The sequence below is a fragment of the Rattus norvegicus genome, chromosome 2 (assembly GCF_036323735.1).
Source record: "Rattus norvegicus strain BN/NHsdMcwi chromosome 2, GRCr8, whole genome shotgun sequence".
NCBI lineage: Eukaryota > Metazoa > Chordata > Mammalia > Rodentia > Muridae > Rattus > Rattus norvegicus.
Window position 1 is genome coordinate 228,992,612 of NC_086020.1, and position 143,519 is coordinate 229,136,130.

The 143,519-nt window shown below is 43.9% G+C and overlaps 4 protein-coding genes, 1 long non-coding RNA gene and 1 pseudogene across 14 annotated transcripts in view; 5 read left to right on the top strand and 1 right to left on the bottom strand.

Moving 5' to 3' along the window:
* Positions 1 to 7,721: 7,721 nt before the first annotated feature.
* Rpl17-ps6 (ribosomal protein L17, pseudogene 6) lies at positions 7,722 to 8,297 on the top strand (annotated as a pseudogene).
* Positions 8,298 to 33,852: 25,555 nt separating this feature from the next.
* H2az1 (H2A.Z variant histone 1) lies at positions 33,853 to 38,800 on the top strand. Of its 3 annotated transcripts, XM_063282426.1 has the most exons (6): positions 35,840 to 36,079; positions 36,408 to 36,631; positions 37,035 to 37,112; positions 37,401 to 37,514; positions 37,858 to 37,987; positions 38,256 to 38,694. In XM_063282426.1, exons 2-6 carry the CDS (start codon positions 36,629 to 36,631, stop codon positions 38,315 to 38,317), a joined length of 387 nt encoding a protein of 128 aa, XP_063138496.1. In that variant the 5' UTR covers positions 35,840 to 36,079; positions 36,408 to 36,628; the 3' UTR covers positions 38,318 to 38,694. The 3 variants fall into 3 exon arrangements, with proteins under 3 accessions (XP_063138495.1, XP_063138496.1, NP_073165.1); NM_022674.2 differs by lacking the exon at positions 35,840 to 36,079 and having other exon boundaries at positions 36,484 to 36,631; positions 38,256 to 38,800; XM_063282425.1 differs by having other exon boundaries at positions 33,853 to 36,631; positions 37,858 to 38,694.
* Positions 38,801 to 39,803: 1,003 nt separating this feature from the next.
* Dnajb14 (DnaJ heat shock protein family (Hsp40) member B14) lies at positions 39,804 to 83,294 on the top strand. Its single transcript, NM_001109193.2, has 8 exons — positions 39,804 to 39,967; positions 54,860 to 55,031; positions 63,782 to 63,927; positions 76,838 to 77,023; positions 78,883 to 78,977; positions 79,616 to 79,725; positions 80,202 to 80,368; positions 82,606 to 83,294. The coding sequence occupies exons 1-8, from the start codon at positions 39,835 to 39,837 to the stop codon at positions 82,728 to 82,730; spliced, it is 1,134 nt and encodes a 377-aa protein (NP_001102663.2). The 5' UTR covers positions 39,804 to 39,834; the 3' UTR covers positions 82,731 to 83,294.
* Positions 83,295 to 92,183: 8,889 nt separating this feature from the next.
* Lamtor3 (late endosomal/lysosomal adaptor, MAPK and MTOR activator 3) lies at positions 92,184 to 104,417 on the top strand. 6 transcript variants are annotated; one of them, XM_006233383.5, is made up of 7 exons: positions 92,186 to 92,388; positions 92,577 to 92,622; positions 93,688 to 93,722; positions 99,132 to 99,190; positions 100,924 to 101,057; positions 101,445 to 101,508; positions 103,619 to 104,417. In XM_006233383.5, the coding sequence occupies exons 2-7, from the start codon at positions 92,614 to 92,616 to the stop codon at positions 103,690 to 103,692; spliced, it is 375 nt and encodes a 124-aa protein (XP_006233445.1). In that variant the 5' UTR covers positions 92,186 to 92,388; positions 92,577 to 92,613; the 3' UTR covers positions 103,693 to 104,417. The 6 variants fall into 6 exon arrangements, with proteins under 6 accessions (XP_063138295.1, XP_006233445.1, XP_006233447.1 ...); XM_006233385.5 differs by having other exon boundaries at positions 92,186 to 92,333; NM_001008375.1 differs by having other exon boundaries at positions 92,279 to 92,359.
* A 2,290-nt stretch (positions 104,418 to 106,707) lies between these two features.
* Dapp1 (dual adaptor of phosphotyrosine and 3-phosphoinositides 1) overlaps positions 106,708 to 143,519 on the bottom strand; it is a 49,550-nt gene continuing 12,738 nt past the window's right edge. The window contains exons 2-9 of one of the 2 annotated variants that reach the window (NM_001108568.2): positions 141,026 to 141,148; positions 137,173 to 137,306; positions 125,471 to 125,601; positions 116,688 to 116,735; positions 115,062 to 115,124; positions 113,861 to 113,946; positions 111,670 to 111,757; positions 106,708 to 108,886 (exon numbers count right to left, since the gene is read on the bottom strand). In NM_001108568.2, the coding sequence (NP_001102038.1) occupies positions 108,821 to 108,886; positions 111,670 to 111,757; positions 113,861 to 113,946; positions 115,062 to 115,124; positions 116,688 to 116,735; positions 125,471 to 125,601; positions 137,173 to 137,306; positions 141,026 to 141,148 (739 nt within the window). In that variant the 3' untranslated portion in view covers positions 106,708 to 108,820. The remainder of the gene's footprint in view (positions 108,887 to 111,669; positions 111,758 to 113,860; positions 113,947 to 115,061; positions 115,125 to 116,687; positions 116,736 to 125,470; positions 125,602 to 137,172; positions 137,307 to 141,025; positions 141,149 to 143,519) is intronic. The other variant, XM_039102724.2, reaches the window with a different exon arrangement.
* On the top strand, positions 119,656 to 123,114 carry LOC120100950 (uncharacterized). Of its 2 annotated transcripts, XR_005501328.2 has the most exons (3): positions 119,656 to 120,459; positions 120,604 to 120,839; positions 122,053 to 123,114. It is a non-coding gene; the product is annotated as an uncharacterized LOC120100950 (long non-coding RNA). The 2 variants fall into 2 exon arrangements; XR_010063956.1 differs by having other exon boundaries at positions 120,604 to 123,114.

Below are 143,519 nucleotides of genomic sequence, written 5' to 3' on the forward strand. Positions count from 1 at the left end.
TTTTTGATCACAATGTTTTATCACATCTATAGAAGTTCTAATGACAGTTGGCTTGTGTTTTGTTTTGTTTTGAGACAGAATCTCACTATGTAGCTGTCTTAGTCATGGCTGCACAAACATCGTGACCAAGAAGCAAGTTGGGGAGGAAAGGGTTTATTCAGCTTACACTTCCACATTGCTGTTCATCACCAAAGGAAGTCAGGACTGGAACTCAAGCAGGTCAGGAAGCAGGAGCTGATGCAGAGGCCACGGAGGGATGTTACTTACTGGCTTGCTTCCCCTGGCTTGCTCAGCTTGCTCTCTTATAGAACCCAAGATTACCAGCCCAGGGATGGCACCACCTCCAAGGGGTCCTCCCCCTTGATCACTAATTGAGAAAATGCCTTAAAACTGGATCTCGTAGAGGCATTTTCTCAAGGGAGGCTCCTTTCTCTGTGATAATTCCAGCATGTGTCAAGTTGACACACAAAACCAGCCAGTACAGTAGCCCTGCCAGGCTTGGAACTTGTAAATCTTTTTGCCATGGCCTCCTCTCACATTCTGGGAAGAGAATTGTAGGCATGCACCACCCATAGTTTTTTGTATTATAGTTTTTTAATTTTATTTTTAAACATTTATGTGTATATATAATGTGTGTGTGTGTGAGAGAGAGAGAGAGAAGAGAGAGAGAGAGAGAGAGAGAGAGAGAGAGAGAGAGAGAGAGAGAACAACTTGCAGAAGTGGGTTTTGGGAAGCACTCTCCGGTCCTCAGGCGTGGCAGGGAATACCTTTACCCATTGGGCTATCTTACTGGCTCTGTATTATAATTTTTAACGTCCTTAAAATGTATCCATTAGCTTATAATTTTACAAAACTGTGATATTTTCATCACGATGGATTCAAGTATGGTTCTGGTGGCCTGTATTGATTTGTTTGATTATCGTACAGGGTTGAGGGTTGTGCTGGATAGGTTTTTGTCAGCTTTACACAAACCAAAGTCATCTGGGAAGAAGATATCTCAACTGGGAAATTGCCTCCCTTGGATTGCTTTTTTGGACATATGTGTAAGGCACTGTGTTGATGAACGATTGGTATGGGGTAGTGCCAGGAAGTGTTAGTGACCCACCCAAAACAGACAGGAGCTGATCAGATGCAACTCACAGGAGGGTCTTTATTCAAGCCAGCTCGGGCCACTCAGCTCACCACCAACAGACACGCAGAATGGCTTTGGTGGAGAGGAGCCCTGAATATCTTTCAGGATAGGGCTTTAAAGAAAACTACAAGGGGGAGTGGGGGTAAATGGTTTAGCCTGCCAAGCATCTAATTGGAGAGCTACTGTGGTGCTGGGAGTCAAACCATAAACTTAATTTCTGTTTCACTCTGCATTGGCGGTTCTTAGACAGGGGGTGGGCTTGTGGGGAATTAACTTGGAAATGTTGGATTTGCTGGAATTAGTTTAGAAACCGGAGCTAGACTCAGGTTTTGTTGGGAGAGATTAATCTGGAGATGCTGGTCTTGTTGAGGAAGGTAACTTGGAAACCAATGTTAGGTCCTAGCCTGTTAGTTTACCTGAATTTAAGCTCTCTAAAGTGCAGTCTGAACTTGAAAGATGTGAGCTCTCAATTTGACAGTACTGGGGGTGGTGCCAGCACTACCCTTGGGCAAGTGGGCCAGAGAGGTTGTAGAAGAAAGCAAGCTGAGGGGCTGGGGATTTAGCTCAGTGGTAGAGCGCTTACCTAGGAAGCGCAAAGCCCTGGGTTCGGTCCCCAGCTCCGAAAAAAAGAAAAAAAAAAAAAAAAAAAAAGAAAGCAAGCTGAGCAAGCCATGGAAGCAAGCCAGGAAGCAGCGCTCCTCCTGGGTCTGCGGGTCAATTCTCACCTCCTGGTTTCTGTTTTGAGTTCCCTCAGCAGTGGGCTACAGTCCTGTAAGCTGAAGTATACCCTTTTTAGTCAGCATTTCATCAACGATAGAAAGCAAACTATAACAGGTATCAAACCCAGTGCCTCATGTTTGCTAGGAAAGCACTCTACTAGTGAGCCATCCCCAGCCCTGACTGCAAATTTTCAGTGGATGAGAAGGGAGATTTGTTATAGACCAAAAAAAGCTGTCAAAACACAAAACAAAGAAACGGGTGGGGAAAAAAAAAACCTTTCTCTAAAGGCCCAAGCAGCAAATCCTTGAGGATTTATGTACTCTGCGGTCTCAGTTATTGCTAATTGAAGGCCCTTTTGTGGTGTGAAGGTCAGAGGCTCAGATATAACAAGCAAAATTCATGTGAAGACTCAGGCCACAAAGCAGCAGTATTAAGGGGAGGTCATTTAACCAAATTGCTACTTTTCTCCTAAAAGTGAGCTCTCACTCTCACAGGATTGGATTCGTCACAAAGAGAAAGAGGTGGCGATAAAAATAACGCACAGCTCTCACCAGACATGGCCGCCGCCTGCTCACAAGCGTTGCAGTCTTCCAGAGCCACGGGAGTCAAAAGTAAAACCTCTTAGCTTTATAAATTGGTCTCTGGAGTTCTGTGATAGCAACAGAAAACAGAGTAAAGCAGAGGCATGCTCTGACAGCCCTCGTTACAGAAGACAAAAGCTGGAGGGATTAGAGGACAAATCCCTAAGTGTCCACCACGGTCACTAGATGGAGTAGTTAGAAATCAGGTGGAGGGGAGATCTGAACCAAACCTGGGATGGTGAGCAGCAAAAAGGCATCCTGGGCAGCAGGGACCGCACATGTCAAGACCCAAACATGGCAGTGAGATCTAGTAGGTCCTCTCATCACACAGGCCTCTGTGAAGGAAGAATGCATTTTGGGCCCTGGAGGAAGCAGCAGCTGGGAGGGTGTTTAGAGAAGGGTTATAAATCATGACGTCTATCAGTGATCTCCACACTCTGCTTACACTGGAACCTTGCCGATTATAAAATCCCCAGTACACTGTTTTATTAGAAGTATTATCAGAGGCTAAGGTATCTCTTTGAAATTTGCCACAGGTCAGCTTTTTAATGTTAACTAAAATCTTACGAATTTTAACAACTCCAGAGGTGGGAAAAGAGCCCATAACAGGAGAGGCACGTGGGAATCACAGCCCAGATGCTTTTGAGGAAATTCTGGCTTTACGAACCAACTTACTGAGGCATGACTGACACACAAAAAGCTGTGCCTCCTTAATCTACGTAATTTAATGAGTTTACAGTTGTAAGCCATCCCCATAGCCTGTGCCACAAGGATCTGTGGCCCTTCTCTTCTGCCTTCTTGATAAACAATCATTATTGGTTTTGTTTGGTTTGTATTGTTCCCAAAGACCGAATTCTCTAATGTCAACAGCAATGCCAAGACGCTGAGGGGAGACCCTTGTGCCTCCTCCTCCTCATGGTTCCTGGTCTCTACGCAGTCAGAGACCCTTCCCTTGTAACAAACATAGAAATGATCCCTGCCACAGTCAGCTTTGGCTGCCAACTTGACCCAAATTCATAGTCCACTGGGCAGAGGTAACCTCAACTGATGGATTGGCCAACCTTAGACTGGACCATGGCCGTTGGGAGTGATGCCCTCGAAGCCCTCCACTACTGATGTTATTATTACGGTTAGAATTAAGTATGACTGGGTTCATGGAAAATCCCCAGCCAGCTGCAGAAGACTAGTACAAATCTAATGGTCAAAATGAATAATGATATGATAAAGCTGTGACCTTGCTGAGAAATACATCATCTGACGTCAAGACGCCCAATGTGATGACCTATAACCTTTCTGAAAAACCAACATCCTGCTGACTAATAGATATGACAAACCTGTGACCTTCCTGGCATGCTCTCAACATCAGCCGATTCCCTGACCACACGAATACTGTGTCCTTGGCCTGCGTAAATGTTTCTTACTTCCCCCCTCCCTCTGTTACCCCTGTTATGGTATAAATTCAGCCTTGGAGAAAAATAAAATTTTCGCCTTGATCAGACTCTTGTCTTCGCGTCTCTTGTCCCCCATTCTCTCCCAGGTACCCTCTGCACCCATCGTCGACACATGGCCAAGTTGGAGAGGCATATTCTCAGACGCTTGTTGATGCAGGAGACCTAGATCACTGCTGGAAGTGTTGTCCTTAGGCTGGTGCGCCTGAGCTAGATAAGTAAGGAAGCTAAGCAACCCTACAAACAGCATTCCTCCGCGGTCTCTGCTTCAGTTCCTGCCTTCCGGTTCCTGCTTGAGTTCTTCCTTTGGTTCCTCTTGACGATGGACTGTAATCTGCAGGCTTGAAACGAACCCTTTCCTTCCCAAGTTGATTTATCACAACAACAGAAGCAAACCGGGACGGTCCCAGAAAAATGCGGTGTATTTTTTAAAGAGTTACTTGCATGCACGTGTTTCTGTATAAGGATGCCTTGTATGTGTGTAGGTGACCACAGAGTCCAGAAGAGGGCGTCAGATCCCTCAGAGCTGGCATTACAGGCAGCTGTGAACCACTCAACATGAGTGGTTAGCAATAAACCCAGGTCTCTGCAAGAGCAAAATGCACTCTTAACCTCTTCACCCGCCCTCCAGCCCCTTGAGGGACAGTCTTAATCGTTACTGTTTTAACAAGAACACTATCTAAAACCATGTTATACTTTGGATCTAAAATCACCACCTGAAGCCCATGGTTTAACAGTTTGTTCTCCAGCCTTTGGTGCCCTGGGATAGTTCAAACTGTGGGAGATTGGGTCTACTTGGACGTAGTTAGGTCTCAAGGGACATGACCATGGAGGGTATGTTGGATCCTTCTCCTTTTTGCTCCATACACTTCTTGTTTACTTTCCAGTTGCCATCGGTGAACAATTTCTTCCACCAAACAAAGCCATCAGTGTGCACTGCATCCACACCAGCCCAGTCACCACAGAGTCCAACGACTATGGAACTAAAACAAACCTTTTCACTTACGAGGTTGATTCTGTCAGGTATTTTAATACAGATCACAAAGGCCGCTAACATTTCTTTTCTGTTATAACGTAATACCAGAGACTGGGTAATTTGCAACAATAGAAGTTTTAGGCTAGAGAGACGATTCAGCAAGTAAAGGCGAGTGCCTCTAAGCCTGATGACCTCTTACCTGAGACTCATGTGATGGTAGGAAAGAACTGATGCCACAAGTTGTTCGCTGACCTCCGCGTGTGTGCTGCTGACACACACATGTACTGCTGCAGCACCAGCCCTCTCCTCACCCAGACTGAGTGTGTGAATGTAATTTTTAGGGCATGTCTTTAGAGACTGTTGAACATAAGAGTATGCTGTGACACCTGCAATGGCTTTTGGGGAGGATGGAGAGGGGTAATGGGAATTGAGCGTAAGGCCTCATGCAACAAGACAAGTGCGTCACTTGTTTAATAATCCCCCTGCCTCTGCCTCCCCAGTGGCTGGGATGTCAGGTTTGTGGTAAAGCCTTGCCTTTTTGAGGTTCTCTTGTTGTACCCTAATATGGTAAAAGTTAAGAGATGAAAAGGAGCTAGCGGACTAGCATGAATCTCTGTGCCTCTACCACCCCTCACCATGAGCCATCTAATCATATTGACTTCCAAAGGCACCATCTTCAAAACACACCAACACAGGACTCTTGAGATCATGTTCCCACATTAACCTCGGAGGGACACAGTTAGGTGTAGGTTGATGTCATTATGCAGGTGAGGGCAGACAAGATAAAACGAGGCCTGTCATTGGACAAGAAGAAAGGGAGGTAGGAACAGAGGTTTTAGAAAGAGAGGGAGAAGCAGAGGAGAAAGAGCTGGGAGAACATGGCAGCAGATGTTAAGACTCTTGTCTGTACATAGATACAGGTTTTTATGACTATTTTTAAGGGATGGGTGTGTACAAGATTTTGTGCTGTCTAGATGGGCAAATTACATTTTATCAATTGGATCAGAGGTTATTGTGGTGTGTTCTTTCATGTGGGACTTAATTGAGTTCAAGAGAGTGTATGGTGGCAGGATACACCCAGCCCGCCACGAAATGGGGATGTGTATGCCTGGCATGGTAATCACCCACCAAGGTGAGTAAAAGCAAAGCAATGTGTCAAGGTGCCATGCTGGAATGGTTAGCGGATCACCCGGGTTAGAGAGTACCATGGGGGCCAGAATGGAGCCTCTGAGATAAATTAGCGCTAGTTCCTATGGCCCGCGAGAGCCAGAACTAGTGAGAGAGTGACCACCCAGGTACATTTAGGAACCGGTCGCTCTGTCATTTCTTAATTTTTCACTGCAACAGTTAGGCATAATAAGCATCTAACTCTCATAAAATCTACCCTCGTAGCAAGACATATACTCTGTGTTTGCCTTTTTACAGGAATGTCACAAGAATTTAGTGATAAAAGGAATCACATGTCACTGTCCTTTTACGAACTATTGAACATAAGCAGATATGGGACACTGAGGCCTTACTAAAACTACTCCATCAAATAGAGGAAGGCTTATGTTTTGAACAAAACTCTGCAGACCTGAGTATCAGAGAAATTAACTTCCCTGAGATCAAAAGCTAACTAAGAGCAGAACCAGAACTGACGGGCCAAAATTAAATTAGATGCCAGAAGGTTAATAGCCCCAAATGATAATAACTGCAATTATGCATTTGACCGTGAGGAGGCCAGTCATTACTTTCCTCCTGACTGGACTCGTCATCCTTAAGTTGCTACTGGTGAGAATGACAAGATCCTAGCACACGGCATCTGGGAAAATAACGTGAGGTCGGCATATGTCTCTGCCCTTCCGTGCTCAGTTCATTTCTCTTCTCTCCTTGGCTTTGTTTTGCTTTGCTTATTTAAGACAAGGTGCCATGTAGTCCAGGCTAGCCTCAAGGCAGGGTGTCATGTATTCCAGGCCGGTTTTCAAACTCACTGCATAGCCAAAGATGGCTTTGAACTCCTGGTTTCCCTGCCTCTATCTCTCAAGGGCTGGAATTACAGGCCTGTGCCACCATGCCTATCTTGCAAATTAATAATTTTTGAAAGTTTTGTTTTATTATGGGAAGAGCACTTAATGTACATGCTACTCTCTAAACATATTTTTAACTGTACTATACAGTATTGTTGACTATAGATAGACAAGAGTATTGCACAGCACATCTCTGGCTTACTTATCTTGCACAACTGAAACTTCATGCCCAGCATTCAGTCATTCCCCATTACCTCCTCCCAGTAGCCACACAGAACTAGAAAGGAAGTCCTTTGTAAAGGGGTAGGCGAATCAGGGACCTGGAGATATAGCTCAGTTGGTAAAGTGCTTGCCTGTCCAGCACAGGGAACTGAGTTTGATCCTCAGATGCCAGGCATAAATTGAATGAAAGGAAGAAAGAAAGAAGAGAGAGAGTGTGAGAGAGAGAGGGAGAGAGAGAGAGAGAGAGAGAGAGAGAGAGAGAGAGAGAGAATTGGGTATGGTGGCACCTTGCTTGCAATCCTGGTGCTGAGTGGACAGAGACAGAGGCTCACATAGCCTAGCCTAGTTGGCAAGCTCCAGGCAAGGGGGTGGGGGGTGAAGTGATGTGCAGCACTGAAGACGACAGCCTGGTTTGTACTCAGGCCTCCACACACAGGTGCTCATGTGTGCACCTGAAGATATAAACATATTTTAAAAATGAACAAACAGAGCCAGAAGAGTTCAACGGGCTTGAGTTACCCAAACTTGACCACGAGTTAGATGCCCGAGGACCCACAAGGTAAAAGACCAGAACTGGTTCTTAAAAGTTGTCCTCTGGTTCTTCCTGTAAGTGACCAGAGGTGTCCTGTGAAGATGGTTTGCTACTCCCTTGACCCAGAAGACCCCACAAAATCTTGCAAGTCAAGAGGTTCAAACTTCCATGTTCACTTTAAGAACACCCAGGAAACTGCCCAGGCCATCAAGGGTATGCATATCTGCAAAGCCACCAAGTATCTGAAGGACGTCACTTTAACGAAGCAATGTGTGCCCTTCTGGTGGTATAATGGTGGAGTCGGTAGGTGAGCCCAGGCCAAACAGTGGGGCTGGACACAGTGGACGGTGCTGAATTCCTGCTGCACGTGCTTAGAAATGCAGGGAGTAATGCTGAACGTAAGGGTTTAGTCGTAGATTCTCTATCATTGAATACAGGCAGACGAACGAGGCACCTAAGATGCACAGATGGACCTACAGACAGACCTACAGACGGACCTACAGACGGACCTACAGAGCTCACAGCCGGATTAACCCATCCATGAGCTCCCCCTGCCCCATTGGGATGATCCTCATTGAGAAGGAACAGATTGTTCCAAGCCAGAAGAGGAGGTTGCACAGAAGAAAAAGATATCCCAGAAGAAACTGAGGAAACAAAAACTCATGGCATGGGAATAAATTCAGCATAAAATAAATGCAGATACAGTAAAGGTCAAAAAGAAAAAAACAAACAAAAAGTTGTCCTCTGATCTCCATCCCTGCACCACACAGGCATGTACATGTGCACACACATGTACACATGCTTAATAAGTACAATAATTAAGACTTTAAAGAAATAGGGGTAAATAGAATCCTGTTTCATGTGTAGTCCTTTCCTTCCTATGGGACAGGGTCTTACTCCCTGGGCACTCACAGGAAGGCAGAATTCCTCAGTGTGCTGATCCTTCAGCCTCTGTTTCCCTAATCCTGGGACCTTCCTGCTCGGCTCATTTTCCTAGGGCAGGCAACATGGTTGGTTTAAGTCCCGGCAAACCTCATTCAAAGACTATGGGGCTGAGTGTGTGCCCTTTAAACGGAAAGGAGGAAGTTGATGAGGGTGTCCTGACCCAAGAAGTAGGTGCCTGGCATAGTTTGGAGTACAGCCTTCTAATTGGCCAGACTAGGAAAGAAAAAAACAGTGGGAAATTACCTACTGGGGAATCCCAGCAGCCTACTTCAAATGCTAATTAGTTACTGGACTCATTGCCTAGTATTCAAATGCTGTACCATGGAGACTAAGCCACACCTTATACTTTGAGTCCTGTGGGTTTCTTATGATTAGATCTTATTTCTGGCTAGTTCCTCTTGCCCTCATTGGAGATTTTATGATTTTATGTAAAGTATTTTATCCTTTACACACACACACACACACACACACACACACACACACACACACACACACACACATATATTCTTTTCTTAGGAGATAAAATGGTTTTCCCCCATGATACTGGATTTTAGAATTAGTAATTGTCACTTAGCCAAACCCCTTTCATTTTATAGGTCAGGTGCTATGAACTACAATGGCTACTCCTGGCAACAAGTTCACTTTTGTTTTTATGTGTCCAAAAAAAAAAAAAAAGGCCACTGTCCTTCTCTAAGGTCCACCCTAGGACCACTGGGGTGACACCTTATAGCCCAGCTGTAATTCAGGAAGCCTGGTTACAACTCTGAAGAAGTAGGAGTGTGAGTAGGGTGATGAGGAAAGGCCAAGAAAACATCAGAAGGGTGTGCTGGCCATAGTAGTTTAAAAAAAAAAAAATCCTTTCCTTTTTCATCAATGCCCAGAGCTAAGACTATCCCACAGCCTTCTGTACCCAAATCCCTCCCTAAGAGAGCTGGTCTCCCAGGAGTGCTCTCACTCCTAAGCCCACAGGAGAGACCACCACTTTAACTCCAGTAACTGTGCAAAGAGAGACCTGCCAGGAGCACTCAGGGCACAGGAACCACGGAGCAGCCTGGGACAGGCTCCTTCCTGTCTCCATCTGCACCCAGAGCTAAGGCTGTACCACAGCCCTCCATACCTGAATCCTGCCTGGAGAGAGCTGGTCTCTCAGGACTGCTCTCACTCCTAAGATCACAGGCTCACAGGCCCACAAGAGGGACAAGCTTCAGTCAGAGACAGCAAGACCAACTAACACCAGAGATAACCAGATGATGAGAGGCAAGCACAAGAACCTAAGCAACAGAAACCAAGACTACTTAATGTCATCAGAACCCAGTTCTCCCAGCACAAGTCCTGGATACTCCAACACAGCAGAAAAACAAGATTTGGATTTAAAATCACATCTCATGATGATGATAAAGGACTTTAAGAAGGACATAAATAACTCCCTTAAAGAAATACAGGAGAACACAGGTAAAAACAGAAAAATCCCTTAAAGAGTTACAGGAGAACACAACCAAACAGGTGAAGGAATGGAACAATGGGAATAGAAACAATAAAGAAATCACAAAGGGAGACAACCCTGGAGATAGAAAACCTAGGAAAGAGATTAGGAGTCATAGACACAATCATCACCAACAGAATACAAGAGATAGGAGAGAATCTAGGGGCAGAAGATACCATAGAAAACATTGACACAATGGTCAAGGAAGCAAAGAGCCAAAAGCTCCTAACCCAAAACATCCAGGAAATCCAGTACACAATGAGAAGATCAAACCTAAGAATAATAGGAATAGAAGAGAGCGTAGATTCCCACCTTAAAGGGCCAGTAAATGTCCTCAACAAAATTATAGAAGAAAACTTCCCTAACCTAAAGAAAGAGATGCCCATGAACATACAAGAAACCTACAGAACTCAAAACAGATTGGACAAGAACAAAAAATTCCTCCTGTCACAAAATAGTCAAAACACCAAATGCACAAAACAAAGAAAGAATATTAAAAGCAGTAAGGAGAAAATGTCAAATAACCATGACTACTTAGCATCATCAGAACCCAGTTCTCCCAGCATAGCAGGTCAGCATACAAAAGCAGACCTATCAGAATTACACCAGACTTCTCACCAGAGACTATGAAGGCCAGAAGATCCTGGACAGATGTCATACAGACCCTAAGAGAACACAAATGCCAGCCCAGGCTACTATATCCAGCAAAATTCTCAATTAACGTAGATGGAGAAACCAAGATATTCCATGACAAAACCAAATTTACACAATATCTTTCCACAAATCCAGCACTACAAAAGATAATAGATGAAAAAACTCCAACATGAAGAGGGAAACTACATCCTAAAGAAAAAAAAAAAAAAGAAAGTAATCTTTCAACAAACCCAAAAGAAGCAAGCCACACAAACATAATTCCATCTCTATAAAACAAAAATAACAGAAAACAACAATCACTATTCCTTAATATCTCTTAACATCAATGAACTCAATTCTGCAACAAAAAGATATAGACTAACAAACTGGATACATAAAAAGGACCCAGCATTTTGCTGCATACAGAAAACACACCTCAGTGATAAAGACAGACACTACCTCAGAGTAAAAGGCTGGAAAAAAAATTTTCCAAGCAAACGGTCCCAAGAAACAAGCTAGAGTCACCATTCTAATATCAAATAAAATTGATTTTCAACCAAATGTTATTAGAAAAAGTAAGAAAGGATACTTCATACTCATCAAAGGAAAAATCTACCAAGATGAACTCTCAATTCTGAACATCTATGCTCCAAATGCAAGGGCACCCATATTCATATAAGAAATTGTATTAAAGCTCAAAACACACATTGCAATTCACACAGTAATAGTGGGAGACTTCAACACCCCACTGTCATCAATGGACAGATCATGGAAACAGAAACTAAATAGAGATACAGTGGAGCTAACAGAAGTTATGAATCAAATGGATTTAACAGATATCTGTAGAACATTTCATCCTAAAACAGAACAAGATAACTTCTCAGCACCACATAGTACTTTCTCCAAAACTGACCATATAATTGGTCATAAAACAGGCCTCAACAGATACAAAAAGATTAAAATAATCCCACACATCCTATCAGATCACCATGGACTAAGGCTGGTCTTCTATAGTATCATAAAACAACAGAAAGTCCACATACATATGGAAGCTTAACAACACTCTACTCAATGATAACTTGGTCAAAGAAGAAATAAAGAGAGAAATTAAAGACTGTTTAGAATTTAATGAAAATGAAGGCACAACGTGCCCAAACTTATGGGATATGATGAAAGCAGGGCTAAGAGGAAAACTCACAGCTCTGAGTGCCTGCAAAAAGAAATTGGAGAAAGCATACACTAACAGCTTGACAGCACACTTGAAAGCTCAAAAAAAGAGAAGCAAATACACCCAAGAGGATTAGACAGCAGGAAATAATCAAACTCAGGGCTGAAATCAACCAAGTAGAAACAAAAAGAACTATTTTATGTATATGAGTACACTGTAGCTCTCTTCAGACACACCAGAAGAGGGCATCAGATCCCATTACAGATGGTTGTGAGCCACCATGTAGTTGCTGGGATTTGAACTCAGGACCTCTGGAAGAGCAGTCAGTGCTCTTAACCACTGAGCCATCTCTCCAGCCTGCAGTATAAAAGACAAAAGATCTGTGAGGCTGCAGCTGCATGATGTGGGCAAGTCCCTTGTTCAGACAGACTTTCTATTGGGATTGAAGAGTGTCTCTGTGAGTCTTCTTATGGGCTTATCTTGCAACAGTCTATTCCTGAATGTTTACTTGCAGAAAATTTACAAATAGTTGAATAAAATTTACTTTCTTATTGTGCAGACTAGTTTTATGTCAACTTGACGCAAGCTAGAGTCCCTGAAAAGAAGAGAACCTCCATTGAGAAAATGACGCCACAAAGACTGGCTGTCAGGCATTGTCTAAATTAGCGATTGAAGAGGAAGGTACAGTGCATTGTGGGTGGTGTCATCCCTGAGCTGGTGGTCTAGGGTCCTATAAGAGAGCAGGCTGAGCACATTGTGGTGAGCAAGCCAGTAAGTGGCACCTCTCTATGGCATCTGCATCAACTCCTGCCTCCAGGTTGCTAAACTGCTGGAGTTCTTGCCCTGGCTTCTTCAGGGCTGAGCATAAGGAAGTATAGTTCAAAATAAACCCTTCCCTCACCAAGTTTCTTTGGTCTTAGTAGTTCATCAAAGCAGATGTATTGGATCGTTTTATGTCAAATTGTCATAGGCTAGAGTCATTTGAGAGGAGGGACCCTGGATTAAGAAAATGCCTATATAAGATTGAGCTGTGGGCAAGCCTGTAGGGCATATTCTTAAGTTATTGATGGGTTTAGGGGAAGCCCATGGTAGGTGGTGCTATCCCTGGGCTGGTGGTCCTGGGTTCTATAAGAAAGCAGGCTGAGCAAGCCATGATGGGAAAACCAGTAAGCAGCACCCCTCCCTGCCCTGCATCAGCTCCTGGTTTCAGGTTCCTGCCCTGTTTTTCTGTCCTGTTTTTCTTCAGTGGTGGACTACAACATAGGAGTGCAAGCCAAATGAACCCTTTTGTCCCCAATCCTGCTTTGGTTATGGTTGGGATTCAGGAATCAGCACTCAAGCCATTCAACCACTGATCTCAGTTAAGCAAGAATGGTTTATTGAATGCCTACCTTAATACTGAATCTTCAGGACGCCAAAAAGGACTTGGAAGCCTAATTGTGGTACTAGTCTGCTCTCAGGGTAGACTTTTTATAGGAAAAACCAGGTTCAGAAATTTAAAGAGCAAGGAGGGGAGCATTTGGTTTACTAAACAAAATATTATCAGCTATCCTTTAAGCTCATTGGTCCTGAGTAAGGTAAGCGGGGGATGGGTGGTAAACAGGGGATTTCAGAACACTGAGATAACAGAGCATGAGTATTATAACCATAACTTTTTGGCTTATTAGTAGCATTCTTCAGCATCAACCACAAAAACCATAGGGCAGGAAGGGCTGCTTGGTGGTCAGCTCTGACACAAGATATTTTAGACATAACAGTTCATATTGACCTTTAATTTGCTGAGTCCAGCATAAAGCTTTGTGGAAATTTCTTAAGATTAGCAAACCTCATACAGAGCAGAACAGAGTATGTGGTCAGGATGTCCTTGGTCAAGCCAAGTCACTCCTCTGTGTCAACGACTGGCAGGCATGTTACAGCAACAATATGAAATAGCTGGCAGGCATGAAACAAAATGGCTACAGCTATTCTGGGGGTGGGGATGGGGGGTAGGGGGTGAGAGACAGTTATGGGGTTTCTTCACAACAATAGAAGAGCTAACTAAGCCAGCAATAGTAACCCTAACTAAGACTCTCACTTTCAATGACAAAATTATGTTTGTATTCATAGTAAAAATCTCTCTCTCTCTCTCTCTCTCTCTCTCTCTCTCTCTCTCTCACACACACACACACACACACACACACACACACACACACACAGAGTTTGATTGAGACAGGGTTTTACTATGTAGCTCTGGCTGCCTGAAACTCACCATGTAGATTAGGCTGGCTTTGAACTCACAGAACGCTACCTGCCTCTGCCTCCTGAGTGCTGGGACTAAAGTCATGTGCCACCACACATGGCTAAGTAAAAAACATCTTAGCTATTCAAAGCTTTTAATATTCATCATTTATTATTATTGGTGATGCTTTTTTGAGACATGGTTTCTCTGTGTTGCCTTGGTTGTCCTGGAACTCACTCTATAGACCATGCTACCCCCATACTCAGAGCACTGCCTGCCTCTGCTTCCTGAACGCTGGGATGAAAGGTGTGCTCCACCACCACCCAGATAGAGTTTATAAGTTTTATATGGCTACAAATTAGAAGTGTGAATGGTGGTTACTTTTAATTATAGTTCACACATGTATTCTTGTGTTGGTGAATAAGTATTATTTAGATAAAATAGAAGAGTACACATGAAGTCGATAAGTTATTATGTACTTATCCCCTGAGGAATTATTTATATCTTAACTTTAGAAGATCACTAATTACATTATAATCAAGACTTTTACTTGACTTGTTAAATGTATGCCAAGGAAGATAGCATTTTCTTTTCCTTTTTTCTTTTCTTTTTCTTTTTCTTTTTTTCCTGAGACAGGGTTTTCCTGTAGCCCCAGCTAGCCTTGATGGCCCTACGTTCTTGATCTTTCTGCCTCTGCCTCCTAAGTGCTGGGATTGCAAACCGTGCCTGCCAATCCTCTTTAAGTGATTTCCATAAATAACCTCCCTCTTGAGTTCATGCAAGCAATCCTAATGACACACAGTGGATCAGCCATAAAGGAGATAAAAGAGCACGTGGGGAAGAAACGGGCTTAACAGAAAAAGGAGGGGGCAAGGAGAGGGGAATAGGGGTAAAGATAAATACACACGTGAGAGTGTCAAAAAATATTTTGAAGTAGTTTTTAATTGGCTCAAATTTCACTTTAGGGAAGCAATAGCATCTAGAAATTTCAGCAAAGTTCTTTTTGAAATGGCTTGCCCCCCTGGGATGCGATCTGATGCCTTAAGCGATGCCCTGGTTTAATACTGAAGCTCCGTTTTACATGTTGTGTTCATACGTGATAATGGGTTGCTCGTGACAACTCTCATCTGAGGTGACATAATTTGTATTGTCTATTAAAGCAACATCTAAATATTTACAGTCGTGCAACCAGCCAACAGCATGCCTGACGGGTGCTGCCTGCAGACTACATCTTATTGTGGGGGGCAGACTGCAGAGAATGGTTCCACAGCCATGTGCACAACTGTAGTGCTTACCTGCTGACCCAGGATTTCTGCAACTGCAATTGGTACCCACACTTTTGCAAAGAAGTAGATGCTTATGCACATGTGTATGTGCGTGTGTGTGTGTGTGTGTGTGTGTGTGTGTGTGTGTGTGTGTGTGCATGCTCTCATGTGTGCATGTGCACTCGTGCACTGGAGGTCACAACTAGAGCCTTATGCATGTCAGGCGAGTGCAGATGTTGCCTGAACTGAGCCACAGGAAAACCATCAAAATCAGGAAAGAGGCACTCCTGACTGGTTGGCTGTCTGACTGGCTCTGGCAGAGATGTGATTTTTAAATCCAAATCTTGCTTTTCCGGTGTGTTTGGATATCCAGTATTTGCTGTGGTGGGAGGACTGGGTTCTGATGATGCCAAGTAGTCTTGGTTTCTGTTGCTTAGGTTCTTGCGCTTGTCTCTCGCCATCTGGTTATTTCTGATGTTAGTTGGTCTTGCTGTCTCTGACTGGAGCTTGTCCCTCCTGTGGGCCTGTGAGCCTGTGATCTTAGGGGTGACAGCGCTCCTGGGAGACGAGCTCTCTGTGGGCAGATGTTAGGTCTGAGAGCTATGGGCACAGACGGAAACCGGAAGAGTCCTGTCCTAGGCTGTCCTGCGGCTCCCGGGCCCATTGTGCTCCTGGCGTGTCTCTCCTTGGACAGTCAGTGGAGAGATAGGGGGTCCCACCTGTGGGCTCTGGGCTTAGGAGGAGGAACACTCCTGGCAGACCAGCTGTCTGAGGGCGGGTTTAGGGTCCAGGGCTGTGGGACAGCCCCAGCTCTGGGTGCAGATGGGGACCAGAAGGCAGGTATGTTCTTGATTAATGATTGATATGGGGGTCCTATATCACTGTGGGCCATGCGTATCCTTAGGCAAGTGGACCTAGGCTGTATAAAAAAGATAACTAAGCCAGACATGGGAAGCAAGCCACCAAGTTGTGTCCTTCCATGGCCTCTGCATCAGTTCCTGTTTCCAGGTTCCTTCCTGCCTTGAGTACATGACCCGACTTCATTTTACAACGGACTACAACTTCAAGCTGAAAAACCCAGTTTCCTCGCCAACTTGCTTTTGGTCAGATGTTTATCACAGCTGTGAAAAACTGACCAAGAAGATCTCCCTGTCTTCTTTTTTAATATGTGAGAACTTCTTAAAATCAAGACGCTGTTCACTCTTATCCTCTAAGAGATGTTGGGGTGGCCCCTTGGAGTTGGTATAGAATACGTCCCTACACCAAATTCTTAGCAAAAAGCAGGTTTATTGCCTTAGAGGGGCAATTCGTGTGTGGCGGAGTTGAGGGGCTGCCTCGGGACCGGACAAAGGCAGCCGGCAAGCAGTAGCAGCTGCAGCAGCAGGTGTTTCTGGCTGGATTTTTTTTTTTTTAAGGAGAAAGTGGGGGGAGCCTGTGCTTGGGGAAGTTGGTAAATTCTGATTGGATATGTTAACTAAGCAATGATTGCTAGACTTTGGTGTTTTGTCTTAGGAAATGAGTCAGTGGCCAAATAAGGGAATAGACCTCAGGGGCTAGCTTTAGGAGTGGAATCTAACAGTGTTTAGCAAGGAAGAGAGAAGGGTAAAGGGCAAAACCTGGGGGTGCTATTATTCGCCAAGCTCAAGCCTGTTAGAGCCCTTCCCATCCTTCAATATTTTCAGCGTTTGTTGTTGTTGTTGTTGTTGTTGTTTGTTTGTTTGTTTGTTCTGCACAGCCCTGTTGTGGATCTGGGACTCACAGTATTCCTACTCCTAAAGTCTCCCGAGTGTTGGGCTAACTGGTATGAGCCATTAGGCGCCACACTACAGGTATAGTTAAATAATAATAATAATAATAATAATAATAATAATAATAATAATAATAATAATAATAAAAAATTCCTGGTATGCTACTGCACTCTTTTAAACCGAGCACTTGGGAGTCAGGTAAATTTTTGTGAGTTCAAGGCCAGCCTGGTTTACACAGTGAGTTCCAGGACAGCTAAGGAATATAGTGATACCCTGCCTCAAATAAAGAGTCGATGGATTACGTAGATGTTACAGATATAGATGGTAGATAAAATAAAATAATAAAAAACCCCAAATTTTAATTTCTTAATTTGTGCTGGAGATTGAACCCAAAATTTAAAGCATAAGGTTTGAATCCTAATAATAATGCGTTTCATAGTATGTCTTTCAAAACTACCTTCACATTTTTTTTTTATTAGTTGGGAAAGCTAAACGTTATAACCCAAAATCATGGTATTCTAACACAACCGAAGAGTTGGAGTTCTAGTTTGCAAGATTTCCTTCTATGAACTCAATCTCGTAGATGTGCTCTGTCTCCTGTTTTACTTTTCTTCCAGTGACAAAATACCCTGACAACCGCAACTCGGGGAGAGAAAGGGGGGAGAGGGGCTTATTTTGGTTCATTTCACTGGTACGTAAGTCATCGTGGCGAGCAGGTTATTTATGATTGCAGGGGCCAAGGGACCTTGTCACTCAGCATCCGCAATCAGGAAGCAGATTGCTATCTGAGATTCCAGCTGCGAAATGGTCCCACCCAAATTTAGGGTGAGTCTTCCTCACCTCAAACAGCATAATCCAGATAATCCCTCACAAACATGCTCAGGCTTGTTTCCATGGTGATTCTAAATCCCATCAAGTAGAAAATTCAGGCTAACCACTCCATCTGCTTCAGAGTCATATGTGCACCACTCTCAGATACAGAAGCGGACAAGGAGGCATATGTATGTTGCGTGTGTGGTTTTAAAAACACGCTACCATCTTGCCCAGGAGCTGCTGTGCTATCAGCCCCTCTTGGCTCCCTTTGACTCCACCAAGTTTAGCTCCTGGATTGATCGCAACAAGCCCTAACCCGGCTTCCTTTTGAATCCGTTATTACCTTAGCTTGCCTGCTAAGCACAATAACTGGGCGCAAATACCTCCAACCTGGAAATGCGTGCCCTTACCAATTTATTATCTCCATCTCCCTTCCGCCCTAAACTTAGTGATTTGTTCCAATTAGCCCCTGCCAAATATCTTTGGCAGCCCGCCCTTAGCAGAGGCCACAGGCCCTAGCAGCCCCTGAGGTCGTACATGGGTGATCTCCACCCCCTTCTTTTCCTCCAAAGCCAGAAAAGCCTCCTCTCCTTCCTAGCAGCTGCCCTTTTCTCCTGGAACCCGGAAGTCCCACCTGTCCCTTCCTGCCAGCAATTCCTGCTCCTGGCTTTTTTACTGACAGATCAAGAGCCAATTAGGGAACTAGACTTCAGTATCGGACCCTCCTCCTTTCACATGCACTCCCTAAGAGCTTTGATATAGAAACAACACATTACCTTCCTACAAACCAGCATGAGTCAATCACGTACTGACCTTCTCTGCAGGAGGACATGGGGCTGGGAGCAATGATACACTTTCGACCACTCAGGACTTCCATTATCTATTTCCTGTTCTTCAATCTATTTGCCTTGACAACAAGGCTCATAACTCAGGAAGGACAGCATAAGTGAAAAGGTGCTTTGTCCTGTATTAGCCCACGGAATTGTTCAAAACAAACCGAACCAGGTAGCTAACAACATCTGTAATCTTACAAATATCTGAATTTCCACACCAGCAGTTATTCAAAGTAGGTTCAACTTCTGAGGGTGAATGTTGAGGAAATTTGGCTTCCTCCAAAAATATGCAGCGTGAATAAAAATGCTTTATAAACACAATTTCAAAGCTTGCTAGGTGGTGATGGCATACACCTTTAATCCCAGCTAATCCCAGCGCTCAGGAGGCAGAAGCAGAGGCAGAGGCAGAGGCAGAGGCAGATGGATCTCTGAGTTCGAGGCCACCCTGGTCTACAGAGCAAGTTCTAGGACAGCTCAGGGCTACACAGAGAAACTATGGTGGTTTGTATATGCTTGGCCCAGGGAGTAGTGCTATTAGGTGTGACCTTGGAGTAGGTGTGTCACTGTGGGTGTGGGCTCAAGACCCTCACACTAGTTACCTGGAAGTCAATCTGAGCCTTCAGATGAAGAGGTAGAACTCTCAGCTTCTCCTGCACCATGCCTGCCTTGATGCTGCCACCCTCCCAGTTTGATGATGAAGGACTGAACCTCTGAACTTTAACCCAGCCCAAGTAAATGTTGTCATTTATAAGACTTGCCTTGGTCATGGTATCTGTTCACAGCAGTAAAACCCTGAGTAAGACAGAAGTCCTACCTAGGAAAACAAAAACAATCAATCAAAACCTGCTCCCAGTTTTTAAGCCAACCCATTGCCACAGTCAACCAAGAGGAGAATGGCAGTCTTCCAGGTCCTAATCATGTGAAACTCCAGTGTCGTTAGAAATGGACCTTACAGTTTGAACTGACCACCACCAACATTTGGAAGCCAACTTAATAGAAAATACAATAATTAGGCAACGTTTATTACTTTATAATTTTATTTAGTATGTTTGTTGTATGAGTTGAGGTGAGTATGTGAGCTTCTGGCGTTAGCGTACCACAGCAGCATGTGAGTGGAGGTGAGGGTATGTGATGGTTTGAATGAAAAATGTCCCTCATAGTCTAGAGCATTTGAATACTTGGTCACCAGTTGGTGGCACTGTTTGGGTAAGGTTAAAAGGCGTGGTCGTACTGCCTCTGAGGGCAGGCTTTAAGAATAAAATGTCTTGGGGTTGGGGATTTAGCTCAGTGGTAGAGCGCTTGCCTAGGAAGCGCAAGGCCCTGGGTTCGGTCCCCAGCTCCGAAAAAAAGAACCAAAAAAAAAAAAAAAAAAAAAGAGTAAAATGTCTTACCTACTTCTAGTTTTAACTCTGTCTGCTTCCTGGTTGTGGTTGGGGATATGTGCTCTCAGCTCTGCTACTCCAGCAGTAAAATCCTAACTAAGACAGAAGTTGGTACCAGGGACTGGGGTGTTGCTGTGATAGGCCTGACCATGCTTTTGTTTGGAAGAATGTGGATTTTGGAACTCGGGATTTGGAAAGCAGTGGAATGATTTAAATGGGGTTTAATGGGCTATCCTAGTAGGAATATGGAAGACTTTGTTACTGAGAGTCATTTGAATTGTGTGAACCTGGCCCATGAGGTTTCAGTGGAGAATTTCAATATGTGGCCTAGAGACTGTTTTGTGGTATTTTGGTGAATAATGTGGCTACTTTTTGCCCTTATCTGAAAGTCTGTGTGAGGGCTAAAGTGAAGAGACTCAGATTGGCAAAGTCTCAGAAACGCTCATCATAGACTTTATTCTCTGGTTAAGTCTCAAGACCAGCACTTTAAATAAGCATAGCAGGCTTAGAAGGGAAAAATATAAAACATGTGGTATTGAAGGAGCACCAGGAACTGAATCCTGTGTTCAAGAATATTAAATTGATATAAGGAAGTAGTGCTCTTGGGGCAAGATCCCACCCAGCTAAATTTAGGTCCAAGCATGCTAGTGCAAGGACAAGCCGATCTCTGAGTTCAAGGCCAGCCCAGAACACTGTAAGTTCTAGGTGAAGAAAAGCTTAAGTCTAGGCTTGGCAGACCATACCTTCAATCCCAGTGCTTAGGAGACATGCATAAAAATCTCTAAGTTCAAAGTCAGTCTACAGAGCAAGTTCCAGATAGCCAAGCTTAGGCAGTGAAGAAGTTGGAAAACAGAAAGCTAGTGATCATGTAATATAATAAGGGGGCCATATTCCAGCCCCAGGAAGCAGCAGAAGTCAGCAGCTTTGACCATGTGGCTCCTGCTTTAGAATCCAGAATAGAAGGGGTTACTGGAATGAATGATGCTGGTGAGCTGGAGCTAAGAAATTAGTGGTGATTGAGAGGAGACCAGCATCACAGAGGTGAGAGCTTCTGGGAAGTGTCTTCTGAGAGCACAAAGAAACTGTGTTCCTGACATGCCAAGGTTGTACCTTGTGCTGCAGTTGTACTTGGCAATGTGTAAGAGTCACCCAGGTGATACTGGTCTTGAAGACATGAAGGGGTCATGGAGAGTAGCTGAGGCTTGGCAATGTGAGAGGCCATGGAAGGCCATTGGTGAAGGTGCAGCCTTAGCTGCAGTTGATGGCCCAGGGCTGAAGGGGTCATGCTAAAGAGTTGAGGCTTGGCACCATGAAGAGAGCCTAGGAGAAGCTATTGATTGTTGAAACCTAGATGCAGTTGAAGAACCCAGTGTTTTTGAGATGCCAGTTCCATGGGATGATCATCAAGAACAGCATCAGCAGTGGAGTGGATCAACCTGGGCTTAGAGTGCTGAAGAAGTGACATCAGCTCTTTAGAGGAGCCCAGGAGATCACGTGTGGATCCCAGACATTGAAACAAGAAGCTATAACATTGAAGGTGTTTGAGATGCCAGAGCCATGAACTATCTGCTGAGAAAAATGTTGTAGTCAACAAAGATGAAAAAAAGAGTTGAAGGTCTGAAGACCACGCTTTGACATCAGACATGGAGATGCAGAGTTAAGAGTTTGCTCAGCTGGTTTTCCTGTCTTGCATTGGGGATTATAGTTAAGTTATTGGATGAATCTTAGAAGAGACCTTGCTTGAACTTTGGACTTTTAACATTGTTGAGACTGCTGTAGACTGTGGGGACTTTGGAAGTTGGACTAAATGTGTTTTGCATTATGCTATGTTTAGGTATGGCCCCCATAGACTCATATGTTTGAACAAGCCTATGGGGGCCAGGGAGTGGAATGTGATGCTTTGTATATGTTTGAGCCAGGAAGAGGCACTATTAGGAGGTGTGGCCCTGTTGGAGTAGGTGTGTCACTGAGGTAGTAGGCTTTAAGACCCTCATCCTAGCTGCCCGGAAGCCAGTATTCTGCTCGCAGCCTTCAGATGAAGATGTAGAACCTTTGGCTCTGCTTGCACCATGCCTGCCTGGACACTGTCATGCTCCCACCTTGATGATGATGGGCTGAACCTCTGAAGCTGTAAGCCAGTCCCAATTAAATGTTGTCCTTATAAGACTTGCTTTGGTCATGGTGACTGTTCACAGCAGTAAAACCCTGAGACATGCTGCTACTGTAAATGACTTTTTAATTTGCTGCTGCTGTCATTAATCTCTTTTCCTTATTGGTATTTGTTCTTGGCACTAATGTTTTTGGTTTAGATGGTCATATGCAAAAGCATTGTACATTTATATGCTTATTATATATCTCATGTGCATATTCTTGGTCTTCAACTTCTCTGTAATTCATCATGTTAACTAATCCCTTTCTTCAAGCAAATAAGGTTTTTACTACATTCCAAAATTGGGTCTGGAGAGATGACTCAGATATAATGATCATTCAATCCATTCATAACACATGGTCCACAACTGCCTGTTGCTCCAGCAACATGATCCAGTGCCCTCTCCTGACCTCTGCACACATCTGCACACACGTGTCATACATTCATGCAGAAATGCACGTGGACGTGTTGACACAAATAGAAAATGAGTCTTTTTTTTTTTAAATCATAGATTAATGACATGCAACGAGTACTTCTACTTTGGAATGACACAATATAACTGACTCGCCTGGGTTTTCCTGTAGTGAATAAAATTTATAAATTTTCACTTTGGTTTGAAGGGAAAAAATGAGTTGTTTGTTTCTGGTTTGGGGGTGAGGGGAGACTGGCAGTCTCCAGAGTCCAGGCTGCCTTTGAACTTCATATATAGCTAACCATAGCCTTGAACTCCTGATCTTCCTGTTTCCTCTTAATCCTGGAATTGAAGGCCTATAACACTGTGCCCAGCTTTATTCCTTGTTTTTATTTTATCTCGGTTTTGTTTGCTGTTTGTTTTCTAAGACAAAGTCTCTCAATGTAGCTCTGCCTGGACTGGAACTCAGTATGGATACCAGGCTGGCCTCAAACTCACAGAGACCTGCCTGCCCTCTGTCTTAAGAGTTCAGGGATTAAAGACCTGTCCCACCACACTCAGATGTTTTTGTTTTTTAAAGATATTTACAAATAATTCTTTGAGACAGGGTATCACTGTGTATGCCTGGTGAACCTGGTTACTCCAGGCTGGTATTGAACGCAGATCTTCCTGACCGCTGAGTTCTGGTTTTAAAAGGATTTGCTACGATTCCAGGCATTACTAACTTCTGTGTGGGAGTCCATGTGTGCATGTCTGTGCCCATGCCCGTGCTCATGTACATATCAGTACAGATACTTGGGAGGCCAAAGGAAGGCATTGGCTCCCCTTGAACAAGATTATAGGCAGTTGTGAACCGCCCAACATGGGTGTTGGACACTGAACTCTGGTCCTCTGCAAGTGCAGAAAGCCATCCTAACCTGAGCCATCTCTCCAGTCCTGGTTTTTTATTGTTAAGCATAGTTTTAAGATAGGATATTAAAAAGTAAATGAAGAGACAGTGTAAATTTCCACATCCTGCGGAAACATGATAAATGGTCTCTGACAGTTCCTGCCTTTTGCTAGGACTAATCTATTAATGGGGGAAGTAATCTCGGCTTCCAGTTAGAATTCTGTGGAGCTGAGGTTTGCTGTAGAAATTAATGACTGTTTTGCAAAATGTTAGGACACAAGAGGACAGCGGAAACAATGCTCCTCTGAAACGGACATCGATCTCTTGATCGTTATTCAGTTATTTCAGTTATATGCTTTACAGACTATGTTTACACCGAGAGGGTTGGGACACACACACACACACACACACACACACACACACACACACACTGTATACACACCACACACACATACCACACACCACACACACACACACACACACACACACACACACATACCACCCACCCCCACACACACACACAGTATACATACACCACACACACACATACACCACACACACACACAGTATATACACACCACACACACACACCACACACAACACACACACACATCACACACACACCCCCCACACACAACCTATAATCCCAGCAAGTGGCAGGTGTGACAGAAAGATCCTTAGCTCCAGCTTGTCTTGGGGTCCCAAAGTTGCAGATCTCTCTGGGCTGTGACAACTAAAGCTTCAAATGTAGGAGGCTAACTTCCTGCCACTGAGCTGCAGCCCCTGCTCTAGGCTCTCCTAGTTCTACGGATGCTTTGCTAGTGTGCACACTAGACCTCAGACTGCTGACTCTGTTTTGGAAGGTTGCGGGAACTTGAGAAGTGGGGCCTAACAGGAGAAAGCAGGCCACAAGAACAGGTCCTGAGCGTCACAGGCCACCCCTTTATATTTCTCACCTTCCCTTCTTCATCTGAGCCGTGTAATGTGCTGTCCTACCTGGAAGCTTCCATGGTGCTTAGCAGCCAAACCAGCAGCCACAGTGAAACTTCCCTTAAGTAGTTTCTTGCCAGTTATTTAGTCAGAGCAGTGAGAAAAGTAACCAATACAGATCATGAACACTAAGGGCTTTGACTTCAATGTTTTTGTCCCCTCTCAACTCACTGCTTGATGGTTAGATTTCATCAATGTGATAACAAATTAGAGATACCTAGGAAAAGGGAGCCTCTATTTAGGAACATCCTCCATCAAACTAGACTGTGAGCATGCCAATGGGAATGTTCTCCATTAACGGCAGGTATGGAAGGGTACATCCCATTGTGGGTATGATACCCCTAGGCAAGTAGTCCTGAGTTATACAAGCAAGCTGATCCAGTCACGGAGAGTGAGCCAGTAATCAACATTCCTTGATGGTCTCTGTCATGGTTTGAATATGCTCGGCCCAGGAAGTGGCACTATTTGGAGGTTTGGCCTTGTTGGAGTTGGTGTGTCACTGTGGACATGGCCTCAAGACTCTCACCCTAGCTGCCTGGAAGCCAGTATTCAGCCAGCAGCCTTCAGATGAAGATATAGAACTCCTCCTGCACCATGCCTACCTGGATGCTGTCTTGTTCCTGCCTTGATGATACTGGACTGAACCTCTGAATGTGTAAGCCAGCCCCAATTAAATGTTGTCCTTTATAAAACTTGCTTTGGTCACGGTATCTGTTCACAGCAGTAAAACCCTAAGCCTCTGAATCAGTTCCCATCTTCATTTCCTGCCTTGGCTTCCCTTAATGACGGACTAGTGAAAGCCAAATGAACCCTCCCCTCCCCCAAGATGGCTTTTATCACAGCAACAATCCCCAGTGCAACAGTGGGAGGTGATCGTGTCTGGAGGGATCAGATGCACTTGTGCAAAGTCTTACTGAGGAAGCTCATGCACTTTCATTCCTTATTGCCCAGACACAGTACTCGCCCTCCCTACAAGGGGACGTAGCATGGTGGTGCCAACTTGGTACTAAAAAGCATCTCTGAGCAGATAGCTTAACATCCTAGAGTCTTGATCTCCATCTTCTAGAGCTATAAGGAGTTGAGGGGAAGACATATGGAAAATAGTTGGGGGTAGACATGTATATATTTCTCTGTATGAAAATGTCATAATGAATTTATTGAAAGTCAACCCTTGATATAAGTTTTTCAATACATTAAAAAATGAAAAATAAAAAACCCTATTTTGTATACTAACTTAAAATATTAATACACACATATGTTACTCAATCTTAGACATTTTTCTACAGCAAATGATGGGTGAGGATAATCTGTGATCTAATCAAGTATGGGTGTTGTGTCTGTAATCTCAGGATTTGGGACACAGAGGGAAGAAGATTGTTAGTTCAAGACCAATTTTAGACACAGACTTTAGGCCATCCTGGCTACTTGAAACCTTACCTCAAAAAATAAACTTTTCACCAGGTATGGTGGTGCACACCTTTAATTCCAGGACTTGAGAGGCAGAGGCAGGTGGATCTCTGTGAGGTCAAGGCCAGCTTGGTCTACAAAGCAAGTTTCAAGATAGCCAAGGCTACATTAAAAAAAAACTGAAAACAAAACCAAACCCCAAAAACTCAAACAAACAGGGCTGGAGAGATGGCTCAGTGGTTAAGAGCACTGACTGTTCTTCCAGAGGTCCTGAGTTCAAATCCCAGCAACCACATGGTGGCTCACAGCCATCTGTAATGAGATCTGATGCCCTTTTCTGGTGTGTCTGAAGACATCTACAGTGTACTCATATATAATAAATCTTAAAAAACAAAAAACCTCAAACAAACAAAACCAAACCTATTTTATGTCCTGTTGAAAGCTGAAAGTTCTAAGGCTGAAGGAGATAGGAAAGTGGATGCAGGCCCATCAACAGGATAGAGGATGGTGTGTGCCAGGGTTCTCTAAAGGGACAGGGCTGATAGAAAGGACATATACATGGGACTTACTGGCGCGGCTTCCAGGCTATGAACTGAGTACTCCAATGACGGTTGGCTCTCGACAAAAAGGCTAAGGATCCAGTAGCTGTTCAGCCCTTGATACTGGATTCTCAGTAACCCCAATGTGGGGCTGGAGTCCTGGGGAGCTCAGTCTGAGCTAGAATCCCAAAGCAGTGGGTTCTAACAGCTGTGAAGGAATGGCTGGGAACAGCATAGATGGACCTGCCAGTGAGAATCAGGGCAAGCAGGCACAAGGCAGAACCTTCCTTTTCCATGTCCTTTTAGATTGGCTGCCACCAGAAATTTGGGTTGTTCTTCCAACCTCAAATAACCCAGATTTGGGGTGGGTTTTACTACTCCTCCTGGGTGTGTCAGGGTTTTAGTTATGTCCAGGTAGAGTCAAGCGACAACCAAGATTAAATATGACATCATGCTTTCACTCGCGAGTGAATGAGTTTATCAAATCTGTAGCAAGCAAAGGTGGAGGAGCAAACAGCAAGTAGCAGGCAGATGCACAGGATGACATCATCAAGTCAGGTGCTTACAACATCCATCAGAGATGACTGGGGAAGCCTAGCTAAGACAGCCATGTTGGAGTGTCTCACTGAGAGAATACACGCAGAGCACAGCATTCTCTGACCCCACACAAGTGTTTTTTATGCCATGGGACAAGCAATGGTAACCTCACCAGTAACTGTTTGCCTTCTAGCTGTTTCTGAAGGCACAATGTTTTTAATGTTTACTATTCTCCTTTCTCTCTGTTACAGGGCCAGAGGGCCAGTCTGCTCCAGGGCAAGGGAGACTTAGAGACTCCTTTGAAATAAGACATATTTGCTTGTTCTCAAGAGTCAGTCCTCAGGCTGGAGAGATGGCTCAGCGGTTAAGAGCACTGACTGCTCTTCCAGAGGTCCTGAGTTCAAATTCCAGAGATTACATGGTGGCTCACAACCATCTGTAAAGAGATCTGTTGCCCTCTTCTGGTACTTATATATAATACTTATGTACTTATATATAATACATAAATCTTTAAAAAAAAAAGTCAGTCCTCAATAAGTATACACAGCACATGACAATTTGGAAATTTATATTACAAACAGGAATGTCTGTCACACCTGCCTTCCAACTGCCACTTCCTTCGAGCAGCCTGCCACTCCAGCCACACTAACCCAGTTAGACATAAAGCCTTCAAAAATACCCCTCTACATTTGCTGTTCTGTAAACTAGAGGTGTTGTCTACTTTGTGGCCAGTTGGGTCTTTATAATAGTGTAATGAGTTTCATCAATATGGTCTTAATGACTGAACCACTGTTTGAAATTTTCTCTTGGTCTGACCTTCTCAGCTAGACTAAGGGAAGGACCTATGACTAGCGTGTCCTGTCTTCTAGCTGCCATTGCTTGACAGATTGCCTGGCATAGAACCTCACTGGCTAGCAGAGCTAATCCCATGCTGTCATACAGTCTATGGCTGGGGCATGTTACAGATCCTATGCTACAATGTATAACATACATTATATCGATTATAGTGGAAACAAAAGGAGACAACAGAACAATCTTGATTATATAGAGACAACAGAATGATCAAAACATGCTAAGGGTCTGCAGCCATCTCCTGGTCGTTATGTTGGAAAGACTACACATGGATTTGTTAAATTACTTGGAGAGAGAAGAGTTATAAGATACTGATATAAGCCATTAGGATCTTATTTAAGAAACTAATGTCATATACACATATTTCCTTATATCCCATGACTCTTAAAGATCAGCATTAATATATACCTACAATATTAACTAAATATCATGAGAAGAGGCCATTTTTTGTTAAAACAATAAATGTCCACAAGTTTTGAAACCTTGCTATGACTTTTTTAACTGTTCTCTCTCTCTCTCTCTCTCTCTCTCTCTCTCTCTCTCTCTCTCTCTCTCTCACACACACACACACACACACACACACACACACACACACACACACACACCTTTTTGGCTTTGAAAGTCACTCTGTAGACCAGGCTGGCCTTGTGCTAACAGAGATCCGCCTGCCTCTGACTCTCAAATGCTACAATCAAAGGTGTGCACTGCTGCCCTTTGCTGAGTTAGAGGGGATATTAGAGGCAGCTAGGGACACGGATCAGTATCCAAAGGCACTGATTGCTTTTCCAGAGGCCTTGGGTACAATTTCCAGCATCCACAGTGGCTACCAATCATCTGTAACCCTACCTGCAGTTACCTTGGTGCCACCTTGTGGTCTTCATGGGTACCAGGAATGCACATGGTACGCAGACATACATGCAGGCAATGTCCCATAGACGTAAGATAAAAAGTAAAGAAAACAAGTAATAAACATTAAAAATGAAAGGGATACAATGGAATCTATAGTCTCTGAGTCTTTTCCCTGATGTGGATGTCTGGATGGAGGTTTTTGTGGGTTACCTTTACAACTTATGCCTTGCATCTCTGAATTGCGTGCATCTGCAGTCAGAAGTGCGTTTGTTGTTTCACCACTGAATTAAGGCCCAAGGCATCTCTTTTTTTTTTTTATGGTAAGTGTTTATTGAATCATTTAAAAATATTCATGTGATCTTGTTTAAGTGTGGATTTGAACTTTATTCTAAGTTCTCATCATGAGGCTCCATATAGTCCCTTCCAAGATCCTCTCTTTAATTTTGATTTCTTGGTAACTCTTTCTGTCCTCTCAAGTGGGAAAAGAAAACATGTTATTGCAGAGTTTTATGTTACATATTTGATCATTGCAATTTGTTCACCTTTCCCAGTGCTACTTCTATGCAAGTTCTGTACGAGAAGGGATGTTAGCAGTGGCCTGACACAACACTTCAGTGAACTGGGCAAATTCAAGTCTTGATTGTTTTAGAGCAGATACTGCCTTTGAACTCTGGGACTTTGAAATCCTTCTTCAGGTTCCAAAGTGATAGGTAACCTGTTCTGTTTTGAGTGGAGTAATGACAAAATTAGCAATTTGCCTATCTTCATTACTATTTTGAAGCCTGCACCCCAGACCACTGAGGATCATCCGGGATTCATTACTATTTTGTATCCTTAATACTTTGCAGAGTATTCAAAACAAATATCACACAACTCCTTTATTTTAGATTTTTTTAGCCTTTTTTGTTCAATTCTAATAGTCACCCTGTCTGCTTTAAACTAATGAAATGTGGATTCTTCTTACTACTGCCCTGTAGCACAGTTTGAAATCAAAGATCGTGATACTTGAAATTTTCCTTTATTGTATGCAAATGTGAATAATTGTTTTACCTACCATGGTTTTTGTTTCTACATATTAAGTTTAGTATTATTCTGTCATTGTATATAAAGTATACTTTTTGATAACTGGAGCTTGCTTTTGGTTAAATGACCATTTTCACTGTTCATCCTAATGATAGGCCAGCATGTGGGATCTTTCTCTCTTCTGATATCTTCTTCAATTTCCTCCCAAGGCATCTCTTAAGGATGCTTCTGTGAGGAATTTGGAAGAGACGTGGCTACTGTGGTGTGGGCACTGCTGCACGTGTCTGTCTGTGCTCACTTTACTGAGCCTTTCACAATCCCGCAGTGCTGGTTTTTCTGATTCTGTGAGCTATTTGATAAATGCGGAAACTATGGCTCTGCGCTTGCTTTACTGGAAGCCATGCAGAGTGTGAGAGGCTGCCTGGTTCCTTTATTCTCCATCAACAGTTTGTATTTTAACACATTCTGGAATTCAGTTACTGACAGATGAAGGCGTCCTTAAAATGCCCCCGCCTCACGTCCTAAGAGGATCAAGATTCTGACGGGAATTTACTGGTTAGAAACTCTGCCATTGCCTCTAAATGTTGATATCCTTTGAAATAGCTTGGAAGTCTGTCCCTCTCTGCTTAAAAATAGGCATTTGAGGCAAGACATAGTTGAGAAATTTAGAATTTCTGTGTGTGACATTATCTCAAATTGTTTATAGGAAAAGCTCAGGACAATCCTGGGGAGGGGACAGTCTAACTGGAAATAGCCTGTCTTCTAGGAGAAAGGTGTTAAAAGTTCACGGCAGCGAGGCTACTTTATATCTGTAGATACTTTTGTAATAAGAGAATTTATTACATTGGTAATTGTGGGGTTGGGACTGGACCTGTGTAGAGTTCTTACCTAACCATATGAGAGGCCTAGGTTTGATTCCTAGCAATATTCACTACAAAACTGGTATGGCATTGAAAACACACACACACACACACACACACACACACACACACACGTGTCATAATCATGACCACGGTAAAGGCAACCCACAAACAGTAACACGTTTGTGTCAGACCCTTCCTCCCAGGAAAAGGACAATCCCTGTGAAAAGAGGATAAGCTGGTGCTGCCTTCTACTTTGAGAGAAAAGGAAACCTTCTATGACTGACAAAAGCAATCTGGGGTTTTGGTTGGGAGGGCAGGTGACTGGGCTGTGCATGCGCAGATCAGTTGCTTTTCTGTTGCTGGGATAAAAGACTCCGACCAAAGCGACTTATGTAAGAAAGAGTTTGTTTGGGCTTACAGTTCCAGAGGGGTAAAAGTACATTACGGCAAGGAAGCATGACCGCAGCTGACAGGCGTGACTGCAGGACACCGCGTCAAGGGCGCAGAAAGCTGGCAGTGTGACCCGGAAGTGGCCGCACTACCTACAGCGCCCCCTAACAGTGCTGCTGACTTGGACCAAGTGTTCACATGCCTGAGGCTATGAAATACTGTTTTACATAGTTTTATGTCGATTTGACGAAGCTGGAGTCATTTGGGAGAAAGGACTCTTAATTGAGAAAATGCCTCCATACAATCTGCCTGTGGGTGAGTCTACAGGGCATTTGAATTAGTGATTGGTGTGGGAAGGGTCTAGCCTGTGGTGATGCCAACCCTAGACTGACGGTCCTGGGCTCTATGAGAAGAGATTGAATAAGCCGTGTGGAGCAAGTCAGTAAGCAGTACTCTTCCATGGCCTCAGCATCGGTTGTGGCCTGGGGTTCCGGCTTTGGTTTCTGCCCTGACTTCTTTGGATTGCAGACTATGAACTGTGAGCTGAAATAAACCCTTTACACTGCCAGTTGCCTTTGTGGTGGTTTTTTTTTTTTTTTTTTTTTTTTTTTTTTTTTTTTTTTCTCATAGCAATAGAAACCTAACTAAGGCAGGGCCATTTTTATTCAAGCCATAGCATTCCACTTCCTGATCCCCATAGGCGTTGTTTTTAAAACAAAATCACAAGCTTTGATTTTACCAAATGAAGGCTTTGGGGCCAGACCCTGTGCTGAATTTCCACTGGCTCAGAGAGGCAGAGAAAGCACCCAGATGACCTTCCTCCTCCACCATCCTCCCAGAAGGAAGCAGCTCATTCTCCTTCTCCACACTGTCTTAAAAGCCCTTCCAACTGAATGTCCTTCCTTTCCACTTCCGGCTCATCTCTAGCCGTCTTCCTGACTCCTCTCACGATGTTTTTTCCCTATGTTCACTCCCTGTCAACTGGTTGCTTGCTCTGCCTCTTGACCCATGATGACTTTATTCAATCTTTTTTCTGTTTAGAATAAACAGAAAGCTCTCAGACTAAAGGTGTGTGCTAAGTCTGAGCCACACTACAACTAGAGATAGGGTTTTTTTTTTTTTTCCCCAGTACACAGCCTTGGGGTTCACATATGCTGCAATGCACAGGCTTGTGGACAAGTCATTTTACATTTAAAATATATGCAGTCCAACTTTTACAGTGCTATACTCTTTCACAGTCTCAACATAGTTTACAAGTCTCTTCTAAGACTCTAGGCAAGCTCTTAATTGTAACACCCTGCAAAATTAAAAAGCGAATTACATACTTCCAAGATAATGTGGTATAGAGCCTACAGTACAATTCCAAAAGACGGGAGTAGGGACACTGGAGTGGCCAAAATTATGTTTTAAGTTTTTATTTCTGTGCTTAAAGATCTATAAAAGGACAATGCCTCTAACCTGTAAGCCCCACCTGCCCTAGGACAGGTAACTTCCTGCAATGCTGGGGGCTGTTGTTCAAGTAAGATAACAAGCCATGTGGTTTCACTTCCACAAACGAGCTTGACTGCCCCAACTGCACAGGATGTGCTTGATCACACATACGTGACAGGTAATGTAGGCAGGAAGTATGTGAGGATGTGTGCTTGCTCCTGATTGGACGAAGATGGGAAGTAACCTTGTGGCTTTTGCTTTTATAAGCTCCGAACTAATGCAATTCGAGGCCACATATTCTAGAAAACTTGGCTATGGTCCTGTCTGATGTCCATAGTTCTGGCCAGTGTTTAATAAAGCTTGCTTCGAATTTAACTCAGAAATTGTGGTCGTGGTCTTACTGTTGCCCAGTGAGATTAACATAATCAGGAAATACTAGCTCAAAGCAAGACCAAACTCAACAGGGCAAAGACCAAATCCTGTAGTTCTATTTTGGTATCAAAGGCTCCGCCCCTCCAGTTTTGCTGTCTACAAAACACAGCTCTTGGGCTGGCTCCATCCGGTGCACGCAGTTCTCCCTGGCAGATATCCCACATGGCTCTCAGCACTACTGTCTTCCAGGCTACTGTGATGATCCATTAAGCTTCCTTACATCATGCAGTCGCTTTTGTAGTTCAAAGTCCTAAACTCTTCTACACTCTTCCTCCAAAACACAAACAAACCATGGTTCTTTACAGTGATATCACTCAGTACCAACTTCCGTATCAGGTTCTTTTCTGTTGTTGAGATAAACACCACGACCAAGGCAACCTCCAGAAAGAGCTTATGGCCTAGAGTTCCAATGGGTGAGTGTCCATCGGGGTAGAAGGCATAGAAGCAAGTGGCAGGGATACAGGAGGAAGTGGAGAGCTCCTCCCATCTTTAGTTGTAAGCATGAAGCTGGGAGAGTGCACTGGATAGAGAGGGTGTGAAGCCTTTAACCCCCCAGTCTGCGCTCTGTGTCTGAGCAAGGCTGTGCCACCTGAATCTCCCTGAACTTGGAACTGAGTGTTTGAATGCTCAAGACTATGGGTGACACTTTTTTATTCAACTACATTGTATACTTTGAGTGGCCTTTACATTTCACATTTTCCTATCAAAAGAAACAAGCACGCTAGTCAAGAAAAAACGGATTAGGAATATGTTATTTTGTCTTTCCTTCTGTCTTATCGATTGTTCTATTGCTGAGAAGAGAGAGCAAGACTGAAGCAGTTCTTATAAAAGAAAACAGTTAACTGGGGGCTCGTTTACAGTTGCAGAGGTTTAGTTCCTGATCATGATGGTGGCAGGCAGGCGGGCGGGCAGACAGGCAGGCAGGTATGGGGCTAAGAGCTTACACTATGATCTGCAAGGACACAGGCAGAGAGAGACTGGCTTAACATTTTATTTTAAAGATTTATTTATTATATGTAAGTACACTGTAGCTATCTTGAAACACACCAGAAGAGGGCATCAGATCTCATTACAGATGGTTGTGAGCCACCATGTGGTTGCTGGGATTTGAACTCAGGACCTCTGGAAGAGCAGTCAGTGCTCTTAAACACTGGGCCATCTTTCCAGCCCCGGCTTAAAATTTTTAAACCTTAACGTTATCTCCTGTGGCATGCCTCCTCCAACAAGGCCACACCTCCTAGTCCTTCCCAATAAGTTCTACTCTCTGGGGACCAAGCATTCAAAACTATGAGCCTATAGGGGCTATTCTCTTTCAAATTACCGTGCTTTCCTTACTATCCATATAGAATAGCTGTTTATTGAGCATTTGCTGATTGCCAAGCACACGTCACCATGGACTCTGCATAACTTCTTCCTAAATCTTTTAATAGCTATGCGAGGACAGGTGGGGTGGAGCCTAAGCTTTCAAAGGTTAATAACCTTTTAGAGAAGCATGGTAGTATGTACCTATAAGCTCAGCATATAGAATGCAGAGGCAGGAGGATCACAAGTTTGAACTCAACCTGATCTATAAAGAAAACCCCAGACTAACCTGGGCCACAGAATTAAGATCGTGTTTCAAAGGCAAAAACAAAACAACCAAGGAATGAGCAGAAAGGGGTGAGAACTAGGATCACAGAGAGGAGGAGGCACTGCAGAATTGACCCGTGTTTGCTAGTTTGTTCTCCCTACCACTCTTCAGTGAAGAAAAGTCAACTCTTTAGTTGGATTTCATAAGAGCGAGCTTATGCAGAATTCTCTAGAGAACGGACTAATGTTCTGATAAGAAATCTTATCAGAAGCCAGGGTTAACTGTTCTACTGGGCTTGGCCCTATACCTTTTTTCTCTTTTATAGATAGGGCCTCACTCTGTTGCTCTAGATGTGTGGACCGTGTTGGCCTCGAATTCACAAAGATATGCCTGCCTCTGCCTCTCAAGGGCTGGAATTAAGGATGTGGGCTGCCATGGTCATAGCAGGCCAGTCCTTAAGTTTCTGAAATACAATCAGTGTGTAGTTCAGACTGACATTCTGCTTGCAATTCTTCTGATGCAGCCTACTAGGTACTGGCATTGCAGGGGCTTTAGTTGTTTTTGGCATATGATGACATCATTATAATTATTTAGTTCCAGTAAGCCCTGACATCAAAACTGTTGGGAGTCTCTCCTCTAGCATTAATGTCTTGGAATCAGAGAGGTCCTCGAATTTCCTAAAATCTCCCAAACTTAAGCACACATAACGTGGAGTTTATGCTTCAAAATTCTCTTCATACTAGTATTCAATTATGTAAAAAGTATAACCCAGTGGTGATATAACTGACAGGTACTAGCTGTGCAAGGGTGACTACCTGAGTTCATTCCTGGAACCCTGGAGAGCACTCACTCAAGTTGTCCGATTTCCACAAATATCACAATGACAGGAGCACCTGCGCCCACCCACATGGCCCCACAACAATGTTTAATGGGAAAGTGTTACATTTTAGGCAATGTCAATATGACTGGGAAAGATTCAGATAGTTATGGTCTCCAAGCAGCTAGTGGTATACACACGTGTTGTCGACCTACTAACTGCAAGTCTAAGTGGCTGGCATCAGGAGAGTTCCATGTGTACAGTCTATTTAAGCTCAGCATTTGTAACTGACCACATGAGCCATCTGTAACTGCTTGTGAATCATGTTACAGTTACCCCACTGCCATTTACCAACATTTGTCATGTGGCAGAATGTTTGGTGTAGGAAAGCTGACACATAATAGCTTTGATGTTTCAATAAGTCAACTTTAGACACTAGGCTGTAGGTGTGTCCCATTGGTACGGAGTCTCCGCAAAAAAACATGGCTGATGACTTCATTATAAAAACCTTTCATCCCAAGTTTCCTGTGTGTAGGTAGAATTATTTGTTATCTCCAAGGTAACTTGGCCCCACTGTTGTTATGAGACAGGATGAGGGGATAAGGGGTCAAAAGAGGTGAGGACAGAAGTGGAAGAAGGTGAAAAACAACCGGGGGGGTGGGGTAGGTGACACTTTATCAGGGAAGTGGTTCACCAAGTAGAGGCTGAGCTGAGCTCTTCTTACTGGACGCCATCGAGCCACCTGTCAGAAAGGAGGAGTCTGAAGGAAACTGAGATCTGGAAACTGAGATCTGCAAATACGAAAGAACAGGCCAAAAACTGTGAGGCCCCAGTTGTCCGCGAGGGGCCAGGCTAGACCTAGAGGGAAGCTCACGTGGTCTCCGGAGCACCGCGGGGGAGGGGGGCGGCTGCAGCGGGGAGGACACCAGCGCGCGCTCCTCCCCAGCCTTTCAGCTCCTCCCTCCGGGCACGTGACGCCACCGTCCACTCTCGGTGGCACAGCGCTCTGTTGCTGCCCTCCCGCCGCGGCGCCCTTCTTCTCCCGGTCCCGTCCCGCCGCCTCCCCCACTCTTCCCACACGCGCCAATCACCGCTCGAGCTCGCGAGCGCCCGCCCCACCACTCTACTTCTCGCTCTCCCATTGGCTAGAACCTCAAGGACGTGTCCCGAGGGCGGGCGGCAACCATTGGTGGGCCGAACCAGCCGAGTTCCCGGATGAGGGAACATTCTGCAGTATAAAGGGCGCGAGGAAGGCGGGAGAAGGCGCAGTTTGAATCGCGGTACGCCGGAGGAGTGGGCGCCGGGATCTCGCTGAGCGTCCCCCTGGCCTCGTCTCTTCCTCGCTTGTCCGAGCTTCAGCACAGTCCGAGATGGTAACGTGAGAGTGACGGCGGGCGGCTGCGGGCTGCAGGCTTCGAGCGGGTGGGGCCGCCGTCTCCTGTGCTTGGAGAGGCGGCGGCGAGTGGGAGCGTGCGGAGACGGGGTCGGGACGAGCGGAGGGAGGTGTTTTGTGAGCCCGGAGCTCCGGGCGGGAGGCGACGGTTGGGTGGCGCGCACGGCGCAGCCGGGAACCGGTGCGAGGGCGCGCAGCCGCGGCGGGCTCGCGGCAGGGGTCGGCGGGGGAGAGGGCGGGGGCGAGCGGCGGCCCGGGGACCCCGGCGGGCCGCGAGCGCGCGCTCGCCTCCTGGACGCGCTGCGGTGGGGGAGGGGCGCGCCGCCTTGGTAATTCTATCTTCTCCGTCCCTCCCGGGCTCGCGGGCGTCGGCGGCGCCGCAGGCTGGCGGTAAGGCTGGAAAGGACTCCGGAAAGGCCAAGACAAAGGCGGTTTCCCGCTCCCAGCGAGCGGGCTTGCAGGTGGGTAGCTGCTGCCGCAGTCGGGTGACCGGGCCTTTATGTTTGCACCCCCTTGCTTGTTTGTCGGCACCCTGCATGGGTGTTCCATCTTTGCATGAGTGATGTGTCGCGACTTGGCCTACGGAGACTGTGAATACTGGGGTTGGGGGGGTCGTCGATCACATGTGTTACTGCCAGGGCGCGTTGGTGCACCACCGCCGTGCTAGGCTTTGGCGCGCACATCATCTTTCTATCTTTGAATCTCCTATCTTTGTGCATTTTTTTTTGTTTGTGTGCATAAAAATCAAGTTCCCTGTGGGCCGTATTCATCGACACCTGAAATCTAGGACAACAAGCCACGGACGTGTGGGCGCGACCGCAGCTGTGTACAGCGCAGCCATCCTGGAGTACCTCACCGCAGAGGTAAGCGGGAGTACGCCTGTGATCTGGAAAAGCTTTGGGGGGCGGGGGAAAGTGGCGAGAGGGAAGGAGGAAAGTGATGCAAGAAAACTCCCAGGCCCTGAGCGCGGCGCGCAGACCTAGGGATCGCTAGAGGGAGCTAGTGTTCAGCCAAGTTTGCTGCTCTTGCAAATGCAATTGCGTGCCCCTTCAATCTTTTTTTTTTTTTCATAATTCTGCATAATTTTGTCATTCAGGTAGTGAGGGGTGACAGCAGTTGGTAGATAAACACCGTTGAGGTTTGTTCTGCTTTGCAGATGTTGGAAGTAAGTTGGAATACTGATCATCAGATTTTTTTGCCTTTTAGGTACTTGAGTTGGCAGGAAATGCATCAAAAGACTTGAAGGTAAAGCGTATTACCCCTCGTCACTTGCAACTTGCTATCCGCGGAGATGAAGAGTTGGACTCTCTGATCAAGGCTACGATTGCTGGTGGTGGTATGTCATCCCTAAACTCACTACATTCTATTTTGCAAGAAAATTCATATTTCCCTTGCTTCCAGGAGAGAATATTTTGGGACAGGGCGGTTTTACGAAATGTGATTTACACTTAGATTTTCATTTTCCTTTACATCCCTCGGGTTTTCACTTGTTTTATGTTTTCAGAAGACTGACTTTGAATTATAGAGTTACCTGCTTTTATTTCATGGACTGTTTATACGAATGTTTATACAAAAGGTAGAACTAATCCTTGTCCTTCTCCTAGGTGTCATCCCACACATCCACAAATCACTGATTGGGAAGAAAGGACAACAGAAGACTGTCTAAGGATGCCTGGATTCCTTACTATCTCAGGACTCTAAATACTCTTAACAGCTGTCCAGTGTTGGTGATTCCAGTGGACTGTATCTCTGTGAAAAACACAATTTTGCCTTTTTGTAATTCTATTTGAGCAAGTTGGAGGCTTAATTAGCCTTCCAACCAACCAAATTTCTGCATTCGAGTCTTAACCATATTTAAGTGTTACTGTGGCTTCAAAGAAGCTATTGAATCTGAAGTGGTGGGTTTTGATTGAGTTGACTGTTTTTAAAAAACTGTTTGGATTTTAATTGTGATGCAGAAGTTATAGTAACAAACATTTGGTTTTGTACAGACATTATTTCCACTCTGGTGGATAAGCTCAATAAAGGTCAGATCCCAAACTAGTTTTAAACTTGCTTAATAATTGGGACTTATCTCTTCCATCTCCCTCAGCAACAAGTACACTCTTTGCTTACTAATTAAACAGTGTATCTGTAGATCAAGTCATAAGCCGGTGGTTTTTTGTTTTGTTTCTTTGTATCATATGATGAACTGTTAGGACCTTAACACTTGGAGGTGGTGTGGTGTTTGTCCTTTGGACAGTTAACAGTTATGTGGAAGGACCATACCCTGAGGTGGGACAGCAGCTGGTCAGGTACAGAGACCCTCAGGATAAAACAGAACTACTTCCAACAAATGAACTTTGGATATAGAAGATAATTTGCTTTTAATGACCAGACAGGTGTGAAATGCTAGTCACTGGGAATACACCACTTTCATAGACTATGGTAACATGAACCACTGGATTTTGATACATGCCTGGCATGTTCTTTGACCCCTTCCCCCTCAGTGAGCCTGAATAAGACGTGCATCATACTTCCTGAAGCAAAATAAACACACCAGAAGGTGCTAAGCAACCTCTGTAGGTGAAAAAGCATCCTGCATTAAAGCCTTAGAGCTGATTTAACTGATCAAAAGCTGCATTATACCCACCGGGGAGCAGGAGAGGTGTGGATCAGAGGGCAGGGAAGCTCGGTGGGTTGGGCGATCCAGAACTCCAGCTCTTAAACTCAGGAAGCGCCTATAAGGACCCATGCTGCGATTTCCCCTAACGGAGGCCTAGGGCTTCCCAGGACCCCTGATCCCGGAGGCAGGGCCACTGGTCCTTGTGAATCTGGTCCTGAGGGTCCCTGTCCCCGCCCCGGTGGCGCGGAAGGCAGGCTCGAGGCCGCGCTTGAGTTTAGGGGCCCCGGTGTCTGTGCTCCGAAAGCCTGCGGCCTTCCCGCCCTCCTCCGGGGTTACCGCGTCGGCTGTACCGTCGCCCAGGCCCGGGAGGGACGCGGCTGGCGCCGCTGCGGCCGCGGGGGGCGGGGAGGCGGCCGTGAGGAGGCGGAGCTGCGAGGCCGCCCGTCGCCCGGCCGCCGCCGCGGTGCCCGCTCCTCCCCGCGCCGTGCTGCGCCGTGCCCCGCCCGGCCGCCTCGCCTCCTCCACGGCGGGCCCCCCTCGCAACTGCGCGGCCGCGGACACCGAGGCAGGCGCGAGCCATGGAGGGCAACCGCGACGAGGCGGAGAAATGCGTGCAGATCGCTCGCGAGGCCCTGAGCGCCGGCAACCGCGACAAGGCCCAGCGCTTCCTGCAGAAGGCCGAGAAGCTGTACCCGCTGCCGGCCGCGCGCGGTGAGCCCCGGCCCCCGCCGTGACCCCGGCCCCCGCGCCCTGCGCCCCGCCGGCTGCGGCCGCTCCAGCGTTCGGGGACACAGGCGGGGCGCTGTGGGGTGCTGGGTGACGGGTCCCCTCCCCAGATCAGCCTAGGCCCCTATGAAGTGACAGGAGCGGGGACTCCAGTGTCTTATCAGGCTTCACCATCCCTGGGCTCTGGATGTGGCTGTTCTTAAGCAAGTATCTTCGAATACCTTAGATGACACTGCTTTTCCCAGGGAGAGGGAGAGAGCCCTTACAAAACAGATCCACTTTCGAAAGGGATGGCGAAGTTATTGATGATTCCTAAATAAGTGTCTGGTTTGATATGGCACCATGAGTACCCGCAAGTTCGGTACATCGCTGTAGAGTAGGCTGTGGACTTAGCCTACTTTAATCCACCTTATTCATTGTCTAACTTCACAGTCAGCACAATACTCAAAAAGCGCCAAGAGTTGTGCCTAGTAATGTATATGCCCCTCAGCCCTCAGAAGAGTGCCGTATTATTTGACCATGTGCACAAACTTTTGGCGAATGAATGAATGAATGAATGAACATACCTTGCCCAAGGTCGTACAGTAATTGGCAAAGTCATAATAGTCGCTGAGTTTTAATCTCTCCAAGGCCTTCGCTACCTTTTTGTTGTTGTTTTGTTTTGTTTTGTTTTTTCGTGCCCATGGGATGACATCTTACTGTGGTTTAAAGTATGTCTAGCTTAAGAGAATTAGGAGGCAACTTAAGCAGGGCCCCTGCTTGACTTTATTGTTTTCTGAATGACTTTTACATTGTTGAAGCCTTTTATCTCCGCTGCTTTTCACTTCATCTTTTTATTGGCATTAGGAGGGGACAGGAAAAGGTAATGAAGGAAAAGTTAATTGTAAAAAGCGTGACATAGAATGTACCATTTTAATCGTTTTTAGGTGTACGGTTTACTAGTGTTACGTACGTAGGTCTGTAGTTTTTGTCTTTTTATCTTACGCCCTCAAAACTGTACCGGGTAAGCAGCCTCTTTACTCCTCCTGTCTCCTGGCAGCCCCCTTGCTAATGTCCATTTTCATGGATTAGACTAATTAGGGACCCGATATACGTGAAATCTTACAGAATTTGACTTTGCATGCCTGCCGTACTCGCTAACTTCAGATTTCATCCATAGTGCAACACGCGGCAGATTTCCTTTTTTAAAAATGCTGAATAGTATTCCATTATTTATACACACGTGTGCACGTACACATTCAAACTTCACTTTTTCTTGGGGTGGGGGGATTTATTGCGTGTGTGCACATGCGTGTGCTATAAAAACGTGTGCGGAGGGAAAGGTCTCTCCCTACACAGTGTAGAGATTTAGCACAAGTCTGCGCTTTCTCACCAGCCGTCACAAAGTCTTATTTAGTCCCCTGTCAATGGGTGTTTGGGTTGCCTCCACCTCTTTTGTTTTGAGTAATGGGCCTATGTGCATGAGTGTCTACCAGCCTGCTTTCAGTTCTGCATATATGCCCAGAAGTGGGATTCCTGGGTCATATGGTTAATTCTAATTTTGATTATTGAGGAACCACCACATTGTTTTTCCAGTGCGGCTATACCCCGTTTTGTACACATGGTTCCAGCTTCCCAGTGTCTGGTACAACGCGGCATCTCCGGTTTTTCTTTGTTGTGATAGTGGCTATTCAGGACAGGTCCGCAGTAGTTTTGATAGCATTTCTCTGATGATTAATGATCTTGGACAGATTTTCATATGTTTATTTGGCTATTTGTATATTCTATGGAGAAAAGTCGTTTTGTTTGCTCAGGTAAAAGTCAATCTGAGCTAGTTCCAGGACAGCCAGAGTTACACAGAGAAACCCCGTCTCGAAAACAAAACAAACAGAAACCCCTAAAACCCAACCAACCAACCAACCAACCAAAAAAAAAAAAAAAAAAAAAAAACCAGACTGTTTTTGTTGATATTGAATTATAGGGGCTCTTTATATATACTGGACATTAAGTCTTTGTCATTTATATTTTACAGATTGCTTATTTGTTCTTATAGGTCATCTTTCCACCCTGGGGACTGTGACACTGGAGGCCTGAGTTTTATGTAGTCAATTTCATTTGTAAATTTTTGCTATGTTGTCTGGGCTTTTGGTGCCTTACTCAAGAAATCGTTAGCAGGAATTATTCTTAGGTCCCTTTTACTATGCAGATATATTTCAATTAGTTGTCATCTGCTCTTGGAGGGACACTTTTACTATTAAAGTAGCAGGTACTCCGGGCAAGGTACCTTGGATTTGAAGACCTGGCTCTTCACCAACTGGTTTCCACCTCAGTGGAGTTAGACAGCCTCTAGTCCTCGCCTTTTTCATTTGTGTGGCAGGGACAGTGCACCGATCCTGGGTGTTCTGAGGACTAAATGAGTTGATATAAAACATCTAATAAATCTTTTCTACTTTACAAGTGTGGTCATCTAAGAATCCTTCAAACATGCCCAAATTCACAGCCAGGCACGCTTCTACCGTGTAAGCAGCTACAGCGAGCCTGTGTAAGGACACTGTCCAGGTGCAATGTAATGATTGCTCTGCAAGTCATGGGTGTAGGGAAGATGAAGGCATGATAGACAGAAAGTCAGGGGCAACGAGATTATAAAGGGGTGATTATCTAATAAAGTGGTATGGTATCCTTGTGAAGTAGTCTAAAAAGTTCAAATATAAACTTTGTCTGCTGTCTCGGTAACCAGCGACAAGATATTTAGCCATTCTGAGCTTTAATTACAAACAAAATAGAAGACATCAGCACGGAGTTGATGTGACCCAAAATAAAGCAGTATGACTCTTGTGTGGAAACCATATTTTACATAGAATAGTCCCAGGAGATGTTTATGGGAATGATTTAAGAATTTGGGAGAGAGGGAAATCTGGGATATTCGTGGAAAGACCCTAATAAAGATTTTGTATAGAGGAAATTGGAGCGTTTGGGTGAGTTGAAGTTTTATTCCTGGATTTGACCTATTCTGGATGAGTACCAAGCTAAAAGCTCAGGAAGTTGACTGGCTAAGCCAGTTCAGGGTCTGCATCTTCATTTCCATTGTCCATTTCCACGGTCGTGATGAGTGGGAAACCACAAGGTCAAATTCCATTTATACGCCAGGATTTTTGTCATCTTAGAACTTTATATAATAAAGTGAGAAGGGAATCTGATAAAACCTTTCAGGGAACTGGCATGCTCTTTTCTTGAAAAAGTTTGATATTGAAATGGAAAGTCTCCCGTGTTTTAGCCGAGACCCTTTGCTGTTAACGAGCAGGAATTTCAGATGGACAGACTCTGAGTTATCTTTGCATGCTTGTTTAATTGATGTGGTTTAGCACTTGGTAGAGGGATACAGTTTCACTGCTGGGAGGCTTTGAGCACATTGTTTTAATTTTTAGATTTTTATAGTAAATCTATAGGGATAGTTTAAAGTGTAGGTTTTTTCTTTTCTATCCTCCTTCTTTCTATCTACTTTTCTTCCCTCCCTCCCTTCTCTCCCTCCCCTCTCCCTCTCCCCCCTCCCCCACTTCCCAGGAGACAGGTCTCACTATGGTGCTCTAGCTGCCTAGAACTCACTCTGTAGACCAGGCTGTCCACTAACTCACCTGCTCTTACCTCTCAGTCTCTAAGCTGCTAAGATTAAAGGCATGTATGCACCACCATGTATGACAAGTGTACTTTTGTTGTTGCCCTTGTTGGTTTGTTTGTTTGTTTGTTTGGAGAAGAGCATATTCTATTCTTTTTAATAACACAGTGGCAATTTGAATCAAATGATGATCTATAACCACAGAAAAGCTCATTCTGCATGCAGCCTGCTTAACCAGAGTTAAAGTACTCCTTTTAGTTTATTCTCATCCATGCAAGAGATGATGATACATGGTTTCTGTCTTTTTTTTTTTGTTCTGTTACTTTGTATTTAATACAAAATAGAAAATTGTTCCTCCCTTTGTCTCACCTAAACTGATAAGAGATTTTAAAATAGCATGTGTATCTGAATCATTATACACCCTATTTCCTTAAAGATCATCCCATTCTTTCCCTAGTTGGCTTAATTAAAATTCAGCGATAAGAACACTTAAAACAATCATTTCCATACCATCCAGTTAAGTGTTAGAAAGTGACTTTGGAATTTCTGTTATTAGTGAGACGACTTCAGATGTTGGCCCTGAAGAGTTTGGGTTTGGACTTAGTACTGTGTGCCTTAGATACCCATTTACACTTGGGAGATGCAGTTTTCTCACTGCAACGAGGCCTTATTTATTCAACAGATGTTTATCAAACACATACTTCTCTGCACCAGGTAGCACAGTGTTTATATTTTTGTTTTATTTTACGTGTTTGGATGCTTTTCCTGAATTCATGTCTGTGCACTGTTCCCTCAGAGATGGGAAGAGAACATTCGATCCCCTTGAACTGAAGTTATAGACAGTTGTGAGCTGAGCCATCTCCCGAGTCCACTGGCAGTGTTTTAGGGATTAAGTGGTAATATGACAAAACCTTTTGTCAGCGCATTTAGTCTAGAGATGAATTAAGCATTTGGTGGGTAAAATGATGATAGTATAATTTCAATAGTTTGATTTCCTTTTCTCTCCCTCCCCCGTTTTTCTCTTTCTTTGTTCTCCCCCACCCATCCCCTCCCTCTCCCCCCTCCTTCTTAGATAGAATCTAGCCTCCAACGCTATAGGTAGCAGAGGATGATCTTTATCTTCTGATCCTCCTGCCTCCACTCTTCCAGTGCTGGGAGGTTATACACGTGATTTACATGGAGCTGGGCAGGGGGGTGGAGGGCGTCAATCTTGACTTCATGCATGTAGGCACATACTCTACCAAATTAGCTATGTTTTTGAGCCTCAGTTTTCTTTTAGATAAACTATGATTTAGTTTTGTGGGTGTCTGTGTGGGAGTACAGGGCAGAAGAGGAGTTACGGATGGTTGTGAGCTGCTGTTGGGTCTTAGGACTCAAACTCAGATTCCCGGGAGGAGCAACCCGTGCTCCTAATTGTTGAGCCATCTTTCCCGCCTTAAATAAAACTTTTATAGGTACATGTAATGTGTTCTATGTTAATAACCTCACAGATAAAGCATGTTTACAATTAACTGGAAAATTTATATAATGATTAGGTCTAAATTTTTTTTTGAAAGACTGTAATGCCTACTAGTGAGAATTGACAAGACAAACTGCATTTTACTTGTGGAAATGATGATTAGAATATGTATTGATTGCTGTAAAAGAAAGTCTGCAGCATGTCAGCAACAGAAGACATTTTATTTGTTTGTTTGCTTGTTTTTTATTGAGATAGGCTCTCACTATAGAGCTCTGGCTGCCCTGAACTCACTGTGTAGATCAGGCTGGCCAGGAGCTGACAGAGATCCTCCTGGTTCTGCTTCAGCTCCAACCCCTGTTATCATCCAGGACTAGATAATAATTAGAAATCATTATCTTCTCATAAATGTAGTAATTGCTAATACAAAGGCTTTCCTAATTCCATTTTAAGATAAGAAAACCGGATTTTGAGTTTCAAAGTAGTAGAATTTGTTTCAGTTTCATTTATTTAATTAAAAAGATTTATCTACTTATTTATGTGTATGTATGCTTGCATTAGTTTATATGTAATTTGTGTATTCTGGGGCCCATGAAGGTCATGTTTCAGATCCCCTGAAACTGGAGTTCTGAGTAGTCTGTACCCATATGGGTGATTGAGGTCCCCCCTCTCCCCCCAGTCCCCGCTCCTATGCTGGTTTTTAACTAAGTAGATCCAAGGAGTAATTCGAGCATGCATACACAGACACACACCAGACACACAGACAGACACACACACAGACAGACAGACACACACAGACACACAGAGACAAACACACACAGACACAGACAGACACACACACAGAGGCAGACAAACACACACACACACACACACACTGCCATCCTGCTATTGTTAGGTAGAGATCAAGCCCCTGAGCATGGAATCGTAGAAAATTTTTAAAATTTTTCATTCATCAGTGTAACTACTGAAGAATCTGCAGCAGCCACAGAAGCCAGTTTCATTTAGCACTGTCCTATGTCCAGCTGTTGCTGCAGGTGTCTAGCACCAGGAATGATGTTTCAGCTAAGAACGAGACAACCTTTTTATTAGTCATGGTTCTTTAGAGTCACAGAACTCATGGAATGGATCTCTCTCTCATATATATAATCATATATTTTATCTGTGGATAAAAAAGTCCAAGAATCTAATAGCTGCTCAGTCCCATGAGGCTGGACGTCTCGGCCAGTCTTCTGTATAAGCTGGAATCCTGAAGAAGTAGGCTCCAGTGCCAGTCAGGAATAGACGTGCTGGCAGAGCGAGGGCACACCGCCAAGGAGTAAGAGAATGGCTCCTTCCTTTATAGTCTTATATGATAGTATGCTTCCAGCAGAAGGGATATGGGCCAGGTTAACGGCTTGTGTCATCCCACCTCAAGATCCGATCAAAAGCTTGTGTCTCGAGATCACTCCATTTCTGGACTGTAGTTCATTCTAGATGTAGTCAGGTTGATGACTGAGAAGAGTTACCACAGCCTTCCACTCCATTCATCGAACTTTTGTGGCCGCGTGTTAATATCCAACAAGACCGTTTCTCTGGCTCCACGGCCCTTTTCTTCATTTTTTAGTTGAAACACTTCTGTAAGGAGGCACTCAGTTCATGTCGGAAGTGCAGCTTGGTTGTTTTTATCTGGTTTTGGTGGTGGTAGTGGTGGTTTTCCTTTTTTGCTTTTTTGAGACAGGGTCTTAACATGTAGCCGTGGCTGTCCTGCAACTCGACAGGGAAACCAGTCTGACCTTGAACTCCCAAAGATGTGCCTGCCTCTGCCTACCAAGTGCTGGGATTAAGGTGTACATCACCTCACCTGGCTACCTTGATCTGTTTTCAAGCACAGGCACTGGGTCTCCTTCTCTCCAGGCAGCTGCCTCTTATTCTTGATGTCGTTGGTCAGTGGGGATTCTTTTATATTAAGCAAAGCTCCTGGCTCCTACACGTGTCTTTTTAGCTGGCTTTAGTCATGTAGCTCTTTGGTATAACCGGGTTTCAGCTTCCTCTGTACATTTCCCGTGCTAGATCTGGAATAGCCCTATGTCTTATAGCCTTGGTTTCTGTTAGGAAAAAAAAAATCATGTTTCAGCGTCACAGTCCAGGTACGAGGGACACTGCGACCCAGGTTGTTCATTGTTTGGAGTTCTGTTCAAAGCATAGCATTGGGAAATGCATGGTAGGTTGTGGGGATGTTTATACATATACATGTCTGTCTGTTTTGTTTTTGTTTGTTTGTTTGTTTTTTGAGGCTGGCTGGCCTGTAACTCCAGAGATCTGCCTACCTGTCTAGTAAGCGCTAGAATTAAAGATGTGCACGGCCCTGCCTAGCTAATTTTAAAGGTAGTCAGTCAGCTTTGGAGTGTATATCATTCCTTCCAATTCAAGATAAGCTTTCAGAGTTCTTTGCTTACACATTTTTAGCCTATATTTCTGTCTTCTTCAGCTCTAGTCCTGGTTCTGGAAACCCCATGGCATCATAGGTTACACCTGGATTACTTTCTTATTTCATGCTTTATCATGTACATGATAGTTGCAGAAGAATGTAGTCAGTACTAACCTGCCAGAATAATTATCAAAAGCAGTTGAAACCTTTTAATGCTCTTTTCTCCCTGTTTACACGTTTTAATTATTTACAAAGCTGCACCCGTGCTTGGGCAAATACACTCTGGTGTTCTCACAATGGAGAGACCGCTTAGTAGCATTATAGGACCTATCCCTGTAGTCAGGGAATGAATGGTAACCATAAAGTAAAGCTCTCCTGAATAATATGTACTTCACAAATGGTTAAATTGGGCTTTGGGCTATTATGAAAGTCATCCTGTGTCTATTTCCCCTGAACTGATTAGAGTTGTTGTAGATAGGCTGCCCCATTGCTGAATAATTCTGGTTATGTTTAATAAGATAAGGACATCTGTATACAACCACATTATAATAATCACATTTAGGCCATTAGTTCATACATTCATTTAAGTTCTGTAAGTGGATTCTATTGTATCCTTTATGATTAAAATAAAAGGACATGTGCTTTGTTTTTCTTTTGCTTTTTTAACTGGAAAATACATAGATAAACTTACATTTGTGTATGTTGTTTGTGTTGGCATTCCATTGTATTTAATGACTATATTACTTTTATATATTTTCTGGTATCTTTTCAGTCCAGTGCAACATTGTTCTTTTTTATCTTAGTTACTGTTCTATTGCTGTGAAAAGATACTATGGTCATGGCAACTCTTACAAGAGAGAGCATTTAATTGGGGAGTTGCTTACATTACAGTTTCAGAGGAGTAGCCCATTGTCATGACAAGGAGCATGGAGGCAGATGTGGCAAGCAGAGTGCTGGAGATGTAACTGAGAGCTACATACTGGTAGAGAGAAAGACAATGAGCTTCGCATGGATTTTTCAATCATTAAAGCCCACCCACCCCCAGTGACACACTTCTTCCAACAAGACCACATCAGTCCTAATCCTTTCAAATGGTGCCACTCCCTAGTGTTGAGCCATTAGTAATGATGAACCTATGGAGGCCATTCTTACTCAGACCACCACATCCACATCCTTATTTCCACATCTCCTCTGCTAGTGACTGAATGAGAAGTGTAGCTCCCACTTTTTGTTTTTGTGTGTTCTAAGCCAACTCCTTGATCCCATAGATGCAAGCTATACCCTTCTCAGCCATTTGTTTGTCAGTGGCTGCCAGTTTGATCCCCAAAATGTTTCTTGTCCCAAGCCAGTAGGCCTTGCCAACTTTAGCTGACAAAAGCTATAGGAGGAACGATTAATCCTGTAACTTTCTAGCCCACTATTTAAAGAATAGTTGAAGAGGATTTATACCCGAAGACAATTTACTTGTGACTTTACTGTTGAAGTTTGGTGGCTGTATTGAGTTACTGTACATGTCACTGAGGTAAATACCTAACAAAAACAATTTAAGGAAGGGGGTTTATCTTAGCTCACGGGTCTGTGGGAAAGTGCCCCGTAGCAGGGAAGTCATGGGAGCAGGGGCTTGACCTTGCTCAGTCACATGCACCTGCCATCAGGAAGCAGAGAGAGATGAACGCTCACGGTCAGCTGGCTTTCACCTTTTTATGGAGTGCAGGGCCCGAGCCCATGAAATGGTGCTGGCCATAGGTAGAGTGGCTTTGCCTGCCCCAGTTGAGCTCATCTGGAAAATCTCTCCAGAGCTTGTTTGTCAGTTATCCTAGATCCTGTCAGGAAAATAGTTGGGGCTCACCATGTCAGTGACTAATTAGCTCACACTCCCTTGCCTTGGGTATGCAAGTATGCCAGGGTCTTATGCATGGGACAACGATGGTCAAAGTCTGAGGACAGTCTAACTTTTCTCTATATAAGTCATTTGATTTTCTGGGTTTTGTTTTTGTGTAGATGCTCAGCCAACTTTACTTGAGTATCTCAGGTGTCATTTACTTTAGGATTTCTCATATTTTACTATGTCATTTAGTTTTTTTGTTTATATGTCAGAAATCTCCTAATTATAGTTTGTTTTATTTCTCATAGTTTTCTTTGAGCTTTCTATTTTCCATGTGTTGTCTTTTCTTTATATTCAGTATTTACCACTTCCTTTAATGTTTTTCTATTCTTCACTTTTAAAATTTCTAACCTTCATATATGCTATTTCTCTGTAGTACTTGTTGAACTGTTACATAACTTTGCTTTGTCTAGCTTAGCTTTTTTTTTTTTTTAAAGAAAGGGTTGAAGTTCAAGCTGGCCTTGAACTTGAGATCCTCCTGTTTTAGCTTTCCAAGTTCTGGGGTTTCAGGTGTGTATCCTCAAGTCCAATCCGGCTGTCTTTGTCTTGTATGCTTTAGTTCTGGTCTCAGTATTAGCTTGGGCTGGCCCAGAACTCACTGTATAGACAAGGCTGTCCTTGAGTTAGTGTTGATTTTCTTGTTTCTGGCTCTGCTTTCTGCGCCTCCACTCCTAGCCAACCATATCTTTTTGGATGGATTTCCTCCCTTTAATTTAATATTCTTTTATTTATCCAGTGTGTGTGTGTGTGTGTGTGTGTGTGTGTGTGTGTGTGTGTGTGTGTGCATGACAACTTTAAGGAGTTCACTGTCTTCTCCACTTTCCTATGGGTTCTGGAGTTGAACTCAGGTGGCCAGGCTTATTTAGCAAGCATCTTCTTCTACTGAGCCACTCTTCACTCTTCTGTATTTTTGTTGCCTGTGGTCTGGATAAGTGATTTCTTAGTTGCATTTTTGACTGTTGTTTCCTATAGAGCAGCTGCTGGCTTCACCAGTCTTTGTGGTGACATTAACGGTCTTTAGAAGTCACACTTCTTTACCTTTTACATGCCAACCCTTTGCATAGTGTTTGAACTTGATCATTCTTTTTTTCCTGTTTACTTATTCACTTATTACTTACTTATTACTCACAGACTGTTTGGTTATTTAGCCTTTCTAATATACAGCAATTTTCCTGGTTTTGTATGATATTTAAAAGTAAATCTAGCTAGAAAAGAATCTCTCTTGTGTCCTCCCATTTCTCTCTGCAGTTTCATTTTTCATTTATTGTTGTTGCTGCTGCTGTTGTTGCTACTGTTGTTGTTATTGTTGCTGCTGTTGTTGTTATTGTTGTTGTTGCTGCTATTGTTGTTATTGTTGTTGTTGTTGCTGCTGCTGTTGTTATTGTTGTTGTTGTTGCTGCTGTTGCTGTTGCTGCTGCTGTTGTTGCTGTTGTGCCTTCCCTTCCTGTCTGCATTCTGTTCCCTGCAGTTCACTGTATGACCCAGGCATTCCTGCTATGATAAGTGGGTAAAACCCATTCCTTTTTGTGTATTTCCTCAGCGTTGCCTGTAATGCCCATTGGTAATTTGGTTTCTTATTGTTCTGTGGTGTGAGCCATTCTTCACTCTTCTGTATTTTTCTTGCCTGTGCTCTGGATAAGTGATTTTTTTTTTTTTATCCGAGAGCTTGGCAGATACCATTTACAGTTCTTTGCTTCTCACAGACACTCAATACTGACACATAACTTTTTACCTGATGATGGTTCATTTCTGTCATCATATATTAGGGGATTTTGTGCATGAGGCTGTGATTTTACTACTTAATTCTCTTTGGTGTTATTTGAGATGTAGAGAAACTTAAATTTAAGTTCCCAACCTGGCAGGGCGGTACATTCCTGTTATTGCAGCAGCAAAGAGCAAAGGCAGGAGGATTTGGGGTTTGAGGACTGCTTACTCTACATTTGCTGTTTTTAAAAAGTTTTGCCATTTACATGTTGTGGATCACTACTGCTATTCTGATTCCATTGTGATTATATTAAATGCAGGCTGAACTCCAGCCAAAAATTAGTTATGTGGTATGTCTTATATTTTTCTTAGTAACTAATAGATTATTTTATCACCTACAATTACATTGTCAGATGACCTCTTATCTTCTAGACATGGAAAAAGAATGATAGAAGTTTCTATAAGAAATAGCTATATTTTTGCAAATTTGCCAACAGCAGCTGGAATTTTTAATATATAACTATGATTATGTATGTAGAATAGTTATATTGATATGACTTACATACTAAACAATCGATTCATTTAAAGTACACAGTTAAATGGGTTTTTAGTAGATTCAAAGGATTGTGCAATTGTTGCCATAATTTTGGAACACTTTCCAACCTTGGAAATAAAACGATTCACTGGATGTCTTGTCTCATATCATATTCCTCCGACCCACTGACCTACTGACCCCTGTCCTTGGCAAAATACTGATTTACCCTTTTTTTTAATTAAAAAAAGGATTTATTTAATATATATATATATATATATATATATATATGTGTGTGTGTGTGTGTGTGTGTGTTTTGTCTTCATGCACACCAGAAGAGGGACTCAGATCCCATTATACGTGCTACTAACCACCATGTGGTTGTTGGGGATTGAACTCAGGACCTCTGGAAGAGCTCTTAACTGCTGAGTCATCTCTTTAGCAACCCCAGCCTACTTTCAAAGCATGTGTTTACTTGCTCTGTTTTTCTGTTTTTTTCTCCTTCAGTCTCTCCCTCTTCTGTATCTGCAGCCTCCACAGCCCCCACCCCACTCCAGTGGTACTGGAGATTAAATCCAAGGCTAGCTAGTCTGGCCTCTCTGCCTGTGAACTGTATTCCACCGCCTTGTGCTTTTCATATGAATGAAATCATGTAGTATGTGGTCTTTTGTGCCTGGCTTCTTGGCTTGTCATAATGTGTTCTTTGAGTGACAGTCATGTGCTATTTAGGGTCTTCTTATTTCCAGATAGATTTTTACTGTCTGGATGGTCTCTCTTGTGACAGATATTTGTTTTTACTTGTTGTCATTATGCATGATGATACATGTTTGCTTCCTAACCTATTTGTGATTTAAGTTCTGTTTTCCCTCCCTTTTTCTCTCCTTTCATTCGTTCGTTCCTTCCTTCTTTGATTTTGAATCAGAATCTCACTGTTAACCCTGGCTAGACCAGAATTTGCTATGGAGATCAGACTGGCCTCAAACTCCCAGAGGTCCTCTTGCCTTTTCTTCCAGAGTTCTGGGATTAAAGGTGTGCGCCACCACTCCAGCCTTAAATCACAGTTTTGTAATTGATTTATTCTTTAAAGGTGAGCACAGTTGCTCCTTATTGTAGCTCACATGACATTAGTTTGTTGTGTTTTGAAGAAGTGATTTCGTGATCTAGATATAACACTATCAATTTTCACTCCTTTGTGACAGAGATACGTCTTGTGGATGGAGTGCTTGCCTTGCAAGCAAAAGTTTAAATTCCTACAACAACTTGAATGGCATGGTGGCACATACCTGTAATGTGACTCCTGGGTGGTTGAGGTAGGATGTCCCAAGTCATCCTTTACTTCAGAGCAAAGGCCAGCCTAGGCTATTTAAGTCCTTGTCTATAAAAACAAAACAAAACAAAAAAAACCCAGCAGTTAGATTTAACATTTTTTAAATTCCCTCCCTCCCTTCCTTCCTTCCTTCCTTCCTTCCTTCCTTCCTTCCTTCCTTCCTTCCTTCCTTCCTTTCATTTATGTGAATACACTGTAGCTGTCTTCAGACACACCAGAAGAGGGCATCAGATCTCATTACAGATGGCTGTGAGCCACCATTGGGGTTGCTGGGAACTGAACTCAGGACCTCTGGAAGAGCAGTCAGTGCTCTTAACCGCTGAGCCATCTCTCCAGCCCTGGATTTAACATCTTGAACATTAATTAGTCCAAACCGTATAAATTCGAGGTTTACATTATTCCATCCTTAATAATTTCTGTCAGTTATTGAGATGTGTTTAAGCCACCATCATGTTGAATTTTCTGTTATCTTTGTCCTTTTGTTAATTGTAATTATTTACTGATTAGTTTTAGCTTTGACCAAAATTTTCATACCTTATACATACACACATAAAAGAAAACTATAGGGGCTTGAGGGATGGCTCAGTGGTTAAGAGCACCCGACTGCTCTTCCAGAGGTCATGAGTTCAATTCCCAGAAACCACATGGTGGCTCACAACCATCTGTAAAGAGATCCAATGCCCTCTTCTGGTGTATCAGAAGACAGCTCTGGTGTATCAGAAGACAGCTCTGGTGTATCAGAAGACAGCTACAGTGTACTTATATATAATAAATAAAATAAATCTTTAAAAAAAAAAGAAAACTATAATTAATCATACTGCACCATGCATGTGTCTCTAACAACTGGGAACGTATTGTCCAGCCTTACCTCATTGTTCTTATATACCTAGTATTAAGCCTCTGTTTCCCAAATTAAAGTAAATCCTAGACATTATTACTATTCTGTTCATTTGGTGTTTGTATTCATTCATACGGTGACGGATTACTATTCATGTCTATGCCTCTGCACATATGGACACAATTTCATTCTGTCTGAACTATAGATATAATCGTATTCTTTCTTTTAGTGCATGCCTTTAAGTGGTGCAAAAATACTTATTTCTCTGTACATTTGTGTTTATGTGTACAAGAGTGTGTGTGTGTGTGTGTGTGTGTGTGTGTGTGTGTGTGTGCGCGCGCGCGCGCGCGCGTGTACGCGCGCTAGTGCCACCAAAGGCCTGAAGAAGGTGCTGGATTCTCTGGAACGAGTGTGTAAGTGACTGTGAGCTGCCTGATGTGGGTGCCGGAAGCTCACTGTCCATCCCCCGCAAGAGCAGTACTCACTCTTAACTGCTTATGCTTTCTCTTCAGCCTTTTAAAAATATCTTTATTTTGTATATTTGAAAGAATATTACTGTTCAACTCAAGTTGACAATTGTTTTTTCTATTTTAAAGATCCGATTCCAGTGTCTAGTTTTTCTTGTTGCTGATGAAAGTAAACAGAAGTTCTTTTAAATGTACTTCTTTGAACACTCCTAAATCATGCTCTGTAGACAGTTACTACTGAAAAAATGACCAAACTTTGTTTGTTTGTTTTGTTCTGAGAGAAGGTTTTACTGTGTAGCTCTAGTTGTCCTGGAGTTCACAGAGATCTGTCTGCCTCTATGCTCAACTCCGTGGCAAACAGCCTTGTTACTTAAAGAGACGTTATGGAGCCTGAACTGGTGGCTTGTGTCTCTAATCTCGGCACTGGGAAACTAAAGCAGATTGGGCCACGTAATTCTAGGTCAGCCCCAACTGCGTAGTAAGATCCTGCCTAAACAAAGGGAAAACAAAACAACAACCCCCCTCCCCAATAAAAAAACAGAAAGGAGGCGGAAGCCATGTTCAGTCTTCCCGGAAGACCTCATTTTGTCCGCTTTGTCTTCTTCGGGAGTCCTTGAGTCTGTGTCCTGATGTGAGGAGGTTCAGTGTCCTTTATCTGTCTTTCCACAGCATTATTGGAAATAATTATGAAAAACGGAAGCACTGCTGGAAATAGCACGCATTGCCGAAAACCGCCAGGGAGCAGCGACCAGAGCAAGCCCAGCTTCGGGAAGGATGGCACTTCCGGTGCTGGTGAAGGCGGGAAAGTCTACACCAAAGACCAAGTCGAAGGCGTGCTCAGGTAGGCGTGAATGCAAGTGTGCGGCTCCAGCATCCTTGATTGTGATAGGGCCCAATCGACATTCTAATGCCTAAAAAAGGGTATTTAAAGCGCAGTTTAATTGAAGGGAAATGAAGGAGTTACCAGGGTGTCCTGCGTTTCATACTGTGAAGCCAACCTGGAGGGTGTTAACTTTCTGGAAGCTTCCACTCACTTACATCAGCTATATGCCACCATGAGCGTTTGGAATACTTTCTCTGAAATAATGATCGCAGCCTTGATTCTATGCACTGTTTGGACCGTAGTGAAAGAATGAATTGCTGTGTTGTAATATGTAGTTGAAAATAGGAGAATTTCATACGCAGACGGCTGAGAGTAAGGGCAGCTGTGTTCTCAATTTTCTGACCAAGGACGCTTTCTCCCCTTTCCATGAGGCTCTCTTGTTTACAGACACCTGGTGCCCCTGTGCTGCTCCCTCAGTGACTCTCTGTCACAGGAGCCTCTCTCTCCACGCACTCCTGCATGAGGCAGTCAGTGGATCTGAGGAGCAAGGAGCTTGGCTTTAGAAAATTGGCTTACTGACGTCTCTCTTTTTTTTAAACAAGAGTTTTCTTGAAAGAAAAAAAGGCTAAACTCTTAGGAATGAACTGCTTCCAAATAGATTGTTATGTTTCCTGATGGAAGGTAAGGGAAGTGTGCTCTTCTGGGCAACTGACGTTTGCACATGATAGAATCTGAAGACATCTGACTTCTCAAGAGCTCTCAGCGAGAGTGGATTGAACTATCACAAGCGAAGAACCAAATAATGCAGCAGAGGTGGCCTTTGTCCCTTGTCCCGTGTCTCTTCCTTTCCTATCTTTTCCCTCTGTTTTCCCCGACATGATTTGTGTGACATACTGTGAGACTCGCAGTCTATCTATCTAGTAAGGAAACTGACTTGTCACCATGTCTTAAATCCAATATCGATATATTTGTATCGTATTTCTTTCCCCTATATGTGAATGCACAGGCTTGGGTGTATCATTGTGTCTCAATCCACAGTGAGGGAAACAGATTCCCCAGTGAGGGTAAAACCACGGAGGAGGACCTTTGACCGTGGTGATGGTTGCACGCACTTCAAAGGCCTTAAGTGAAGCCACTTACATAGTGCTACACTGAGCCAAATTTGACTTCGGGAAAAGCTGTAGAGAAACGGAATGCTGTAAACTCAGCGCTAAACCAAGCTGTATTTTCCTGTAGGCATCACATTTCATTAGAACACTTTCCATGGATCCCCTTCTTTCTTTTTGGATTTATTTACTTTTACTTTATATGTATGAATGTTTTGTGTATGTACACGTGTACATACTACATGAGTGCCTCAGGTCTGTGGAGACCAGAAACGATTGTCTGATTCCCCAGGGCCTGGAGGAGTCACAGAAGGTTGTGGGTGCTTAGAACTGAACCTGGGTCCTCTGCAGGAGCTTACTCTTACCGCCGAGACATCACTCCAGTCAGCCCCCCACCCCCTAAAATTTTTTATTACAAATTTAATTGTATGTGATTTTGTGACTACACCTCTCACCTTGCAGACTAGAGTTACCTATTTGCTTGGAAATGTCACCAACAAGCAAAACTATAGTTGTAAATTTTGGACAATAATGGTATTCCAGATTTGCTGTTATTTTTTAAATTTGTATTTCCTCTCTCCTCTCCTCTACGGGTGTGTGTGTGTGTGTGTGTGTGTGTGTGTGTGTGTGTGTGTTTGGTGCAGGTGTATGAGGAGGGGAGAGAATACACGTGTGAGAGCACACATAGACACACAGGAGAGGAATTTATATGAATAAAAGAAATATGCGTGTGTGAATGCCCCTGTGTATTTGCTTTTGTTTTCCTCCAGGACTCTAGTGGGTGGGGAATGGGGATGGCACATTCCAAGAGTGAAAGAGTGACAGCTGACAGCAGGAGCGGATATGTCACCAGAGTTGGACAGGCAAAGCCCTGAGCAAGCTTCTGTCTGCCCCTGTAAATTCCTGAGATTGGAGGTGACACCGTTGATGAGGTTGAAAGCTGAGGAGAGTAGGAAAAGAGTCTTTAGGGGTGGGATGGAGTGAGTGCAGACTGAGGGTCCAGCCGTATTTACGGTCGCAATTCCCGATAGATAGATGAACTACTTTAGAAGCATTACCTGTATTACAGACCGATTTTCAAAGCCAATAACTACTATTTCTTAAACTCTACATAATACAAGTTGTATATCTCTCTGTATATAATGTAAACTGTATATATATAATCCCCTTACGGGATGTTTTATATAATTATGAAACATTGTTTTCAGCAAATCCCTAAGCTGTTTGAAATATTTCAGTCAGTCCACTGTATGCACGCTGCCTAGTTGCAGTGTGAACATATCCGCAGTTGACTTCTTAAATGAGGCCCCAGTGAGGCAGCAGATGAGAGGCCAGAACCTGCATCTTGTCGTCTTGTGTTTTGTTTTATTTATACACAGGGGATTTTCCTCAGGAAGGTACTCTGTCTTGATTCAGAAGGTGATTATGAAACAAGTTGCTCAGTAACAGTTTGGCTCAGTGGGGAGAAGCCACGCAATGCTCCTGCATCAGTTGCATAAGTGCGAACACACAGTAAGACTGAAGAAAACTTGTGTAACTAGCGAACAGGCCGTAGAGCCACCGAGCTCTGTGTCACTGAGTTGAAAAACATTTTAAAAATCGAGTGAAACATACATAATATGGTATAGGGTGTAATGTTCCTGCTCTTGATCACTTTGCATTTTAAAGTGCTATTCACTTAAATGTTCCATGAACTGTTCAAGTTATAGAGTTATTGCACCACAGTGTGTGTGTGTGTGTGTGTGTGTGTGTGTGTTGTGTGTGTGTGTGTGTGTGTGTGTGTGTGAGAGAGAGAGAGAGAGAGGTCAGGTCAGTATGTTGCAAGCAGATCTTTAGAGTCTATCAAGTTTTGGTTAGTTGTAGTTTCTGTTTGCAAATCTGGGATGAATGGTTGTAGATACTAGAGACTGTGTGTATCTTGTAAGAACTTTTAATTCATTACCATAAACCACTGGTACTGTAAGCATTTTAAATAGCACCAGTCTTAACCTTTATATGGAAAGCAGAAAAGGTGAGCCAGTTGCTATGAATGGGGCAGATTTTAAAGTTGGTAGAAAATTGAATGTTTTAGATTGAAAGTAAACTCATTTAATTAAAAGTTTACAGATTATTTTAAATGCCATACATGTTAGTGTAGTGATACCTAGAATTCTTTGCTCTAATGTATGTCTCAGAAATGCATATATTAGAGAATCATTTTAATATTAAAACTGGTGACTTGATATTATTGTAAAATGTTTTCTTAAATATCTTGGTACTTAACGCTTTAGATAGGAGTTAGCAAGTACTCTCGGGGAAGTTTTTGTTCACTTGAATACTTTCCCATTACAAGTTCTTCCTGAAAAGAGTTACATGTCTAGTGTACTGATGTAGAGTTAACTCACTAAAGATAATCTCGTTTTAGTTCTGCAAATTTTGCTTGGCTTTAAAATTCATTTTTATAATACTTAGAAATAATTTTGGCTGAAAATAACTCTTGTTTAATCAGTCAGTCAACTTACTACAAATTTGAGGGATTTTTTTTAAAAACTGGTGCTTTAAAGAAGCAAATCGATCCCTGGGTTTTATTTTCTTCAGTGATACCCTAAAGAAACTCTTTAATGTGTTTGCGAGTATATATATATGTATTTTTTTTTCTTATGCATGCTCGATGCATTTTCGTCCTGAGAAAAGTGTTCTCTACAGAAACTACCCGTGTGTTAACAGAAGATTGGCTTAAATGGCTACTGTGATGGGAACAGTGTCTTAGGGAGATGCAGCTTGGACGTGAGGTTAATTGAATACTTTACAAACTGTCTTAGAGTTTTTGCTTTCATGACATTTATGTGAAGGGTACATGATTGTTGTAATTTTGTATTCTTTATGGTTTCTTTAATTAAATAAATGCACAGTGATTACTATTAAAAAATCGAGGGAAAAAACTTTATTGGAAGATTTTAATGCATCTTTGTAAAAGGACCATTTTGTATTTCAACATAAAAGACCATCGTGGGATCTACCAGGCAATTGTAGTTGCACCGGGACTGCTCCTAGGAAATTCTATCTCATTTGAATTAGCAAGACTAGAGCTTCAGATTTGATGTATGCTTCAGTCTCCCCTCTCTTCCTGTGTCCTTTTGTTGTTTGGGTTTTTTTTTTTCTTTTTTTTTTTTTTTGGTTGTTGTTTGTTTTCGTTTTGTTTTGTTTTGTTTTACACTAGGCCCTGCCTGGAAGTCAAGACTGATCCTAAACTCCTTCTCCTCCTGTTCTAGCCTCTCTCAGAGTGCTGGGATTACAGGTGCGGGACCCTGGCCTTGTTAAATTCCCGTTCTTTAAATGAAAGGAAGATAAATCACAGTGAAGAGACACATGGCCACCGTAGTTCTTATAAAAGAAAGCGTTTGGTTGGGGCTTGCTCACAGCTGTAGATGGTTAGCCTTCATGGAGAGAAGCATGGCGGCGTGCATCAGACGTGGCGCTGCAGAGGGAGCTGAGACTTCTACAGTCAGATCTGCAGGCATCAAGAACAAAACATGGGTCTGACCTGAGCATTTGAAAACCCAAAGCCCACCCCCAGTGACACACTTCCTCCATCAAGGCCACACCTTCTCCAGCAAGGCCACACCTCCTAATCTCTATCAAGTATCCCCATTCCCTAATGACCAAGTATTCAAATATATGAGCCTGTTGGGGGCCATTCCTACTGAAACCACAGCATGGGGTAAGGAGTTTATGTGAAGCAGGACTGGACGTGGGTGATTGTCCTGGCTAGTTTGTGTGGCCAGCTTGGCACAACCGTGAAGAAAGAGGCAATCTCAATGGAGGGTTTGCCCAGATAGGATTGGCCTGTGGCTATATCTGTGGGGAATTGTGTTTGTTCATTGTTATGGGAGATGGCATCTTGATGCAACTTGACACGAGCTACAGTTATCTAAAAGGAGGGAATCTCAACTGAGAAAATGCCTCCATAAGAGGGGCAGCAGTGGAAGAGGGGCAGGGGGGCCCACCCAGCCCATCGTGGATGGAGCCATCCATGGGCTGGTGTCCTGGGTTCTATAAGAAAGCACAATGAGCAAGCCATGGTGAGCAAGCTAGGAAGCCGTGCCCTCCACAGCCTCAGCATCAGCTCCTGCCACCAGGTTTCTCTCCTGTTCGAATTTCTGCCTTTGCTGCTTCTGATGATGGACAACTGTTGTATGGAACTCTGAGTGAGCTTCCCTCCCCAATTTGGTTTGGGTAATGGTGTTTCTTCACAGCAGTCGTAACCTACACTAGCACCCCAGCCCTCAGGAGTGGTGCCACCCTGGGCAGGCGGGCTTAGGTTATACTGTGAACGTTTGCTGATCCTGAGTGAGCCAGGGTGAGTGAGCTAGCAAAACAGTGTCCCCCAGGCTGTGTGGGCGCTTCAGTTCCGGCTTTGAGCACCCGTCAGTGCTCCCTCAGTAGCGGATTTCCGGGCAAGCCGAGATGAACTGTTTCCTCCTCAGGTTGTTTTTGGTCCCCATAGCAGAAAGCAAACTCAGCGGCAACCTACAGCTAAGCCTTATCCTACCTGACTTAGTTAGGGGTTTACTGCTGTGAACAGACACCATGACCAAGGCAAGTCTTATACAGGACAACGTTTAATTGGGGCTGGCTTACAGGTTCAGAGGTTCAGTCCATTATCATCAAGGTGGGAACATGGCAGCATCCAGGCAGGCATGGTGCAGGCAGAGCTGAGAGTTCCACATCTTCGTCTGCAGGCGGCTAAGCAGAATACTGGCTTGCAGGCAGCTAGGGTGAAAGTCTTAAGTCCATGCCCACTGTGACACACCTAGTACAACAAGGTGTACACCACCTAATAGTGCCACTCCCTGGGACACGCTTATGCAAACCGTCACACTGTTATTCAGCTCATGGACTGCACCTGGCACGCAGATGCTCTGCAGTGCCACCTGTCACCACCACACCTGCCCTGCCTCAGTCTCTAACATACCTGAGAGAAGGAGTCTCCACAGGTTAGGACTTTCGTTCAGACTGTTGCCTCAGTTAAGGTTTCTGTTGCCGTGGTAAAGACCATGACACAAAAGCAGCCTGGGGAGGAGAGGGTTTGTTTCACTTTACAGTTTGCAGTCCATCATCACCCAGAGGTCAGGACAGGAACCTGGAGGCAAGAACTGAAGCAGAGGCCACAAAGGAATGCTTCTTACTGGCTTGCTCCTCGTGGCTTGCTTAGCCTGCTTTCTTACAGCACCCAGGACCAGCAGCCCAAGGGGTGGCACCATCCACAGTGAGCTTAGTCCTCTCCATCAACCATCAATCAAGAGGAGGTGCCACAGGCTTGACCACAGTCCAGTCTGGCGGGACATTTTCTCACTTGAGGTTCCCTCTTCTAAAATGACTGAGTTTATGTCAAGTTGAAATAAAACTAGCCAGCACAATTCACCCTTTGTCAACTAAACGTACAAGTAATCACTGTTAGATCGTAACTTTTCTTATCGTCCTCAAGATGCTATTAATATCAGTACCAATATGAAATATATTCCAAACTTTAAAAGCCTCACAATCTTTAAAAAAGATTGAGTCCCAAACTGGAAAGATGGCTCAGCAGTTAAGAGCACTGACTGCTCTTCTAGAGGCCCTGAGTTCAATTCCCAGCAACCACATGGTGGCTCACAACTGTGTGTAATGGGATCCAGTGCCCTCTTCTGGTGTGTGAAGATAGCAACAGTGTACTCATATACATAAAATAGATAATTGTTAAAAATTTGGTCTCTTTAAAATATCTGAAGTCAGCTGGGCAAAGTGGTGAATGTGTTAATTCCAGCACCCTGGAGGCAGAGACGGGAAGAGCTCTGTAAATTTGAAGCCAGCCTGGTCTATATAGAGAGTTCCAGGATAGCCAGGACTACATAGACTCTATCTCAAAAATAAAATAAAATACCCAAAATCTCTCTAAACTCCAAGTCTCAGTAAGAGTTTAAATTCTGCCATCAGTGGGCTCCTGTGTTTATAAAGAAAATGAGTTCAGGACTTTCCTTACTCCAAGAGGAAAGAATTAGGGCACAGTCAAAATCAGACCAAAGCAAGACCAAAGTCTAGCCAGCAGTGGGAAGTGTCAGGCTTCGGGGGCTCATATCTCCTATGCTCCAAAGAGCTTGGAGGGCTCGGCCCAGAACATGGAGGGAGTCCCCAGGCTCAGGCCAGCTCCGTGCCCCAGCTGCTGCTGTCCTGGGGAATCACCCATCGTAGTGGCATCTCCGAGAAGACTGCCATTTCTGTAATCTTAACCTTCTCTTGTTTCCTCTCCATGCACGTAGAGTGTCAAGGGTGCTTTCCTAATAAAGGGAGAGCTAAGGTGTCTTCACCCCTGAAATGTCTTCTGAGAATCTGTTGTGTACCAGTCACTGTGGTGGCAAATACATTAAGTAGTGAGAGAAAAAAAAAATCTTCCTAGGCTCTTTCTTGAATTGGTCTCTGAGGGTTTTTCTTCTTCTGCCCCCCGCCCCACTTTCCCTTCCCTCCTCTTCACCTCTCCTCTCCTCCCCTCCTCTCCTCTCCCACTTCCTTCCCTGCCCTTCTCTTCCTCCCTCCCTTATAGTTTCCCAGTTTTGCTCCTCATGACCAGGCCATATAGTTAGCTTACCTGTTACATTTTCAAGACACAGAATATGGGACCTAACTAAAGTTTCAAAGGAAAAGGGAGGCTTTTCCTTCCCTGCTGCTACAGGTGAGCACAGAACCTCACCCTTGCATGCTGTGTGTGCCCTCTGCTGTGTGCTTCACGCCAGCCCTCGCCCCCCACCCCCCTTAGCTTTCAGGATGCCAGGGTATAGGACGCCATCATGATAGAGTCCTCACTGCCCTCAAGCCCTTCAGCGTTTCTCTCTATTCCCGATACAGTTCCAACACTCCCAAGTGTTAGCGGGTGAACGTTTTCCAACACAAACTGATCTCGAAGAACAGCTTGATGGAAATCGTATGTAACAGATAATTTTTAGTCCCCGTTGTTACTTTCAAATGTTTTAACACAGGACCTACAATCCTTTTTGATATCACTCGGTTAAATTCTCAGTAGCAGTCGTGTGGAGTTAATTTGTCTTGGCTCCAGATCTCAGGCCACTGCAGCTCCTGTACAACCCCTGTGCAGCCCCCGTGTGGCCCCTGTGCGGCGCCCTGTGTAACCCCCGTTTAGCTCCTGTGCGGCCCCTGTGCCGCTCCTGCGCAGTTGCCACGCGGCCCCTGCGCAGCCCCTGTGCAGCCCCTGTGCAGCGTCTGGCCCTGCCCTCATGCTTAGCTCCATCTGCTCGGGGCACTAACAAGTTCTCACAGCGTTCACTCCTCCGTGGTGACACACTTTCCCGGCCTTTCTTCCACTCCAGTTGCAGTGAGTGCACTGTGCTTCATCTGTATTCCTCAGGGGTTCACCTCTCTGTGGCAGTGACAAACTACACTGTGGACAGTCTGTGGGTGGAGCAGTGGTCTGCCTACCAAAGTGAGAATGGAGCAAACAGCCTGCATCACACCCACAGATATTCCTGATACCATTCTAACAGAGTGACGTCATGTCCCGTATGCCGTTCTAACAGAGTGACGTCATGTCCCTTATACCACTCTAATAGTGATGTCATGTTCCTTATACCATTCTAACAGAGTGACGTCATATTCCTGCTTAAAATTTACCCTATCGTTTCTTGTTCACAGCATAAACAAATGTAAAAATTACTACGAAGTCCTCGGAGTTACAAAAGATGCTGGTGATGAAGATTTGAAAAAAGCTTATAGGAAGCTGGCTTTGAAGTTTCATCCAGACAAAAACCACGCCCCTGGAGCCACGGATGCTTTCAAAAGTAAAGTAACTCGTGAAGCTTCACCACAGCCTTTTCTAGAATGTACTTTACAGGGCTTCAGAATATGAAATTCTGCTCCTCTTCGTGTGCATTTAGAAAGCAGCTTAAGAAGAGTCTAACAATCCCTTGAATCTTTAGGACTAGCTTCCATTACTCAGCCGAGCAGAAGCTGCATGGCTGCAAAAGTCTGCAAGCTGGTATTCACATTCCTGAGAAACATCCAGGTACCAGGCGTGCCTTCTAGTGGGTTTCAGGCTGCTGGTTTGCATTACCTTCCAGCCTAGACATATGGCCCCAAGTCAGCGAAAAGTGAGTTTTATGGGTTTTTTCTAGACATGGCCCAGAATGGAGATTTCCTAGACAGGCTGTTCCGGGGATGTTGGTAGTGCTCTTAGATTTCTATGACACCTGGTCAGGTTTTGTGATTCCAGAACTCAAACCCAAGGCCATGCCATGTTAGGAAAGCTGCTGGCACTGAGTTGCAGCTCTGGTCCTTGGGTTTATGAGCTCAGGTCTTGCTGTGCAACTCAGGCTGGCCATGAACTTGACAGCGTTCCTGCCTCTGAGCGCTGAGGTCACAGGTGTGCACAGCACAGTTTTGCACTCTTTATACCCTGGGTTAATGATGTGATTTCTTCTGCTTCTTCCAAATTGATTACTTTCCTCTTGTCTGTGTTTTCTGTTTTACTTCCTAATCTTCTTTAAAGTTTTGGTGAATTTAGTAAACACTATGTAAAATAGGAGTACGTATTAGGTAACCGATTTGATTTCTATTTTCATCTTACCTGAAAATCACACAGCTGTCTGTTCCCTCCCCTGGTTTGGTGTATAACTTCACCTTTCCAGGAAGCACTCGGTAGCTTCTCTCTGGCAGATCAAGATGCTGGCACAGGACTCCTGTGCCTTGAGTGTATTATTAAGTAAAAGAACAATAGCAATAATTTCATGATTTCTTCCGGTTTCATTGTAACAATGTGTTATCCGGAGTGAAACATTTAACCTAGGGATTGTTGATTCTCGAGAATTTGATATTCAGAGGGCAGTGTTTGGTGTTTCCAGTAACATGCTGGGGTCTAAGAATAGAACAAAGGAGGTGTTATGTTATAATGGTTCAAAAAAGATTAGTTTTTCATAAATTGTTTATAATCTAGGTATTGTGGAGCATGCCTATAACCCCAGCTTTCAAGAGGCAGATCCCAGAGGATCACAAGTTTGAGGCCAGCCTGGTCTACATAGAAAGTCCCAGGCCAGTAGAGCAATGGACTATAACATTCATTTTTGTTTTCCCATCACAGCTAGAGGGAGAGGCGAGTGGGGAGGGGAGGGAGGATATTGTTTACAGGACAGTTTTATTTGTTGAAGGAAGTTGCCAAGGAAAATGCATTTGGGAATTAATATTATATTCCAGTGGAAGCGCTGCCAAAGCTGTTTTTATGGCAAAGGGAGGAAGGCCCCACTTCCTTAAGGTAACAGTGGCACAGAAAGAGTAGGAAACCCAGGGTGAGCAGGTAAAGGTCCTTGTCACCAAGCCTTGTAACCTGAGTGTGAGTCCTGGGATTCATGTGGTGGAAGGAGACAACTGATTCCTACAGGTTACACACACACACACACATGCACATGCACACACACACACATACATACATACATACACAAATAAATAAATGAAACAAAAAGTTAAAAAAAGAAATCACAGGAAACAGTATTGTAACAGTTCGCCATGAGTTTAACTTAAACCCTTTCCTGTCTTCTCTTGAGCCTGCCACACTCTGGCGGTTACCTCCAACACCATGATCACGTAGGTGGCCCTGGTTAAACTCAGTCGGTCCCACACAAGAAAGACACCGTATAGGATTTCTAGTGCAGGGGCATAAGCAAGGCTGGAGAGTGTCAGCACTCAGAATGTGTGTTTAAGATGATCAGGGCAGATTTAGTAAAGTTATGACAGATCTTGACAATGGGCGATCCAAATAACATTGGCCATAGTAATTCTTCCTGAACTGGAGTGATAGCACTGTGGTAAGAGCACCCAGTGCTCTGAGGACCCAGGTTGGATTGCTTTCTTTAACTCTAGCCCCCAGGGGACCCAGCACTCTCTCATGGCCTCCACAGGCACTGCACCCATGTGCCACAAGCATCCAGGCAAGCTCTTCATATGCATAAAAGTGAGCAGTAGTAGGCCAGGACATGGTCGTACACACCTTTCATCCCAGCACTCAGGAAGCAGAGGCAGGCAGCTCTCTGAGTTTGAAAAATTCCAAGACAGCCAGGACCACAAAGAAAAACCCTTGAAAAACAAAACAAAACAAAACAAAAGGTACCCAGTAGTAATTCTTCTAATGTTAAGAATATTAGGCTTGGCCCCAGGTGTGGTTCTGCACATCTGTAAAGCCAGCACTTGGGAGGCAGAAGCAGGGAATCCTGAGTTCTGAGTCTCCTTGGCTACATAGTCAGTTCAAGGCTAGTCAGAGTTGTATGCGACTCTGTCTCAAAACTAATAAACAAACAGGGGAGGTGGCTCAGCAGTTAAGAGCACTGGCTGTTCTTCCAGGAGATCCAGGTTCAAATCCCAGAACCCACCCGATGGCTTATAAGTGTCTATAATATCAGTCCTTTGGTATCTGATGCCCTCTTCTGACTTCTGTGGGCCCCAGCCATGTTCAAGGCACACATATACATGCAGACGAAATACTTACACACATAAAACAAAAGTAACTTTAAAAAAACGAAAGAGGATGTCGGGCTGGCTGTACCTGCGGTGCTGTAGCTGGGGGTAGAATGTTTGCCCAGTGTGTGCAAGGTAGGGTTTGGTCTCTAGTTCTACAAAACAAAAACTCCGAAAACCTCAGAGAATGTTAAACTAGTTTCTCCCATTGTGCGTCAAAGTCTTATGAGCACTGCGGTTCTTAGGACAACACTAAGACTATGGTGTCTGTACCACAGCCTCACTGTTGCTCTTTTGATGCAGCAGACGCCACAGGTGTCGCACACTAAGCCAGCCAGACACTCAGTGGGTCCTCACAGTGACGGCTGTGAAGGCCGGGTGTCATAATTATGGTTTAATGTCTGGCTTTATAAGGGAGACAATCCTTACTGACCAGCATGCTGGGAGGTGGTTATCTCTGGGGGAGAGGCCCACACAGTCAGTATGCGGGTGGTTATCTATAAATCAGAATGCCAGTTTAATTAGTCCAAAGGGGATCAGAATTGGGAGTTGGTTTCTGAGCCAGTTTTCACCCACTAGAAACTGGACAGAAACCCCAGCCTGTAACCCCAGATTTTCCGTGAGCAAATGTAGTTAGCCATCTTGGCAGCCGTGGTCACAGGAGCAGGCAGGCTCCATTTGTCGTGGGCTTCCTGAGTACTTGATGCTTTCTTAGCCAGTCTCCTGCTGGGAGACGTCAAGCTGTTTTTTCTAATCAGAGACAATGTCTTGGTGTTTTCTTCAATTAATTAATTAATCAATCAATTAATTAATATGTCTATCTTTGCATATACAAGCTTGGACATGGGCTTACATGTGTACACACAGATTTGTGGAAATCAGAGGACAGTTTGCAGCAGATTTTCTCCTACCAAGCAAGTCCTGGGGATTGAACTCAGGTCATCAGCTTGCAGCATGCGCCTTTCCCCGATGAGCCATCTTGCTGGCCCCTTCTTTGATCTTTTATATGGAAACTAAGATAAGTGTTTGATCACACCATTTATTTGATAGAAAGTGGAAGTCATTTGCAGGTTATTTTCCTATTTTTCTTTCTTCAATAATAGAGAAATAACCATAATTAGATTTAGGGCTTAAGTTAAATGCTACATTTTTTTTTAAATAAAGGAAACAAATGTTCCTAGGACAGTAAACCCAAATGTGGCTGGTTTGTCTTTCCCATGAAACTTGTTAAGTTTACCAAAGCGAAGAAATATTTATCATGCAGAATGACTTTTACAACATAAGCATGTTTTACACATCATCCTGGTGACGTGGATTCTATCTCTTCTCTCAACACACACCATCCAAGTCTGGACATGGGTTGGGTGTAGCTTAGGGGTCCTTGCCTCTCGATCACAAGGCCTTTAATTACTTATCCAGCATCACCGTCGAACAAGCACAAAACAGAAGCAGGCCACCAAACTAGGACATAGTATCTTCAGCGGTCCAGCACTAAGTCGGAAATTATTTCAGTACACTGTTCCATTGTCAGCACACACACGAACCTCACAGAAGAGAGCATGGGATAGCCGTTTGTTTCATAAATAATTGCAGATCACGCGCTATGGCCTGGGCTAGATTTATAGTTTAATATTAACAGTGTGGACTTCAAGGGCACGTCTCTCAGAGCAAAGATGTTCATTCTACCTTTCGGCTTTTTCTTATCTAAGTGAAGTGATTTGAGATTTCCTTATTCTCAAAGAGTTTGTAACTTGTAAAGTAGGGAGACAGGCTTCACCCGAAATGTCCACCCTACAGTGAAGCCTAATACCTGTCAGAATTTTGTAGTTTTTCATTCCTGGGTTTTTTTTTCTTATTCTTTTTTTTTATTTAATGTTTATTTAAATTCTTGTGAGAGCACAGACACACCTATAATGTGAGCACTTCGGTGATAGAGGCAGGAGATCAGGAGTTCAAGGTCATCCTCAGACATAAAGGGAGGCCAGCGAAGGTTACATGAGACCTGCCTTAGCCTAGACCTCTTCCCCACAGAGTGAACAGTCATGGAACCAGTGTCATCCCTTTCTCATAGATGAAAAAATAGAGACTCGGAAAGATGAACTGACTTATTCCATTCCTCTCAGGAGACTCACTGTAACTAAATACCCAAACAGAAAGGAATGGCCGAGGAAAAGTCAGAGAGATGACACAGTGTTGAGCCTGTTTGTAAAGCCCTGTGATCCCAAGTTCTTGAGGGACTAAGCTCTGAGGATCACAAGTTCAAGGCTTGCTTGAGCTACAGAATACGGAATATAGAATACAGAATGCATTTAAGGCAGCTTAGGTCACTATTGAGATCCCCTATGTTTTTAAAGAGCTGGGTATACAGGTGAAAGGTCCAGTACCTACCTAGCATTCTTTTTTTTATTTTTAAAAAAATGATTTATTTATTTCCTTATTTCATGTGTGTGAGTACACTGTAGCTGTCTTCAGACACACCCAAAGAGGGCATCAGATCCCATTACAGATGGTTGTGAGCCACCATGCGGTTGCTGGGAATTGAACTCAGGACCTCTGGAAGAGCAGTCAGTGCTCTTAACTGCGGAGCCATCTCTCCAGCCCATACCTAGCACTCGTGAGTAACCTACTCTCAGTGCCACAAAAGCAGAAGGAAGATGGCAAATGAAAAACATTAAAACGAGTGTCACTGGAGCATCATACCATGGCAAGAACTGGCTCTCGTGAGATGTCTGGTACTTATGGTTAGAGGAGAGAGAGGGTAAAGGCTTGGATGTGACCATGGCAGAGTGGTTTAAACACCAGTGGCTTTTTGACTAGAATACATATTTTGTCCTTCTTCCCCACATGGAGAACAGCTGAAAAGCTTAGGCATTCTACAATGAGCAGGTCAGGCGGACATAAGAAGACCGAAGGGTCATGAGAAGGTGGAGGAACTCAGTACTCAGCACTCAGGAGCAGTGTGGCAGGGATCACCTGAGTGTCTCGTAGATCTGACCTTACTGTTCCAGATTAGGTGATGGCAGCCTCAAAACACCAAGAAATGTGGTGGGGGTGGGTGGAGAAAGTTCCCAAATGCCACAGGAAAGACTGACCTCACACCCACCCTTTGTATGACTTAAGGGATAGAGATGGGGGAGGACTGGGAGTTTCACTTTCCTTCCTTCCCTCCCTCCTTCTTTAACTATTTACTTTTTATTATATGTAAGTGTCCTGGCTCTATGCATGCATGTGCACCTCATGTATGCCCTGGAACTGAGTCACAGATAGTTGTGAGTCACATGTACATGCTGGGATCCGAACCCAGGTCCTCTGTAAGAACAGTGCCTTAACCACTGAACCGGCTCTCCAGCCTCAGGAAGAGCCTCAGTTTCATTCATGCTGTACAGTCCCTTTTACCTCTCCGATCCCTCCACAGTGTCAGTAGAGATGGTGTGGGGGCTACACCTCTGCTTCCCTGGACACACACGGCCGTTCTTTTCCCACTGAGGTGCATTAGTCACCTTCACACCAGCTTGACCAGATACTTGGCACACAGAAGTGAAGGGGAGGCAAGTTTTATTTTGGTGTATGGTTTAAGAACTGTCCTGAAGGGAAGGGGTATTCACGGCAAGCGTATTCACATGATGGCAGAAAGGAAGCACAGGAGGGAGATACAGAAGGAAGTGAAGGTAAGATACAGCACCAAGGACATGGCTCATAAGGCCTACCACCTCCTCTTAGACCTCACCTCCTACCTTCAGCACCTACCAATCATGTCTTCTCGGGACTGCACAGAGGCTAATCGTGTATGCCGTCAGAGCACTCATGTGATGTGGAAACCCACCACAGGTGCTGGCAGTGCTTTACCACTCAGCATCCCATAAGCACTTTGCCACCATCCAGAAGTAACAAGACTATAGCCTCCTGGTGTCACAACACCACATAGAACACAGCAATGAGGCATCCCTTCTCCTAGCAGGAGACAACTGCATTCCTAACACGAGTCTGGCGACCCCCTCTCTTCCCAGCATTGTGGGGAGGTCCCCACTCCCACCTCACTTGGTGACGTCAGAGTCTGGGGGGAAGGATCCCGGATGTGTTTCTGCACAGCAGTGGTGTGATAGTGTCCCCTGCTGTACTGGGATGGCAGGAGAGAGAGAAGCTAAAGCAGAACATTTAAGAAGCAGACCCTCACAACAGACAAAAGAACCGAATTATCATCCCAAGAACCAGGACCTCACCGGGGATTTCAAAACTCACTCTGTTAGCCACCCACATGGAGAAGACAGGAAAGCCAGCATTGTGTAGCAAAGATGTTGCTGCATGGATGATCCGGCTGCCCTGAAGAACAAAGATGTGTGCCCCAAGCAGGATCACCAGAGGAGGGCAGAGTCTGGACAGAGTAGAAACTGACCATCACTTCAAGATCGGAAACACCTGCTAAAGTACGGACGGGAGAAAGGGCAGGCTGAGCCAAGACCTGATGAACTAGAGACATCGCACTGCCCACTCAGACAACCAAGAAAGCCACACAGAGTGGAAGCAGCAGCCTTGTGGAACATGGAGCTGTGACAGAAGATCTGATGTCAGCGGGCTCCGAGAGCAGGAAGGAAGACGGAGCTGGAAGTCTCTAGAATGGTTAAAGTTGGGATTTCTCAAACTCAATGTAAATAGGTAAATAAGGGCTGGGGAGATGGCTCAGCGGTTAAGAGCACTGACTGCTCTTCCAGAGGTCCTGAGTTCAAATCCCAGCAACCACATGGTGGCTCACAACCATCTGTAATGGGATCTGATGCCCTCTTCTGGTGTCTGAAGACAGTTAGAGTGTACTTATATATAATAAATAAATAAATCTTTAATAAATAAACAAGCTTTTAGATGTGAGAAATTGGATGAGCCCCAAGCAGTTAAGTCAAAAGAAATCTGTAATGAGAGACATCTCAGTCAACCTTCTGGAAATTAAAGACACACACAGTAATTAATAACATAAAATAAAATCTTAAGACAAGAAAGCGCATGGAGGTCACTCATGCTCAGCCTGCACTCTGTGTCCCAGTCACTGTTATGGTGAGGAACTGTCAGAGTGGAGAGGGATGGTCAGTGACTGCCAGGTTTTCAACACACGTGGCCGCCTGCTAAAACAAACGAACATCCCCAGGGACCTGTAGAAACTCTAGCAGTAAAATTCCATAGGTACCAGATACAAAATTATCATAAAATTAACTATTATATTTTAGCAAGAAATATGTAGACACTGAAAATTTAAAATAGATAAACATTTATAAAAATTAAAAGACTTATAAGTTTAGCAAACGTATTGCATTTTAATTCTGGAAATGATGCAATAATGATGAAAAAATCAGAGACTGTGTAGAACAATGCAGCACAGTCCCTGCGTGGGCTAGAAGACGGCACACATTGAGAACAGAGGACAGGTGATACCCATTTGGCACCTCAGTCTCTCCTCCATATTGAGCCGAGGAGACGAGATTCTTCTCATCCATGTGGAGAAGCAGAAGGGCTCACAAGGTAAACAGCAGGTTATAGGTTACGTCTGGCCTGAGCATGCTCAGCACAACTGATTCCTGTACTCTCTGTGCAGTTGCAGGTATCAGAATTACAGGGTGCTGGCAAAGAAATAACCCGTAAATTAACACAGAATAGGATAGAGAACCAAGAAAAAAAGACCCATTTACTATACCCAGTTGATTTTAGACCAAGCTCTCTCTGAGGGAGGGTAACCTTTAAAAACTCCATTTCCCCACTTCTTTGTATGTCTGTGTCTCTGTGTTAGTGTGCAATGTTCTTGTGGAAGCCACTTGAGCGCCTTGGATTTTCTGGGGCAGGAGCTCTAGGCAGTTGGGAGCTTCTGGTGTGGGCGCTGGACATGGAACTCTGAAAGAACAGCAAATGTTCTTAAGTACAGCGCTAACTCCTTCGCTTCCTAGGGGGCCTTTCTAAGAACTGGGGTTTGAATGGGTGGACGCACACAGGCACACAACCAGCCTTGGCTGCAGTCTCGTGTTTTATATAAAACAACCAACAGAACCCTCAAAAATGGGTCAAAACTACAAATAAAAACAAACTTTTTATTTTATGGAGACAAATCTTTAGGACATAGCACTAGCTAATGATTCCATGAGACTTAATACCAGAAGCGTGGTTTATACGTGGAAAATTAAAGGGAAATTTTAAGGTCATTGTTGTTGTTGTTGTTGTTGTTGTTGTTGTCTCTGTTAAAAGTCTGGAGACCTTAGCTGCATGCTGAGGAAACATGTGTCAACACACATGCAACAGAGGACTAGTGCTTCACGTGAGAGCTCTCCACAGTGGGAAGTGAGCGTTAAGGTAAACCAGGCCTAAGAACCAGGCTAGCCTTGCTGGTGCACTCCCACAGTCCCAGCAGTAAGGGAGGCTGCACAGGAGGGTCACTCGGGTCCCTGGCAGTATGATGTCACCTTTTGTCAAAAGATTTTAAAAATAAATGAGAATGAAAACCAGTATCGTTCTTAACTCTAAATGAGGCGCGCGCTTGCATAATCACCCATTCCAAATTCAGGAACCGGAACCATGTGGATGCTTCCCTCAGGGCGTGACGTGGTCATTGCATGCTTGAACTCTCATCAGCTAAGGTTGTGATTGCCTAAGACTGCACAATATTGGTCCCTTCAACATTCCATCATGATGCGGGGTTCACAAGACTCTCTCCAGATTTCTAGGTAAACAGTTGCTAGTAGGGCTTGGGGAGCTCCGTCTCCTCCGGAAGATTTTTAGGCAGTTGGGACGGAAGGGACATTTCTTCACAGGTACAGCATTGTAACTTTCTCATGCTCCTGTATGCAGCCCATGTTGCTGTAAGCAACTCTAACTAATTGAGGCATACACAGAAAGGGATGTGGAGGTGGGGCCAGGGGACCGTCTCCGTGGGTGAAAAAGCTAGCAGAGTTCATCCCTGCAGTCCGTATAGAAGTGAAGGCAGAGCCACCCCCACAGAGTTGACCTCTGACTTCCATGTGTGTACGTTGTACGCATTATACGCACACGAAATAAGTTTTAAAAAACCTTAGGACCTGAAAGTAGAAGTAGGGTTAGTCAGGAATTTAAAAAAAGGATTAGCGGGAGTGAGCTTAGACAAGAGGGAGTGGGCGTGGACAAGAGGGAGTGGGAGGGGACAAGAGGGAGTGGGAGGGGACAAGTGGGAGTGGATAAGAGGGAGTGGGCAGGAACAAGAGGGAGTGGGAGGGGACAGGAAGGAATGGGGTAATGGGGGTGAACATAATCAAAATGCATTATATATGCACATATGAAAATCTCATAATGAAACTCATCATTATGTATAACGAATGTATGCTAATAAAAGCTTTTAAAAGTATTGTTAAAAAGATGCAGAAGGGTAACTCAGTGAAGTGCCCTGAGTTAGACCCATTGAACCCATGTTAAGATCAGAGCCTGGCAGTGCACCCAAAGAGTCCCAGCTAGATTCCTGGGACTCACGGACGGTGCGGTCCTGCTTACTTGTGGGGGCTCAGGTCAGTGTGAGATTGTAGCCAACGAACAATGCCAAGGTTATCTCTGGCCTTACACACATACAAACACAGATGCACGCGCGTGCGCACGCACACACACACACACATCCATACATGAACACGCACACGTGTGCTACACAACACCAAACACACACCCACGCACACACGTGCACACACACACACATCCATACATGAACACGCACACGTGTGCTACACAACACCAAACACCCACGCACACACGTGCACACACACACACACATCCATACATAAACATGCACACATGTGCTACACAACACCAAACACACACGCGCGCACATGGCATGGCATTTTACTGAAGATGATTTGCACGTGACAAAGTTGTCCATGAAAGGGTTTCAGCATCATTACCCGTTAGAGAAATGCCGGGTGCTGTGCACCTATCTTAATGGCTAACAGAGAAAGTCCCAGTGGCTCTTGTTAAAGTGGTTCTGGGCGCAGGAAGTGGATTATTCATGTATTGTTGAGGAGAAGTAAAATGAGAATAATTTTGCAGAACAGTTTTGGAAGTTGATCAAAAAACGAATTCTGAGCTACCATACAATTGAGCAATGCATTCCTGGCATTTATCCCAGAGAAGTGAACATTTACATTTATACATAAACCTGTGGCAAAGGCAGATAGCTTTATTGTAGTAGCCCACACTAATAAGAGCCCAGCTGTCATTCAGGGGACGAGCAGTTAAACCAACAGTGCTGTGCCCATGCACGAATACTATGTAGTAATAAAGTGAGCACACTTCTGACACCCAACTGTCAGATCAGTCTGGGGACTGTGCTCATGGAAAACAGCCAATTCCAGAGTTTCACTTACATGAATGATCCTATTTTTATATTGTTATTTATACAATATTGTTAGTTTTATTTTTGTCCAACACGGTCTCACTATGTCAACCCAGGCTGACTTCGAACTCAGGGTCCCGCCTCAGCTTCTTGCGTGCTGAGATTCTAGGCACGCACCTTCCCCACTCCGGACTTTCAGCATCCTAGACTCCATAGCATTTGAGAAGCGGCCAATCGCTCTGTAGTTGCCAGGGACTGGAGAGAGGTCTGATGGGACAGGAGTTGAATGCGGTTGTAAAAGAGGACCCCTTAGGGCCAGTGAGATGGTTCAGTTAGTTCTGTAAACCCAGTGACCAAGGTTCATCCCCAGGACCCATGGAAAGGTGGTAAGAAAGAAAGAACCAAGTCCACCAGTTTGTAGCCATCGCCTGCGTGCCCAGAACACACATCGTGCACACACACGGTGAAGAACTGGAGCACCAGAAAGATGGCTATAGAATGTTCTATGTTCCGTTGACTGTCAATGTCAGTTCTCTGTTTATGATTTTTTGCTCTAATGGATAAGATATTATTACTAGGGAAAATTAGATAAAAAAATATAGAAGATACTTACTTTTTAAAATGTATGTGAATCTATAATTACCACAATGTAAAGTATTTATAGAAAAATGAATCAAAAGATCTTTTATGTACAACAAATGACAGTAAGGTAGAAATGGGCTTTTGCAAAGTTTTTTTTTTTAAGATTTATTTTATTTATTCCATGTATGTAAGTACACTGTTGCTGTCTTCAGACACACCTGAAGGGGACATCGGATCCCATTATGAATGGTTGTGAGCCACCATGTGGTTGCTGGGAATTGAACTCAGGACCTCTGGAAGAGCAGTCAGTGCTCTTAACCGCTGAGCCATCTCTCTAGCCCTTTTTGTAAAGTTTTGAACACCGAAATATAATTTGTGTTTTGTTCTCTGGATAATAAGGAGCAGTAATCATTCCTGATTATGCACATGCACAAAATGAGCTAATAGTTCAAGGCTAGCCTGGGCTATGTACTGAGACCCCACTACAAAAACAAAACATAACAGAAACAGCGCTTAAGACTTGATGCCGAGGGGTTGGGGATTTAGCTCAGTGGTAGAGCACTTGCCTAGCAAGTGCAAGGCCCTGGGTTCGGTCCCCAGCTCCGAAAAAAAACAAAAAAAAAAAAAAGACTTGATGCTGAACCCTTGAGCATTGCAGTGGAAGCATGGACGGCCCTACTCTCCCCTGGGGTTTTCTGTCTTGAGGAAAATACGTTCAGAAATGAAGTGAGTGGTAGTGTGCCAAAAGAAAAGGAGATTTCAGTGGAGGTGTCTTGGAATAGTACATATCTATATTGTGCTCAGTATTTGACCTCAAACAACTTACTTGTCAAGTAAGTCTTGGGATCCTTCTGTGAAGCACAGACATAGTAAGTTCTCAGTACATGGTGGAGACCACTGTGGGTATTTTGAACAATTTGGTTTGTAAAGGTGGCCTTGAACTTTTAGTCCTCCTACCTGAGTTTCCTAAGTTCTGGGATTATAGATATGTGACCCACATTCACAGGGCGTAGGTTGAACAGTCTTGATGAACAGCTGGATTTGAGAACTCCAAGTGGGGAAGTGGGAATTTAGAGGCTCTGATGCAATATTGGGGTAGGATAGACGACGTCCCTCTGTTTCCATGCAGTGGGAAGACTTGGCTGGCTAGCACAGAAAGCTATACTGAGAGATAACATGCGATGTTACAAAATGTACATTAATATTTAAAAGAAGTCATCCTGCTTTTTACTGTCTTGTGATTTTTGGTTTCAAACAATATTGGAGTTGGTGCTGCTGCACGCAGGGCAGTTTTCCACAGCCTAAAGACCGCTTTCCAATGCTGTTATTTGTTGCTTCTTTAGAGATCGGAAATGCGTACGCCGTTTTAAGCAATCCAGAGAAACGAAAACAGTATGACCTTACAGGCAGCGAGGAGGAAGCCTGTAGTCCCCAGAGCAACGGCAGGTTCAACTTCCACCGCGGCTGCGAGGCTGACATAACTCCGGAAGACCTGTTCAATATCTTTTTTGGCGGTGGATTTCCTTCAGGTACTCGGGTCAACTGTCTTCCCTTAGCTAGACTGCCTATAGATTTCCAGCATTCCATCTGCACTGTTCGATTCTGAGACAGAGTTTCACTGTAGCATGGCACTCCCTGTGTAACCCAGGCTAATCTCTAACTGACAGCAACTCTCCCTCCTCAGTCTCTCAAGTGTTGGGGTTGCAGGCTTGAGCATGAGGGTCTCCCTGCATTTTCCACAGTGCTGGCTTTCTATCAAAGAAGGGAAAATTTTAGGGGCTATCAATGTTAATAAGCCTGCCTCTTAGTACTCCCAGAGAGTACTTTAATTTTAAAAAATAGTGGCTGAGTGTAGATACCTTGTTTTATTAAAAAGAGAAGAAAAGGAATATAGACAGGAAACCCTGAAGCAGTGAATCATAACTGTTACAATTAGCAGACGCCTCTGGTATGTGGTAGTGACTGACATTAGTCCTTTGGCACCTCAAATGACATTATAGACATTAATGCCAGTGTACATAAATGTCTTCATCCTTGTCTTCATTGAAATAGTAGACAGTCTGATTGACACACAAACCTTTTGAACAAGGAATAACCATTTGAACGAGGGTGTCAGGGAGTGTAGGTTTCCACTAAGTAGATCATACCGCATTAGTGTAAGTAGCATAAACTCTTATTTTTACTTACTGTGCATTGCTTATGTGGAAATAAATTTAAGAATGGTTTCTTTTTTCTTTTTTTTTCTCCATCTTTATTAACTTGGGTATTTCTTATTTACATTTCTTATTCCCTTTCCTGGTTTCTGGGCCAACATCCCCCTAGCCCCTCCCCTCCCCATCCTCCCCCCATTACCGCCCTCCCCCCAACAATCACATTCACTGGGGGTTCAGTCTTGGCAGGACCCAGGGCTTCCCCTTCCACTGGTGCTCTTACTAGGATATTCAATGCTACCTATGAGGTCGGAGCCCAGGGTCAGTCCATGTATAGTCTTTGGGTAGTGGCTTAGTCCCTGGAAGCTCTGGTTGGTTGGCATTGTTGTTCATATGGGGTCTCAAAGAATGGTTTCTTTAAGCTCTAAGTTGTTTCATGGCATTAATGTAAGGTACTCATTCAAAATGAGAATTTGACCTGATGGCTCTTTTAATATCATTGAGAAAGAGTTGTCATTGATAGGACATTTTGCAAAGCATCCTTGAGTTGTAAAAATACAAATGAATGACCATAACTGCAACCTGTGTTTTAACAAACTGAGACCCATTACCTCGAAGAAAAGTTACTAAACTAGCAATTTTGATTGAATATATGTTGTGAACAGTCAGAAATCTTTGAAGCAATAATTTTCTTCTTAGTAGTTAGTTCTCAGTTCTTGGTGAGTTATAATGTGGCTTATTTTGTCAGTAATAGCAATTTCTGGTTTTTTCACCCCATTTGAAAAGAACTTGGTGTCCATCTGGGATCCACTTTGATATATTAGCATTTAAAAACATTAATTATAATGTTGTCTTTGGATTTCTAGATAGGTTTGATTCGTTTAATTACAGTAATCAGAATTTTCAGAATAAAGACCTAAGGTTTCTAGAAATAATCACCAACCATGATGGTCCTTCATGTTTGAGGTGTTACTGAGGAACTCTTCCCCACGTTTTCACAAAGGAATGTAGGGAAGCTGGATCTGGGAGCCCACGTCTTTAAGAAGGTGGAGGCAAGAAGATCACACAGTAAACATTCATTATTCAAAACAAACAGCCATTGTTTTAGTAACCTCCAAGAAGGTGGGCATGGCGGCTGGGCTTTGAATCACAACAGGGAAAGCAGATAAACAGGGAAAGCCATTTTCTTTTCCCATTCACAGTTGTTTTCTAACTTCGCCTTGTGTTTAATTTCCCAGGTAGTGTACATTCATTTTCAAATGGCCGGGCTGCTTACAGCCATCAACATCAGCACCGACACAGTGGGCACGAAAGAGAAGAAGAAAGAGGAGATGTATGTTTACAGTGTAATAATAAGTCTCAAAATGTCAAGTTCCAGTTCAGGAAAGCAATTAGAGTGGACTAAAAATAGGGCAGGTTGTTTTAGGAAAAAAAATGACATTTCTCTTAGCACGTGTTCAAAAGAGACTCAGAAGTCCTGTGAGAGTAATGTAGGTGCAGGGGTAGAGGCCACAGTAGGGTGATGGCCGCACTGTCATCCTTCCAGTTTGCTGTTGCGTAATTCTGACAAAGGAAGATCTATATTTTGCATGTTCTGAAGGTGATGTCTTTTTATTGATCCCGAAAGGTTATGAAGCGATGCAGACAAACTCAGTCAGAAGTCTGTCTGCCTTTGCTTGGTTCAAAGGCAGCTACACTTGGCGGCTTCTATCGCTTAAACTCTTACATGCAAAGCTGAGTGGAGAGGACAGAAGGCTAGACGTGAAGAGGCCTGAGGCAGCCCCACCACACATCCAGGCACACACCTAGTCGTCTCTGTGTGTGTGACCCGAGGGGGCTTGCTTATCTGTAAAGCGGGATCCAGCCCTAAGGCACTGCCCTCAATGGCCACAGGAATCCCTATCAGAGTGTATGGCAGGCCGCTGGTTTGTGACGGTCTGACCCAGTCTACGCCCTCTGGTCTCTTTTCAGGGAGGCTTTTCCGTGTTTATCCAGCTCATGCCTGTCATTGTGCTGATCCTTGTGTCCCTGTTAAGCCAGCTGATGGTCTCCAATCCTCCGTATTCCTTATACCCCAGGTCGTAAGTAGCCAAGCGAAAGTTGCTGTTGTGTCTTCCCTTGGAGCGTCCTGTGATGCTTTCAAGAGCCCACTCATCTACGGGAGTGTCCCTAACTTAATAGCTAACACAAGTGATACGTTTCTTCTGTCCTTCTTGGTGGCGTACACTTCTGTCCCACTGTGGATAAGGACAGAAGGGCTATGACTGAATTTGAATTTAACACGGTAGTTAATACACTGACATGAAAGACAGGAAGGAAGGGGACAAAGTGATTGCTCTTCTACAAATGTCATTAAGTGAGAGACGATTTAAGTGAACAGGAGATAAAGGAAGCCTAACTTAAAAACAATCTGAATCCTCTGTAAAAAGCGGCTTGTTTTCTGAGAATGTAACTAATACTGATGTTCACTTCAAATTACTTTCCCCTTTGCTCCTTGATTTGCGCAGTAGGACGCAATCTTAATTAAAAGAAGGATAACCATCTGTCTCTTTTGCAGTGGACAAACTATTAAAATGCAGACGGAGAACCTGGGCGTGGTGTACTACGTCAACAAGGACTTTAAAAGCGAATATAAAGGAGCGCTGTTACAGAAGGTAGAAAAGAGTGTGGAAGAGGATTACGTGACTAACATCCGGAATAACTGCTGGAAAGAAAGGCAGCAGAGTAAGTCTGTCATGTTCCCACTGTCTTAGAAAGCCTTGGAGTCTCCGGAGTCATTGCTGTGGATTTCCTTACCTAAGGAGTGCTCAGAGATCACGTGGTTTATATGGGAATTCAGTACACGAATAAGTACAGTCAGCCCCCGTGTCTCAGGCCTCTCTCATCCCTGTTTTCAATCAGCCGCCAATCAAAATGGTGCAGAAAAAGAGCCGTTGTACCTGTCCCGAATGTGTGCGGATGTTTTTGTTGTCAATGTTCCCTAATCCATCCGCCCTAACGCTTGCTGCATGACGCCACCACCTTAGGCAACATGTGTAAGCCGGAAGTAATATGCATAGGTATAGGCTCTATGCAAACACAGATGTTTGTACAGGACACTTACACATCCTTCTCTCTTAGCGTCTGGAGGTTCTGGAAGCAATCTAGCATGTCTACTGAGGATTGCATGTAGTGATTTTTATACATGTGGCAAACTATAGTAATTGGATAGTGTAAGAACCTACAGTGTTTAATAAACATTTCGTTGAGTAGATTGCCTTACTTGATACTTCCTCCAATCTCACATTACCCGGAAGACCAATTTACTTGCCTCTAAACTAGGTACCTTATCACTACAGCATGAGGTTCAGTAAGCATTTAACATGGTGGCTTAGGCCAGTCAGTGTTATTTTGTCATGCAAGGGTGCTGATGGACCCAGTGCTAAGCAGATCTTGCGGACCATAGCTACAGTGAGTTCATGAGAGCAGCAATGACATCATGCCTGTGAACATCACGCCACATCCCTCCAGCCCGTCCAGCTCTGCCTTCTGCCCATGCTCCCTGAGCTTTGGAGGGATGGTAGCCATGTCCTGTTTAGGGCTGCACCTTCTGCAGTCACATACGCTCATTACCTGGACAGCTTATAAGTCTGTAGTCACCACCATTCATCGCAAAGACAAACTCTCTCTCCGAAGATGGCAGCATGTTAATCATGGGATTGTAAACAAGTATTTAAGGACAAGTTCATTGTGTCCATTTAGCAAAACAACAGAGTAGCTTCTCCAACCAGGCCTGTGGCCTTTTAGCCATAGGGTTTTGTCTAGGTTTACAGTACCACGTGAATGCTTTCCTGTCAAGTGGACCTCAACTCTGGTCAGAAAGTAGTTATTCACCCCCCACCCATAACAGCTATAGCATTTATTCTATGATAGACACATACTATCTAAAAGATTAGTAGGTTGGGCCACAGCATCCACAGCTGAATTAGACTGTGCATAGCAATGCTTCATCAGTCTGAATAGCTTTTTGGCACCATGAAAACTATCTGGGAAGAGCAGGCTTCTAGCTCAGGTCTAGTCTGATTTTCCCATGACCAGGCATGTAATACGTTTAGCCTTAAGGTCTCATCATATGACTCTAGCAGGCAAAGTTATGGCGATTGATTCAAGTTGTGCGGTGGGGGTATTTGCATCTTTGGGTGGGGGGTGCACATATATTCCAAGTTTTTGTCATGTGTGAATACACACACAATACTGGCACTTGGGGTGCTTGTGCAGAAGGACCACACATTTGAGGCCAGCTTGGGCTATTTAATGAAGTCCATTCTGAAGAAGGAAGAGGAGGAAGAAGAAAAAGTGGAGGAAGAGAAGGAGGAAGAACATGTTTTAATTTGTTTTTAAGTGTTGGGATTATCACAAAACCACAACAAACACAGCCACTGGCAGCCATGATTCTCAGGTAATATCTTAGAAAAGCCCCAGAGAATATTCCAGAGCAGTCACTTAAGCCACTTGGCTCAGGGGTGACAGGGGAGGGCTCTGGGGGGGGGGGGGGGGGCGTGGCAGGGCTCTTGCCTTATTTCTTTTTGATGTTGATTCTGTGTGCTAAGTTCAAAGTAAAATTATATAAAGAAAAGGCCCAACGGATGTGGTGGTGAATGCCTTTAATAATAGCACTCTGATTTCAAGGCCAGGCTGGTCTACATAGTGAGTTTCAGTACAGCCAGGACTATGTAGAGACCCTGTCCAAAGAAAAATTCTTTTAAATAAAAGAAAAACTCTGAGTGAAGTAGTTTATAGGAATCATACTTGATTCTTCCTTCCTTTTTTATTTCTTTCTTCAAAGTCAGTTAAGAGAAGTATGAATGTATGTGTGTGTGTATATATATATATATATACACATACATATATAGAGTGTTATTTAAACTTAAGCAACTAAGGTGATGTAAATTATTATTAACTAGCAACCATCTGACATACAGAAACAGATATGCAGTATGCAGCAAAAGTGTACCGTGATGAACGGCTACGGAGGAAGGCGGACGCCCTGAGCATGGACAACTGCAAAGAGCTGGAGCGGCTGACCAGCCTGTACAAGGGCGGGTAACCGAGTGCTGCCCGCTCCCTTCCTTGTACTGTCTTTTCTGTAAATTCCATGTCGCCATGAAGCGAAGAAGACTTGATTAAAGACTAAGCTGAGTAGTTGATTCCTGAGACCTTGGACTGTTAATGATCTACTGGCTCATTTCAATAGTAAGAACTGAAAACTAAATATTTTAGTATGCTTCTGCAATTACTTTCTCTTAAAATCTTACATGATTCCTTCCGAGGTCTGGAGAGGATTATCACACCTGTAGCAATTGCCAGTTTTGTGAGTCTCCAGTATTCCTTTGCCATGTAAATATTTCTAGGATGATTTTGTATACATATGAGCGCTTGCCTTTTATTTAAATTACGTTAGTGTTTAGCTCCATGAGACACTCCGTTCAGGCCGATGGAATGGACACAGTCACATTTCCCATGAGGTGTTTGGGTGTGTGCAATTTAAACAATGAAAATTTTTTTCAAAAAGAAAAAACAAAACTTTATGTAAAATCTTATATCAGTGTAGAAGGAATCGACACTTTTAATATTGTTCTTATATTTCAGAATATATAATGATATAAACGAACCAGTGTTTACTACCAGTCTGCTCTTTAGTTTATGAATTGCTAAGCCATACATAGGAATGAAATGCTATAAGATAGATTCTAAATGAAATATGACGACAAATATTACGCTAAGTGAGTTTTCCATGGTAAGTTGCAATTACGCCATTCACAATTCCAGTAATTCAAAGTTAGTCCCAAATGTTCACTTATGTGTCTTTCAAGGCTACTGAAGCTTCTGAAACAAAAGATGACCTTTCTTCCTATGGAAATTCAGTTTCATGGAGATAACTGAAGCAGCACCCCCCAAAGCAAATGGATTCTTCTACACATAAGTAATAAGAACAAAATGACCACTACGCCCAGCTTTGTGCCTTTCCGACTGAGGCTGGCTTACTTGACAGCATGGTGTGTTGGGCCAAAGTAGCCCTGTGCAGAGATAGAACAGCATTTAGTGCAGTGCTTAACAACAAGCCATCAGAGCAGTGATTGACAGCAAGCCTTCAGAGCAGTGATTGACAGCAAGCCTTCAGAGCAGAGATTGACAGCAAGCCTTCAGAGCAGTGATTGACAGCAAGCCTTCAGAGCAGTGATTGACAGCAAGCCTTCAGAGCAGTGATTGACAGCAGGCCATCAGAGCAGTGATTGACAGCAGGCCATCAGAGCAGTGATTGACAGCAGGCCATCAGAGCAGTGATTGACAGCAAGCCTTCAGAGCAGTGATTGACAGCAGGCCAGCAGAGCAGTGATTGACAGCAAGCCTTCAGAGCAGTGATTGACAGCAAGCCTTCAGAGCAGTGATTGACAGCAGGCCATCAGAGCAGTGATTGACAGCAGGCCATCAGAGCATGCTGAGCTCCACCAACCCAGCCACTCATCAGGTCTTTAGAGTAAGCGCCTTGTAATGAAATCTGTGATGTAAAGTGAGAAACTACAGCCGGGACTTGAAGCTTGGCTGCCTACTGAGTTAGACGTGACCTCTGCTCTCCTGTGTTTAATGGTAGCAATGGCCCGAGGGTTTTGCTTCACTCAGTTAAAGAATTACAAACATATTTTTGGTAGTTTTTGTCATATTTCCCGCCCCCAATCCTTTGCCCAAGAACAAGAATGTTAGGCAGAGTGACTTTGTGCCTTTGATTACGGATTTCTCCCTAAATATTATTGGTTTATGTCATCTGTTGAACTCAAGCGGTCTCTTGTGTTCTGCCATCAGCCTCGTCAGTAGAAATACTGATTTAATAGTGGGTTGGATTACACACATTGTCCTAGGAGTCTGGAGAACCCAACCACCCTGCTAGAAACATGACCTTTGAAACTAGGAGTGCTGAAGAACGTGAAGGTTTGTTTTAAGTTTCCACATAATACGTTTCCTGCGAAACTATTAAAATGCTATACATCTTCTCGTCTTCAGTAGAAACTTTAGCCTCACAATTTACTTATTTTTGTTACTCTCTAAAGTAGAGTCTGGAGAGGAATAACTTCAAAGAACCGTGTTCCATAGCAGCTTCCTTCCTGCCCACTCCGTGTCTGTCAGTTTTGGCTGCCTCGTGCCCAGGTTCTGCTGAGTGCTCTCACGAAGGCAGGCGGGGGGCTCGGTGTAGGAATCAGTGCTGTTGGCTTAGAATAAACCTGCAGCTGAGTTTTACATCAGTTTCGGGCTCACAGGTCCAGGGCACACCCAGCCTTGTTCCCAGAGCCTTCCGTTCTGTTGGGCTTCCTTCGGCAGACTTCCTGTCTGCCCGTTAGCCTGAGTTAGTGCTGTTCAGTCCATGTGAGTTGTTTTCCGAGGCCATGTGCCTCTGAACACAGCTCGCCGTGGTTTCAACTTTCACTAGAAGCTCCTCCCTCAGCTGTCACTTCAGTGTCCACTTTGCGGGGATTTCTGAATTCCATGGAGCCGTTGTCATTCTTTTAACTCATTTACATCTTCGCCACCTGCTGACTGTGTTCTCTGGTACAAGATGATGAGGCTTGGAGCTTCTCCTGGTATCCTCTGGTCCTCCAAGATACTGACACGCTGCTTCTATGGTGTTTTTAGTGGATGCTCATTGTATCTTTGTTGTTTTGTTTGGTTTGGTTTTTCAAATTGAGTCAGGGTCTTACTCTTTAGCTCTGGTTGGCTCAAACTCTCAGTGGAGACCTGGCTGGCCTGGATCTCACAGAGATTGGCCGGCCCTCTACCCTGTCCCCACCATGCTGGGTTTATTAGCATGTACTCCCATACCTGGCAGTGATATTTTCATTCAGAGGAACACATAGCTTTTTATTTGCCATCCAGATCATGGATCTCACGTTTAACATATCCATTGGAATATCGTTTCAAATTCTCTAGTTTTTAAGGCTCTGTGGCAACCAAGTTCTTAAGTTTCTTGTTCACCTAAGCCCTTTGCTCTTCTTTAAAGAGCTTAAGTCCAGTGCAGTTCTTTTTAGCCCTTGGTTTTCCTACTGGAGACGTGAAGAATGACGCTTTGTGCACATTGCTTCACCTCAGCAACTTTCCTTAGTTCCCTTTTCATCTGCAGCCAGGTTTGCCCGGATTGTCTCGGTTGGCACAGCTTTTCCTCTTGCTCGGTTTGCCTCACCTTTAATGCAGACATTCAGCCTCGAGCTTTTGTGATTCAGCTGCTTGCCATTCCTGCGATTCCTGCAACTGTTTTCAATGGTTTTATTTTATTGATTCTTATGTTTGTGGTGTGTGTGTGTGTGTGTGTGTGTGTGTGTGTGTGTGTGTGTGTGCGCACACGCACATGTAGAGGTCAGAGAACACCTCGAAGGGGTTAGTTCTCTTTTTATACCTTGTTCAATTCTGTGGATTGAACTCAAGTTGTCAGGCTTAGGCAGGAAGTGTTTCACCACTGAGCATTCACACCAGCCCGATCTTAACTTAAAACAGACCTTAGCCTTTCACTGCAGAGGTACAGCTCTTTCTCCCTGGTAACTATGTGCAATATTTTTCATTTTCCCCTCTTCTCTTTTTTAATGTGTTTTATTAGCACACGTTACTTATATAGGAGAGTGGGTTTCCATTGTGACATTCTCATACACGCATACGATACATTTCATTGTCTTCACCCCTGTGACACGCGCTTGTTCCCCTCCTACTTCACTCATTCTCTTCTTCTTCCCAGCTTGTCCCTCTTCTCCTTTCAAGACTTGTTGTTGTTGATGATTTGCTGCTGCTGCTGCTGCTGCTGCTGCTGCTGCTGCTGTTGGTGGTGATGATGTTGTTGACGTTGTTGATGATGATGATGACTTTTTATTACAGTTGTATGTAGGGGCATAGGTCAAGGTTATTTACAGGAACATAGGGACCAGTGCCTGCAACCCTGAAGAAAAATGTGTTTCCTTCTCTCATCAACCACTGCCATAGATTGTCAGGGAGGGTTGGGGGGGGCCTCATGAGCCCCTCCCCCTCCAGGGCAGGATGTGGACAGACCCAATCTTATAGACAACTTGCACAGAATCACAGAGTGTGGTGACTATGACATGGCCAGGAAACACTGTTCCACAAACACTTCACTCCTTCTTTCGTTATTCACCCCCGCACTGTTCTGCGGTGTTCCTTGATTCTGGAAGTGGGTAATGTTAGATGGTTCACGTAGGCTGAGCACTCAGTGGCCACGTGTTCTCATTGCTATGACCATCACAGGCCCCACAGTTACTTCTGCCCGCTTTAAAAAAAAAAGTTTGTTTGACAAAAGCTGGCTGTAGCATTCACCTATGGCCTGCAGTCCAACATCTGATAACGTTGATGGGTACTGGTCTCATTTCCCGCTTTTCCTCTTTTCTTCAAGTAGTTCCCCGAGCCTATTCTTAACTTCTACTTGCCTTTCATTCGTTGAATTAAAAAATATAGAAGCTTATTGAATTTTTTGTGTCACCCTCACTCAGGCGCCATGCTAATCTCCGTACTGTCAGTAATTTCTTCAGTACACATTGCAAAAGTGAGCGCATGCTATAGACTTTTAAATATTTTCTTGAGCCTGTAGAAAAAAATCACTTAAAAACGTAGCATTCTGATTAACTCTGACGGCTCATAGCTGTCAGAAAATTTGTAGAAACTTTTGGTGTATTTTTCCAGTTTTAGTGGGACAGAGAGGAGAGGTCCGGTTATCGGATCGAGAGCCACTAACACAGCATGGCATCCTCTATGGCTCTGCACAGTATTATGTGTGAGGCTCGTTGCTGCCCCATCGCATTTGTACCATTTATGGATTAGAGTAAGCAAAGCTCAGGAGGAGCTGCGGGAGATGGTGGCTGAGTGCAGTATCGTAAACCACACAGAAAGCACGCCAGTGAACAGAGTCCTCGGAGCTTCCTGTCTTGTGGAGGGGACCAGTTGGCATCTTTGAATTTGTGTCTTCGGATGGCTTGAGCTGACAGATTCTTTGCTTGCCCATTACTCTTATAATAGAACCCCAATATCTCCCCGTCTTATTTTTAGCTACACGGAGTTTCATAATTTCATTCGATCACTTCTATCTTTACCCAGTAGCTCTTTACTTTTGCACATTAATTAGGTCTTTAGTTTTTTTTTCTTTTGTAAGTTTGGAAACAGTAGCTATACTTACCAGTAATTGACATTTTATCTCTTTATACATAGAGAAACACACACACAGACACACGCACGCACGCACACGCACACACACACTCGGGAGGAATGGGGACAGCACGTTTTCTCCTTTCAATTTCCTCCTTCCCGAATGCACTGGCATTAGTTATTTAGTCATCTCGAAGTTATTTCTTTTTTTAACCAGGTTAGTTGAATGCTGAGAAATCTCAGGTTTTCCATCTAACAAATGAAAATAACACGTGAGACCTGCTTCCATTCCGTAATCAGTACATGCTTATTTATGATTTTCAAATAATTGGTCCGAAAAAAATGAAGGTACTTAAGGTGTGTTTGTGCGCATGCGCGTGCGCTGCCTCCTCCTCCCCCCCCCCCCCCCCCCCGCATCAGCGCATTGCGGTACTGTTTTGTGTCAGGTCAAGAGATGGACTGTGGAAGGCAGTCCTTAACTTCACATGCACTTTTATGCTTAACTTTTCCTGTTGTTAAGCCTTTTACACTGATATGTAAAATAAAAAGGAAATCTTCATCAGTAATATTTGAAATACAAGTACTGAAAACACGATATGGCTGTTACTGGGTTTTCAGGTATTTCATTAAGAAGAAAAGCCAACTCCCAGTTTTTAAAGCAGTGAAATGTTCCGTGGTGGACCAGAGAGCCAAATAAGCCATCACTTCAGTTAGTCAAGTATTATAACAAAGGACCACGCGGTTGAAAGAGGAATGAATGTCTTTATTTAGCTTCCCACACGAAGCTTGGTCTCAGTTCTGGACGTTTTGCTATCCTTCCTTTTTTATTGAGTCGGGGAAACTGAGAGGAAACCCAGAACACCTTTTATTATTCATATAGAAAATGTATGAAAATGAACAGCCTGACTTTTAATAATGGAAAGGTTAAAATACCCCTGTCTAGTAGTTATATCAGAATAGTTAAAATCCTTAAAATTCTCTGTAAGCCATGGAAAAGAAAAGGATAGCCTAACAATAACTTCCACATTTCCCCATCTACAATCCAGTTTTCCACTGCAAATACAAGTCAGGCTTGGTAGCTCATACATGTAGTCCCAACAGCTGGGAGAGCAAGCAGGGCAGAGACATTATGGATTCGAGGCTATCCTGGGTACCTTGTAAGATTCTGTCCCAAGTATAATACTAATAGTAATAATTTTAAAAGAAAGGAGACAGAACCAGGTTATTCAAGCAATTTTTGCAAACCTATAGGCATCACAGTCCTGAATCCAGGCTCCCCTTTCGGTTCATCTCGTTAAGACAGACACTTTCCTATGAATGGAAACATTATTTTCCTCAAAGCACTTACTCAACACATGCTCCTTATATTAAGGAGCACGTAACCGCGGTTTTGTAAATGCCCTCTGTGTAACTTTTTCCTATCACATGGTTCTTTTTCCATTCATTTGATCTTCTGCTGGTGTAGGGGCCAATAGATTTGTGAATATTCTGTGGATGTGTCCATGTATAAGTGTATATATATAAATGTATATATAATTTTTTCCAGCTAATACCTCAGATATGTGATTGTTTAATAAGTACCATACTGTTTGCACAGAGCAGGGCTTCCATTGGTGGGTTCTTATTTTAAAAATTGACCATTAGTCAGTAGAATTTCGTCACTGTGAAATATTTTCAGTTGATCTCCATGTTTTAATTCAGATTCCTATCATGAGGCCCGCGCGTCATATAAAATTGTATCTCTCTGAGCCTGGTAACCCAGAAGTGGTTCTTGAAATATCCTGGTTTAAATTATTAAAACTCGGGGTGACTGGTTACTGTGCTGTCTAATAACTGCACAGAGGCAACAGGCACCTGATGCAAGTGCTGGCAAGTCTTGCTGGTTTCTCTGTAAGGTCATGCTTAGCCTTTCAACAGGACTGTGACATAGGGAGGTGCTTTTGAGGGACACTGTAGCACTTTTACCAGGTCCTTCCAAACGAATCGTTTTTGACTTGGGTGACTACAGTACGACAGAAACAGTTGGTATCTGTAATTTATTTGTATTAAAAAGTGCTTCATATTTTCTTTACTTCTGGTCATCAGATTGCTATGTGAGACTTTTCATTTCAATTTTTAGGGTGTTTGTTTTTAAGCTGCAGGTAATTTCCAAGGTGTGATATGGGTTTTCAAGATTTGGTGAGATTTTAATGGAAGCCTTGTGTACACAAAATGAAGTGCTATTGGTAAAGGAGATTTCCCTAGTGCATTCAAGACCACATAATTAGGTTTAAAAATGGAAGGTCTGATTTGTAAAAATTTAATGTTATATCAAACTTATATAAGGTTTCGTGTGAGAACTCTTAAGCCACTTTTGATTTTTAATGAATGTTCTAATGAATGATTTACAAATTTTTGTCTTTCAGTCTCTGTAATTTATCTCAACATATGAATAAAAAGAAGGGATGTTCTCACCATAAAAAGGCTTGTTTTCATTATAGTACATCCTTCAATTTTTTTCTTTTCCTTTTCTCCTCCTCCTCTTCTTCCTCTTCTTCCTCCTCTTCTTCCTCTTCCTCCTCTTCCTCCTCCTCCTCTCCTTCTTTTGAGACAAGAATCTCACTATGTAGCTCTCACTATCCTGGAACTCACTATGTAGACCAGGATAGCCTCCAACTCAGAGATCAGCCTGCATCTGCCTCCCAAGGCATGCACCACCATGCCCAGCATATTATCCTCTTGAAATGCTCATTCATTCATTCATTCATTCAAAAAAATGTATGAATCCCTCCTGTGTCCCCAGTAATGAACTAGGAGCTGGGAATTATTCACGAATTAAGACCAAGGGTAAATTTAATCAAGAGAACATTATTGTCCAGGAAATGAATGTTTTAATTTTGATAAACATGAGAGGATCACAAACTACCCATTTATCTATTGATATCTATCTTTAACATTTACCTATTAATACTTATCTATTTATTAACATTTATCTATTTATCTATTAACAGTTATCTAGAGTACCTTCACTATTCTGGAAACATCTAGGAAGACTTCACGGAGAAACTAAACTTAAGCTAAAATCCAAAGGATGAAATAAGAGTGGGGCTGAGACACTAGAGGACAACTTCATGCAGTGTGGGACAATCGATGTTATCGAAAACACGCTGACTCACACGGCTGAGCTGGCCTGTACGAGATCAAGGCAGCCAATATTCTAGCATGTAGTGGGAATGGTTCATGGGCCTACCTATAATGAGGAGCTGTGGACAATTGACGGCTTCTGAGAGAGGGACTGTCAGTGTTCTTTAAGGGTGGCCCCTGGTAGGTTGACCATGACCTATTGGATAGTCCCACAGGCCCAGGAGTAGTTAGATGATCAGCACAAACTGGACTTGATGGGTTATTGGGATGGGTTATGGGGGTGAACCCAAAGTTTGGAGGGTACAAATATGGGGGTGAACCTGGGAGGAGTTAGGGCAGGGGTAAATATGATCAAAATATATTTCATGAAATTCTCAAAGAATAAAAGTGTTAAAACTTTATGGGAATGAAAAGAAACTTGTGTAATGATTTAGTAGAGGAATTCCCAAGTATGGGCTCCCATACAGCTGACATTTTCTTTAATGGTACACACAAGGTAAGAGCTAATCTGCAGCAAAACCACCATCTTCAATCCCCCCCCCCCCCCGAGCTCACGCAGCCACTGGGGAATATTTAGATCCCAGATGATTTTCGTTTGTCCTGGGGGTTTTCTACAGGAGTCTCCTAAGCGGACTACTGTGCCGCCCTCTACCACAAAGAATGTTCGTGGTGTCACAAAGTGTCAGTGGTGGGAAACACCAGGCCAAAGCAAGTGGAGAAGCCTTCCTTTTGCTAAGCATTCTTGCCTTCCCCTTACAGTAGGCTTTCTTGAATGTACAAACATCAACAAAAGATATAGACAGTTTTTTACAAAGCTACAACAAAAGCAGGTCCTAGAGCCAAAGCAGGCAGCCCAGTGCATGCATGTTCAAAACAGACTTGACAAACGAGCCCATAGGTCCATGGCTCCTGCACTTCTAGGTAAAAACTGTAAGAAAAGAGCATGTAGGGTAGCACCCTCAGGAAACTGACTTGTAGGTTGGGTCATCTAGGGATCTGGGCCTTCTAAGTAGGCTTTTCAGTTCGTGCTTCTCAAAGGTCTTCATTCACAAAAAGATTTACATAATGGGTCTGGGAAAGGTGTATGCATACTCCGCACAGGACCGTCTTCCTTTGTAGGTGTGTTCAGTAGAAATTAAGGCGCAGGGACCTCAGACGCTTGATTAGCGGCTTCGGGTGCAGGGCGCAGCGCGCAGGCGCAGGAAAACTCCGAAGGGGCGGGGGGGGGCGGAGCTGCCGCGCGCGCAGTTTCCGCTGGGTCTCCCCGGAAGTTCCGAATCACCAGTACTGGAGGGTGCAGCAAGTGCTTCCTGGATCGCCACGGAGGTCACGAGTAATGTGACAGCGACTTGACAGGCAGCTTCAGAGAAGCGACTGAACTGCGGGAACACCGGGGCAGGTGGAGCGCGCGTTGCGTCTGCAGAGGTCGCCCCTTCTCTCAGCTCCGGGACAGGGTGGGTGGGGAGAGGTGGGCCGTCCGGGCTGGCCACCGGGCAGGGTCCTGGGGACCTCCCCACCCCCTTGACGGAGATCCAGAACTCTCGCTTGGCCCTGGCGAGGGTGGACCTCGTGATGCTGGCTGGGGCTGGGGAGGGTGAATAACCCCCAGGTGCGGGGGGAGTCACGGAAGTTTTCCTTCCAGGAGTGGAGACTGATTCTGCGAGAGAAAGGGGTTCATCATGGCGGATGTGAGTTGACACCCCTTCCCAAGAAAAATGGGGATGTGGGAGGTTTGCATGAGGCTTCTGAGAGGAAGCTAGAATTTTGTTCCGTCCTTAGCCTCTCCCCTCTTCCCGGATCCGGATCCGTAGTAAGGACTTGCAGGGACCTTAGTTTCTATCAGGAACGGTTGTGGTGGGGCACTCTTAACCCGAGAGAACTGTACTCTTCCCACCTCCTAATCCTATTGGAGCATACATGAACTCTGTGTGGGTAACTTCGGAAATTCTAAAGGATGACTGACTGCCCTTCCAGTCAGTACCTGATCCAGAGGACAGTGCTCTGAATACTTTCCTACCAAATAAATGCTTAGTGTCTCATTAGACTCAGCATTGCAATCTAAAAGGATTTCTAAAGGGTGCCCCTTTCGCAACCTGTATTCCGTTTCTGTGTGTCTGTTTAAGACGAGAGCAAAAGTTCATGGTGGTAACATGGGAGAGGATACTCATTTAGGTTTGTAGATAAAGGTTCAAAACAGGACACATTTAGACTGGAGGTCATAGTTATGCTTGTTGGCCAGGAATATTTCTAGATGCATGTATAATGAGAGAAGGTGGCTTTCTGTTCTCTTAGTCCTTACCACGTTCTCTGATAAATCTCCACATTGTCATTATCTTTGTCAAGAAACTGGATATTAAAGTAGTTTATCTGAATTAGGATCATTAAAAACAATCGTGGAAGATCAGTACGGACATAGGAAGAGATTTATAGACTATTCCTAAGGGGACACAGTAGCATCAGGATGTAAATTATTAAGAAACACATGGTCTCATTTTATAGTAAATAATGTATTTGTGTTTCCCAATTCCAAGTACACCAACATATATACCTTATGAAATTTGATTATCCCTGTATACATGTAAGGAAACATACAATGGATCTGAGGCCTGGAAAAAGGTTAATTAACTTCTCCCAAGTTATACAAGTAAAAGATGAAATGCCAGTTACAAATGATGACCTCATGTCCTTTGGGGTATGGACAGGGCTAGAAAAGCACACAGTAATATGATCTTTAAAAAATTATTCTCTTTCAGGATCTAAAGCGATTCCTATACAAAAAGTTGCCAAGGTAAGAAATTACTAATTTGTTGCTGAATAAATTCTGCGCAACATGTTAATCTTACAAAGTGTTTTGTTTCTCCTTTTTAAATTAATATTTTATAATTGTCATGGTAATTATTTGCCACGTTTTAATACAAACTAACCCCAAGTATCGTAAGTAATGACTAGTTTCTAGATAGATAACTCGAAGCCCAGGCTGTTAAATGACTTGTGTATGGTTCAACAGCAGATAGGTACTAGGGACAGAACTTAGATTTCTTGCCACTTTGAATTATTTTTAAACACACTATCATTGGTGTTTATTAGATTATTTTTTAAAGTTCTTAAGTAAATTTAAGAAAAAAAGCTTAAGACTTGCCATTATTTTCAAGTCTATTTTACTATTGGGACCTAATTGCTGGTCAACATAATCCAAAAATAGTTGGCTCAGAAAACAGTTCCCTACCTGTTTTTAGGTGCCGTTCTTACAAAGGCCTTAACAGGTGGTAACGTTAGCAGATTGCTTTTACGTATTTTACTGATCCAAAGGACTTTCTCACTTGAACTCATTGAAGCTCATTCTTAGTTTAATGTGAAAACAAAAAACAAAAAAAAAAAAAAACGATGTCTTTGTTGACAAGCACGTCTTTTGTCTACATCCACATCTTTCTACAAATAACTCAGAACTCGTAATCATTAAGGATGAGCAAGGAAGGTAGGGAAGAATGCCCGAGTCTTTGTTTTCACATTCCAGAACAAAGCAGCAGATTGGATTGAACAACCTTTGAGGTCATCAAGCAGAATATTCTATGAATATTTTTCTATTTGTGGAATAATATAAAAGTTATTTATATTATTTTGTCTAATCTTCCGAGTCTAAAGTTATAAGCGCTTGTGTGCAGATATCAGTTTACCTCTGTAGGTTGAAAAAATTAACACTGGTTTCAAGTTGCTTGAATTGTTGGATGTATGGCTTTTGCTTTGATTGTAGATCAGTGGAAATTAATAAGTGTGTTCTGGTTGTGATCTATATGGTGTATATAGAAAACACCATTGGCATGTTAAGTGAGACAGTGATAATTATCGATTTTATGTTAATGAAATCTTTAATTAATTTAAATTAATGTAATTAAATTTAATTTTAATTCTTTTTCTCATAATAAAATGGCAAATTATAGAGACCAGCTGCTGGTTCTGTTTTCACACAAATGGCCAACATGACAGGCAGTGACAGCTTTGCATGCTAACTAATGAATGGCAATAGAAACAGTGGTACAGGCTAAAACCATGCAGGAGAGGGTTAGTAACTAGTGGGGGAAATAATACTTGTTTTTCTGACCTTATAACATTTCAAAACATTAAAACTTTTCTCGTTATTGATTACTAATGCTTGGGGGACTGCAGGCTGCCCTCGTGTGCTCTCTAAAGCCATGATAAAACACTGACGGAAAGCAACATGAGGAGAAAGAGTATTGAATCTTACAGATTACAGTTTATCGCGGAAGGACAGGGCAGGATCTGAAGCAGAAGCCACGGAGGAATGCTGCCTGCTGGCTGCCTCCACATGGCCTGCTCAGTGTGTTTTTTTTATACAACTCAACACCACCTGCCTTGGGTGGTTCTACCCCAGGGGCCTGGGACCTCCTTCATCAATCATAATCAAGAAAATGCCCTGCAGACTTACCTGCAGGCCAGTCTCATGGAGGAGGCATGCTCTGAATTGAGGTTCTCTCTTCCCAGATGACTCCACCTTGTGTCATCAACTTGACCAAAACCTAACCATCACATAAGCATGATAACTGGCATAGCATTCCAAAACATTAAAAAACATTGCAAAAGTGAGCTGGGCACGTAATTCCAGCATTCGGAATTGAAAGAAGTTCAAAGCCAGCCTGGGCTTCATGAGACCAACAACAGGACCGTTAGATAGCTCTGTGGTTAAAGGCTGATATGGATGCTATGGCATGCATGGTTGACGTATAGAACCACCCCACACATATAATAAATAAAAATATCTGAGATGGCCGCTGGAAAGCAAAAGAGACATTGATTTACTGAGTCACCAAAAGGGGGGCTGCTTCTGTCATTTACCTTCAGATAAGGAACAGGCATCTTTTCTATTCTGTCCTTCACACGTTGAACAGCTTCCCACGTTTCATCCTTTGTGCGCTCCATGCTCTGAAGTCCTTGAGACTTCCTTTGATGTGTTCGTTGTAATGTTTTCATCCGTCTGCTTTTCTTACTCAGGTCAGTAAGCTCGCTTCCACTAAGTACCCCTGCCTTTCTATCTGAGCTTTAACGGTGACCATAAACATTGGAAGTAAATGTTTGTTTACTTCTGAATTCTGACAATTTACCTTTAAGCAAACAGAAAGCTCTGTAACACAAGAGATGCATGCAGTTAAAGAATACTGTGACGATGCACTGTGAGTGTATCTCAGTGAGAGCTTATTTCACACTTGGAAGGCCCCAGGTTCAATCTGCAGCACTTCCAAAGGGACAGGGGAATATTAGTCATAGCATCAGCAGGGAAGGGATTGCGCCATCCTTCTCCTGAGGACCACATTTGCAGATCATTTCCTGTAAACAGGCTTATCACACCCTATGCACAAGAAGAACGGACAGATGATAGCACTATGAACTCTTTGATTCGTTGGTGGATCCCTGGGTTTGCTGGGTGTACACGTTCTTGCCAATTTCTTTCTTTCTTTCTTTCTTTCTTTTTTACAGTTTTATTTATGTGTGTGGGTGTTCTGTATGCATGTATGTCTGTGTACTATGTCATGGCTGGTGTCTGTGGAGGTCAGAAGAGGGAGCCCTAGAACTGAAGTTACAGATGGTTACAGGCTGACAAGCAAGTGCTGGGAATTGAACCTGGGTTCTTTGGAAGAACCTCCAGACCTCTCAACCACTGAAGCATTTCTTTAGCTTAATGACTTCTTGGTTTTAACTACTTTATGTCTGTACTACTCAACAAATCAGGTAGTTCCAGGTGTCAATAAAATGTGGCTTTCTCTGTTAAATATTATTCTTGGGTTTGTATTTTAAAATCCATTTGTGACCCTCTCCCCTAAAAATCTCAGGTTTTCCATGTTTCACAGTAGTCAATATTTTGTAATTATATGAAAAAGAGTTTGGTCTGTGCCTCATGGAAGCTTTGCAGGGATGGCAGTAACTGCCAGGGTCTGAGTCCAGGGCTTTCTGCATGCGGGCCAAGCACTCAGCTACACCGTCAGCCCCAGGATGATGTCTATGTTATTAGATTGAAAATAGTTATTTTTAGTAAACATCAGTTTTTTGCTGATTAATAACATTTATTTCTTATCAATATGTCTCTTGTAGCCTAGCAATTTTTATTAGTAAAATCTATTCGAACCACTCATTGTTGTGTGTAGAATTGGAAACAACTTTTATGTTTGTGACCTGATTTCTAAAAAGGAGGGCTTTCAGACTCTGGCTGCTCTGCTTTCAGGTTTGCGCCTCTGTGGACTTGTCAACCGTTAAAAAGGACATTCTAGAAAACACACACACACACACACAGACACACACACACACACAGACACACACACACACAAAAGGACATTCTCCTTCTTACCTCCTCCTTTGGTATGTTAGTTACTATTTAAATTAATTACTGTGGACATTAGAACTCGCCTGTGCTATACAGATCTTTCTAACATTTTTGTAATATATTGAGCATCTGTTTTTAATTTGATTTTTTTTCTAAGACAATATACTTACAAAATTCAAGGTTACAAAGCTTCCTATGCCTGTCCCGCAGTCATGTTGTTTAGTGTCTAGTCTGCTGCTAGAAACAAGCATCTGCTGTCAGAAGTACTTATATACTGGTAAACAGACACAGCTAGGAGTGTGTGTGTGTGTGTGTGTGTGTGTGTGTGTGTGTGTGTGTGTGTATGTGTGCACTTACGTGTGCATGATGTGCATCACACATGCACACATAAGGCTTGCCCACACATGTTGCTTAAGGTACATTTTTCAAATCTGAAGTTTCTTTTTCACTTGACAGAACTTAAGGGGCTAGAGAGATGGCTCAGTAGTTAAGGGCACCAGCTGCTCTTGTGGAAAACACCGGTGTGTTCATTTTCTAGCATCCTCGCTGGGTAATTCACAACCACCTCTAACTCCAGTTTCAGGGAATCTGATGATCTCTTCCGACCTTGGACGGTACCTTCACGCATGTGGTACATACACAAGTAGGCACACAGATGGTTTTGTTTGTTTGTTTCTAATTAGTGAGAAATCACATATTGGTGGGTAAAGACTTAAGGTACAAGTGTAAGGACCTGAGTTTGGATCCTTGGGGGAAGTCAGTGCTCCTATAGTGAAGAGAGATGTGGGGACAGGAGAATCCCTGGAAGATCATGGCCAGCTAGTCTGACATACAGAGTGGCTGTCCTCTTCCACATGCAGACTAGAGGTCTTGGTCTCTCTCTCTCTCTCTCTCTCTCTCTCTCTCTCTCCCTCCCTCCCTCCCTCCCTCCCTCTCTCTCTCTCTCTCTCTCTCTCTCTTTCCCTCTCTCTCTCTCTCTCTCTCTCTCTCTCTCTCTCACACACACACACACACACACACACACACACAGATATACATGCATATACTCCTTCACACACACACTTTGAGATCAGATCTGCTTAGTGTATAAGGAATGTTCTCCCTCCCATGACTCCCACCTCTGTTTCAAGTACTCAATGCCCTAATATTCAGCTGAGTTGCCACTACCCCAGGGAAGTCTCCCTACAGATCTTCCAATGGCACCTGCTTCAGTAGTAATTTTACCTCAGTGTAAGATTACCTGGTAGCCCACTCAGTTTAGAGTCTAAGCTCGTGGAGTCAGTGTCAGAATATCAGGAAATGGAAGTGCCTAAAAATCCAGAGACCCAGTATCAGAAAGAGTGAGGAGAAGAAAACAGACAAAGGCTCTTTGTTTTTACCTTTGTCACTGTCGCCACAGCTGAACCCTTTTCTGCTTCTATAAACCAAGGAGTGATAAAACATAAACTCTTCAATAATTAACATGCATACCAAATATCCTCACCATTTCAGTAGGGCAGAGCACACTCATTGAATTTCTAGAAAAGTGTCCATAAACACACCTGGGAGCATGGTTTAGCAAGTAGGTATGCATGCACACACACATGTTTTTCAGAAACACGCATGAAACAGGGCAGGGGACTTAGCTTGGTAGTAGTGCCCTTCCTAGAGTGCGCAACTCCCTGGTTCAGTCTTTAGTGCCACAGGAGGGAAAACAGAAATATATATGTATGTATGTATGTATGTATGTATGTATGTATATATATATGTATGTATGTATGTGTATGTGTATGTATATGTATGCTTGAGAAGTACCACCATGAGCCTGAGATACATATGCCTAGAAATCAGAATGACTTTGTAATACTGACCTTTGTTTTCTTGTAGCGTTGAAGGGCTCCATGCAATCGTTGTGTCAGATAGAGATGGGGTGCCTGTTATTAAAGGTAACACTGACTGCTTCCTGCACATTTACTTTTGACAGGAATGTTTTGTATTTAAATAAGTAAAAATATGCGGAGTTTATTGCAACAAACTGGGAAAACCACTTTAGTGGTTTGAGGAAGTACGTATTTTGTCTGCTGGGACCTCGGTCTGGGACCCATAGTGAAGTGGTCCGCGTAACGTCTGGACCACTCTGCGTGCTTCCCATTGAGATGCTATGGCACAGCACAAGCCTAAGCATAGCTTTAGGGTGGAAACTGGGTGTGCAAGGCAGGCAGGCAGCCAACCCCTAACCAGGGCACTGGCTCACACTGGTGGTTTTTAATCTTGCCGGTCTTTACTACAAATATATTTCTTAAAACTTTAATGTCATCATTATTTACATTGATCAGAATCCGAGACGTTTTTAAAAATACATCTGCATAAATCCTTGAGAATTCTGTGCATGCACACAGTGTGTTTTGATCATGTTCACGACCACCCCAGATCCCCCCAACATGGTTTGGTCTGTTCTCGGCTTTTTTGAGCACACATTCGCTGTAACAGATAGTGTGAACTCGTTTCTTCTGGCATGATCAAAGTGGACTTGGCTAATTTCCCTTACCAAAGATTAAAGATGAGATTGCATCTTACGCATTGTTTACAGTCTCTTTTCCACATCAGGACAAACATGTCAGGCAGTTTTAGGCATGAGGAGGGAAGTGTGCTTTAGAGGTCACCTGGCTTAGTTCTTCCACTTCATCCATTAGCATATGGGTCAGGTGCAGAGGGGACGCTGCCTGCCCAGAGCTGAGCACTGAGTTGGTGACAAGACATGATAGAGTCCATTGACTCCGTGCCACCCACCACACAGCGTGGGCAGCTGTGGGCAGGCCGCCTTTCCCTTCTCACCCCTATAAAGAGGGCTCAGGTGATTCTGCGGCCCTTTTGTTCTTTCACAGAATCTCTGTGAACCACTGAAACTCCATACTTAGCTGATGCAGCTAATACTAGTCTGGCCTTAGTGAGTGACAGGAACATGAAGATGGCAGCCAGCTCTTGGGCTGTAGGAAGACTTTCTAGCTTTTTCCATTTTCTTCTGTCTACAGTGTAGTAGTATAGTATAGTATAGTATAGTATAGATTAGTATAGTATATATAGATTAGAATAGTATAGTATAGATTAGTATAGTATGGTATAGATTAGTATAGTATGGTATAGTATAGAATAGTATAGTATAGATTAGAATAGTATAGTATAGATTAGTATAGTATAGTATAGATTAGTATAGTATGGTATAGATTAGTATAGTATAGTATAGATTAGTATAGTATGGTATAGTATAGAATAGTATAGTATAGATTAGTATAGTATAGTATAGATTAGTATAGTATGGTATAGTATAGAATAGTATAGTATAGATTAGTATAGTATGGTATAGTATAGAATAGTATAGTATAGATTAGTATAGTATAGTATAGATTAGTATAGTATAGTATAGATTAGTATAGTATAGTGATTAGTTATAGTCTCAGATGACCAGAATATTCATTTTGTTACATGTAAGTCAGCATTTTTTCCTTCAGCTATTTATGGCCCCAGACCTGAGACCCAGTTATCAACATGGTAAATGTAGGGTTTTCAAATGGTAAATGTTCTGTTGTGTCTAGGCTTTTACTGGTCTGTGTGCTTTAGAACTTGCTGTCAGCTCTTCCCATCCTACTCTGCATAACGTTTGTTTACTCGCTCATCCCAGTGGCTAACGACAGTGCTCCAGAACATGCCCTGAGGCCTGGCTTCTTGTCCACTTTCGCCCTCGCAACAGACCAAGGCAGCAAGCTCGGACTTTCAAAAAATAAAAGCATCATCTGCTACTATAATACCTACCAGGTCTGTATACTCGGTTTGGAGCACTGAACACTTGGCTGGTTTCACCAACCATTTTTACACCTTTGGTATAAATTGTTTTTAGCATAGATCTAAATTTTAGTACGAGGGGGATAGAATTTTTAATATTTAGCCTAAACTAATCTTTTTTAGAAAGGGAATAATTATTATGGAAAAGTACTTAAAACTTTAAAAATAAAGAGCTTGTTATGCAGTGTTAAAGTATGTGTCAGATCATTGACTCCAGTAGATGGTGCCGTTAGCTTGCATAGCTGAGATTCTTCCACAGCTGCTGCTGTGACAGGTACAAAGCACTTGCTTTGAAAGCTCAGTGACCAGCTGTTTCCATTTGTGTACGTGCAACATTGCTATTTCAATCTCTCTTTTCAGGTGGTTCAATTCAATCGTTTGCCTCTGGTGGTGAGTTTTATAGCCAGCAGCAATGCCAACACAGGTACGTTAGAAGGGCCACAGATGCAGACTGTAATTCTTTATAGCACTGTGCCTGTGCAGTGTGACAGATTAGGACTGACAGAGGGAGAGACCTGCATCTGTGCCTCAGCACAGTTCCCACATCTGCCTCCTTCCGGGGCCTTGTCCCTCTCCAGGGTTGTTTTCAGGTACACTCGAGGGGAGGCAGGACGGGGGAGTTTTTGCCGCAGGAACTCGTCGACTCAGTGTTGCGTTTCCTGTGTTGTTTGTGACTCACACTGAAACAGCCTGCAAAAAGGAAGGGCTACAGAACATAAGCTGAACAGAACACATGTGGAGTGCTGTAAGAATAACTTAATTCGAGTCCACAAATGGGACCTCATAAAACTGCAAAGCTTCTGTAAGGCAAAGGACACTGTCATTGGGACAAAACGGCAACCAACAGATTGGGAAAAGATCTTTACCAATCCTACATCTGATAGAGGGCTAATATCCAATATATATAAAGAACTCAAGACGTTAGACTTCAGAGAATCAAATAACCCTATTAAAAATGGGGTACAGAGCTAAACAAAGAATTCACAGCTGAGGAATGCCGAATGGCTGAGAAACACCTAAAGAAATGTTCAACATCTTTAGTCATAAGGGAAATGCAAATCAAAACAACCCTGAGATTTCACCTCACACCAGTGAGAATGGCTAAGATCAAAAACTCAGGTGACAGCAGATTCTGGCGAGGATGTGGAGAAAGAGGAACACTCCTCCATTGTTGGTGGGATTGCAAACTGGTACAACCACTCCAGAAATCAGTTTGGAGGTTCCTCAGAAAATTGGACATTGCACTACCTGAGGACCCAGCTTTACCTCTCCTGGGCATATACCCAAAAGATGCTCCAACATACAACAAAGACACATGCTCCACTATGTTCATAGCAGCCTTATTTATAATAGCCAGAAACTGGAAAGAACCCAGATGACCTTCAACAGAGGAATGGATACAGAAAATGTGGTATATCTACACAATGGAATATTACTCAGCTATCAAAAACAATGACTTCATGAAATTCATAGGCAAATGGATGGAACTAGAAAATATCCTGAGTGAGGTAACCCAGTCACAAAAGAACACACATGGTATGCATTCACTGATAAGTGGATATTAGCCTAAAAGCTTAAAATACCTAAGAAAAAATTCACAGATCACATGCAGCTCAAGAAGAAGGAAGACCAAAATGTGGATGCATCATTCCTTCTTAGAAGGGAAAACAAAATACTCACAGGAGGAAATACATGGACAAAAAGTGGAGAAGGGACTAAAGAAAAAGTCATTCAGAGACTGCCCCACCTGGGGATCCATCCCATAAGCAACCACCAAACCCAGTCACTATTGCTGATGCCAAGAAGTGCTTGCTGACAGGAGCCTGATATGGATGTCTCCTGAGAGGCTTTGCTAGAGCCCTACTGATACATATTAAGATGCTTGCAGCTGACCATCGGACTGAGCATAGGGACCCCAATGGAGGAGTTAGAGAAAGGACTGAAGGAGCTGAAGAGGTTTGCAACCCCATAAGAAGAACAACAATATCAACCAACCAGAACCCACCAGAGCTCCCAAGGACTAAACCACCAAGCACTAAACCACTGACCAAAGAGTACACATGGGAGGGCCCATGCCTCCAGCCACATATGTAGCAGAGGATGGCATTGTCCAGTATCAGTAGGAGGAAAAGCCTTTGGTCCTGTGAAGGCTTGTTCCCCCAGAGTAGGGGAATGCCAAGGCATTGAGGTGGGAGTGGGAGCATCCTCATAGAAGCAGGGGGAAGGGGTATGGGAGAGGGAGGAAAGGGGATATCATTTGAAATGTAAATACATAAAATATCCAAGAAAAGTAAAATTAGAAAGAAATAAGTGACTTAATTCTCTAGACCTGTCAATTGAATTCCAGTTTTGAGATTTTGGACACTTGGAGATAAGTTGGATGTGATTAAGAACTCACAGATACTTTCTTAGTTTCTTTTCTGTCACTGTGGTGAAATACTCTTGACAAAAGCCACATGAGGAGAAAGGGTTTATTTTAGCTCAGAGCTCATAAGTGAAATTTTCTAACATTCTAATTTTCAACTCTCTTTTAGGACTAATTGTCAGCCTAGAAAAGGAGCTCGCTCCCTTATTTGAAGAACTGATAAAAGTTGTGGAAGTGTCTTAATCCAGCAGTGGTTCTGGTGCGTGCCTCGGCCTCCCTGCAGCAACCCTGGACCAGGCCAGCAACCTTCAGACCACACTCGTACTTGTATCCATGTATTCAAAGGGCCGCCTTTCCACCGTACACTAAAGAAGAGCCTACCACTATAATTTATAGACAGATCAATTGTTATATTTATGTGTATGAAGTCTTTTCTTCCTCAGTGAGACCTGGGAACGCCACAGAAATGGTTCATTCTATTGCAGCTCCCATGGAGTTAGTGCGGGCGCCTGAGAGAGCGGCCTCTGTCCAGCACATCAGGGTGGGATGGTACGGTGAGGCCGGAGCCCGCAAGCACACCTGAACTCTGCTCCACTCCATAAGCCGTAGACCTTTACCGAGATTGTAATGAGGTCGTTTTCTTATTAAGGTTATATTGTATTTCTTCTCACTGTGAGGAAGATGAAATGGCTCAGTAAAAATAATCAAGTACAATCGCTAACGCCCCTCTGCTCTCAGTGCGGTGAGTGTTACTAATGGACTCGATTCTTCAGGGTGCCGCTCCTCAGTGAGAATGAAATCACTACTCAGACTCTTCTGCTTCCCCTGTAACCGTGCTTCCATGATTATGTTCTTTGTACGGTTGAAATGCATGACACTGAATTGTTTCCATTATCAGTATGTATATAAAAATGACAGGATAGCCATTTTTATACATGAGTATAAATAAAATAGTATTTTTAAAAGTATAGGATGAGCTCTGTATAGGCCTCTCTTTTCGGACTTTGAAAAGTTTGAGAGACATAATTCTGTCCTTCACTTACATGAGTAAGTAATGAATAGTTCTTATATGGATTGTATTGGAGATCATTGTGCCTGGTATAAACTGTCAAAAAACCCTCACCGGTGAGCCTGGCTGAATCTCCAGGAGAGGAGTGACCTCTGCTTATATACCTGAGAGGCCGAGGAGTGAGTGCATCAGTCTTTCAAGTTCTGGCTCAGGGCTGTTTGTCTCTGGGATGGTTCAGAACACAAGCACTGCTGTGTGCCAGGTTACAGCCTCCCACTGCACAGCTGCATCACTGCACAGCTGCACAGCCCCCCACTGCACAGCTGCATCACTGCACAGCTGCACAGCCTCCTGCTGCACGGTTGCCTTGGAACATCTGCTCTTGAGACGCCTGTTGCGTGGACAGAATGCTGGTACTGTCCTCAGGCTCTACACGAGCTGGATGGCTGAGCACCCTGCTGCCTTTCCTTTCCCTCATTTTGCAGCACAATCTGAGATGAATTGTGGGTAGAGAAGGCAGGTTATAGAGCGCTGAGAAAGAGACAGAAGGCACTGTGGAGCTACAATAAGCCGGAGAGAATGTTTTACTGTCTTTAGGGAGCTGTGAACTGTTAGTGAACTATGAGATGCACCCACTAAGATACAGAATTAGTTACCACTTAACAATGTCTAGGAAATTCTTGCTAGTGATGTGGTGTGGGAAACGGAAAGGTAATTATGGGTAACATAAAGCTAGAAAGCTTAAGAGTATACCTATGTAGTGTGTGTGCATACCACTTGTACACATGTGGGGTCAAAGGACAACTCAGGAGTCAGTTCTCTCCTGCGATGTGTATCTGGGGATTGAACTTGGATTGACCACACACACAATAACAATAAGTACAAATTTTAAAATACCTGGACAAAACCAAAGTGAGATTCTTGGGGAGAAAGTCGTACCAGCTCTCAAGCAGATCAGTAGGGTTATGTGTATGTGCGGAGGGACCAGCCTCTGCTTGGAGAGGGGTTCTGAGAGAACGGGTGTCTGGGAGCAGCGAAAACAAACAACAAATTGAGGGTCCAAGCTGGTGGCCTGCGCTCCACTGAAGACAGATTTCCAGCTTGCTTTCTCTCTGCTCTACGTTCTCTCTGATCTACTGTCTTTGGGATCTGCAGACAGCTCACTCTTTACCTTCTGCTTGAGACAGTTCTCTAAGCAGTTGCCTCTTGCTATTCTAAAAAATTCTCTGGACGCTCATCACCAGATCATAAGCCCTGTCTTTTATTTTACATATTAATCTAGTTATTTACACCAGGTTTCCTTTCTGATTATCCTATGAATAGCGTCCCTTAGCCCCAGCCCCTAATTCTTAGGAAACAACAAGCACACATTTCTTAAAAGTTTAACATTGCAAAAGAATGCAGAGATCAGCCTCCCTCTGTTAAGCACTGATGAGAAGCTTAGCTATCTGGGACCCTGTCCTAAAATACCATTTTTAGCACACCTGGGCTTGGACTTGCTATGTCCTAGGCTGACCTTGAACTCAGGAATCTGCCTAGTTTTGTATCTGACAAGCTAACTCAATAGTGTAGCTACCTCTGTTCCTTTAGATTTGGGAAACCCCTCATATAATTCATATTGCATCCTTATTTTTTGCATCGTTGAGAAATTACATATTTTCAAACTGATGTTTTTAGCATTCTTTTCCACAACCTTAAAGGCTATTTTGAAGGTCCCAGCATTACCATTTTGCTAGGATATTTTGCCTAAGCACACCTTTGCCTCCTGGACTCCCTGCTGTGATTGTCGTGGAGTCATTAAGGTTTAACTGGGAGGACATTCTTTAAGGGAGGAATGTAAAAGATGTGCGTTGTTACACAAACTAGCCTTATGCCCATGGCAGTCCTCTATACTTAGAGGCTTTGCCCACTGACCCTGTGACTCACCACAGTCTTCTGTCCCCACCAGGGTCATGATGGACCTATGTGTATTCGCTATAAGGGATTGGTGTGACACAGCCCAGAGACTAAGTGGAGACTTAGAGCATTCCCCCCTTGTTCTAAAGACCTTTCAGCTGACAGGTGAGTCCTGCCCATACTCTGTTAACTAAACATTCCAGGTCATTCTGTCCTAGGTAGCAAAATGAAGTCATGCTTAGCAATGTAAGCAGTTTTGAGTAAAGCACTAATATATCAATATCTAGTAATTGGTCTTTCCTACCTTATTCTCCTTCATAAGCAATAAAAATGTTTTAATAGAAATTGGACATATACAAAAAATCATACATTATTTAATGAACAGAACAAACATAAATAAATGTATTTTACAGAAGGTAGAGTGTTTAGTACAGAGCCATTTCTTACTCCTTGACACAATGTATTTTATCTCATTCCATCTAATACAAACATAACAAGTTACAAACCCCCCCCCCCATTGAGGCCAGTTGTTCTAATTGATCCATAACCCAGCTCTAAAAACTCTGAAATAAACGACTTTTCTTAAGTGTTTAGACACCAGGGAAAGATACTTAACAAGGTTCTATGAATGAATCTTGACACCAACTTGAGAAATACCAAAAGGAGGAGCGTACATTTCTGGATGTGTCCCTGAAGGTGGGCCAGAGATGTGTGTGCTGACCCGATAGATGGTTTAATCCATTCCTGGATCAGAATCTGAGCGGACTATGAGGAGGGGGTAGAATGTGGAAGCATGACACTCGAGACATATTTCTGAGGACGCTGTCTTGCCCTCTCCCTTCCCTGTGACTGACTGCCTTGTTCTGCTTCCCGCCTGCTCTGATATGAGCAGCTATCCCACACCCTACCCAGCACAGGGGGCAGAAACATCTTAGAACCACAGAGGAAAGTGAATCGTTCTGTAAATTGTTGGCTCAAGCATTGAGACGGATGAAGGGGAGCAGATTCCACTTCAGCATCTTGGTCACACTGACAAAAGTGAAAACTATTGTCCCTTTCTACTGCAAGAACAGAGTTCCGTCAGCTCTGCATCACTTGCTGGCTCACCACTCATTTGAGTCCCTTCTTTAAAAAAAAAAAGCCAGATCAATAATGATTGGAAATTAAAAATCTGTTCATGACCTCTGAACACCAGCAAGTCATTGCAACTCAGTCCTGGTCTTCTAGTCTGCAACAGCTATGTACCATGGATTTTACAAAGATTTAATTTACTCCCTAGGAAACAGAAGTCGCCTTTTAACGTTTGGGTACTCCATGGCCATAATCTCATACAGCTCGGAAAAGAGACAGAGCACAGGCTTTATGGAGAAGTCTAGATGAATTTGAAGAAATGACAGCTAAAGAGTTTTAATTAGTGCTTATACATATATTTGTAATGATAACCATTAAACTAAGTGATTCACTACCACCCTTCTCAGGGTGTTACTGTTTAAAACATTCCTACCCTTTATTACACGTTCATTTACTTTTTCCTATCTATCCACCCACACAACATGTAGTTTTCAATTTATCATTAGAAGTGAAGGGTCCACTGGATTTGTGTGTGTGTGTGGGGGGGGAGGTGGGGCCATTCATGCTGGCATTTACATGTAGAGGTCAGAGAACAATTTTGTGGAATTGATTCTCTCCTCCTATCTTTGTGTGAGTTTGGGGGAACCCACTCAAGGATCCCACAGAGTATGCTAAAATGGCTTACCAAGCCATCTCTCCAGCCTTCTAAGCCTTTTAAAAAGACTGTGTGTGTGTGTGTGTGTGTGTGTGTGTGTGTGTGTGTGTGTGCGCGAGCGCGCGTGCATGCGCGCACTTGAGCATGGGTCCCTGGAGTTGGGCATTTGTGAACCCCTGGATATAGGTCCCGGAAACTGAATTCAGGTTCTCTGCAAGAGCAGCTGTACTTTTCATGGCTGAGCCACCTCTTCAGCCCTATTTGAGGTTTTTGTATATAAACAAAAGAAAAGCAACCTGTCCTTTGAACGTCCTCGGTGTTTATTATCTTAATCTGCTTCCTAAAAGCACAGCCCGAACTTCCTGATGCACTGCTGTTTCCTTGCTGCTTGGAGCATGTCCTGAAGTTTAGTTGTGCTATCCATGACTTGGGGCTGGACTCCAGGCAAATAAAGTCAACAAGCCTAAGCCACTGGGACAGCCACCGAGCTGGTGCTGTGTCCAAGAGTGGCTCCACATGGATGTTAGGCAGTTGCCATCAGCAGGGCACTGCATCTGTGTTCCCGAGCAGACAGCCAGGTCCTGCCAGCTGTTTTCCATGAATCAGCAAACAGCATACAGCTTCCAACCAGGATCTGCTTTTGGTTTGTTTTTAGAGGAAATACTTCAGTGAGCTTTCCTCTGAAGTCCGCCACAGATCCGACACCTGGCACATCAACCTTGCCCTTGAGCAAGAAAGTTCTATTTGAAGATAAATGACCGAGATCGGATGGTGTCGTCTTGATCCAGCTGTTTTCTTATTTTTGACTGTAATAAAAACATAGATAACATCTGTTATTGGATCACTTACCGATATTGATTCTGCAGTGGTAAGAAAGACATGCTGAGTAGTAAAGGAGACATGGTTACAAGGTGCCACGCCGCTACCAAGTTTTAATGTTTGCTTTTATTAATTTTCCTTCTGGACATTGTCGAGTACCTATTACAACAGGTACAGTTTGGGAATCTCTCTAATAGTTCTGAGAGAGCATGACACCTAGTCAAAAGGAGGACTCAGGCTGCAGCTGTGGACTTAGAACGATGTTGATGATACTCGGTTAGGTGGAAGGGCAGCTGAAAACCACCAGAGAAGGGCTGTGTTGTGTTCTTAAATAGCCACTTGCCCAGGGAGAAGTCTGAAAGTGTCCATTGAACTGCTTTTTCATTTCAATTTTGTGTCATTTGTAGAATGACAGAATATATGGAATTAGGAGCCTGTGGTAGGGTATCTGGTCACACTGTGAACCCTGAGATTGTGTTGTTTAGTGGAAAAACTTGTTTCTAGTTGCACTGTGGCACACACCTTTGATCCCACTCACAGGAATACAGACGTGCCTTTAGTACACACCTTTAATCCTAAGGAATGAAGATACAGTTAGTTTGTAAAAGGAAGCAGCCATATTTGAAAGTGACGTCTAATTGAGTGGCAGACAATGTGGTGAATCAGAGAAAGATGTGATAGAATAGGAGAAGAGAGGAAAGGGAAGCTACTTAAGAGAGCAGCACAGAGGGGTGGGGAGATGGCTCAGTGGTTAGGAGCACTGACTGCTCTTCCAGAGGTCCTGAGTTCAAATCCCAGTAGCCACATAGTGGCTCATAACCATCTATAATGGGATCTGATGCCCTCTTTGGGTGTGTCTAAAGACAGCTACAGGGTACTCATATAAAATAAATAAATAAGTCTTTTTTAAAAGAGCAGCACAGAGTGAGAGAGAGAGAGAGGAAACAGCTTTACTGGGAAATTTTTACAGAGATAGATTGCAGAGAAAGAACGAGATAGACACTAGTGAGGACAGAAGGAGCCAGAAGATTATAACAGATTGCTAGAGTTAGTTTGAGACTAAGCAGGGCAATTGAGGAAAAGTCCAGAAAAGCTGGATTGAATCAGTCAGCATGGAGAGGAGTTTGAATCAGACCAGCTGAGCTGAATCAGCCAGTCAGAGATCAGAAAGAACTAGGAAGGGCGAGCTTATTCAGCAGTCTCAGAGGGCTGAAAACAGTCTAGACCCAGGTAAGATTGTATGGAGGCAAGAAGCCTAGGTTAGCAGACGGGCAATAAGCTTTCAAGACGACAATCAGATTAGGTGAGTAAAAGTTACTTTTTACAGGAGTCATTTTAGCCCAGATTTGCCATGAGAGCATTTCTCCACTGATACTCAGCACGAGAGCAGTCTCAAAATGAGCATTGTATTAACTTGGATTTCACACAGAAAGGACAAAACAGGGAGCTGGAGAGATAGATGGCTCAGTGGTTAAGAGCACTGAATGTAGCACTGACTAATCTTCCAGAGGTCCTGAGTTCAAATCCCAGCAACCACAAGGGGGCCCACAACCATCTATAATGACATCTGATGCCCTCTTCTGCTGTGTCTGAAGACAGCTACAGTGTGCTTATATGTAATTAATAAATGAATCTTTTTTTTTAAAGGGACAAACCAAAAAACAAAACCAACCAACCAACCAAAAACAGCCCCCCTTTTCTGGTGGAGAGGAGTGTTTCTGTCACTGAGCTCCAAGCCTGGCTTTAAGGATATCCATTTTCAGGCAATGCCTATAGACTATAATATCACACACACACACACACACACACACACACACACACACACACACACACAGTGATTAGAAAAAGAAAAAACGTCTTGCCTTTGAATACACCATGGGTTTCAAGACAGTATACTATGGTTTGATCCATGTGTAAAAGCTTGGTCCCTAGGGTGATGGCATTGATGTGATGGGGCCTTTAAAAGATCGGACTTACTGTGAAGTCCCAAGGTCACTGTGCACTGCCCCTGGAAGTAAGAACTGTTCTGAGAGAGTTCTAGAAGCCTGAGCTTGACTGGGGGGCAGTTCACCTCTGGCTTCCTGTTTGTGACCGTTTCCATACTCCATGAGCCCTTGTCTTTATGTCCCACCAGAAGGTCTGCATCAGAAGCTCATGGGAGTGCTATGCTCTTGGACCTCAAAAACTGGGAAACTCCTTTACTTCATAAGTAGCTTGCCTTGTTATTTCATGAGAGAAACAACCACCAGATTAAAATATCACACTTGCAGGAAATATTAGAAAGCTTTTAGTCAGCTACCAACTCTCTATAAGGTGCATGGGGGGAATGTAAGAGAGGAAGATAATACACTTTGGTAATTTGGAAATTTGGTAATTTGGTAACACATACACGCAAAGTGGAGTTTATACTGGGAACCAAGAGTTACTCCCTAAACTCCCTCTGTGACAATTTAAAAGGCTTTCCAAGTTGAAGCATATGTCAGCGTCCCTCTCTGAGGCCTTCCAGTCCAGATATTCCATTCCAGAGAAAATGATAATAACCAGTACACCTTACAGGAAGACTGCCAACAGAAGTGGCTGAGGATAGGCTGAGAGACGCAAGAATAACTCCACCCTTCCTTCTCACAACCCCCTTAAGAACGCACAGATGATTCCACAAAACTGGGACGAGCCTTCCTTTTTGGTTCTAGAGCCTGATCTAACTGGTGTATGCTTGAAGTCAACACGTTAGTGAACCAAGACGGGACATCTGGGGACTTCTGCAACTCACCAACTTCCATCGCAGTATTTTGATCCATTCATCGGCTTCGACTCCCGTCTTTGCACAGAGATAAAATGTCCTGAATGGGAACACTAAGCTGAGGAAAGGAAAGAGTGTGAGGCGGTAAGTGTAGGTCGATATGTACAGCCTGGCTGAACTGTGAGAGTGCCTTCCAGGGGAAGAAGGATTGCCGAGGGCTCCCATATTTAGCATGGTTAACCTTGAGGAACTGGCGTATATAGAGCCGTTCCCGTCAGCAACTGGGGAAATGCTAGAAGGTCTTCAGTTTGTATTATTGTAGACCAGATTTATATTCTCCCAGGAGACTTCAAAGAAGAAGTCCGGGGCACACCCACAGCCTTTTGTGGTGCTTGTCTTCTGTGGAAGTTTACTCAGCTGAGCTCCCCAGTGGGCCACAGCCTGTCTGTGGGTCGGAGGACAAGCCAGACAGAGAAGAGGGCCTGCTGAAGAGCTTATTTTGACTGGCTGCTTTAAGGAGGGTAACACTTCTCCTGAAGATGTAGTCAGTTTCAAAACAGAATAGGAAGGGGGTGGGGGTGGGGAATAGAATACTTCAGTTGTTATCTGACCCGTTCCTTACCACCAGATAGTCTCTGCTATAAAAAACAAACAAACAAACAAACAAAAAAACCCTTTTTCATCACAAAAGATTGGGAAGGTATTTATGATAACTTTTCATTTTGCTGCCTCTGACTATTCAGTCAAAATTGTTTGAGTGAAAAAGTTAGCAGTAACATATCCTGGTCATTCTTTCTATCCTTACAATTGAGACACAAACATTAATTTTTTTTTCTGTTCTCCCCACCTACCCCACCCCTAACCCCCATATCCTAGGCTAGCCTTGAACTTGCTATGTAGCAGAGGATGACCTTGAACTCATGATCCTTCTTCCTGGAGCTGAAATTCAGAAGTGTTTCTATCACCTGAATGCCTGAGCAGCACATCTTGTAGCTCTCAGCCCTGTGCGTGGGTGGCTGAGTAGATGGGGGTGGGGATGGAGGGATGTTGACATCGGACTGTTGTGCTTGTTAACTGGTTCCTGGATGTCACTGACACTCCCTGCTGCAAACATGATTTGCTTTATAAATTCACACAAATCTCCCTTTTCTTCTTGCCAACAGAAGCCCAGACAATATATTTAATTAGTGTAAACCAGTTATGATTATGTTATGGTTGTTTATGTTGTGGCTAGTGAGTCAAGCGGAGGCCTCACAGGGCCAGGTTTCCAGGGAAACACTGGCTTTCCTGACACAAAGAACCAGGCAGAGCTGATACATCTTTCTTCCTGTCTGTGAAAACATGAGGGGCGGAAGTAGCCACTTGGATCTGAAGGAGCCAGCCAGGAAGAGTCAAGAGACGGGTAGAGACCAGGCCTGGGACCTTGTCACCGTCCATCTGCTTCTCAAGTTGTTACTCAAGAAAATCAGATCTCCTTTAGATCATCGACAGGTGTTAACAAGATGTCTGTTGTTCATTGATGCTGCCAGTTGCTCACTGTCTCTGTGTAACATGAAATTACGGTTCTCTATATAATATCTTTATTCTCGGAGGGTCCACATTAGAGGTGCTGCATCCCTGGAGCTTTCTTCCAACCGGCTTACGGAAAGAAGGGATGTCGAAAAGCAGTCATAAGGAAAATCTGCCAAGGTCTGAGTGCCGCCCAGTTAGAGGGAGAATAGCTAACGTCTTTCAGCTTCAATGAACTTTGATGAACTTTCAAACAGAAGTTGGCGGAAAAGAAGACCCGCCTGCTTTTATGAAGACACTGTCTCAGAAGTATATATACTGATACCCTGATAGATAGTCAGAGCACAGCAAAACACTTCCTCCGTTGCTAGGGTCACACGGAGCCCCAACAATACTGACCAGAGTCAGTGAAATGATAATTAAAACTGAGAGGAGCATCTCAAAGCAGGAAAGTGGCTTCAGACGTGAATGAGTGGCTGAGTGCGTCCTTGTTGCACAGTGCACAGCCTGAACCTAGACAGCCTGCCTCTTCGCTGAAGCCACTTAAGATGAGGCATTGTGGCCTTAGCCACTGGAGGCGCTCCTAGCATGCAACGCGGTCATCGGTGAGGTTAGGTCTCTCCGATCCAGACACATTAAGATGGACAGCTTTTCATTCCTTGGCTTAAGAGACTTTTAGAAACACCTTTTAAAAAAAATGAAAACATCTTACCAGAAACAGTTTACGCGATCCTGCGAGTAATCAAATTGGACAGCTGAGCACTCCGTTAGGTCTAGGATCCGAATTGGTTCTGGAGACTGAAAATAAAAATAAAAATAAAACCAACCATGTCGCAGAAATAAACACATGTGTGTGTCCGTCATTCGTCCCTTAACAAGGTTCCCTCTACAAGCAACTGTCAATTTCATTAAGATACTAATGGATGGCGAAGCCTGACACGCACTGGGGGCTGGGAACTAGCCTTTCGCTGATTAAGCACTAGGAAGACATGGCTGGGCTACACAGATGGCCCAGTGGTGAGAAGGGTGACCTGCTCGGGACGAGGATCTGTGTTCCATTCCCGGCACCCACACCAGGCAATGCAAAACTGCCGATAACTTTCAAAGGGTTCCATGCTGCTGGCCTGGTACCAATTCTCATGTGTACCCACACAGACACGTATCCATGCACGTTATTTAAAAATAAATAAATAAATAAATCTCTTTTCAAAAAAAGATGCTGCTTTTGTCAATTTACATCAGACAGATATGGAAAGGAGTCATATTTTCTCCCATCTTTTAGAAACTTCTACTACTACAGAAATCTTGTACACAAAAATAGGAAATGATTTTAAGTTGGTGTGATAAAATGAACCCGGGCAATGGATAAGCTTTTAATAGAATGGGAAATTGTTTACTAGGCAAGAGTGGCGAGGGGAGAATTCCACTGTCCCAAGCAGAGGGAGACATACACTGCAGGGAGCACTGCACTAATCAGCAGCTTCGGAGGGAAACCCCATCTAGCAGAGTCAGCATAGATCAGGATCAAGAGCCCAGACCTTGGGCTGGCAGCATGGCTCGGTAGGTAAAGATGCCTGTGGTCAAATCAAGCCTGATTGATGATCAGAGTTTGATTCCCAGGAACTACTTATTGAAAGAAGAGATGCAACCCCATAGATTGTTCTCTGATCTCCAAAGGAACTCTGGCCAGTGCGCCCCGCCCCCTTCATAATTAAATAGGAGTTGAAAAGAGCTCTGGCCTCTAGACTCTTGTTTCAGAGTATGTCCAGAACCACACAGAACTGATGTCCAAGCAGTGGCCAGGGTGTGGGTAGGGGGTGGCGGTGGGGTGTGGGTGGGGATGGGGTTGGGGTAGAAGGAGGAGTGGAGGTGGGGGTGGGGTGGGGGTGGGAGGGTGTTGATGTCTTTCTCACCATCTGGTCTTTGAAATATTTCAGTTCGTTCCTTTGCAAAGTGAACCATCTCGTTTTCCAAGTCTGGGGGAGGGGGGCAGAATTTAAGTTTTAATACAAGAATGTAATATCTAAACTTGACAGTTTATTTTCATTTTAAAAGTATATAAAGGATTAGACAAAATAAGCCTAAAATATTTTGGGGTATTATTTTTGATGAAAGTTTCAAAATATAAGTCTATGTTCTAAGATCACAACAGAAAGACGGCTCGTTTATTTAAATGAATGGATGCAGCTGTTGTAAATATTCAACGTGATTTATAACAAGCCATTTGAGTTTCTATTTTATTAACGCTATAATAAAAATTGTTACCAGCTTTGAGAACCTTCTATGAGCTGTATCCCCACACCAGAAATTTACATATATTTCATATATACTCTTGAAACATTTATATATAATGTATGTTTATCCGATGCATATAAAGTAATGTCACTTATCATTTATTATTATTATTATTATTATTATTATTATTATTATTATTTCAAAACTGATACAGTTGAAGTTTAGGATCCTTTGATCACATGACACTCCGAACCTTATCTGGACTCACAGTGGAAGCTTGCTGCTACTTGCTTCCTGTGTCTTAACAGTGCCCTGATCTCTCTCAGCTGGCAGTGCACCCAGTTAAAAGAGACAACAGAAGATTCCAGAATAAATATTCAACAGGCACAGTTGTTCCTGACAGACATCCTAACACAGTAGATGCGGAGAAGTAAGCTTGTATGCTTGAGGTCAGCCTGGGCTGGGAGGGAGACCCCATCTGAATATGAAACAAACCAATACACAGGCTACAAAATATGAAGCTCTCCCGTCTTCAGTGAACATGCAGTGTAGTAAAGACCTGAATAACTGCATGGCTAGGCTAGACTGCAGCAGCCGGGTTCACAGGAGAGAGGGCAGGACTCTGACTCCTAAAATAGACAGGAGCTGACACATTGCACAACCGTGGCTATGCCACGTGAAAATTAAACAGGCCTTTAAAGGCACAATTGCAGGCGGGGAGCAGTCAGGCGCTCTGGATTTGTAAACTGTGTTTACTTCGGTATTTTACAATGAAAATATTTTTAAGTACCAGTGATGTGTTTGGCCTATCTTTCAGTAAACATTTTTAAAAGTTTGACAATTTTGTTACAAAAAAGAAAAAAAAAATAACCCACAACAACCCCAGAAATGCTGAAGAGCTTAATCGACCCCTTTGTTCTCGACCTTTCCTCAGAACGTGCTGGCTGCACAGTGCTTCCTTTTTAGTGCAAACTTCAGGTTACTTATGTAGGGTTTCATCAGAGGACAGTCACTTCTCAGGTAACATAAATGGCTCAAAAATAAGTTTATAATTTTCCTTTAAAAAAAAAAATCAGTCAAGGGCCGGAGAGATGGCTCAGCAGTTAAGAGCACTGACTGCTCTTCCAGAGGTCCTGAGTTCAACTCCCAGCAACCACATGGTGGCTCACGACCATCTGTAATGGGATCCGATGCCCTCTTCTGGTGTGTCTGAAGACAGCGACAGTGTACTCATAGACATTAAATGAATAAATAGATATTTTTTAAAAAAAAATCTGTCAAGATTACGCACTGCACTCCCTTACCTTTACCAGACCTCCCTGCTTGGTGAGATAGCCTTCTTTGGTGCCCAGCTGCAAAAGAAATAACCTGGAATGAAGCCCAGAATTGTCTCATGTTTGACCTTGTACTCTGGTCCCATTTTATCTTGCAGTGCAAGGGGGTGGGGGAACCCTTACTCCAGGCAAGCTCTGTACACCAAGCTGCAGGCTCGTCCTTCTAATGTGTTCTATGAAGGACAAGTCTGCCACTGATCTTTAACCGACCCTCTCTCGTTTTCCCCTAGCTCTTGCAATTCTCCCGGGTGCCGTGGAAGACACTTTGCAGACTGGATCATCTGACCTATTTCGTATCTGAGGGAACTGATGGGAAGGCTCACGATGAACTCGATTTGAAAACAGTTGACAACAGGTGGTGTTTGTTAGCGTGCCGTGAAAGCCGGCAGCTTGTACTGTTGTAGGAATCCTATCGTAGAAGCACTCACGTTGAACGGGTGGTTGCCACCTCTGATTGGCCTGCAGCCTCCATATCCTTGTGTTCACTAGACATGGACTGAAACGTTTGATAAGAACATTGAATCTGTAATGATTATCATCCTCTAAACAAAGCATCCGATTAGCCTGGCATATATATTGCTTTTTGTGCGATAAGGAATCTAATATGAAGCACATGGAGGGGGGGGCGGATGTGGCTAGTTTATGTAAATACTGTGCCATTTTATTTAAGGGCCTTGGACATCTAAGGACATTGCCAACCATGTGGGGTCTTGGAGATGCTGACTGATACTGAGGGATTGCTACATCTGGGACCGTATGTTCAGAAAAGTACCAGGGTTTCTTTATTTTAGGGCTCTGTTTTTAACGTTTAAAGAGGCAGCCAAGAAGCAGAAATAGCCATATTTGGTTGTATGCTACAGTCTTCCTTCTACACGGTCCTCTCCACTGCAAAGTCATCCCATGGAGAGGGTACTCAGAAGTACAAATGTATCTATACTTCATCTATCCAAGTAGGGATTTGAAATGCAGACGAGTCATTGGTTTTAATCTATGTTTCATTAGTATTAACTGTTTCTTTAGTTCAGAGGTAACAACAATGAATTATGGGAATGGCGTGGACTCTACATAGGGCCAGGGGCCCTAAGATCAAAACTTTCACAATCCCATAATCCGCACAAACTGAACTCCTGGGAACATTATTTTGTTCTAATGTGACCTCATGGCATACCTTTCGTTATAGAGGAGAAAACAAGACCTGGGAAATGATTATGTTGACATCAGAGTTCTTTCTATGGGGGTTTCTAGAGTGTTCTTTCCTGCGGTGAATTCTTCCTACCAAATAAAAAGAGGAACCATGAAGTTCCAAGAACAGAGATGAGAAATCTCTCAGAACCACTTGTGGAATTCTGATGGCCGTACAGCCAAGGTGAACTTCCCGTGTGTGCATTTCAACAGTGCCAATCAACTCTGCGGAGTGTGACATCACACAATCATGGTGACTTCTTTGGATGTTAAAGAAATTAAATTTAGGGGCTGGAGACATGGCTCAGCACTTCAAAGCACTTGTAGCTCCTCCAGATGACCCAGGTTCAATTCCTAGCACCTAGATGGCTACTCACAACCCCTTCTAACTCCAGTTCAAAGAGAGTCAGTGCCCTCTTTGGCTTCTCAGGGCACTGGGCATAAATGTATTGCATAGGTATACATTAAGGCAACACACACACAACATATACTTAACATCGAAAAAAAGTAAAAAGAGAAAATAAACTGTTAAGTATTAAGAAACATTTTAGAAATTATCATTTTGGTTTATTACAGGTAAGCAAAAGAATTAAGCTTAGGGCTGGAGAGATGGTTCAGTGGTTAAGAACACTGATTGCTCTTCCAGAGGTCCTGAGTTCAATTCCCAGCAACCACGTGGTGGCTCACAACCGTCTGTAATGGGGATCCTATGCCCTCTTCTGGTTTGTCTGAAGAGAGCAACAGTGTACTCACATACATGAAATAAATAAATACATCTTTTTAAAAAAATAAGGTCAAATGTTTTTGTAAAGGGGCCTGATAGAATTAGCCACTAAACTCAAGCTAAGAGATAATGCTACGGGTTCACTATTACCTTTAACTAATGCACAATTTTCTGTGGTTTTGATGAGTGAAATTCTCAAGATGTATGACATGAGAATACACAGTCTCCAGATATAAGCACGGAAATAATTATAGGGCAGACTTATCCTAAAACGCATGCTCAGTAGCAGGAACAACGTTTGGAACAGCTCCGGGTCAGGACCAACTTAAATGTTCAACAATAAAGGATTAACGCCTCCCTCAACGTTTTCCACAAACATCCAAAGTCCTCAGGTGGAATGAGTACATGCTAGCATTCTGTCTAAGCTCTACCCCCACAGTTACCTGGCAACAGCCAGATATGCTCCACCCTTAAGGTTACCTGGCAACAGCCAAGTATGCCTGACACTATAAAAGGGACTGCTTGCCCCCTCCTCACTCTCTTGCTCCTGCTTCCTCTTGTTCTCTCTTGTCCCTTTGTCCCTTCTCTCCCCATTCCCCTCTCCCTCTCTCCAGGTGCTCATGGCCGGCCTCTACTCTTCTATTCTCTACTCTCTTTCTCTGCCCTACTACCCTCTTAACTCCCCTCCCCCTGCCCTGAATAAACTCTATTCTGTACTATACTGTCTGTGTGGCTGGTCCCTCAGGGGGAAACGATGTCCCAGCATGGGCCCGCTGAGGCACCCCCTTTCCTCAGACCTTCATAGAACATAATTTCCCTCACTTTATCCGTTTATTAACATAACATTGGTGCCGAAACCCAGGACATATGTATCCTCTCTTTATCTTTTTATAAATGCATCAGTGTGGACATTGGTGGACCTTGGCACAGAGTGGTGGAGCCCAGAGAACAAGGAGAACCCATGTGGATAGGTGACATTAGCTGTGGGAGCAGCAGGTTGGTGTAGATGGTAAAGCCAGGGGTGGGGCTGGGGTGGGATGGGGTGAGGACTTCTCCCCAAGCAGCTGGGGGTGGCAACTAGTGTAAAGTAGATGTCTGCAGAGAGAGTGGGGTGGCAGGAAGTCCCGTAGGGGGATGGGAAGCTGAGCAGCAGATGGACACTGCTTCCAGTCCATTGATCACCACATTCCCGATGGGAGCCATATTCCTCCCGGTGGGAGAAGGTGTCGCAACCATGAAAACCTAGAATGAGCCTGTGGTTCTGATAAGGATTTCAGTTGTTGCTGTGTATCCATGGGGGGAAGAATTGATAGATGGACATCTGGATAGACACATATAAAATCATAGATACACATAGACATATTTCTTTTCCTTATCCCCGAGTAGGCTACCGACTGACATTTCAATCAAAACAGGTATATATGGGGTTCAGATATCAAGTTGTGAAGTGACACTCTATAGATGAAGAAGGGTAAGGCGTTTCTTTGGAAAAGTAGCTGACTTTAGATGCGACACAAGGAAAGCACCGGCCAAGTCAGGAGCACTTTGCTTATCAGAAAGTAAAATTATCAAAGCATCAGGAGGCCGTAGACACAGAAGCCACCCCGAAAGGTTTCTCCCTCACCAAATTGCAGACAATTCCGAAAGATCAAAATAAATCGTGAGCGGATCTTAACCCATCTACACAAAATGCTGGGTAACGGGGTTTCCCCTTACAGCAGCCCAACAGCCAATGAGCATAAAAGGAGCAAGAACGTCCAAGGTTACGTCACCACTCGCAATAACCAGAGCGGTGGTTAAGACAGCTAATAAACACCAACTGATGGCAAAATTTCAGTAAGTAACAGAGTGTGCATATTTATAATTCTAGGTAGGTTACTAAAGATTTCTGAAAGCTTTATTAGTAACATCAATAATGACAAAAAGAATGAAGTGAAGAATGCTGTCGACGCCTCTCACTTCATCCAACCCTCCTCACAGGGGCAACTGCAAACCTGGTGGATCTGAGGAGGCAGTGAGGGGCGTGAAAGTCCCTCCCGGTGTTCCTACCAAACCACGCACTCTAACCTAATCACCGCTCCACGAGACAAGCCAGCGTGAGGACGAGTTTATAAAAGAATCGAGCTTTAATTTTCAAAACTGAAAGAGAGGGGAACTCAAGAAAGAAGGAACTCAAGAGAGGGGATTTCGGACAGGAAGGACAATAAACAGGACAGGTAAGACCCAGGACAGGATCTTTGTGCTCTAAAGGGCTGTATGGGTGAAGCGAGGCTCACCGAGGTCTGCTGATACCATGGTGGCATAGCAGCTTCCTAATTACGTGTGTGGTCACGTAATTAGTGTTTAATTAGTAATTAAGTGTCTTTGTAGGGATGCACACCGCCGTGTTTAAAGTGAGCAGGCATTCTATAAGCAATTAACTCTTAAATGACTATGGGAAACAAAGCTTTTTACTCTTGCAGTTATTCTGTCAGTTCAAAATTATTTTAAATCTTAAAATGTGATTAAAAAAAAAAACCAACCAATCAGAACGACTGTTTTAAGTAAACCGATATACTCAGTAGTTGAATATTAAGGAATTTACCTAATGGCGTTTTAGGAAACCATGCAATGTATGGATGATGTTCACAAGGTATAGTTAAATGTGTGTGTGTAATATATATATACATATATGTATATATATAACATATATATGTTATAACTGTAATGTTCGTAACATCTTGAAGGTGACCAGCTCACATCCTAAGAAGTCTCCTTGCCTCTAACTTAGCAGCACTTAAGTCCACGGAACACTTAGTACTTAGGGGGTTTCTTTCAAATGTGAAGATTTAAATTACGTGACCAAAACTCTCAGATTTTCTCAGCATCCAGAACAAAGACTGCCTTGTGCATGGGGGAACTTTCTGGGCTTGTGAAGGACAGCGCAGGCGTTGGGGCCATGATTACTGCAGGACACTTAGCTTGCCTCAGCCCTCCTTCTGCTGGGAAGCAGCGCAGGCTAGCTCTCTTGGGCGCTTTGTGCCTCTGGCAATGCTGACCTTTTTGGTCCTTGAAACCCTTCTGTGGAATGTCTGCCTCAGGGATCTTGTGTTACCTTCTCTCTACTCTGCCTTCTTAGTCCTTGATGTGAACTGTTTCTTTATTTAAAAAAAAAAATAGGGCTGGAGAGATGGCTCAGCGGGCAAGGGCACTGGCTGCTCTTCCAGAGGTTCCAAGTTCAATTCCCCAACAACCATATGGTAGTTCACAACAATCTGTAATGAGATCTGAAGCCCTCTTCTAGTGTGTCTGAAAACAGCTACAGTGTACTCGTGTAAATATAATAATAAAGAAACCTTTAAAAATAATTTGTTGACAATTTCATATATGCACACAACACATTTTCTCCTTCCTCTAGATGACATTTCTGCTCCAATCTTTCTTACTCAGGGAAGTCGCCCTGTCCTCCCTCCCCGTAAGCTGTTCGGTGTTATATTATGCTGACTGTTGTCTGTGACCTGCTCTATACTGGGAACTCAATGTGTGGGTCTTTGCCTAGTTTACTGCAACACTTAAAGCTGGTGAGCACTTGAAACCGTCCGTTTAACAAATGAATTAATCAAGTTTAATCTTACCTCAGGAACCTAATGATTTTGCATTTGCAATATATGAACAACAATTTCCTTAAATCAGGTTGACAAAGGATCTGAGGTAATTTTATGTAAGCACCAGCATTTGGGGGAAATGGGACTACTTTCATTTTTTACTTCAAGCAAGTTCTTCTTCTCTAAGTATGATGTAATATTTTTCCCTCACAGGCAGGAACTCATTTCTCAAAAGAGAAAAGAGAAGTATCAATACCTCGGAGCTCAAAGCTGGGAGACAGAGGTGCCCGCATTGGGTGAGCGGGGGACAAGAATGCCAACCATGTTGAGAGGACTCTGTTCTCTCAACCAGGTCAGTCCAGGATTCTGTAAGCAAAGTATGCTGAGATGTGGTTCTGGACCTATTAAAAAGCCTTTACTGTTTTGGTTGGTATCATTACATAATAAAATTCATAGGCTTCTTGTTATATAATGTGCATTCCTTGTTGACCAAGCACTAACCACTGTTTAAAAATTCCCTCCCGTGTAACAGTGTCCACATACTGAATCAGGTGAACTTTGTCATACATGGAGGAAGCGAACAAGTAGTTATGACTTCTTCCAGGATTTGGTCTAAAGAGTCTTAGTCCTAGCTGAGACCAAAGCTACAAATTAAGTATTGGGCTGACTCTTACTACTGACAAAAGACAAACATAGGATGAACGTAGCAGAGAGTAGTTTTTAGATCATGAATCTCTAGAAATCTAGTGGAGGCTGAGAGGGGAGGTGACCGTGACTCTCACCACTAACCAAGAAACTGCCTGCCGGGGTTGGGGATTTGGCTCAGTGGTAGAGCGCTTGCCTAGAAAGCGCAAGGCCCTGGGTTCAGTCCCCAGCTCCAAAAAAAAAAAAAAAAAAAAAAAAGAAACTGCCTGCCACCAATACCTGCTGGCAGAAGAAAAATTAATTCTCTTTATTGGAGTCTTACTTGGTATATTGAACACGGTTCAGGCTAGACCTAATGCCCGGAAGTAACTGTCTACAATGCAAATCAAACTCACTGGTGTTTTCATAGACTTTTTGTCTTATAGGAGGCATTTTTCTTTTCTTTTTTTTTTTTTTTTGTCTTATTGGTCTTTTGCTTGTATGTTTTGGTTTTGATTTCTGTGTCATTGTGGTACATTTCTTGGTTTTTGTTTGTTTTTCTTTTTTTTTTTTTAAAGAGAGAGAACGGGGATAGATTGGGTGGGTAGGGAGATAGGAGCTGGGAGGAGTTAGGGAGGGGGAAAGTGTGATCGAATACATTGTATAATTTTTTTTTCTCAAAAAAAAAAGAGAATTTGAAGATAAACATTTGATTCATGAGGTGGTTGTGTGGTGGGCAGACAGCTAAGAACGGGGAAAGAGGAAGCTACGAAGGGAACTGGCTGGCTAGAAAACAAGGACCAAGCAGAGGTGGGTCTTGATCTGACCTCTGGTCTCATCTGTCTCTGGAAAAATATCAATCACTTTGCTTTCCTAGATTTCCCTAGTTCTAAAACCTGATGCTTCCTTTTGTCAAGTCTTTCACCAGCGGCCCCCCGCCACCCAATCTCTTTAAACCAATTTTCAGGATTTTTATTTTTGAGGAGTTGTAGTAAAATGGTAAAAAAATAAAACAAGCCATACCATTGACTGGTCAAGCTACAAAGCCACAAAACCAGACAAACAATGATTCCTGTATATATGTTGTATGTGTGTGCTCACGTGTGTGCCTGTACATGCTACAATATGTGTATGGAGCATACGTACATACCCTATAAACTTGAGGATCCTTATCCTCCACTTTGTTTGAGACATACACCAGCTTGAGCCGGGCTTGAAGCTTCTGAAGGGTCTCCTGTCTGCCTGCCATCTCCTCACAAGGAATAAAGAAATGTGTGCTACTGAGTCCTGGCTTTTACATAGGTTGTGGGATCTCAACTCTGGTCCTTAGGTTGCATGGATCGTGCTTAACTCACTGAGACCTAACCCCAAGCCCTTCTTCCTTTTTTGGTGGCACAGCATCTTGCTACATAGCCCTGGTTAGCCTCAACTTTAACCTCCCAGGTGTTGGGATTTCCAGACTGCACCATCACATCCAGTATGGCACATTTGAGAAAGCCTTCTTTGGCATAGAATAGAAAACAAATCATTTTAGGGATAGGAAGGCCCCATCTGTTTTAATATACTTAGTTTAAAATGACTTTTTGGTGTTTTATTTGAGCATTGCTATTTTTATCATCTGCCAAAATTGAGATTTCTCCTACTAGAAGTGTTCGGCACGCCAGGAGGGGACAGCAAGTGGAAGAACCCCAAGGATGGGAAAGGAGGAACCTGCAGACTGTGGCTCACTGAATACGTCGGGAAGAACTCTGAAATGAACAATGCTCATCCCGTAATACTCAGACTAAAGGGGAGTGGGGTCATTTTGGCAAGAAGTAAGAATACTTTCTCCCTGTGGGTGTCAGTCACTACAGAATGAAAGCTAGAAAAATAGCACCCCGAGTTTTCTGGTGAAGCTGGAGAAGGCTTTTCTCTCATGGACAGTTGAAATGCAAAGGAAATTGTTTATGTTTTAAGCAGCTTGTCAATGAACGACTGCTTAGGCAGCAGCTAGGGAAACTCATCTCTCACCTAGTCTACCATGAACCTGTTTAAAGAGAGAAATTTCAGTGATATTTTCTAAATTTCAGTGACTTTTCTAAATTTTTGAAATTCTACCATTAAGGTCTCTGTGTCTGTCTCTCTGTGTCTGTCTCGCTGTGTCTGTGTCTGTGTCTGTGTCTGTCTCTCTCTCTCTCTCTCTCGTGTGTGTGTGTGTGTGTGTGTGTGTGTGTGTGTGTGTGCGCGCGCGCGCACACACATATATGTTCTACTGGTGATAAAACAGGATCTCACAAAACCAGGCAAGCACTGTAACTCTGAGCTGCACTCATTCAAAGCGTCTGTGGGATTTTTCCTTGGACCGAATGAATTCAATTATACCTTCAAACATTATACCAAATTCCAAGTTTTATATCCCCTCTAGATTATACTGTTTTGCTGTTGGCTTGTTTGCTTTTAAAGACAGGATGCTGACACAGAGCTCTCTTTTCAGCCCAAGGTTGAACTCATAGCCACTCTCAAGTCTCAGGCTCCCAAGTGCTGGGATTATGAGTGCATGCCTCTAAGTTGGCCCCAAACTAGAACTTTTATGTGAGCCAATGGACTTCAGCTCTTGCTGCATTCAATGGCATTTGGCGAAGAACATGGTGGGCACTTACAGAAGGTGCAGTGGGCACGAGGTCATTCTCTGTTCTTCCCGTCTGCATCGCCGTGTGGACCCGGACTGACTCATAAATGGAAGGTTCCTCCACTTGCCTTGGATAGGGATGCTTCAGAACAATCAGAGTCCCTGAGTGAAAACAGAAATAGACATACAAGCATACACACATATATATATAATCCAATGTGATGCCTGAGGGAAGATACGAAAGGTAGCCAAGGTGACTGGCTGGCTTGCAAAGTCTATTTACTAGGTGTGTGTGTGTGAGAGAGAGAGAGAGAGAGAGAAAGAGAGAGAGAGAGACAGACAGACAGACAGACAGACAGACAGATGTGGAGTTCAGAGGGCAACTTTGGGGCTCAGTCCTTTCCTTCTACCATGACTCCAGGGATCAAACCCAGGTCATCTGGCTTGTGAAACAAGTGCTCTTCCAGCCTGACCCTTCTTACAACCGCCTCCATTGTTATACACTCATGCTTACTCCTCTCCTCAGCATTCCGAGAAGACCAACTTCACACAAGCCACAGGGCTTAGATGCAGAGATTTTCAGCGTGAATTAGAGGAGCGATCGATACAGTAGGTTAAATGAGCAAGGTGATGAGACCCGTAGAGTGATGAGGACAATGGGGTACATTCAGAACAGGTGATCCAGGAAACTGGCCGGTTGAGCTGGACCTTAGGCAATCAGTAGAAAGCTTGCAAGTGGACTCTCATAAAACCATGAGAATGAAGCTGAGAACACGGGCACAGGAGGGTCTCTGCTGCTGTCCTTACCACTTAGCAGCTTTGGAACAAACATAACAGATCAGTGGGCTCACAACCCTGGCCTCCCAGACCTCTCCCCAATCTCCCTACGCTCACTCTCCTAGCACCCCAAAGAAGCCTCTGACTGACTTGGGTGAGCATGGCAGGAACCGATGGGAGTTCATGTACAACTGCTTCCACTTCCACACAGAAGAGGAGGCCAGGCAGAAAGGGGGTTCAGCCCAGATAAGTAGGCCCTGGGAACATCGTTCAGAGGCTCAGAGAACCTCTGAGTCTGCACTCTGATATTTCCCACTCTGTAAACTTCCCCCACTGATCAGTCAACCAGAAACTAGAAACTTTGACTGGAAGAAAGCTGAACTCTGTCTTTCCTCTGTGGGGATGGCTTTATTGCTAATTTTCTTGGGGGAGGGGGAGCTGCTAAAGACCACACTCAGGGTCCTGGATGTGCTAACCCAGAGCTCTACTACTGAGCACTACCTCCAACCTGCTTCTTGCTTTTTTATTTAATTTTTATTTATTTATTTACTTATTTATTTATTTTATTTATATGAATACGTTGTAGCAGTCCTCAGACACACCAGAAGAGGGCATCAGATTCTATTCCAGATGGTTGTGAGCCACCGTGTGGTTGCTGGGGACTGAACTCAGTACCTCTGGAAGAGCAGTCAGTGCTCTTAACCACTGAGCCATCTCTCCAGCCCTTGCTTTTTATTTTAAGAGGCCTCTTCTATAACAGCTCTACTCAGGACTGCACTAGACACGAAGAAAATAAACCATTCATTGGGTAATCTAACCAGTATTTGTTCAGTTCTATGCTAGGAACTTTCGTGTTGGCCATGGGGGCCACCACAGCAGACACGTGCTCCTGTTCTTTTTAAGCACATATTCAAGATTCACGGAGCAGAAGACTGGGACAATACATTTCAGATGTAAGATGTGTTATGAACAAATAAAGAAGAATACAAGACGAAAGGTGGGGAGGATGGTGACATGGGCGGCCATCTTTGAAAAGATGAGTTGACAGACTATAGAAAAACAGGCACCAAATTGGGGCAAAAGAGGGGCCAGCAGTGGCTTTTGGTGGTGCAAAAGCTCTGAATGTTAGTGATAACTACCCTCTAAGACATCACGCAGTGTTTATACACACATGGATAACTGCCAAATCAGATACCCTGGCCCAGATAATGGGCTGCTGTAAAGTAGGGAAGAAGAAGGTTTGTTTAGAAAACATGAAAGAAGTTATCTCTGATTCTGCCTCAGGGAAGAAGAGGATCCAGGCCCTCCCTGTAGCCCTCCATTCACATCAGTGGCACTGGACTCACAGTGACAAATGGCGTGACAGTTATCGGAAGGCACAGTCTGCTCTTGCACGATGCCTGTGCTCTCTTTTATCACTGTGACCCGAGCATCCATCAGTCAAGTGTAGAGCGGGAGTCAGAATGAAAGCAGAGGCATGTAAATCAAGAGTAGCCGCTGAGCGGGCTCGGGGGCCGTGTGAGCACGCCTCGTCTCTGCAGAAGCTGGGCGAGATCAGGTTTAGTGTCACCTCTAAATGTGTCCTACCCCCACTGACAGACAGTCGCTCTGGCATTGTGGAAAGATCCCTGGACCCACCGGCGAAGACCAGGCTGGGTCGCCTCTCTCCTGCCCCTCTGCACAAGCTGACTGAGAGGAGCCCTTCGGTGTATTGTTTCTCCCCCTAACTAGTGCAAACAGCAAAACTTCCTTCACAAGACCGAGCTGTGCACCAGATAAAGGCTGTTTGTAGAAAGATTACAAAACAGTAGATAGTATTCTTTGATAAAGAACATTTCAAAGTTCTCAAATGAAAAACCCAATGACCGACTTTTTGAGAACTTGAATTTTTTTTTTTAAAAAAAGATTAGGTGTGCACGCTGGTGTCTGCTGAGGCCAGAGAGTGTGTCAGACTCCCTGAAGTGGGAGGGGCGTGTAGTTGAGCTGTTTGAAGTGGGTGATTGGAAGGAAACTCTGGCCTGCAGTAAGGAGGGCAAGCACTTTTAACTGCTGGGCCATCTCTCCAGCCCCGCACTTCAAATTTTCACAGTACACACCCCCTTCCCATGCTGTGCGTGTGTGTGTGTGCCTGTGTGTGTGTGTGTGTGCGCGCGCGCGCGCGTGTGTGTGTGTCCCCATTAATTGAATTCACCTCACTCATTTCCTCCTCTGGAAAGAAGGCTCAACAATGCTATTTTCTGGCTTCACAAGCATTGCTAGAGGTCCATGTTTGAGAGGAGTGGAGACAGGCCTCGGCAGATGACTTGTCCATCACCGACAGCCTCCGCCTTGCTGTAACTATTGGACTTGTTCCCTTCCCTCTCTAGTTCAGCCTGCAGCATATCCTGAACGAACATACTAACTCGTTCCCTCTTCTCCACGTAATCCGGTGTTTTAAGTTTAGCCAGCGAGAGAAGCACAGCCTCATAACCTCCAGCCAAAGCCCAAGACTGTGCCTTCACTTTGCAGGAGAGGAAGTCTGGGTTGGTTAATTTAGACAACAGAACCAAAGGGCTTTGTTGGAAGAGTCAGATAAAAGGCAACGGGGACATGGGGTGGGGGCGGGGAGTGGAGAAGTTGGGGGTGGGTGTGGCCGGGTTCAGAGGAGGAAGGAGATCAGAAACCTTGCCCTGGCCTCTTGGTTCCACATTTCACTTCAGTTTCTGAGCTTCATGAAGGCTGCTTCCTGCCAATGACAGGAGCCTCAGACATGCTCAGCGCTGGGACATTTTTCAGATGGTCAGAGTTGGACCAAAACAAGCACTCTAATTTGACAAACCGATTGATAACATAGGATTTATGTGACAGACAGCATCTGTAACTCCATCCACAATGCCAGGATTGTGTTAAGATGAAACTTAGACAAAGGGCAGGAAAAGTTTCAGGCCTCAGGTGTTGTGTTGGTATAGTAAACAGAATGTAGTTTGCCGCACACATGGCTAATAATTGGAACCTTTTATTTTTATCTTTATCTTATGCACTAAAGTTAGCTTGGGAGGTCTCCCAGATGGACCGTAAAGTGTTTTTGATCAAGAATGGGTTTTGAGGGGCCTGGGCCAATGACTCGGCAGTTACAAGCATTTGCTGCTCTTCAGGAGGATCTGGGTTTGGTTTCCAGCATTCACTTGGTGACTCATAACCATCTGTAACTCCAGTTCTAGGGAATCGGATGCCCTCTCCTGACATCTATAGGCACCAGGCATACATACAGGCAAAAACACTGATATACATAAAAATAAATCTTTTTTTTTTAAGAATGGCATTTAATTCACCTCTCTATTTTATCTATTTATAACAGTATCCAGTATCTGGTGGTTTGTTAAATAAGTGAGAAAATATTCATCCATGTTTTATTTATACTGCCCTGGGGTTCAGAATTTGGTTTTACAATTGTCACTGTGTGGCCCCTGCCATTGGGAGGTAGCTTTCTAGGGGTTGGGGTCCTGTAGGAATAATCCAGTTCTTTTTCTTGTCTACTGCAGTGTTTGCCTGACATACTTTAACCAACATTCATGTAAAACATGTCCATGTAGCCCATGGCTAGCCTCCCAGAATCACACTAAGGAAAGAGAAGAGCAGAAAATTCTGTTCAAATGTCAAACGAAGCTAGGCCACTTATTTTGGAGTGGCCCCCAGATTCTACCACACAGATGAGAACTTAAAATATGAGACCTCATGGACACCGATGGACACATCTGTCACTAAATATTTCATGGTATACCAAAGAGCTTACAGCTCCTGCCTTGAATCTGATAGAATCAGTTGCCACCACAGGGCTTAGTAAATGAGTCAGACTGGTGAACTTCTGCTGAGAATCATTCTAAGTGTCTTTCAGATCTGAAGTCGTTCTCCCTTCACAACGAGGCACGAAAGTGTGAACCGTGACCGCAAGCTTTTAGATTTTAGATGACGACGAAACCCGAGCCTCAAAAAAAAAAAAAAAAAAAAAGCTCAAGGAGGTAACAGCGTGCCTGAGGAGGGCACAGGGTGGGCAACTGGCAGACTCTAGAGTGGAATGGAGACCTCGTGGGTCTGCTCATCACCCCACAGTTATTCTCAGCCTCGGGCGTCTGGACCATGGGAATCCCTGGTGCATGCAAATTGCTCTCCCTCAGCTCGTTCGCGCATGCGTAAATCAAGGTTTGAAGGATTAACGCGGAGTCAGCCTTGGGATTGGGGATGTGCAAATTTGCTTCTTTTCTCATCAGGCCTGTTTATTGTTTGTAAAAGGGAATTAAATGGTCCCAACATGCCCTCCATTTCTACCTGCCTGGAAAGCAACCCAAACACCGAAGTGGGAGGAGAATGGGGAAGGAAGAAAGCTCCATAATCAAAGCCCGTCCTGTAACTATGGCTTCCTCTGAAGGACTTAGTACCCAGCTCCCTTTCCTATTCCCATTCCCCTCTCCCGAGCTTTCTCCCTCAGGTAATTTTTCCTTCTTTATTTACACAAGTCATTTGATTTCCTCTCTCAGGAGCTATGCAGGCAGGCCTACTATTTTAGGATGCTTTCTGGGTAGCTTTCAAACAATGTTTTAAGATCTTTTCTCTAGTATATGGTCTTGAATGGGGCCAGTGAGGTGGCACTGATGGGTATAGGAGGTTGCTGCCAAACCTGATGACCCGAGTTTGAAACCTGGGCCCCGAGTTATGGAAAGAGAGAACCGACTCCAGAAAGTTTTTCCTTGAGTTTCCTACGGGCATTGAGGCACACATCGATACATAAATAAATAAACAAACAAACGAGTGTAGTAAAAATATTTAAACGTCCCTCAAATGCCATTCTACCTAAATACCATGAGAATACCCAATGGCAGAAGTTGACACGGATCCTCTTTCTTTATAACGAGAGGCCTACATTACACAGCAAGCATGGAACATACCTGTTTCTTATGAAGCGTCCCTTGAGGGAGGGTGCAGCAGTAATGTCACCCCTTCTCTTCTATTTCCTCATCTGAAAATGAGGTCACTGCACATATTCTTGTGGGCAGCAGGGAAGATTAAATAATTCCTGTGAAAACCTCTGAGCTAATGCCTGGAACCTTCTCACCACTCCTCAGTGTGGTCTCTCTCTCTCTCTCTCTCTCTCTCTCTCTCTCTCTCACACACACACACACACACACACACACACACACACACACAAACCGCCCCCTTACCTTTTCACTTGCAAACACACCTCCCTGCTATCTGAAACACACTAGTGCTGACCAGGGTGAATGGAAGAAGGGGCTGCTGCCTTGATTTGGCAACATTCCAAGTTGTCCAATTAGGTTACCCCCAGAAACACCACAGGCAGCTCGTCAACTCTTAACTCCATTAGCTTCAAGCACTAACCTCAGGAAAGTAGCTGGTGCCACTGAATTAATAATAAAAGCGGGAACTTTTACCCAAGGCCCGGGCATCCCCACATCAAAGCACAAAACAGAAGTGGAAATCTGACATTTTCTAAAAGAACCACACGGGGCCTCCAAGAACTGCACCCATTACCCTAAAGGGAAGCTGCAAACGGCACCTGACTGGAAGCATTGAGCATTGTGCATGTTTTCCTATGTGGATTAGGTGACTAAAGTTACCTTGAACTACTAAAACAAAACAGCAAACTGTATGTGGCTGTTTTCACTGGAAGCCATTTCAATATAAGCAAGGGGCGTTTTGTTTTAACAATACCTGAATGTCCAAGTATAGATATAAATGCTGTCTACGTTCTCCTGACCGTGTGAAGGAAACCTTGCTAATTAGAGGAAAGAGTCAGTAAAAACCATACCAAAAACGTTTCTCAAGTATCCAGGTCTGTGGAGTGCTGTTTATAAGGAAGAGACTCTTTAGATATCTATTAGAAATAGAAAGGTGGATTCTGTATCTGATCATCACCAGACAGATACAGAACAACAAGCGTAAGTCTACGTCTTGCTTTATATCAGTTTTGCTGGTTAGGACTGTCGGGAGTGTTTGCAGTACAGACTACTGTAGGATACCCCTCCCTCCCTTCGTGTTAAGGAAGCGATTAGCATTATTCTTTCAAGTTCTGGGATATATCAGGACACAAAACTCACCGGAATCCTCTCCTCAGGCATTTATGCTAATATGCACAATAAGATAACTTAAAGATGCGATTATTAAAAATTATACAACTATCAAATGTGCTGGAGGAAAAGTAAGTCAGCCCACTGCATAGCTCTGCTGTGGGCTTGGGAAATGATAAAGTTTTGAGGATTAGAGACATCTTCGGAGTGTCTGCGGATGTTAAGACAAAGAATGAACTTAGAATGAACATGAACTTTAGGGGAGACCAAGGAAACAGAGCATACTAGGGTCTACAGTGGTGGAAGGAGGTTAGGTGGGATCTAGGAAACCTGTGTTCTTTAGACTAAAAATCTGGGCATTTAAGGAACAGAGGATAAGAGTAAAGGAGAAAAACAGAGACTTAAATGTGTCTCTTTAGATCAATGCTTCCAATTATCTGTAAGACAAACATGTTCCTGTGACCTGCAAACAAGTATTCTGGGTGTCATGCTACTGAAGCTGTCATTGTAGAGCTCAAATGTGAGGTGTGTGTCATTTTACGTGAATCATCCTGTTGCCCTCAGAGGCAGAAGCATTCCCACCCATGAATAGATCAATCTATTGCCAGCTCCCAGGGCACTGTGCATACGGGACAAGCACTGGATCGCTGAACTATATACCCAGCCCATTTTTTTTTAATACTAGTATTATTTTTAAAATTTGAGACAGTATCTTGCTAAGTTTCCCAGTCTGGTCTTGAATTTGTGATCCTCCGTTTCAGTCGCCTGACTGTCGCTTGTGCCAGCAAGACAAGCAAAGCATCTCTGTAAATGCATGCCCTGAGGCGCTGCAGGCCGAAGCTAATGGTCCGCTACTGTGGCAGCGCGGGTGCCATCAATGATCTAAAATATTGAATTTCATTTCCAACTTTGGAAGACCTAGAGAAGAACGTCCTGGCAGAGCCCCACTCAATGTGTGAACAAGTAGGTTTTCTGTACTCTTCCCCAAACCAATAAGACATTTGGCTTGGAGGTTTCCTGATCTCTCCAAGCTAACATCAGGTACTTACACCCATTTTGCTACTGAGAGTGGGTCTTGCTATGTAGCCCAGGCAGACTCTGAACTTAGGATTATAGGCATGAACCACCACTTGTGCCCACCAGGAGCCAATGTCAGTGAACAAGATGTGGGCTATTTTTAGAAGGTGGCATCTTCCTTTCCATTCCCCATTCCTCGTGACCACGAGGTGACTCCGTCTGTGACTATTGCAGTTTGCTAGGCTTAACAGACATTGTGACTTCAGCATACTATCTTGTTTTCCGGAAGCCTATTACTCCCACGGAGGGCGGATTGGAACACTCAAGTGTCATGAGTTTTGTCCTTTGAATAAGCTTTGATGGCTTTGGCTCGCATCTGGTGGGGACAGATAAGCAAGTAGAATTAATGTATTCTAACTCGACGGCTTGAAGTCGGCAAGTCATGTGCGTGCTCACCAGCTGAATCAGGCCTCTGGAAGGAGCAAATTGTTTGTCAGATAATGGATAGAGCCAAGGACAGCCAGTGGACAAACTTAGTCTTCTAGAATAAATGAAGTGGGAGCCTCGGTAGTAGCACACAGAACATTCTAACTTTGGAGAAACTGCTCTATAAACTCCAATCCTAACACATTAATCACAAGCCTTTTTTTGGCCAGGGTCTTGTTATGTAGTCCAGGTTATCCTCTACCTGTCTGTGTAGCCCAGGCTCACCTTGAACATGGGATCGTCTTGACTAGATGCTAGAATTACAAGTAACACTACACTTGGCTATGAGATTGCTTTAGTCAGGATAAGGTATTTATAAAGAGGCTGTACATTGTTCTAAATGCAATGTGACAGTGACCCTACTGTGTGTAGGTGACCCTACTGTGTGTAGGTGACCCCCACTGTGGTGCAGTTTCAGGTGAGCCTCTTGTCTGGTGACTGTGTGGGAAAGTGTCAGTCAAAATACACCACATTCACTTTGGTCCCAACCTTGGAATCTGCCAAAAAGCAGGATGTGTATGCACCTTTCCCTAATTTAGAGAGGGTCCAGTAATGAGCGCAGAGAAAAGAGGTTTAAACAGTGTCTAGGAAAGAAGTTTACATGAAAGAACCAACTTGGCTTGAAGAGAGGGTGAACAGATAACAATAATGGTTTTGATGGCGACAGCACTCGTAAAAGATAGCCATCAGTTCATTTATATCATTTTATTTCTTCACCTGCACTGATAGCAAATATGGGAGGAACAGAAGGAGAGGCAGTCAAAAAAAAGAACCGGGGTACTGGAGAGTTGGCTCAGCGGTTAAGAGCACTGACTGATTTTCCAGAGGTCCTGAGTTCAATTCCCAGCAACCACAGGGTGGCTCACAACCATCTGTAATGAGATCAGATGCCCTCTTCTGATGTGTCTGAAGACAGCTACAGTGTACTCATATGCATTAAATAAATAAATAATTGTGTTATTAAAGAAGAGGAAGAAGAGGAGGGGAAGGAACAGGAGGAGGAGGGAGAGGAGGAAGAAGAGGAAGAAGAAGAGGAGGAGGAACGGTCTTAAGACACTCATCTCCATTTCCAGAGATTAAGAATTGAAGTAGGGTTGAGCACACACAGGAAGTAAACTGCAGAGATTAGAGAAACTTCTGTGCTTGCTCAGGTCAAGGTAGCAGTGGAAATGAATATTCCCACCTGTATTTGTTTGTGAGAACAAGTTAAACACTGAAGAAACTGTCAGGGCTGATCGCAAGGGTTTCCATCCGGAAAGAAAGACAGATCGGCAGCTTTAGGTTCACGATCAGAGTACTCTACCACAAACCTTTTGGTATAGAGGGAAGCAGGTAGTGTGTGGTTTCTGCGAGTCGTTCATCTGTGCTAGACACTGATTCATACTGGGGTCTGTCCCAGTGACATAAGCGGAACAGGAGTCAGTGATCGATGATGTCAGCTCACCTTGCCACACTGATGAGCAGAAAGACCACTCCCGAGTTTACTGAGAAAAATGTACAAAGTCACGGCAACCAGCTGTGGTACCATCTCTCGTGCTAAAGGCTCTTGCACTTTCCCCATTGTCGAAACCCTGAGATTCCTCACCATTTAGAGCAAATAAAGCTGGGATTCTAAACCATACATTCAGAGGTGACCCTTCACTTCACTGATTATAGACTAACAAGTTAGAAAACTCAAGGGCTAGCTAGCACAGTGTGCGCTTCAGGGTGGAGAGACTGTCCATCAGAGGTCCATGTGCTAAGGGGTTTGACCCCCCTGCTTGGTCTTATAAGAAGGTAGGACCATGTGAAAAGGTTAGGACATTGATCTAACCTTTGGTTAGACCAATCGGTGTGACCTTGAAGGGGACATCAAAATGGGACTAGGTCCCCACCCCACCTCCATCTTCCTTGCTTCCTGGTCATGAGCTGAGTGGATCTCACTGCTGTGTACTCCCATCAATGATGACAAGGGGTAAAGGGTCATGGCCTAAAACCCGGGTGCCGTCAGACAAAATAAACTTCCCCCCTGTGTGGTCATTTAGCTCAAGTATCAACAGAGGTTAGACCAGTGGGACGCTGGCCAACAAACTGTGGGGTTTGATATATATATGTTATTATTATTATTATTAATCTTCCACTTTGACTAACTTCTGAAATGAGACATTTTGAATGCATACCAAGCTACAGGCCTAAAACTTGGTAATAAACTAATATGACAGTTAGGGGCTATGATTGCTCATAAAAATGTTTTCCATTTTCAATATGAGCACTTGGTTGCTGTGGGCATTTCTGGTGAAGTTTATTTTTGAAAGTGCTCCAGATTAAGTTCTCTGGGTCTCAGCTGCACACACACACACACACACACACACACACACACACACACACACACACACACTCACACACACGTTTCTTTTTTTTTTTTATTGGATATTTTTTTTTTTATTTTTTTTTATTAACTTGAGTATTTCTTATATACATTTCAAGTGTTATTCCCTTTCCCGGTTTCCGGGCAAAATCCCCCTCCCCCCTCCCCTTCCTTATGGGTGTTCCCCTCCCAACCCTCCCCCCATTGCCGCCCTCCCCCCATAGTCTAGTTCACTGGGGGTTCAGTCTTAGCAGGACCCAGGGCTTCCCCTTGCACTGGTGCTCTTACTAGGATATTCATTGCTACCTATGGGGTCAGAGTCCAGGGTCAGTCCATATATAGTCTTTAGGTAGTGGCTTAGTCCCTGGAAGCTCTGGTTGCTTGACATTGTTGTACTTTTGGGGTCTCGAGCCCCTTCAAGCTCTTCCAGTTCTTTCTCTGATTCCTTCAACGGGGGACCTATTCTCAGCTCAGTGGTTTGCTGCTGGCATTCGCCTCTGTATTTGCTCACACACACGTTTCTAAACCTATCACTTTCATGCCACAAGCAGTTTCCTGCCAGTTTCCATGTCTGAAATGATGAAGAATTACTTCGTGTTTTCTTTTCTTTGCTCTATGTATTATAAAATAGAATATTCTAAAGAAATTGTTTTTCTGTATCATTTATTTGTTTATGTATTTATGCATTTATTTATGTATTCATGTATGTATTTATTTATATAAGGGCTCACTGTATTTACCTGACTGTCCATGGAACTATGTGGATCAGACTGACCTCAAACACATAAAGCTCCGCCTGCCTGGATGAGCTTTTAATGCCCCATATCCCATAATTCAGCACTTGTGAGGCTGAGTTAAGAGGATCACAAATTCCCAGTGAGCTTGTGGCTATAGCAAGGACTTCATCTTTGATGTATTCCTCCCCTGTCTCTCGCTACGCAATGTTCTTAGCCCCATCAGAAGTCACCAGATTCCAAGCAAATTCTCATGCAGAACTATGAATCAGTAAACCATCTTAATAAACCAGGTATTAAGACAGCTTACCTGTCTCGCTTCCAATCAAAGGTTGATTTGCAAAATGCTTGACGAAATCCTTTAGAGATGAATATTCATTAAAGCCAAACTTAAAGGAGTACCCAGTGTATTCAACATGAAAGTGTTTGACGGAGTCTTTGGCTCTGAAAGAAAAAAATAGCATTTAATGTTATTTAACGAACGGCAATTCTTTTTGAAGGTGAATTTAGCAATGGGTCGGCATCACCACAAACAAGTCTTTGAGAATGCTGAACGCAGGGCCACCAACTGCTGAGCATCTTAAAGGCTGTCGAAGCAGCCTTCCTCTAGCAGGGGATTCTCACAGCTCTTCACTCTACTAGGAGACACCTGACAGTGCCCCTGCCTTCCCTTCCACTGGCTGCAAAGGTTCTTGAATAATAACCTCCATAAAGGTCATGAATTCAGGGACAGGGGTGACAGACAGGACCCATGTGCCCTTGTCTAGGAGTCAGTCAGAAGCCTGTTTCTGTCAATGAGTAACATGACCCTAGTCTTCTCCCTTGCCTGTGTGATTATCTAGTGAACAGTGTCACGTTTCTCAGGCTGTCATTTTCCACTTCATTTTTGAGATGAAAAGTACTTCATAAAATCTCCCCTGCTCACTTCACTTGTTCATTTCTCTTCTCCCTGGTCTCACCTCCCACTATATGGCCAATACCCCAACCTCTGGATGTATCAGAGTCAACTGTTGGTTGCTGGGTCTCACGCCCAGACAGTGATTCAACATGTGGAAGGCAGGCAGGCCCTCAAGAGGAAGGTTCTATCAGGTTCTCAGTGGATGTCGCTGATCTGGGGCTCCAGCCTCAGGACCCTGTCCATTGGGACCTGCTGTTCTTCTAGGAGTTTCCCTGCGTTTTGTTCCTTACCTCCAATTGTCTCTTCCCATTGGCCTCTGCTGCTAAACAACCTTGAGTCTTCCTGAAAATCCTACCTCATGATAATTCTGCCTTATGTTGAGAGCCTTTTTTACTCCTTGATCAAAAACTCACCTTCTTTTATGCTATTACTACACTTTGCTTAGTAGCAGGATTTGGGTCTTGGTGGCCCTATGAGGCTATATTTCTTGCCAACAACATCGGCAAATTAAGAGAGCTGGTACAAAATGCATGGTTTCAAAGATCTGTTATTAAGGGGATGGACAAATAAATGAATAAAAATAATCCTAACTCTGAACAGGCCTATGGGTCCTGCCACTTCTGCTGGCAACCTGCCCCTCCCCACCAAGTGTTATCAGGTATCTGTAATAAAAACCAGTGACTTATAATTTTTTCATGTAGATGAAATACATGTAATCTATTCATAAATAGCTTCTGATCAGATGAGTCACATGCAGATAAAACATTAGTTACCATCTGTGATCTAATAATTGTACCTGCTTATTTGAGATACTTGAAAGAACCAAGCAAGGGAGCATCCTGACACACAGTACATATACTTGTGTTCTCATATGTGCAGGTACATGCATGTATAAGCACATGTGCACATGTATGCACATGTTTGTGGAAGCTAGGGGGTAAACCCAGATATCATTTCCCAAGAATCTTTGACATGGATTTTTTTAGGCAAGGACTCTCACTGAACGTGGGGTTCATCAGTTCAGCAAAGCTGTGTGGCCAGTGAGCCCCAGGGGTACCTCTGTGTCCTCCTCTCTAGTGTCAGGATTAGAAGCGCATACCAACATTTCTGGTTTTCTACATGGGTGCTAGGAGTTCACCTTGGTTACTTTTTCCTTTCATAGACTTCACTATTACTGACTGAGTTATTTCCCTAGTCCCTAGCCCTGTTGTTTAGAAAAATTTAAAAATAAAACTTATCAGGGTAACTCCAAATATTGATAGATATCCTTTTTCCTCCCTTTGGCTGCCTAATTGGTTCCCTACTCTCTACCTATCTCTCCTTTTCCTTCTCAAATAGGCGTGTAGACACACTGCCAGAGAACGGAAGGTATGCCAGACAGAACGAGTAGATGCCCCGACCCCAACTCCGTGTACATCCCTGCTCCAATTATCCAGGCAAGGACTAGTCAAGACGGAGTCCTGAAAAGATTTAGTGTACTGTTAAGTCTCCAAATTGGTTCATATTCAAAACAGGAAGAGTCTCTGTGTGGGCCTGACCTCTACACACGAGCTCCGTGGAACAGACCTTTCTCTGTGTCACAGGAGTGGGCAGAGAGGGGTGCTCTGGCTGGCAGGAAGGCAGTAGACATCCGTGCCATGAGTATTACTCAAACGGGCCACCTAGCACAGACCACAGTGGCATCTGCTCCCTGAGTGACAGCTAGGGGTACAGGGACCCTGGTGCTACCACAGCAGGGAAATGAAAGACAAGCAGAGGAGGCAAGGAGGAAGTGATGCTTGGGTTCTGCGTTCGGACGAGAGCCCCAGCTGCAGCTGAAAACATCTTTACGTCAGGCTGGGAGAATTTGAATAGAGAAGCCGCCCAGGCTAGGCCGGGATCTTAATGCACGCAAGATCAGTGACACGGTCAATTTGTGTTGTTTTAAGCCATTGCATTTTTTTTTTTGGTGACTTGTTATTATAGCAGAGAAAATGGGTACCAAAGGGTCCACGTATGTTAAACTTGTTGCTTTTGGGCTCACTGAAGCCTGTCAACAGTTGTTTAGAGAAATACTTTTCTGTGCCTGTTTGTGTGTATGCATGCATGAACGTTCACATGTGTACCGGCACCCTTATATGCGCAAGCGCATGTGCATATCTTTGTGTGCATGTGGAGGCCAGAGGCCAGCTTTGGTTTTTGTTCCTCAGACAGTATTCATCTCTGGCTTAGAACTCACCAAATAGGCTAGGCTGCCTATCCAGTAAGCAGTGTCTGTTTCCGTAGCAACAGTATTGGAACTATGCACTACCACATCTGACTTATTCCATCCTTCCTCCCTTCCCCTTCCCCTGCCCCTCCCCCTCCCCTCTCCTTTTCTCTCTGATGGAGAGTAAAACAGCTAAGAAGTTAGAAAGTGTTTCCCCGGTTGGGGAGCTATGGCGATTGGTAAGTTGAAAGCTCGAGAACCTGAGTTTGGGCCCCAAACTAAAGAAGAAAGAAGGGGGTGGGGGAGAAAAGGGGAAGAAAGGGAGGGGAAGAGGGGGAGGGAGGGGAAGAGGGAAGATTAATCAATGACAAAACCCAAGACCAAATAAACCAAAATGGCTGAACTGGGAGAAAAGGAGCTAGGACCAGCATCAGGGATGGATGTAGCCACTGCCATCCCAAGAGCGCAAGGAGGCCAGGAGTTTACAGAAAGGAGAGAAGGGGAGAGCAAGGCTGGCCTGAGGGACTGCCCTGAGAAGGGAACACATGACTTTCCCAAGGGTCTGGATTTGGTGGCAGTGCTGTCACAGCCATCCAATGGCCCACTGAGGGTCATCAGCACAGAGCATTTGCTTGTATGTCCAGGCAAGGCCACAAGGACTCAGGAACACTTGATGTTTGCCTCTGGAAGCCAGCATGTCTAGAACCCAGCATGGGATCAAGATACAAACTGAGTCAATGGGAAATGGGAGGAGAAACCCTTAAATGCGTTGGGCATCCTCACAGTCAGGCGCAACTCGGAGGGACTAGGTTAGCTCACACCATCTGGGGGGAGATGGACAGAATCCATAGAAAATATTTAAAGTCGCACATTATCCGTTTAAGTCTGTGACTGTGAAAACTGCATGGTCACAAACCACTCTGCCTTCCCCAGGAAAGAAAGAAATAGCAACAGGGGGCCCAGTCCAGGAATTCAGATGACAGTGCTGTTTCATTGTTGATTAAGCCAAGACAGACAGCCTGCTCCTGTGGGTTTCAGGGTCTTCTAATGAAATCTACCAGGTCCTTAGTCACCCACCTCACGGAGAGAGAGTAGAGCCCGGTCTGCTCATTGCTGTCCCTCAGCAGGTAGCTGCCATCGCGTCCGTTGGAGAGCAGAAGGGCCTCTGCAGCATGGCGGGTGAGGTTGCTATGGTACCACCTAGAAAGACCAAAACAGCACGATGAACCATGGGTAACCCTTCTCTGGAGTTGCCTCTCAGAGATTAACTAGCAATATTCTCCATTTTGAGGATGGCAGAGACCAAGCTCTCAGCCTGAGAGCCAGGAATTCCATGGATGAGGATGGGAACACCAGTGGCACCTAGCAGTGAGTTAGAGGCTGACTGTGTTCAGAACTAGTCCCCACATCGTCCTAACCTCCAGCTCCTAAGAATGCGACCTCATCTGGAGAGAAGTAAAAACAAGGCCAGCCAGGCGGGTGCAATCCAGCATGGTTGGAATCCTCCTGTAAAAGGGGACAGCCAGAGGACAGATTTCCATACAGAAGAATGCTGTGTGACCAGGATTATAGCCAGAGAGCCCGAATGACCAACACAGGTTCTTCCTCATAGCCTTCTGAAGCAACCACCCTCATAGAATTTGTTTTGAACTTGTAGCTGTGACACCACCCAGTTTGTAAGACAGCCCAGTAAATAATAGTGTTGTTTAAGGAGTCTAATGTAAAATAAAATAGCTGTAACAGAGGCCCTGGGAGATGGCTTGGGGTTTAAAGTGTTTGCCACAAGCATGAGGACCAGAGTTTGCTTGTAGTCATAGCTTGGGAAGGGTGTGGGAAAGGGGAGGGGGAGGAGGAAGGGGAAAGGAAGGGAAGGGGGAGGGGGAGGGGGAGGAGGAGGAGGGGAAGGGAAGGGGAAGGGGAGGGAGGGAGAGAGGGAGAGGGAGAGAGGGAGAGGGAGAGGGAGAGGGAGAGGGAGAGAGGGAGAGGGAGAGGGAGAGGGAGAGGGAGAGGGAGAGAGCGAGAGAGCGAGAGAGCGAGAGAGCGAGAGAGCGAGAGAGCGAGAGAGCGAGAGAGCGAGAGAGCGAGAGAGCGAGAGAGCGAGAGAGCGAGAGAGAGAGAGAGAGAGAGAGAGAGAGAATATGAATCTCAGAGCAGGCTGGCTAGCAAGACTAGCCACGCCCACAAGCTCTGGGTTCGATTGAGAGGCGGAGCCTCGATGAATTAGGTGGAAAAACTGTGAAGAATGGGTTTCCAACACCAACTCTGAGCCTCCACATTCCCAAGCACTCCCTCCACACCCAAGCACATGTCCACACATGCAAGCATACGTACGTACATACGCACGCTCAAGCACTGTCAAACACGAAGACGGAAAAAGAAAAAATAAAGAGTAAAGAAAAAACGTCCATAAAAGCACTGGCCGATTTCCCTTTCTTTTGTCGGCTCTCGCTCTTTTCCAAGAGTAGGCAAATTTCATGATGAAAACCAAGTCGTCCGTCCGGGGTCATGAGAGAACGGAAGCTGTGAGCAAAGAGCCCTGGTGTTTCAGAGTGAGCATCGGTGTCAGGCCGAACACGGTTTCAAGTTGATGAATATCGAAGGAGCTGGGAAAGTCCCAAGGAGATTCAAGCTGCCCTTTTCACATTCCTGTGCTTTTAATTGATCTTCGTGGTTTAGAAAAGGTAATCTATGTGTATGGTTAAGAGAAGACGATAAAAATAGAGTCCTTTTCTTATCCTGGAGCCTCAGTTTCCCTGTTTCTTCCTCCAGGAGACAGTGTCCCACATAACCGAGTCTCCTCCTCAGAGATAGCCTATGAATTTCGCTAGTGTTCGGTTTTAACCCCACATCCTAATTCTACAGGGATAAAAGCATTCTAGGCCACGCCCATGTGCTCTGGGCCTTTCTCCTAGAGACAGGTCCTTCTCTTGGTCTTCGACCAGTGTGGTAACCGGGGTAATGACCCTGGAGTCACATTGCCTGGGTCCCAATCCAGGTGATGCCTTTCACTTGAAATAAGACCGTAGGCAAACTTCACCTGTCTGAGCCACTTCAGCTCCCTTATAGCCAATGTCAGATGAACGATATCTGTGTGGGGCTGGAGAGATGGCTTACTGGTTGGTTAAGAGCACTGACTGCTCTTCCAGAGTGACCGGGTTCAATCCCCAGCACCCACATGGCAGCTCGCAGCTGTCTCTAACTCCAGTTCCAAGGGGAATTGACACCAATGCATACGAAATAAAGTTAAATAAATTAAAATAAAAACAATATCTATCCCTCATAGGCCGGCGGTGAGGACTGCTCACGTGAATACCGGTGAAGTTGAAAACGGCAGGCCAGTTACCATCCCCAGTCAGTGAGATTCCCTCAGCTATACCTGGCCATGTCTCCACGGTGGTTACAATCCTTATTCTACTTTCGTATTGTTTCGATTTAGTTCTGAAAGCTGGGCACTGGAGGTAGTTGTCAACTGCAGGGACCCCTAGCAGTAGGGGCTGTGGAAGGGACCTGCATTGACCAAGGACACTTTCGCTGGCAAATCTCCTCTCACAGAGGAAGTTGCACAGTTGCT

Excerpts from the sequence above, each read along its gene's own strand:
- H2az1 (XM_063282425.1), top strand. Across the intron at positions 37,113-37,400 it reads CCCAGCGAGCGGGCTTGCAG|TTCCCTGTGGGCCGTATTCA; the intron begins GTGGGTAGCTGC and ends ATAAAAATCAAG. Across the intron at positions 37,515-37,857 it reads TGGAGTACCTCACCGCAGAG|GTACTTGAGTTGGCAGGAAA; the intron begins GTAAGCGGGAGT and ends TTTGCCTTTTAG.
- Dnajb14 (NM_001109193.2), top strand. The coding sequence starts at position 39,835 with ATGGAGGGCAACCGCGACGAGGCGGAGAAATGCGTGCAGATCGCTCGC. Across the intron at positions 39,968-54,859 it reads CCCGCTGCCGGCCGCGCGCG|CATTATTGGAAATAATTATG; the intron begins GTGAGCCCCGGC and ends GTCTTTCCACAG. Across the intron at positions 55,032-63,781 it reads CAAGTCGAAGGCGTGCTCAG|CATAAACAAATGTAAAAATT; the intron begins GTAGGCGTGAAT and ends TCTTGTTCACAG.
- Lamtor3 (XM_063282225.1), top strand. Across the intron at positions 99,191-100,923 it reads TGGGGTGCCTGTTATTAAAG|TGGCTAACGACAGTGCTCCA; the intron begins GTAACACTGACT and ends CGCTCATCCCAG. Across the intron at positions 101,058-101,444 it reads GCTACTATAATACCTACCAG|GTGGTTCAATTCAATCGTTT; the intron begins GTCTGTATACTC and ends CTCTCTTTTCAG.